Source organism: Oreochromis niloticus, linkage group LG5 (assembly GCF_001858045.2).
Source record: "Oreochromis niloticus isolate F11D_XX linkage group LG5, O_niloticus_UMD_NMBU, whole genome shotgun sequence".
Classification (NCBI taxonomy): Eukaryota; Metazoa; Chordata; class Actinopteri; order Cichliformes; family Cichlidae; genus Oreochromis; species Oreochromis niloticus.
In genome coordinates this window covers 925,552-1,069,730 of record NC_031970.2, presented here as the reverse complement: position 1 = coordinate 1,069,730, position 144,179 = coordinate 925,552, and the positions used below count along the sequence as shown (strand labels likewise).

At 42.5% G+C, this 144,179-nt stretch overlaps 4 protein-coding genes and 2 long non-coding RNA genes across 11 annotated transcripts; 2 read left to right on the top strand and 4 right to left on the bottom strand.

Annotated features, from left to right (window-relative positions):
- Positions 1 to 409: 409 nt before the first annotated feature.
- LOC109196756 (uncharacterized) lies at positions 410 to 15,812 on the bottom strand. The gene is made up of 5 exons (XM_019351151.2): positions 15,465 to 15,812; positions 7,263 to 7,508; positions 7,001 to 7,099; positions 4,258 to 4,473; positions 410 to 486 (listed from the first exon to the last, which is right to left on the bottom strand). Exons 1-5 carry the CDS (start codon positions 15,499 to 15,501, stop codon positions 410 to 412), a joined length of 675 nt encoding a protein of 224 aa, XP_019206696.1. The 5' UTR covers positions 15,502 to 15,812.
- Positions 15,813 to 57,619: 41,807 nt separating this feature from the next.
- LOC109200365 (uncharacterized) lies at positions 57,620 to 58,910 on the top strand. Its single transcript, XR_002060540.2, has 4 exons — positions 57,620 to 58,052; positions 58,144 to 58,206; positions 58,288 to 58,350; positions 58,446 to 58,910. It is a non-coding gene; the product is annotated as an uncharacterized LOC109200365 (long non-coding RNA).
- Positions 58,911 to 63,946: 5,036 nt separating this feature from the next.
- Positions 63,947 to 71,902, bottom strand: LOC106097634 (uncharacterized). 2 transcript variants are annotated; one of them, XM_025907035.1, is made up of 3 exons: positions 71,669 to 71,902; positions 64,485 to 71,201; positions 63,947 to 64,017 (listed from the first exon to the last, which is right to left on the bottom strand). In XM_025907035.1, the coding sequence occupies exon 2, from the start codon at positions 70,885 to 70,887 to the stop codon at positions 64,783 to 64,785; it is 6,105 nt and encodes a 2,034-aa protein (XP_025762820.1). In that variant the 5' UTR covers positions 70,888 to 71,201; positions 71,669 to 71,902; the 3' UTR covers positions 63,947 to 64,017; positions 64,485 to 64,782. The 2 variants fall into 2 exon arrangements, with proteins under 2 accessions (XP_025762820.1, XP_025762819.1); XM_025907034.1 differs by having other exon boundaries at positions 64,485 to 71,902.
- A 5,818-nt stretch (positions 71,903 to 77,720) lies between these two features.
- Positions 77,721 to 79,686, bottom strand: LOC109200358 (uncharacterized). 2 transcript variants are annotated; one of them, XR_002060531.2, is made up of 2 exons: positions 78,422 to 79,686; positions 77,721 to 78,337 (listed from the first exon to the last, which is right to left on the bottom strand). XR_002060531.2 is itself a non-coding variant. In XM_019355908.2 (2 exons), exons 1-2 carry the CDS (start codon positions 79,166 to 79,168, stop codon positions 77,781 to 77,783), a joined length of 618 nt encoding a protein of 205 aa, XP_019211453.1. In that variant the 5' UTR covers positions 79,169 to 79,669; the 3' UTR covers positions 77,721 to 77,780. The 2 variants fall into 2 exon arrangements, 1 of the variants encoding a protein (XP_019211453.1); XM_019355908.2 differs by having other exon boundaries at positions 79,108 to 79,669.
- A 2,067-nt stretch (positions 79,687 to 81,753) lies between these two features.
- Positions 81,754 to 82,989, top strand: LOC112846856 (uncharacterized). 2 transcript variants are annotated; one of them, XR_003220036.1, is made up of 2 exons: positions 81,754 to 82,226; positions 82,785 to 82,989. It is a non-coding gene; the product is annotated as an uncharacterized LOC112846856 (long non-coding RNA). The 2 variants fall into 2 exon arrangements; XR_003220035.1 differs by having other exon boundaries at positions 81,754 to 82,230.
- A 24,359-nt stretch (positions 82,990 to 107,348) lies between these two features.
- LOC102079927 (butyrophilin-like protein 2) lies at positions 107,349 to 136,732 on the bottom strand. Of its 3 annotated transcripts, none has more exons than XM_025907032.1 (6): positions 136,393 to 136,732; positions 127,011 to 127,349; positions 126,086 to 126,424; positions 122,962 to 123,069; positions 122,086 to 122,403; positions 107,349 to 110,694 (listed from the first exon to the last, which is right to left on the bottom strand). In XM_025907032.1, the coding sequence occupies exons 1-6, from the start codon at positions 136,427 to 136,429 to the stop codon at positions 110,645 to 110,647; spliced, it is 1,191 nt and encodes a 396-aa protein (XP_025762817.1). In that variant the 5' UTR covers positions 136,430 to 136,732; the 3' UTR covers positions 107,349 to 110,644. The 3 variants fall into 3 exon arrangements, with proteins under 3 accessions (XP_025762817.1, XP_019211461.1, XP_025762818.1); XM_019355916.2 differs by having other exon boundaries at positions 107,349 to 108,445; positions 136,393 to 136,730; XM_025907033.1 differs by lacking the exon at positions 136,393 to 136,732 and adding an exon at positions 130,303 to 131,087.
- Positions 136,733 to 144,179: the final 7,447 nt, after the last annotated feature.

Genomic DNA, 144,179 nt, shown 5'->3' with positions numbered 1-144,179 from the left:
AGGTAAGGACCCTGTGGAATGCTCATCCTACAGGCCAATCTCTCTATTAAATGTTGATGCTAAAATTTTGGCTAAAGTTTTGGCTCGCAGACTGGAAAATATTTTGCCCTCAATTATATCCGAAGATCAAACAGGCTTCATTAAGAATCGTTACTCTTATTCCAATATCCGCCGACTATTGGATATAATATACACCCCTTCTGGCAGAGTCCTGAGTGCATTCTCTCTTTAGATGCGGAGAAGGCATTTGATCGGGTCAAGTGGAAATACTTGTTCACAATTCTAGATAAATTCAATTTTGGATCAAAATTTATTTCATGGATATATGTGCCCTAACGCTTCAGTTGTTACTAATTCCATACAGTCGCAGCCTTTCAACCTCCAACGAGGAACCCGTCAGGGATGCCCCTTAAGTCCTCTTCTTTTCAATCTGGCTATAGAGCCACTTGCCATTGCACTCCGCAGCTGTCTGGAGATCGATGGGATCTGGAGGAAGGGTGTTGAACACAAAGTATCTTTGTATGCAGATAATCTCTTAATCTTTATCTGAAACCCCAAAATATCTATACCTGCAATGCTATCCATACTTTGCCAATTTGGCCAGTTTTCAGGATACAAGCTCAACCTATATAACAGTGAGTTGTTTCCTGTGGATGGAGGGGCACCAGTGTATGACTATACTACCCTCCCCTTTAAAATAGCAGGAAATCAATTTACATATCTAGGTGTAACAATTACAAGGAAGCATAACAGCCTCTTCAAAGCGAACCTCCTTCCTCTGTTAAATAATACAAAAAACCCCTGGCACAGTGGTCCCCTCTCTCCATCTCTTTGGTGGGAAGAATCAACTCAATCAAAATGAATATACTTCCTAAATTTTTGTATCTCTTCCTATTTTTTACCAGTATTTATCCCCAAATCCTTCTTTGATTCCTTGGACTCAATTATCTCATCCTATATATGGAGAGGTAAACGCCCTCAAGGTTCAACTCCAAAAACCCAAGAGTCGTGGAGGCCTGGCACTGCCTAACTTTCGATACTACTACTGGGCAGCAAATATGCGCTACATTATATCTTGGCTTTACTTCAAAAACAAAGGTAATTGCCCGTCCTGGGTGCTCATGGAGTTGAACACAACCACAGGCTCTTCTGTCCTGGCCCTGATTGGATCTTCACTCCCCCTTCCCCCAAACAAGACAATCGATAATCCAGTTGTCTGGCACACGGTGAGGGTGTGGGCTCAGATGAGGAGGCATTTTGGATTAACAGGCTTCTCACTTCTGAGTCCAATTTTCTCTAACCCTTCTTTTCAGCCATCATTATCTGATCCTATATTTCGAGATTGGCATGACAGGGGCAATACATGTTTCAATGATCTGTTTTTTGACAATACCTTTGCATCTTTTGCTCAGCTTTCTGAAAAGTTTAATCTCCCCCGTACACATCTTTTCAGATATCTGCAGATCAGACATTTCCTTCAATCTCAGATTCCAAACTTCCCGGTAGCACCAGCTGCAAGCGCCGGGGATATGCTCCTTACTCTAGTTCCAACATGTAAAGGGTTTATCTCTCTTATTTATGACAGGCTGGTGAGCATGAACGGTTCTTCAATAGATCAAAACGGCCTGGGAACAAGATTTAAATCAGTCATTGTCTATGGATACATGGGACTTAATACTCAAGTTAGTTAACTCCACATCCCTGTGTGCCCGCCTCTGTCTTTTACAATTTAAGGTTGTGCATCTCTCCAAAGTCAAACTATCTCGTATGTATCTGAATGTGGACCCCTCTGTGATATGTGTGGGAGTGTGGAGGCCTCCCTTATCCATATGTTCTGGATGTGCCCTAGCCTTGAAGGATTCTGGAGAGATATATTTCAAACCCTGTCCCTAATTCTTGGACACCAGATGGATCCTAATCCATTAGTTGCACTTTTTGGCACCACTGGGGAGGTTGATGCACGGTTGACCTTGTCACAGTGTTGCATGCTCTCCTTCGCCTCCCTTGTAGCTAGATGTGCAATCCTACTAAGATGGAGGGGTGCCCCTTTGCCCACCCAGGCTCAATGGCTGAGGGACCTTATGTACTATCTGAGCCTTGAAAAGATCCGGTATGTGATTAGTAATAACACCGGTAAGTTTTACAAGGTATGGGGGCGATTCCTGAAACACTTTTCCAGCCTTCAGGTTGCGAACCCGACTTCCAGCATTACTCAGTAAATCCTCCCCCTTTCTTTTATTTTTAGCCACTTGTGTGTTTGTCTTATTTTGTTGTGCTCTGTCCTGTTGTATCTGCGATGGGTTTTTTTGTTTTCTTTTTTGTTTCTTTTTTTTTTTTTTTGCTTTGTCTGTTTGTTTGTTTGTTTTTTCCTCCCTGGCCTGAGGGATAGGGGTACTAAGTGGTATGGGTAGGGGGTAAACTGATAAAAGCAACTATAAGATATATGAGTGTGTCATTAATCTGTATTCTAGTATTTCAGTTCTAACAATCACTGTGAAAATTATTTGTTTGTTGTTTAATAACTCTGTGTGTATCTGTTTTTCTTTGTTGCTTCAATTCAATAAAAGTATCTTTGAGAGAAAAAAACTTTTTTGCAGTTTTGGTGTTTTTTAAAATCTTTTACATTTATGTTTTCATCTTTATTGGTTTCACTTTTAATCCTTGTAGTTATGAGTTTTATTCCATATTTTTATTATTAGGACAGCAGCCTGATTGCTAATTATCTTCACCTGCCAGAGATCATGCTCCACCACTGAACTATCAGTGTGAGCCTTTTGGCCACCAACAGTGATTCATGGTGATGGAGTCAGACATGTACAGCAGGAATCAGTGATGATGGAGCAAATATGGAAAGCTTTTAATGAAGTGTGCAGGTTTGAACTGCTTTACTCAAAGCTGGATTTTTAGATACTATTTTTTTATTTTGTTGTTCACATTTTTCTTTAATGTTTTTGCCCCCAGAGCTGTGATTTTGTAGTCTCTAAAAATCACAGCTCAGAAGGGTTTTTGTACCTTCACATTTAGACCTTCCACACAAATAGTTTTACACTACAACATGTTACCTTTCAAATTAAATCTCGTACGTGCACTTTGATGATTCAGTAACTCTATTATGACTTTTTCCATTTGGGTAAGTGTGACAGAAAATACAAGCAAAAACCTGTATCTACAGCACTGACCTCTCAGTTTCAGCTCCACCTTTCTCTTCAGCAGGATGTTTATCTCCTTGCTGTAGACGGTGCAGGTGTAGGTGTCTCCATCTGTGGGGTATTTCAGAGTCAGACTGAGGTCTCCAGTTTTCAGCAGGTCTTCATTCATCTTTGTTTTGTCTCTGTAAACCTGGTGCTGTTCCTCAGGTTTGTGAGAGCCGTTCTCATACACGTGGACCTTCCTGTATCTGTCCATCCACTCCACTTTAGCGTCTTCAGGCAGGTGAAGTGTGGTGTTGAAGGGCAGCTGGACAGACTCCACCCCTGAATCCACCTCCACCTGGGGGACTGAGAGGACAACAAAGCACAACATGAGCTTGGATGGAGACATTTGTGTTGACTCTAACAGGCTGAATGCTGCTGCTTCACTGGAAGCTACACATGCTTAGATCTGTTAGATTCTCCACACGAACAAACTTAGTAACTTATAGAGCTACAACATTGCTCATGTGCTAACCCTGATTAGCATCTCCATTTTAATTCACTGAAACACTGATGCTCTGTGGTCTTAGCTAGTAAACTACACACAGCTTTGGATGATAACATGGAGAAAGGATGTGGAGATTTTCACAGCTCTGCTAGAAATCATCTTCTAGTTATTGGGACTCAGATATGACTGATTATAGACGAGGACCAAAGAAGGTTTTTACTGAGATTTGAACTGACTTAGCTTAGCCTGTGTTTTAGCCACATGCTAAACAAACACATGTTCAGAAACTAGAAGATGTTACCTTTCAGATGAAGTCTCACACATGAACTTTGCTCCTACGGTTCATCTGCTGAAGCTTTTACATTTGGCTGGAAATCAAATAAAAACCAAAACAGCCACAAACATCAGACATGCTAACACTGTAACATTATTGGATGGAGCCCACTGAGACTGAACCACCATCATGAGTCTGACCTCTGACCTTTGACCTGTATCTACAGCACTGACCTCTGACTTTCAGCTCCACTTTTTTCTCCATCAGGATGTTTCCCTCCCTGCTGTAGGCGGTGCAGGTGTAGGTGGAGTTGTCTCCATCTGTGGGGTATTTCAGGGTCAGACTGAGGTCTCCAGGTTCCAGGACCTTCCTCTTCATCTTCGTTCGGTCTTTGTAATCCTCATGTTGTTCTTCAGGCTGGTCAGAGCCGTTCTCATACACGTGGACCTTCCTGTTGTTTGCATCCTTCCACTCCACTTTAGCGTCTTTAGGCAGACAAACTGTGGTTTTGCAGATCAGCTGGACAGACTCCACCCCTGAATCCACCCCCACCCAGGGGACTGAGAGGACAACAAAGCACAACATGAGATGTAGTGAAGGTTACTAATGTTCTCCTTATGACCTGTTACAGTGGACTTATTCCTGTGCTTGTCCTGTTAGACCTCAGTGTAGACACAACATTTTACTACAAACACTAGAACACACCAGAGTTATTAAAGGAAATTCACTGCAGTGGTTTAAATCATATCTGATAGATTCCAGTTTGTTTGTGTAAGTGTTTCCTTCACACACAAAAATTATTCATAGATTTGTATCATTTCCATGCAGATGATGCACATTTGATTTTTTATCATTAACACCAATTAAATCAGTTACAGGATTTAAAGACATAAAAACATGACCTGCTTCTAAATTCATCCCAGGGATCCTGGACTGGATATAAAAACAAATCCTATTGATACAGTTTTATTAACACGTGGTGTTTTTTCAAATGATATCAGTGTCCACTGTGTAATCGCTGCAGTCAGACAGCTGGAACAGAATCCACCTCTTTACTGATGAGGATGGAAATACTTTAATGATGTTTTGATAATAAACATGTGTCCATCATTAAATTTAGAGTAAACCACAGAAACAATGCTGGGTTTCTCCTCAGCTGTCCAGCCTCCTTAAACAAAGAGATGCTGTCTGAGCTCAGACCAGAGAAACTAAATCTGAGGCAGACTGTTTGATTTTTAGACCCTTTTTTTCTACCACTCAAAAACCACTAAACATCTGAATGATCCAAAAACAAATTAGGATAATAATAAAATCTTACTATGAGGATATATCCACCAAGGTGGCTGCTTTTGTTTGAAAAGACTGATGTACTTTACTGAAAAATGTGACATTTTAAACTGTTTTAATGAACATTTTGTTTCTTCGGGGTCTTTATTTGAATCTTTACATCTGATCTTAATGAACAGGAGGCTCTCTGTAACCACTCAAACTCAGTCTGTGCTTCAGGCCTTCAGCTTTTCTCCTCTGAGTGTCCTGGAGGTCCACAGGACCTTAAATCTGTTGGATCCAAATAAATCTGCAGGACTAAATCAACTTGATCCTTATTTTCTTAACAAGATGTTACAGCAGAACTGCTAACTTATATTTTTATTTCAGTCTTTGAACAGTGAGATCTCTGAAATATGCAAATCTGTCCATGTTCTCTCTTTGAAAAGAGACGATCCTTCAGATGTTCATAACTACAGGCCTGAATCTAAATTGTGTGCGTTTAGTAAAAGTTTACAAAAATCTTATTAGTGAACAACTAAAAAATGTTCAGTACAAAAATGAAACTCTTTCTCAGCATCAGTCAGGATTCAGAAAATAACACAATAACTGTGCTGAACGACATCATTGATGAGCTGCTCTTTGTTTTGGCTTATTGAAGGTTTTTCACACAGTTTTCATTTTAGTAAACAGACTAAACAATGTTGGTCTCTCTGTAAATGCTGTGAGTTTGTTTTTAACTCATCAGTTAGACCTCAGTGTGTCCACGTTGTTTTATATTAGGACCGCTGTTCTTTTCTCTATAAATAAATAAACTCCATCTTTATGCAGATTGTTCGTCTCCTTCAGTAAAACAAACCTGTGAATTTCTGAAGTCTTTGATGTTTTTCAGTCTCATTTAACTTAAGTTGGTGTTAAATGCAGAGAAATCCAAGTTCATGTTATTCTCAAACAGCAAAGAGTTGTTATCTACGTCTCCTAAGAACAAACCCATTCAAAGGGCTGAAACTGAGGTGGTCACATCTTATAAATATCTAAGTATCATTATAGATCAGAATTTGTCATTTAAAGCTCACATTGAAAGGATCGTGTCCAAGCTGAAATTAAAAATGTTAATTTTGGGCATAAATCTTGTTTCTTCTCCAAGTGAGGAAAAACTTCATGTCTGTAACTGTTTATGTTTATTGGATTACAGTGATCTGCACCCATCCTGTAGCTAAACAGGTTGGATACTGTCCATCGTTGTGCTTTATGTTTGATTGCTGGCTGTGGAAATTGTGTACATCACTGTTCTGTGTGCGCTGCTGCTAAATGTCCATCTTTGTATATCTGTAGATTTTCCTGTTTGTTTGGTTTTTATCTATAAATCCCTGTTTGGGCTGCTTTAAGTCCTTTTTTAAGAAATGATAGAACAGCTCTTTTAGTCAGTGTGAGGCTCTTGTAATGATCTGTTACTTCACTTGTTTGTGTTGTTTCTTTACTTGTCATGTGTTGTATTTGTTGTAACTTCTGCTGGTCTGGATAAATTGCAGATAATGAAAGACCAGCTTGTCCACATGCAGCCTCTGTGTCAGATCAATGCAGTGAAGCACACACACTGTTTAGTAAAGTCATGTTGTGGAGCTGTTTCACTGATCAATGACTGAGTCTGAAGGAGGTTTTCTGACTTCTGGAACAAACCTGGAAGTTTCTCTTCAGCTCTCTGTATCAGCTGTTTGTAACTCTCAACTCTTTCAGCTTCTGGAACAAGTTTGTGTGAGCCGCAGTCAAGGACACCTGCTAACCATCGGCATTATGGGTAGTGTAGTAGGAGACACTCACCTGACATGAAATAGTGCCGGAAATAAAATAAAAGACCTCCAGAAACCACAAGAAGAACCAGGAGAACCAGGAGAGCTTTGGCCCAGGATGGAAACCGTTCTGTGGAGAAACACAAAGAACATGACCTTTGACCTCTGACTGAATGAATTAATTTAATGAATAGGCCTTTACTTCAATCAAAGAGCCAAGATGGTTATTCTGACAGTGTTAAAATAATAAAGATTTATCTCAGTGATGTCTATAACAGGTGTTTGTTGCTGACCTTTGACCTGCAGCTGTACATCACTCCGACTCAGTTCATCTCCAAAGTTTCTGATGGAGCAGGTGTAGGTGGCGCTGTCAGACAGTTGGAGGTCAGTCAGGGTCAGGCTGAGGTCTCCAGTATCCAGAGCGTCAGTCTTCATGGATGTTCGGCCGCTGTAACGCTGGTTTTGATCTTTCAGTTCGTCTCCTTGAAGCTGACGCTGGTGGACGATTGGAGGACTGAGGTCGGAGCGACTCCACACCACTGAGGGGTCATCAAATCTAAAAGTGGGAAACTGACAGGGCAGGACGAACGACTCCCCCTCATACGACTCCACAGCTGAGGCATGCTGGGAAACTGAGGACACACAGACAGAGACTCCATGAGTCACTCTGAGGTAAAGATCAAGTTTAGACACATTTACAGAAACCAGGAGACAGAACGACAGAAACATTCAACATTTTAACAACTGACAGATAAAAAAGGAAGAGGCAGGAAGTCCAGAGGACGTGGAGGAACGAGCTGATGTGAGGCTTTAAAAGTGATGAATACAAGGTTAAAGTCAGGCCTGTATATAACAGGCTGCCTGTGCTGTGAGGATGGACTGATGAGGACTCGTCTCTTTCAGTTTGTCCTTATTTTCCTCTGACTTATTGATCCAGTCACTAGTTATCTAACATAAACTAATGTAAGTCTATTAGCCCCAACCAACCACATGACGTCACGTCCCGTACAGACACAAGATGGCGCTAAACATGTTTATAAAACTTCACTTTAAGCTCTTATTTCTTAAATCCAGCTTCACAGACAGAGTTACATCTATGAGCAGGGCTCAGTGCTGTAAATTAGCCTTTATCTGTGTAAGGTTTCATGTCCCCTTTAACTGGAGAAAGTATGACTGTAGGACCTTTGAGATCTGTGTATCCAAACAGAGCTCAGGGTCAAAGGTCATCCCCAGTCTCGGAGTGGAAGTCCTGATATTGGAGGACAGATTTTCAAGATTTTTGTCCAAATTAAAGATTTGAGGGAACTTAAAGAGCTCACATGTGAAATCAGTGAGGTGAAGGAAGTTTGTGAATCTGATCTATTTAACATCAGATCAGCATCAGATTCAGATAACATCTGTGTTACTGCCATCAGTGCAACATACAGCTGTGTATCATCCACATGACAGTGGAAATAACAGTATTTATATCTGAGCTGATGGAAGGAGGGAGAATAAAATGGGGCCAAGAACTGAGCCCTGATGAACTCCACATGAGAGCGAGGCTGAGGATGAGGAGGATCCACCTATTAATACAGAAAACAATCTGACTGATAACGAGGAGAGAAACCAGGAAGGATATCATGGTGGACCACATCAGGTCCAGAACTGAGATCCAGAAGAATCAGCAGAGATCAGAGTTGTTTCTGTGCTGTGGGGAACAAACCTGAGAGATTTCTAGAAATATTTCTGCTGCTCATGTGAAGAAGCAGCAGACTTTTCAAAGTTTGAGATAAAAATGAGCTCAGACAGGGTCCAGGAAGATCCAGGAGGTCTTATCACCTGGAATAAAACTCTGGGGTTGTTCATCTTTCCTCTCAGCTCTTCTGCTTTGTGTTTCTTTATCTCTGCTGTATCACTGAGCCATGGAGGACATTATATTTCTGATGTTTCACCTTCAAAGGGGCGATGTCATCAAGGACAGATTTCCATGTACATATTGAAATGATCTAAGAGTCCCTGAGATCAGGGCTCTGAGGGCAGAGACAGCTAAGAAGCTGCTGCTGACTTTGAGTTTAGACGCTGAGATGGATGCAGGTTTGTGAGCAGGAAACAGAAGCAGGGACGGAAGATAAGATCCTCGTGACCACAGACAAGAACATCAAGCATTCAACATCATTCAGAGAGATGCCAGAGAACAGCACACGCTCAGGTCACTGCAGAGTTTCACCTGCAGATAAAAATGTTTGGTGTCCACCAAAGGAAAATCAGCAGGACTGTGATTTTACAGCATTTTTATAAGTGCACTTTCATTTAAGCTTAAATACATTTGAGTTTGTCAAAGGGCCAAAATAACAGGAACACAAACAGACTGGTGTAAATTCAGCCCACACAGACTCTTTGTGTTCACTACATGCAGACCAGCTGTGCTCATATGTGCAGTTACAGCTCATTTAGGGGCAGGAATATCCTGCTATGTCCCTGTTAGGACCTGCTTCTTTGACTGCTCACCACTCAAACAGCTTCATGACATTAGCAGTAAGAGCAGATGTGGATCCACAGCAAACATGTATGTTGGTCAGAATCAATGAAAGAAGCTCAGAAAGCTCTTCAGTAAAACCAGTGTTAGAAATGAAACACACAGCACAGCATGCTGGGTAATTACAAGGACTCCCATCAGGCACAGGGAGGCACGTCCCCCTAACTACTCATGCTGATTAACACAACACACACGTTACATGCACTTCTCTCCACGACCACTAGATGTCGCCACACTCTGTGCTGACTCCAATGAATGATCAGAGCTGCTGAGCCTGTTTGCAGACAGAGGAGGAGCTCCTGGTGATCCGTGTGGGACTAAAAAGCTCTGATAACGTCCATCCAGCAGCTGATAACAGGGACATTTGGTGCCATGTCAGAGCTGCACAGTCAATCATCAGTTTGGCTCTTTAGTTTGAAGAGTTCAAAGCAGCAGCAGAGAATCTAAAGTGTGTCACACAGCACCAAGTTTCCTTTGGTCACATATGAAATGTGAGTCAGAGCTTCAGCTACACAACAACACACACACAGCAGCTGATTGTAACATGAGCTCATCTGAAAGCCACCAAGAAGAATCCAGTGATTTGAAAGTTGCTGCTTTGGATTGTTAGTTTGATCTGAATCAGAATCCAGTGTTTGATGGAAATCTCCTCCTGCTGCACTTCAACACATTAAAGAGAGAGAGATGATGATGAGAGCAGAGAGAGGAAGGTGTACTTACCGTGCAGGAGGATCACAAACACCACAAACATCTTCATGTTCCTGTCAAACTCAGAGACTCTTTAAAAGCCCTTCAGGACATCAGCTCACAGCAGCTCTCACTTTCCTCTGCTGATCATCTACTGACACTCTCACACTGCTCACACTGTCACAGAGTTCAGCTTCACACTTTGTTAAAGCACATCTGTGGAATGAAGTCCGGCCGGCCACAGATCACTTCTGAGGAAAGAGGAGGACGTCGACTTTCCTCCTAGTTTCACGCCCGAGCGCTCCGGTTGGAGGCGGCTGCTGCGGCCTCACCCTGACACGCACAAAGCTCCACCTTCAGTCCTGACACTGAAACATCCACTGTAGCTACAATGATGCAGATGTGACCCTCAGCAGCTGGATTTCCTCTCCATAGATGTGTTTCCATGCAGATCATGGACATAAAGCAGCTCCAGGATGAAGAGTGTGAAAGAACTTCTTCCACTACAGGATTCATTACAGCACTGTGGCACTCCACAAACCCTCACACTGTCTCAATCCCTGTTTCCAGTTTGACTGAGAGAAGGCCTGAAGCTCAGCCAATCACAGGACAGGAAGTGATCAGCTGACACAGTGATTTGAAGCTGTCAGGGTGAGGCTGCTTCATGCAGGTGTGAAACTATGAGGAAGCTGAACGCCTCCTCTTTCCTCAGAAGTGATCTGTGGCAGTCTGCCATCATGTTTGGCTGCACACACTAAATGTGACTCACTGAAAGCAAAACTACACGTACACAGGTGTGTATCAGGTATATTTAATTTTCTGTCACGGACTCAAACTAACAAATATTTTCAGACACAGGAAGATTTTTGTGTCTTTAAATGATCTTTAATCAAGTTTGGATTCACACATTTGTAAAATACTTCATGTTATTTTTTATTTGTGTCTGGATTGAGGCACAAATGATTTCACACGTTTGTAAATCTTAGTTTGTGCCTGATAAACACATCATACACAGCTGTAACCCAGAAAACACATTATATGCTGCGATAAATGCACTGCCCAAGTGTCCTCTCTCCCCACTGCCTTTCAGCAGCAAACAGGTCGTCAGAGGAGCCGATGTGATGATTAAGTTTAACATTGTCTACAATATTACCAAAGAGTGTCAAAGCACTTTAAGCACAAGCAGTTTCTCAGTAACTTATCTTTCTTTTACAACTGTGCTCAGAATAAAGAACTTTGTGTTGACAAGATTGTTAGTTAATCATTTACAAATCAATATTGTCTGTATGGACAGCAATAAAAAAAAAGTGCACATGTAAAACTGCAGTGTTAATCGATGCGGTTGAAAAATTTGGGTGCGCCTAAGAAAAAAAGTTGGTAGGCGCACCAGTGCAACTGTGGCAAAAAGTTAGTCTAGAGCCGTGTAATTAATTTACATAATGTGAGTAATAAAAACTTCTCCTCTTCTCCAGAGTTGGGCAGTAAGTACTTAAGTACAATTTTAAGGTATCTGTACTTTACCTGAGTAGTTTTTTTTTCTAACTACTTTTTACTCCCTACAATTTTAAACACATATCTGAACTTTCTACTTCTTACATGTGTTGTGATTTTCCCAAGTGCATCATTACTGCTTTTGCTATAATAGTCATATTTTATTAGAAATTTATTAGGAGTTTTTATTTTGAGTTATTACAATCAGAACAGAAAAGACCGTCTGAAGAAAAGAAAAAGAAAGAAATTGGTGAGGAAGTTTACAGAAGGAGAGTGAGAGAAAAAAAAAAACACTGAGGATCTGCTACAAACCTGCCTAAATAAACAAAAACCCAAGCAGGCATCTGACAGAGCCAGGGGGGCCAGGCCCCACCAAGCAGTCATTAGCCAGTACACACCCAGAGGATGGGGGTACCAGCCACCAACAGAGATTGTGTTGGGGGGAAAATAGTGTCTATTTTGATAGTTTATTAGAGATTTCCATCATGAATTCATTGTGGAAACTGAGCACAAGTTAAAGACCAAACACAACTAAATGACATGTGTTTATCATACAAATATAAGGCTGTTATAATAATATGTGGTTTACACGCCTGTTAAAACCTGCCTGGTGACAGATGACACTGACAGTAATCTGTGCTTTGATTCAACCTGAGAGCTGCTGATGATTGAACTGCAGATTTAATGCAGGAATATTTCCTGTTTGAACTCTTCAGGGACCCGTGTATTTCCTGAGCAAACACTCTTCTCCTCATGCTGCTGCTGTGCTGTCAGCTTTAAAATGCAACAATAAATATTTCTATTGATTTGCACAGAAAGCTTTTAAAAAGCAACAGAACAATAAAAGCAGCAGCAGCTCTGACTGTGTTCATACCAACTTAAATATGTCAAAGTCAGGTTTCTGTTTAAAACAGATCACTGAATATTTGAGTTACAAATACACAGATTTAACTACATTAACTTAACTGTGGTATAAAAACTGGATTTATTGACTGCTATGTAGCAAACATAGAGCTCAGTTTAACAAACAGAGTAGAAAGGTCTGTATAAGAATGAAGCTGCTGATGCAGGACTGTACACATGTTCCTGTTTAGAGGCAAAGTCGCCCTCTACAATGTAGCAACAGGAAATAGAAATATAGTTTTATTTTCCTTCTTTTTCTTCTGGTTCAAGCTGAATACAATTAGAATAAAAAGTTAGACTAAAGTTTGTACTCACATATACTGATATGATTTTATCATTATGTTAATACAGCACAAGGTTCAGTTAGCTTTGCACAAAAATACAAACATTGTTCAAATTTCCTGCTCTGACTTGGCCTCCGGATGTCTAGAAGCAAGAATCAAGCGCACCCAAAGGAAACAAGCGCACCAGTGGTCACGTGCTCAGCACACAGAGTGGGAATGACTGAAGGAGCTGCTGTAACGCAGCTATAATGCAGTTTTGTGTGACTGAGTGAGTTGATGAATCTGTAAGTGTTCTTACTTTGGCAGATTCATTAACATGATACTGATTATAATCTGGCTGTAATCTCCTGCAATGACTACAATCAGCGGGATGAGGAATAAAGGACTTTTCTATGGTTTCCTTTAACTGTTGCTAGCTTGCCATATTTATGCCTCACTATTAGCAACTTGTAACACATGCGCTATTTAGCCAATGTTGGGTCTGCAGTGACCCCTTGTGGACATTGTGAGATATTGCTTGTGTTGAGTAGATGATGTGTTGGGATTGTTTTCCTAGTTATCTGTGACTCTACTAATTATAAAATTGCCCATTTCTGTTTCCAAACCAATAAAAATGCCCAACAGAATTATTTTCCCAAGTGCTGCTGCTTACTGCTTTTGCCATAATGGTGGTCATATTTTATTAGAAATTTATTAGTATTTTTTATTTTGAGATATTGCAATCAGAACTGAAAAGATAAAGAAGAAAGAAATTAGTGAGGAAGTTTACAGAAGGAGAGGGAGAGAAAGAAACACTGAGGATCTGCTCAAAACCTGCGCAAAACACACACACACAAAACCAACAACAGAGAAACTGTTGCAACAACCAAGATATGTACAAGTACCAGTAAATGATAATATTAAATGTTACTGAGCAGCACACAGGACTACATGATATGTTTAGAGGCAGCAGCCAACCAAGACAGTGCGTGTCTGTGAGTACGTGTGTGTGCACCTGTGTGTGTGAGCTTGTGTTTACAAGTTTTTATCATGTAACTGTCTAATAGTGGTTATGGGGAGCCATAGCTCCCCCCCCCCGAGGAGATGAAGCAGGCATGGAGGAGATGCAGGCCCCAGACATCTAGATACCCCCGGAGTACGAGAGCCCAAAGAGGCTCACCGCAGGTTCAATCGCACTACCTACTCAGAAAAAACCAAAGCAGACCCCTGGATGGGGGTCAGCCAGCAGACACAGTGCAGAAGCCCCAGGGGCCCCGGCGACGAGCCCGCAGGCTCCGCCGGGCAGACGGCTATGCCAGAGCAGACCACGCACCAGGCCCAGAGTCCTGAGATTCAAGGGCCCCCACACCCCAGCAGGGGCCCCTACAGAGCCAAGGGGGCAAGGCCACACCAAGCAGATGCTGGGAGTGACTCAGTACACACCCGAGCACTCAGCCCTGGACAGGTGGACTGAAGGTCCACCAGTGAGACATGAAGACCCAGGATCCTGATCTCCATGGATGGAAAACAGAAATTTAATCAAGTGGAAGATCTTTCAGACTCATTGATCCAGCTCATTCTTTGGATATAATCAAAACTATTAATCAGCATCATTTTGTATTTCTTTTGGAAAATCAGAAAAAAAACATTATTATATTGTGAAAAATACTGACAGCCACCAGTGCTCCCCTCAGCCTCCCAGTGGATGCACCTGTGGTATAAATGTCAAAATCCTGCATCACTTTGTTCTTGTGTATTGTTCACAGATACTCCTCTCATGAGTGTAAAAAATAACTTGATTATTTAGAATTCCCTAATGCACCAAAGGTTAAATAGATCATATACATAGTTATCCATGTGAATACATTTTTTAAACTCAAATGAAGCTGGGACTCAAACAGCAGAACATTGTTTCTACCACATTTGTCTTTTTTAATTCCTTGAATATAACGGTATCTTTAAAAATTATGTTCATTATTATTATTATTATTATTATAACTGAAGAAGCTTCTCGGATGAGAGGTGAAACGTCTGCAAGTAAACTTAAAGACATCCAGAGTTTTTCTTTCCAAGCTCCTTAGACTACGATGACTGAGAACCTTCACAGACATTCCTGATTATTATTATTTGCTTTCTTTCATATTTATGCCTTTTAGTGTTTTTATTTAATTGTTCACCTGGTTTACTAAGTTGTATTTGACATTTCTGTTCAGCCTGGAGCTTACAGACAGATTTACATTTCCAAATATCACTGTGTTTATTTCCGGTTTGCTGTCACCGTTGATCAGGTGCACCTGTGCTGTGTTTAGTGCGGAGAAACGGAGCTCAGAGGGCTGAATGAGCTCGGCTCAGACCGGAAACAGCGCAGACACGAGGCTACTTTAGCATGGTTAGCTAGCTCTGCCATACCGGAAGTGTCCAATCTGTGACTACAAAGTCCACAGTCTGTTAGTCTGGTCTGTTTCTAACCTTCCCTCATACTTTTACTATTAAAGCCTCGTCATTAAATCTGTATTTCCAACACTGTGTGAATTTCCATGACGTCAGAGGCGCGAGCTGCACCTGAGTGTAACACTTCCGGTCACAGAGGACTGTCTGCGGAGCTGCTGCAGGTTAAACAGAGACTTTCTTACCGTTCATGAGGAGCAGGAACACCACCAGCGTCTTCATCCTCCTTTAAAAACAACTCAAACCGACACAAAGTCCCGTTAAATCCTCTGCTGACCCAACGAACCCACACCTGGACACACCTGCAGCTCCCAAACACGCCCACGCACAAAGTTTACTTTCTGTTTAACAGGAAGTCTCCGTGTGTCGCAGATATCAGATAATAAAATGTGTGTGAAGTAGATTTTAAATAAAACGTATAAATGTGGCACATGAACACAAACAGCTGGATCATTGTGGTCTGACAGGCCTGTTAAAGAAAGTCTGAGGCTCAGTGATGTTTGTGGGAATAGTTCATGGAGCTGTGGATCACCTTCATGCAGGAAGTGAACTTTGTTATGATGAAATTATAAAAGTGTTTCCATTTAAAATATGCTTTATAAAAATTTATTATTATACTTATTATTATATTATATTATATTATTATAATTTAAAGCTTCAGCCTTTATAGTGGTGAGAGAGTTAAACTGAACACATCCTGATAAAATCTGATTCATGAGGCAGTAATAAGATCTGCCACAGATTAATAACATAATGTGAGTTATGGAATAACCTCAATAAATTAAGAGTAATATCATCAATTTTAATTAACTTTCACTTAAGTCATAGCTTTCATTAATTTGAGATATGACATAACCTTTTATAAATGTGATTTATGATATAAATAATGTTAAATAATGATCACATTAAAATGTTTGTTTACCGCTTTGTGCACTAAATCAGCAGATTGATGATTTTCTGCTTTAATCTCGTCTTATTTGTTACAGCTGCTGCATTTTAATTTCATCTTCTTCACAGATTTTAAATAATTTTATCATCATCATCTACTGACGTCTGATTGGAGCAGGCAGCAGTTACAGGGATCATTTCTGCAGAAGAAGAAGAGTCATGTGACCATCAGGTCAGAGTCTGCCTTCATTCTCACTCCTGCTGTGCTGCTGACACTGACAGCAGGCGCTCCTCCCTGTGAGTCTGAGAAGATGAAACTTTGAGGTTGTTATTCAGAGCTCATGATGTTCAGTCTGTTTAATCAGCACTTTGTTCCTCTAACAGGAACTCAGGTCCCTCCTCTTCCTCCTGTAGATGCAGCAGGTTCACTTCCTGTCTTCACTGAGCTCTGGGATCACAGATTTATGGTTAAAGTAACAGGAAGTTAATGTGCCGTGGTAACAGAAGATGTAAACGCTTTACTCTGAGACTCCAGATCATGTGATCTGATGCTGGGGAAAGGTGCCCACAGCAGTGCCCACTGACCCACACCAACAATTTTTATTGAAAAACGACAACAAAAGTAAAAATTTATAAATATTTCTTGTATAATTTTTCTATTAACATCATAAAAACATACTCATCATCTAAAGACAGTAAGGAGACTTATTTAATGATCCATTTTTTTCATTTTCTAGCAGTAAACATGAGAGGGGGATTTATGTTTATGGAAAAATACCTTCAGTCTTCTCTTCAAAGTCCTTCAGCAGAGAGGACGTTCTTGTTTCCTCTGATTTGAGTTTCAGAATGATACTGGCTTCCCATCTTTGTAACAACAATTCGTCTTTCCTGCTGTAAGCTTGACAAACTCCCCCCCAAAAAGTATTAACATTTAAAATAAAGCATAAAATCCATGAAATGAGAAATAAAGCTGATTTGATTTTACATTCTGTCCACTCGGTAGCTGCATGGCTACAATCACGCCTGACAGTATCACCTGGAAAGAAGGCTAAAACATTTCTGTTACCCACTTCCACATCACAGTTGCAAACACAGTGAAACATTTCCATTTACCTGTGTTTGCATACAGGTCCATGATTCCCTCATTTTAGCTCTGATTTGGGTCCCATCAGACCCTGGGAAACATATTAGGATCTTCAGTTGATAAATGAATAAATTTATACATTAAACCCTTCGTGATGTGAAGACATTCAGTCATTCAGCTGCAAACCATCAAGACTTGTTGCAGTGTAACAATTTAGATAAACCCTGTTTACTGTCCATTTGTGTTTTATTTGTATGTGACACAGAGATGTTTGGTCTGCTGTTTAATGATTATGTAATGCTGACAAGTTATTAATCCAGAGAGAGAGAGAGAGAGAGAGAGAGAGAGAGAGACTGACAGATCAAAATCCATCCAGATGTTGAACATCAACCCAGTCCTACAACACCAGTGTTGGGTAAGTTACTTTAAATTAGTAACTTAGTTACATTACTTCTCTAAAAAAGTAACTCAGTTACTTCAAGTTACTCGTTACTTTCAGAGTAACTAGTTACTAGGGAAAGTAACTTTGGTTTTACTCAGAATTCTCTTGTTAATGTGTTGCTTCCGTAACTGGATACCCAGCCACACTGCCAGTCTTCTATCTTGCTTACTTGCCACAAGTGCACTGTGCCACCTACCAACAGAAAGGAAAAAATAATGTGCACATTTCCACGAGAGAAATCCCACGCCTGGACCGTCGTTGACCGCCGCCATGATTCTAGCCTGCTTTTTACATCCAACACAAAAACTGCAGTCGTTGTGCTTTTGATTGTACTCAGAACTTGGAAATTCTGCCTTCTGAATAGGAAGATGTAGGTAACACCAGACTGCAGATGAGCTGCATCCAGGGCTGGACTGGGACAAAAAAATCGTCCCGGGCATTTTGACTAGAGACCGGCCCACCATTATAGGAAAAATCAAAGCCTTTGAATGAAAACAAACACTGTTGTGACAGTGATGTACACTGTTCTGATGGTATATATGTATCGATCTATCAATCATTTGTTGTAAGACTCAGATAATTATTTTTTTAAAAGCGAGACATTTTAAATGAGAATAATAAAGAAAAGTATTTCCTTGTCCCCCCCTTTCCCTGTTAATGCCCTACCTGCCCCCCTGGCAACACTTTGCTAGACCCGCCCCTGCACAGTTACCAGCTGTCAGCTACATAGAAAAGGATCCTGGTGTTATTTGTCTCTCAGAAACAGTTCATAACTTCCCTTCAACTCATTCATGTCACCTAAAAGGTAAACCTGTTTCTCCATCACCTGTTCAGCTCTGATGATTCAGTAAGGACATCTCCTGGTTTCATCTTCATGTTTCCCTCTCACCAGATAACCAAACCGATATCATGACCAGCAGCTTTACAGCTGTGGCTCCAGCAAACATCAGCTGATACTAGAAATTAATATGAAATAAATTCTAACAACAGCTGATCAAGCTTAAACGTGCTGCTGTTGTTTAGTGTGACATCCGCTGGTTTCCTCTTTCTGGCGCAAAGTGGGCGATAAACAAACAAGAGAGCAAAGCCGATCAGCTGATCATTGATCAGTTTCGTGATTGAAGTAGAAACGGGAGAGAATGAGAGAAGAAGAGGCAGCTGTGCAGCTTCAGCTTTGTGTCTTTTTCATTGTAGCTGAAGTCCGGGACAAACTGTGTTCCTTTTCACCTCAGTACGAAACGCGTAATATTTTCTCTGAATACCAGACAATTCTGTTTTTTACGGGACGGTTGGCAACTCTAATAATTAACCATATGAACAAAATAAAGTTCAACATCAGTAACATAGCACCCACACAGCTGTATAGAAACTCCGTCATGCTAGCTAGCACGCAGTACGAAAATGTCAGCATACCGAAAATAAACTCCACCTAAACTTGGTTTATATCTGACTCAGATAGACTGCAGGTCATAACTTCTTACCTGAAGTTCAGTTCACCTGACACGCGGACCGGCGGCCGCTTCGGGTCTCTCCTCTTGCCTCCCTTTTCCTTCATCCACCTGCTGGCCTCCACCACTTGCTAATGTTATTGAATCTGTGGAAGCTCCGTGATATCCACGAAGTAACGAGTAACGAGCCTATCTAAATCCCAGTAACGAGTAACGCGTTCCTGGTTTTGGCATAGCATAATAACTAGTTACCGTGCTCGTTACCACAATAATAACGTAGTTACTGTAACGCGTTACTTAATAACGCGTTAGTCCCAACACTGTACAACACTGACCCTTATTAGGACCTCAAACATGTGCACACTTCTCTGTGACTGTACTCTGGATGATGACATGTGATGAGCTTCAACTTGACTGGCTAACAGAAACTAATTTAACTAGCTGACTGCACATGCAGTGTGGCGAGATATCTGCACTTAAATGTTTTAAGCCATTCACTGTTCCATGAAATTGCCCCTTCACTCCTAGAAATGCTAACAACAACTTTGTGAGCTGACTCTATCTGGATTTTTGGTGTTTTATATTACAAAAATTAAAAAAAAATCTACAGATTGATGTTTTTACTTACCTGTGGTACGGTCGCTTACGATGACGTCAGTGACGCTGATTTAATTTTATTAAACTTTTACACGCAACTCACCTTCTTTTTTTATAATCTTTAACAAGCACCATGTGTGCTCTGTCGTGCGCTGGATGATTGTGCGAGACACGTTAGTGTTCTGACTCTAGCCTTCATGAACGTTTACTTTGTGTGAGTTTGTGGCTTTGTGTAACCACTCTCTCCTGTGAACAGTTTCCCCGGACCTGTGACCTAACCAAGGTTTCAAAACATGTTTCAGTCCTGGAAATGTGCAATACTACCTGCTGCATTATGAGCTTCAGTAATGAGCACAGCAGTGGACTCAGTGAGTGTTTCCATCACATCCAGGCCCAGAAGACTTGGAGGAAATGAAGATTTTGTTCTTCCACTTATTTCCTGTCATATTCTGCACTTCTTACTTCTTTCAGCTGCCCATGAAATAATGAAAGCTTTCTGCAAGAAAGACAATAAAGATCAGTTTGATTGTCAACATGAAGTTTGTTTTTATTTGACAGCATCAGCTGTTGCATCAAGTAAGGAGTCAAAGGCAGCAAAGAGCTGTTTGTGTGTTTTTGGAGTGGATCACTGCGGCTTTATTCACGTGTCCTCTCTACAGAAGCTCACTGGCTGTTGGGAGGACCCGGACATTTCCCTCTGGGTTGTTTGGCTCTGTTGGAACTTTGAGGAAGAATAAATCTTATAAAAGCTGATCTCTAATAATTCTCTCTGTAATGTTCAGTATATGTGTGCGTGCTGTGATTGGTGTTTTCCCTGTGAGTGTTTGATGTGACACCTGGAGCTTTAGCTCACCTTGAAAACAGAGGTTATGTTTTTGGTAGCGTGTGTGTGCGTGTCGTTCTGTGTGTGAACACGAGAGCTCGAATAGTTGTGAATGAACTCTGATCAAACTTTGTAGGGGTGTAGAGCGGCCTCATGTTAACAATCTATTCAAATCTGGCTCACATCCACCCAAGTCTTCAAGGTCGACTTCATGATTTATTGATGGAAACTGAGAAAAAGCCTCAAACTTAGAAACTAGGATTGGAACAAGTGTGCTGTGGATCATCAACATGTAGAAAGGAGCACATGAAGATTTCAAATACCAGCTCATATCTGACCTCTGACCTCACTTTCAAGGTCAACAGATGGATCTGAAGGTCAAAGTGATAATAATGCTCTTTAGAGCCATTTTGGAGCTCTGAGCTCTTTTTCAAGGTCAAATAAGGTCAAACTTCCATCAAATGTCTCATGTTTCAAACTCTGTTTATAATTCTACTGTCTTTGTTTCTAATGGAACATTTACTTTATTAAACAATGAAATAGTGACATGTTCTACATCCACATCAATCACAATCATAGTGTAATGGAGTTAAAAAGACATCTAAAAAACATGCACTTACCTGGTCTTAATTATTATTTTAAGTGTGAATTTTATCATTTTTTTTGTTGTATTTTATTTTGAAAACCCAGAAACCGGATCTCACTCTAGCGTTTAGAAGCTGCTAAGGCTTCCGCTCCTCACAGCGCGCGTTTGCACTGTGAGGGAGCTACAATTGCTGTACCACCAGAAGACACCTGTTAAGTGTTTTCTGTCTTCTGCAGGGGAATAAACTGTGAAAAGCCAACGTTTCTGAGCGTCTGTGATTTATGAAGAACGGAAGCGTTACACTGGTGCCGTGACCATTCGGATCTTCAGATCAGCTTGATGCTCATCGCCGTGGCTGCTGCTCTGCTCCCCTGCTGTTCACAAGTTGAATGTGGGTTGTTTTAACCAAGTGAGTTTTGAAAAAAAAAAAGAAAAAAAAAAAAACCAAGGTGAAGAGGCGTGGTTGAAATAAGACAAAGGTTAAGGTGTCTGTGTTTTGATATACAACGTGTGGTTATACGCTTGAATTGTTTGGACATTATTATTATTATTTTTTTCTTTTCTTTCCCTCGTTTTGCTGCTATTATACTGTTATTTTTCTTATTTATATCTCTGTGTTTTTTTTTTCCCTCTCTCTAGCGGAGTGCACATGCAGTTATTATCTTAAGTGTGTGACTTGACGATGGATAAATTTGTCACTCCAGTGCTACCTAAGGGTAGAGGTGCCGGACTAGTTCGTGCAGTTGACACCAGTAATGTCACACAGTTTGGTCCTGTGAGCAGTGACACTGGGCTAGGGCAAAGCCCGAGTTTTATTCTCATCGGTAGGGGTATGGGTGATTTGCCTCAAGTTTCCACTCCAATTAGAGACAGTGATGCTGTACACAGCTTTACTGACATGGTTGAGCAAATAGGAGCCCAGATAGGTGAATCCATTGTTACTAAACTGTTGTCAGCTGGTGTTGTGAATCTGACTGGTGACTCTAAGACTCAAACTGAGCAATGTAACAGTACCACTCGAGATGTACCACATGTAACTGTTCATGTTAAGCCCAATAAGGAGCTTCAAATTTTTAGGGGTGATGGCACAGACAGATGTTCGGTCCAGGACTGGATTGACATGGCAACGACTTATCTATGGAAGCAAGAGGTCCCCATTCATGGTCAGGCTGACGAAATTATTAGCCACTTAATGGGGAAGGCCAGAGATGTGGTCAGAGTGGCTCTTCGTAGTGACCCAGGTCTTGATGTTAAACAGAAACCTGATCTGATCTTTGGTGTCCTTCGCCATTATTTCAGTGACTCTTCATCGTGCCTCCCTCTTGCTGACTTCTATGCAACACTCCCTACCAGAGGTGAAAACCCGGTAGATTATTGGATAAGACTGAACAAGGCTGCTGAACTAGCCATAGAGGGGCTACGCAGACAGGGGCAGACAGCGACCCCTTTAACCCATGAAGTAGCATGTATGTTCGTGAAACACTGCCCTGACCCTGAGTTGTCTTATGTCTTCAAGTGCAAGCCTGTCCATGAGTGGACTGCTCGGGACGTGCAACAACGGATTGATGATTATCAAAGGGAGGTGAGAGCTAATGGCAGAGCCAGCGGCGCTGCACAGTTGAAGGGCTGTAATTCTACGATCACTGCCGTGTACCCGAACGCCTCAACTGCAGCTGCTGCGCCGGAGGGATGCTCCCGAAGCTTCTCGCCCCCATCCTCAGGTTTTCAGGGGTTGGTGAACTCATTCCCCCCCACCGCAACACGAGAGCCCCTCATCGGTAGCCCGAGTTTCTCCCCTTCGACTGCAGTGAGCCAAAATCTTCAACAGTCAGAGGAAAGGCTCATGGGTCAGATGGTAGATATGTTTCAGGCCATGATGGAGAGAATGCAGCACCACAACACTCAAACACCAAGGAGAGGGGCGTTTAATCAGTTCTCACGAAATAGACGGAGGAGGGAGGATGCCTGCAAAGTCTGCAGTGATCCGAGACATACCACAGCATCACACTGCCTGTCTGATAAACTGTGCTTTTCATGCTTTTCTCCTGGCCATGTTCGGTTGTCCTGCCCAGCTAGTACGTCTACCCAGGTCCAGCCGGAGGGAAACTAGCCGACCTGTATTCGGTGGGAGGCAGTGCAGGTCTTACGGGTAACTCCCAAACTATTGATATCTGTGATGCGGAGTCAGTGTATGAAGAGGCCAGACAAAAATGCAAAGATTCTGAAGTTATTTTTCAAAACATTCACAAAGTCGGCAATAGTGACAGTCTTTTCTACACTCCGGTCACTTTCGGTGGGCTTTTGAAAATGGGTGGTATGCTGGACAGTGGTTCCATGGCCTGCAGCATGAATGAAGCAGCTGAGGTGACGCTGCGTGAGTCTGGACTGATAACTGATCAAGATGTTATCAAAGTGGATGTGACTCTTGTTGGGTGTGGAGGGCTGCGTGTGAAGCCTAAGTATGCCCTCAATGTGGAGATGGAGGTGTATGGCTGCAGAATGATGGTTCCCATTCTGGTAGTTCAGGGGCAGCTTGATGACCTGATACTGGGGACGAATGTCATAAAGCACATATTACACCAGTCTAAACGTTGTGAGCCCTACTGGAGCACGGTCTCCAGTAATTGCTCTAAGACCAACCTTGAGACTGAAAACTTTCTGTCTATGCTTTCTGGTTTGACCCCATGGAAAGGTTCGGACATCCCGGACAGAGTAGGCACAGTTAGGTGTAACTCAGCTGTGTCCCTTGAACCAGGTCGCGAATATCTGATATGGGGAAAACTACCAAAGAATGTCAATGTCTCCCCTGGCAGCACAGTGATGACCGAGCCCTCGTCATCCCGCTCAGCACCCAGAGGGATTTTGGTTGCTAGATTGGTCACTCCCTTGTGGGGTGACAGATGGGTCCCATTGAAACTGATCAATGTGTCTGAGCAGCCTGTACACCTGCGGCGTAACGCCAAACTAGCAGACGTGTACTCCTGTGTGGCGCTTGAGGACTTTGATGCTTCAGTGCTCCAGGAGACAACTCTGGCTAGCAGCCATCAGTCGGCCATGTCGCCACAAGTCACGCCCACCAACATGGAGGAGAAACTCAAACTTGTTGGCCTTGGGGATGTTGACATGGAGTCCTGTGAGACATCGAAACAGTGTAAAGAGAGGATGGCTGACCTGGTTTTGCAGTACGAGGATGTCTTTTCCCGCCATCATCTCGACTGCGGGGAAGCCAAAGACTTTGTGCACCGCATCCGCCTCTCAGATAACAGACCATTCAGACTTCCCTACAGGCGTGTGCCCCCGAGTCAGTACCAGAAGCTGAGACAAGTGTTGACTGAGATGGAGGAGAGGGACATCATCAGGAAATCGACCAGTGAGTATGCATCACCATTGGTGCTCGTGTGGAAAAAGAATGGCGATCTACGCATTTGCAACGATTTCCGCTGGCTCAATAAGAGAACCCTGAAGGATGCCCATCCTCTTCCACATCAAGCAGATTGTCTGGCTGCTTTGGGGGGAAACAGCCTGTTCAGTACCATGGACTTGACGTCTGGCTTTTACAACATGACGCTGCATGAAGATGACAGGAAATATTCTGCCTTCACCACGCCCATGGGTCTGTATGAGTATAATCGGCTGCCGCAGGGTCTGTGCAACAGCCCTGCGAGCTTCATGCGCATGATGACCAGCATCTTTGGTGACCAGAATTATTTGAGCCTGTTGTGTTACCTGGATGATCTCTTGGTGTTTGCTCCAGACGAGGACACTGCCTTGCAGAGCCTGGAAATGGTGTTTGAGAGGCTGCGCGGGCATAACTTGAAGCTGGCTCCCAGAAAGTGCTTCTTTCTGAGGAAATCTGTGAAGTTCCTCGGTCACATCATCGATCGAAATGGGGTATCAACAGACCCATCCAAAGTTGAAGTTATCACGAACATGAGGAGCGTGGACCTCATGGACGCTGGAGTGACTCCTTCCCAACGAAAGGTCAGATCATTTTTGGGGATGATTAATTACTACCAACACTTTGTCCCCATGTACTCTGCTGTTGCCAGACCTCTGTTCGAGCTCCTGAGAGGTGCTGTGAAGAAGGGCAAGGGAACAACTAAGGTGAGGCGGCCGTGCAGGAAGTTGAGTGCTTCGGATTGGACATCCAGAGAAGAGGAGGCTTTTGAGAAGCTCAAGAGCTTGATGTTAAATAAGGTCGTTTTGGCTCACCCAGACTTCTCTCGCCCCTTCTTGTTGTCAACAGATGCATCACTGGATGGCATTGGAGCAGTATTGGCTCAAATCCAGGACGGTGGAACTAAGCCCAGACCGATTGCTTTTGCCAGCAAATCACTGTCTCAGTCTCAAAGAAACTATCCAGCACACAGACTGGAGTTTCTGGCGTTAAAGTGGTCGGTCTGCGACAAGTTCAGTCATTGGCTCAAAGGTCACAAGTTCACCGTCTGGACTGATAACAACCCCTTGACCCACATTTTAACCAAGCCAAAGCTGGACTGTTGTGAGCAACGTTGGGTGGCTAAACTTGCAAGCTATGACTTTGACATTAAATATGTCCCAGGCCGTCAGAACATTGTGGCAGATGCCCTGAGCCGATTGCCTTTTGTGAAGGATAATGTAAGTGACAGACTGCTGGCTGAGAGATATGCAGACTTCCTTGATGAGGCACACGATGTTTCACATGCATCAATCCAGAGGGCATTTCGGTCGTCCACCGACTGCGAGGCGAATGGTAGATCCGGTGGTGGAGCTTCCATCGTGTCCCAATGCACGCAGAGTCTGAATCCCTTGGTTCTGGCTGAAGGCGCTGTCACAGCTGTTTTGCAGTCACATGTTCAGTGGGATGTCGGCCCAAGAGGGAGAGCAATAGAGGCCTTACATCACCTGCCACAGATGGTGCCCCCCGGTCTGGAGGCCTTACCTGCCTATTCAGAGAGAGAACTTAGGGACGCACAGCTACAGGACGCAGTGCTTTCCCGCATCGTCTTCTACGTTGAGAGACACAGGAGACCCTCAAGGAGAGAGCGGGTAGGGGACCCGGTCCTTGTTAAAAGATACCTGAGCCACTGGGAGAAGCTGGTCCTCAACAATGGTGTGTTGTACAGAGTCTCCAAAGACCAGATATCAGGTAACAGACGACTGCAGTTCGTGGTTCCTGACTCGTTGAAGGCTGAGGTCCTCCGAGGGATCCATGATGATGCCGGTCACCAGGGCCAGTTCAGGAGTTTAGACCTGGCTAGAAAGAGATTTTTCTGGTTGAACCTTGGGCGTGATGTGAGCGACCATGTACGGGGATGCCAGCGCTGTGTAGTCAGTAAGACTATCGAACCAGAGGGGCGTGCTCCTTTGGTCAGCGTGTCCTCGTCCAGACCGTTGGAGTTGGTCTGCATCGACTTTTGGTCGGCTGAGGCCTCCCACAACAAGTCCGTCGATGTCTTGGTCATCACAGACCACTTCACTGGCTGGGCGCAGGCCTTCCCATGCAAGGACCAGTCGGCTAAACAGGTTGCAAGGCTTCTCTGGGACAGGTACTTCTGTGTATTCGGGTTTCCGGAAAGGATACACAGCGATCAGGGTGCTAATTTTGAGAGCCAATTGATAAGTGAGTTCCTCAGAGTCTCTGGTGTGAAGAAGACACACACGACGCCTTACCACCCGATGGGGAACGGCAGTGTGGAGCGCTTCAACCGGACTCTGGGTGGGATGATTCGTGCCCTACCACCAGACTCGAAAGTGGACTGGTCACGACGGCTACAGACCTTGACGTTCATGTACAACTGCACCGCACATGAGACAACCGGATTTGCACCGTTTTACCTGATGTTTGGTCGCACGCCCCGGTTGCCTGTTGACATTCTGTTCCGCTCTGTCCTGAGCGATCCTGCTGTTACCTGTTATGACAGGTATGTGGTTTCCCTCAGGGAAGATGTGAAGGAAGCAATGGTCATTGCACGCGCCCGAGCTGCGCACGAGAAGCGTCGTCACTCGCAACTCTATAACAGGAGAGTGAAGGGTTCCAGGATTGAGGTTGGTGACAGAGTCCTGGTTGCCAACAGGAAAGAGAGGGGAAAGAAGAAGGTTGCTGATCGCTGGGAGTCAACGGTCTACACCGTGATCGATGTGAACCCTGATACTCACACTTTCAAGATCCGTGATTCTGTTTCCGGACGAGAGAGAGTGGTCCACCGGAATCTGCTGTTGGAGGCGAATTTCCTGCCCCTGGAGGACGATGTTGGAACCTCGGATCACGTCTCCTCTACATGGGATGTGGACACGGCGCCTGAAGATGATGATGAGGCTGCCTCTGGGGAGGGGCATTTGAATGCCCCTGCTGTGAGCTGTGTTGGTGCTCATGGTAACCGCTCACCCGATGCCATGGATGGGACAGCTGACCTGGAGGTTGTCTCTGAACCTTTGGACCCTGGAGATAGGACAATTGCATGGGTGTCGCGGTTGACGGAGTCCAGCCGGTCTGTGGGAGATGTTACTGATGTTTCTAGCGTGGATTCAGTCTTGCCGGCTGCATCCGGCTTGTCTGTTGGAGTGGACTTCGACCGAGCTGGTTCTAGCACGACGTCCCAGGAGGTCAATATTGCTACGAGCTGTGGGGAGGGTGTACAAGTATGCTCTACTACACCTGACGTAGCGGTGGATATAGTTGCTCCCGCCATTGCTGCTCAGCCCCCAATGGTTGACTATAGCCAAACCGGGAATGCTTCTCAGATCAGGACCAGACTTGGGCGACTTGTCAAACCGGTGAATAGACTGATCCAGACTATGTCAAATCAAGTCGTGGTTCGCGACACGTTTGATGTGAAGTCAGTTTGTAAGTCTTTGATTCCGTCCTTCTCTGACTGAATGTTCTGTTTATATGCCTACCTGAGTGATGGGATTTGAACTTGCTGTTATGTACTCCACATTTTTGTATTTTGTTTTTCCTTTTGAGCCGTGGTACACACCTTGTAAGGGGGTTATTAGTAGGGTGTATTTCGGGCACTCTGCTGCCAGTTGCTGGGTTGGGAGTTTAGCGCTGCTCCCATCCCACTTCATCCTTAGGGATACGTTTAGTTGGTGTCTGTGATTTTTGACCTCTGTTTGGTTGGTGCGTACCAGTGTGGGTACCTGAGGCTCAAATTTGATAAAATTCAGTGGGGGTGAGTGTAACGGAGTTAAAAAGACATCTAAAAAACATGCACTTACCTGGTCTTAATTATTATTTTAAGTGTGAATTTTATCATTTTTTTTGTTGTATTTTATTTTGAAAACCCAGAAACCGGATCTCACTCTAGCGTTTAGAAGCTGCTAAGGCTTCCGCTCCTCACAGCGCGCGTTTGCACTGTGAGGGAGCTACAATTGCTGTACCACCAGAAGACACCTGTTAAGTGATTTCTGTCTTCTGCAGGGGAATAAACTGTGAAAAGCCAACGTTTCTGAGCGTCTGTGATTTATGAAGAACGGAAGCGTTACAATAGAAAATCACATGTCAAATAAATGTGCTTGTGTTGTGTCCATGATGATGTTAACAAACAAACTGTGACAGAGCCTCAGACGTGATGAAGAAGCTGAATCAGCAGAAAGAGCAGAGCAGGAAGCAGCATCATCCACACAGGTGTGTCTCAGGTGAGTCCTGCTCCCACACTAAACACATCCACATCATATTAGCATGTGCTAACATGTGCTTCTGCTTTATTTCAGTCTGATATGTTTCCAGTCAATATGTCTGCTGTGTGTCTCTCAGCACTTGCACTAAATCTTGCCGTGTGTCTGTGATACTGCGTGATGCTAACAGACTGTAACGTCAGTGAGTCTGTGAGTATCTCTGTCACCTACAGCTTCCCCTGTGGAGCTCATTTCAAATGCTCAGCTTTACACTCAGGAACAGGAAATGCTGCGTCTGCAGTTTGTCTCCTTCAAACTAAAGTGTCTCAGACACGTGCAGCACGTGAGCACAAAGATGTTTTTGGTCACGTGGTGGGCACGAGGAGCTCTCAGTGAGTTTGGAGCTGAAACATCTTTGACTCCCAGAGTTCAGCTGTGAAAGTGAAACAAGCAAACATGGATATTTAGGAGCCTCAGACGGTGTGATGATGATCATGAACCCAGGAAAGAAACAAAGAGAGAAAAGAACAGATTGGAGATCAGAGCTGAACACACACTTATTTAAAAGCATGCAGGAGCCGTGAGGACGAGCACGGATTCATTCATTCATATCTGCACTGTAATCTGAACTCTCTCTCCCTCTCTTTCTAATCTCATGTCTGAAGGTGAGAAGGACACCGTCTCCCTAACAGAAAAGCTTCTCCACCCACACAGCTGAAGAAGAAGAAGATATTTACAGTGTGTACAATGGCATCACTCTTCCACACACAGACAATCACTTGTTGATGCAGTGTTTACACACTAAAATAATGGATAGCTGCAGGCCTGGTCTCGTGTGTGAGAAGCTGTAAATCAAATATCTTCTACCTGCAAAATTCCTTCAGTTTTATTTCTACAGCAGCAAATGACGACAACAGTCACCTCCAGGAGTTTCTACTGTAAAGTAAAGACTCGACAATAACAGAGAGAAACTCCACCAATCAGACGACCCCCCTATGAGAACGGTGACGGTGGGATCATCCTCATGTTCTTACAGCGTGGTTACAGCGTGGCTATGAAATCTCCACCATGTTAAAGAGTTTTTGGACACTCGATGGGAAACTGCCCGCTCAGGCCCAGCAGTTTGCTTCAATGACCTGGAGAAGAACGCAGGAAATCCTCCAAGGTTTCAAACATGTTTCAGTCCTGGAAATGTGCAATACTACCTGCTGCATTATGAGCTTCAGTAATGAGCACAGCAGTGGACTCAGTGAGTGTTTCCATCACATCCAGGCCCAGAAGACTTGGAGGAAATGAAGATTTTGTTCTTCCACTTATTTCCTGTCATATTCTGCACTTCTTACTTCTTTCAGCTGCCCATGAAATAATGAAACTTTCTGCAAGAAAGACAATAAAGATCAGTTTGATTGTCAACATGAAGTTTGTTTTTATTTGACAGCATCAGCTGTTGCATCAAGTAAGGAGTCAAAGGCAGCAAAGAGCTGTTTGTGTGTTTTTGGAGTGGATCACTGCGGCTTTATTCACGTGTCCTCTCTACAGAAGCTCACTGGCTGTTGGGAGGACCCGGACATTTCCCTCTGGGTTGTTTGGCTCTGTTGGAACTTTGAGGAAGAATAAATCTTATAAAAGCTGATCTCTAATAATTCTCTCTGTAATGTTCAGTATATGTGTGCATGCTGTGATTGGTGTTTTCCCTGTGAGTGTTTGATGTGACACCTGTAGCTTTAGCTCACCTTGAAAACAGAGGTTATGTTTTTGGTGGCGTGTGTGTGTGTGTCGTTCTGTGTGTGAACACGAGAGCTTGAATAGTTGTGAATGAACTCTGATCAAACTTTGTAGGGGTGTAGAGCGGGCTCATGTTAACAATCTATTCAAATCTGGCTCACATCCACCCAAGTCTTCAGGGTCGTAGTAACGTAGTAAAGGGACCTCTGGCTAATACGTCGGGTTTGTGTCGGCTCATAGCCAAAAAATAGCTTTACTTTGTTGTCTGGGTCAAGTTTGCTAGCGAGAGACAGAGAGAGGCGTTGAAAGGCTGCTCCAACTGAACTTATTATTTCAGAGGAAAACACGAACACAGTGTACAGTTGAGTCTTAATAGCTTACTTACAGCTGGGCTCGTCAGGCACTCTTCTTGGTTGCAGTGGTTATTATTATATTTACATGCTTCCAGCTCCCATTTTTGCTCGATGACAACTCGTACTTTTCCACCCTCCTTTTTCTCCCTCCCTCGCTCACAGACACATAACGGGTACGGCAGTCCATTCTCGCTGCAGCACGGACTACACTGCCCATGAGGCTACATACTTAAGGGCTATGCCTGTAACACTCTGCCTATTGCCTTCATATTAAATCATTTTTTGAATAATAATTTTAAAAAATGTTTCTTCACGTCATTATACAGCCACAAGTAGAGGTGCCATGGACCAGAAGATTGACACACAGACATTAGAGCCTCTTAATGCGTGTTTTGTTTGGGTTTCCACAGCGTGGAATTACCACAAATAGAGAGAGCATAGCCGAACATATGAAACAGGAAAAGTCCGCCGTGTAATCCATTTATTTCAACAAAGTAACTGTATTCTGAATATCACCCATTTAAACGGTAACTGTAACAGAATACAGTTACTCATATTTTGGATTTTAAATAAGTAACTCAGTACATGTAATCTTTTACTCCCCAACATTGTGAGCTCCACAGCTGCACTGACCGCACTCCTTTCTCCTCCTCTGCTCGCCTCTCAGGTGGTCCAAGGAGGCGAGGAATGAGGAGGGGGCGTGTCCTTTCAGCACAAACACCACCTGTGCAGCTGGGACCTGCTGTGAGCTCCTCCATCACCTCCATGTTTTCTACTGCACTGATTGTGCGGCAGCAGCAGGAAACAAGCCTCCGTCACCTGCAGCCACACAGGAAGTGGATGCTTTATACATGTGTAGGAATGTTTAGCTTATTTTAGAGTTTAGGAATGTGTTAGATAGGATAGAACTATTGTAGAGACACTGACACTGCCCTGGATGTAATAAAGGCCTGACTGTGTCATAAACTTAGGAGTAGATTTTAGGAGACCCTCCCCCGGTTGAACTGTGAATGTAAGACAAAGAAGAGTTAATGCTGAGTGGAAATTCCCCAGAGAAGATCTCTGCGGGGGTCTCAATGTTTGTGACTTGATAACTGTGGTCTGGAACGGAGATGGGGTTTTATGACCTCCGGGGAGTCACTATATAGAGACACACACACCTACAGTGCCTTAATTCTTACGCACCCACACCCACATGCACACTCACTCACGTGCACACACATACACACAGGTATGCGCACATAGTCACTCACGAGCACTCACATAGACACACGGGAGCGCGCACATGTAGGCATTCACGTGCTCGCACACACGAACATGTAAACATAGTGCTTAGTTTTATGGCACCTCGTAGGGGGATTAGAAGGGGGGTCACTTACACAAAACTGCATGTAACGGACAAAGGAGTTGAGATCTGCAGAGAAAGTCCGGGGTTCTGTACATCTCCCTTCTAGAAGGTATAATCAATAAGTGTGTATGAATAAAGGTATGGTTAATTGACTACTGAGTCCCGGTCTTCTTTCTGGAAGTCTGACGAATCTACGAACCGGGGTGAAACTGCTTTTGTAACAGTTTTGGTGCCGAAACCCTGGGATTTGCTCGAGGCCCAGAGAGGACGAATTGGCAGAGCTGAGATCGTGAAAACGAGGCGAACAGAGAGCCGGCTCAATCATTTAAAAGGTAAGCACCACCTGTTTATTTTCGAAGTGTGCATATTGAATAAAGTCTAAATTATCTGTTCGCTAAGTTGAGCGTATCCCAGTGTAAATTCACTCAGTAGAAAAAGGCGGCTAGGGTCCGTCTCAGTGCGTTAAAGCAAGAGACTTTTGTTAAGAACTCTAAGTTGATGTTTAGCGCCCCGTAAGAAAATCTCCGTGTGTTAAAGCAGGAGATGCTTGTTACGGATTAATAGAATCGGTGTTTCATCCGAGGCGGTGTGTGATCCGTCTTAGTTATTAGGAAAAAAGTGGCGGTGTGTGATCCGCCCTCCGTGCGTTAAAGCAGGAAATCTGTGTTACTATTAGTTAGAAAGCGGGGCTGAGAGGCCTCGTCACCGGTGAGGGCCGTGTGTGTCACGGGTTTGGTTACCCCACCTAGTCTCGGACGCGGGGCTAGGACCTGTGAGGGCAGGAGATCCAGGGTGGTGACCTGGGGATTCGTGGCTCCTTAAATAACTAAGTCGGGGAGAGGTCCCTGTCACAGTCTGAAGTATGCATAAAAGCAGGATCGGTTGCTTTCGCCGGTTAGATTCCGAGCTGAGTTGAACCAGTGCCTGATGCAGAAGGAGGGCTGTGTAGTGTGTTTGAAAGCGCAGTTCTGTGTCTCGTCTGAAGTACGGGTGTCAATTAAAGTAACAAAAAGAATTTGGGTCTAAAAGTGTGTGTTTGTGGTGTGCAGAAATCGCGGCAGGAGGCCGTGTCGCGAATTATTGCAAACTGTGAAGTCATTTGGGGGGTTGAATTTGGTTTTATTTTTTCTGGGGAAGAGAAACTGCGGTATCCAGTCCGTGGCGCAGTTTGAATAATTCGTGAGGCAAATGTGGCGCGATCTGACGATTGTGAGCCTAATTGTCCTAGTTTTGTGAGGTGTGAGCGGACGGCACCCGCTCTTGGTGCTGACTGGGGCGTTCTCCTGGATCAGCAGAGGAGGAAGTTTCTCTGCCAGTCAATTCCACAACGTTGAAGCTTTTCCAGCTCTTTAACATGGCTGTAGGGAGCTCTGCCCGAAGTCTGAAGCCCAGGGTTTAGACATGACCCACACAGAGTAGAGACCAGTCAGGAATCATATTATAATATCCACTCTAGAGCGAACAAAGGCAGGTGTCTACTAACCAAAGAAATCTACAGACGGAAGTTAAGTGTGCATCATTTCTATACAGTCAAAGTCAATAGAAAATGGTGTTAAAATGATGATGACGTGAGTGAACCAGGCCACACAGAAATCTGATCCCAAACACTGATTCAGGTAGATTATAATAAACTGATAATACAGATATATTTCTCCTTCTAATCCACAAATAGAAAGTACTTCATGTGTTGGTCTGTGGGGCATCTCTGATCTCTAGTGTCAAACAAAACCCTCCATTTGAATTTCATTTTGAAGAAGAACACAAAGCTGTAGAGACACAAATCTGCTGAGTCGGCGGGTAATAAGGGAAGATTTTCTCCGTGTGAGCCGACGGGTTTGAACCCACCGTCGGGCCTTTCTGTGAGAAGTCTGCATGTTCTCCCCACGTCTGCGTGGATTATTTGCTGAGTCTAAATGTGCCAATGCTCGTCTGTCTCCATGTGTTAGGCCACCTGTGGATCACTTCCTAGTTAAAGGAAGACTCTTCTTAAATCTCTTGTTGTGAGAAGCAGCCCAGACCCACTGATGCACATGGGCACTCAGTCATGTATCAGAGTGGGTAATAAGGTGGAATAAGAAACCAGCAGTAAAACCCTGCATGAACAGACATCTGCTCCAAGGACAGAGACACGTTTTCAACAATGTATTAGCTGTTATTGGTTTCTGCATGCAGCTGCAACAGATGTTGTACAATGGTCATGATGGAACTGGAGCTGGACTTGACCCACTCAAGGTAACTGCAGAGAATCACTGGAGGAACTTCTTTCACAAACTTCTGCATTCAAGCAGATCCATCAAATATACAGGCTCCTTTTTACCAGCATGTTATAGAATAACTGTGGTCGGCCTGAAAAAGAACTATGAACTCATTATTGATTTAAATGCAGACTCCCATTCTGCTTTTACAACATCTAATTATTGTCCACATGAGCTGGACTGAATGTGATTGGTGTGAGTAGTTGGAACTGTGACATCAATGGTGTCTCTGCCTCCTCTCTTAAACACAATTAGTCTCTTTAATTCTGACTGAAACTGAAGTCAAGTAAACACAACTACACATCTTTGTATAGAAAGCTCACACAGTCACTTTCACTTTAGAATGAAAGAGTAAACTGAATGAATGTGTCGGCTTTATAATGTGCATGTTTCTCACAGAGGGGACAAAAGCCACACAGGTCAGGTTTCACAGAGATACAGGATGGAGCTGAATCCCAAACTAGTTCAAAGCTCTGACATCAAGTTATGAAGAGCAACATGTTTCCTTGCTCCTCTGTCCCGGAGTGCAGTCTGTACCTCTATCCTGGATGATCCTTGTGGCCTTTGGGACACACTCAGAATCCAGAATGACTCCACCTGAAATGAAGCTCAAAGGGAAAAAAGGCTTTGACTGAGCAGTTCAACTTCCAGTTATGCTGCTCTTTACAATACATTAGAAAAGTTCCCCCTTTTTTCACTCTTCACACAAACATTTGAAATATGATTTGATAAAAACAGCCGTTGGTTTTTCAGACGATGAATTTGTAATTAAAACTATTTAACAGTTTGAAAAGATTTTCATATTTCTAAATGACACAGCTGCTCTTAAAAACTGCATTTCTTCTATTAAAGATTCAGTTTTATTTACACAGGCGCCAAATCACAACAACGGTCGCCTCAAGCTGCTTTATATTGTAAGGTAGACCTACAATAATACATACATGAGCAGCACTTTGGCAACAGTGGGAAGGAAAAACTCTCTTTTAACAGGAGTTTGCAAAACTGCAAATCCTTTCATGAGTCTGCAGTTGTTCAGTTTGGATTTAATTCATGATTTGTTTTTATAAAATCAAATGTAAAGATGATGCCTGCTAATGGGCGAGGACGTGCTGTCTAGTGCAGCATTACTGTAGCTGCCTACATGCCTGGAAGCTCAGTTTACTGTCTGCCTTTAATCCACAGGAATCAAACGATTCCAGGGAGATGCTGATTTACAGATGAACACAAAGCTGCGTCCAATCTGCTGATGCTGATGTAAAACCACGTCAGGTGGAGTTTCATGTGTGAGTTCAGTGTGTGGGCTGATTATGGTCTGTGGGCTGGCACGGCTTGGATGAGGAGGGAGGACATAGAAGACAATTAGAGAAGAACATGGGGGGAGCGTCACGTTTAGTTCAAATAAACGGTTGAACATTGAGCAGCTGAACAATGAATCATTGATGTCACACATTTGTTACTGTGGTTGGAGCTGTTTGTTGCAGGCTAACAAATATTGCTGTAAATGCACTCGTGTCTTCAGCACTCGCAGAAAGAAGGTGTGCAGATTTAGCCGCAGGCAGCCATGACGTGATGTGCATCAGACAAACTGCAATGACAGCAAATCTTGAACTTCCACTAGAAAAGGTCTCTATAAGCTGCTGGGAGGAGTTTTACCAAATGAACTCAGCAGAATGTCTCATGACTGGAATCTGCTCCAAGGTTAATAAAGATCAACTCTTTGTTTTTGCTGTTTGTGTTTCTGTAAGTGGACGAGCTGTTTGGTTTGACACAGCAGGGCTGAGCAGAAGGATCATCTGTGTGGAAAGAACATCAACACAAATATCTGCAGTTCTAAGGGCTGAAAGAAGAAAAACAATCTTTACAATCACTGACATGAAATGAGTCCATTCAACAACTTTTTGAACTCGCTGTATCAAAGGACCAAGTTGTGATGAAAGGCCAGCAGTGCTGTGCACTACCAAGTAAATCCATGAGCAGTGTTGCTCATATCAATACTAACACTGCTCTGTGTCACTTCTAATGGCAGTATATGTATGTATATGTAGGGGAGAGCAGTGTGTCAGCATTTATGAGATGAACCATCATCAATGTTCTGAACACATTTTAATGACACTAAATCACTGTGATGTTCACATTCTGCAATAATTAGTTAACACAATAAAAACACAGCTTTGAGCTTTTTTGGACACCTTGAATATAAATGTGCGTCTCAGTAAAACACAATGTGCTGCAGGCTACAAATAAAATAGGTGTGATAGTCACACCAAAAGCTTCAGACAGTTTTCATTGTGCATGTTTGACCTACTTTGTTTTCCCCCCCAAATATTGATGTAACACAGTCCAGTGTCTGTATAATGAACTTAGAGCATAGAAACAAAGTCTCAGTCCCATCACACTAGTATTGATCCGACACCAATACCAGCGTTGGTATCGATTGGCCACCTTTAAGGTCCAATTCATGCCTTTATTGAACAACTAATTCCTGCCTGTTCAAATGAAGTTCCTGCAGAAAGCTTTAAAAGGAGCAACATTTCAGTCTGTCACACTAACACATGCTGGAGCAGCTGTTCATATTTAACATGCACATATTGTTCACAAGCAAACAAAGCGCTGCAGTTCTCCCTCTCTGTGAAGCAGCACAGTTACATGGAAAAGATAAAGCCTACAGTGGACAAGCTGCTGATCTCAGATCTGTAGGTGATGACAGAGAGCACATGTGGCTGTGCATTTATTAACACTGGGAACTGTGGGAACCAGTAGAAGAAGAAGGCTGCTTGATGATATTAAGGTAAGTGTGGAAACTTCTTCACACTGAGCATTTAAAGCCTGCTGGCTGCTCATGTTGTGAGTGTGTGTGTCCTCACTCATCAGGAGTGTGTGAAGCTTTCATGTGCATCCATCTGTTCCTGCATCAGTGTGTGTGTCCTCTATGAAAAGCTTGAGAGCTCCTCAGACCGTGCACACACACACATGAAGACCAGGCTGTGTCACAAAGTTTACACGTTTGATCCGACTGTGTGAAGAACACAACATGTGAAGCTTCAGCTTCTCTCTGTGTTTAAACACACTCACAGGCAGCCATGTGACTACCAAGCTTCAGCCAATCAGAACAAACTGGAGCAAAGTTCAACATGTTAGAAGTTAGTTTGTGTCCAGTGTGCATGTTTCATGAGTGCTGTGATAACTCTGTGTGTGCGTTTATTGAAATGGCTTTAAGATGCTTTGTTTCACTTTATTGGCATTGTGAACTTTGTGTGTTTGATTTTCACCGTGAACTTTGTTTCAAAGATGGAGGCCACGCTGCTCTCAGAGGACTGTGTGTGGTTGTGGTAAACGTGTGAGCTGCTGCTGGTTCTTCCTCACATGTTTGACATGTTTCCACCTTTTTCACAGATGTAAACGGCTCCAAAAGGCTCGAGTGGTTCTGGATTTGACAGCACGAGGACTTTATGTCTGCTTCCAAACAGAAATGAATGGTGGCAGCAGGATTTCTGTCTCTACTTGGAGTTTGATTTTGGCTGTTTGGTTTGTGTTATGGTTTCTTTCAGTCCATGTCACAGATCCACACACTGCACATCCCGCTGACTTCACTGAGCTACATGAGTTTGCTTATTTTACTTTTGTTATAGAACATTTTTGCTAAGCTCTCATATCTGGCCTCCTCCCTTTGGTCCTTCCCATGAGCTGTCAGATATCAGGATTTTTCTATAAAACCAATTCCTGTAGAAATGACATCATTACTGTGGGAATATTGTCAAATATTCCAGCACGACTGGATTCACAGAGGAACACGAGGAGGAACTTTGTTTGCTGTGAACTCAGCAGAACAGGAAACTGATGACATCCATGAGCTGCTGTAATCCTGAGAGCTGATTTCAAAAAGCGTGAAATGTCCCCGACGCTCAGACCTGACGGGTCTGTGGACTGTTTGAAGGAAGCGTGGACTGTGATGTTCTCCTCACTGAAGCAGATTCAAACTCATATGGACACAGAACACAACCATGATGTCAGCATGACCCAGGTCTCATTGCTGAGTGACATTTCCTACTGTTTAATGGTCAGTGAACACGCCACGGTGATGTTGATGTGGGCGTGGCAGCCACACACTGCAGCTGTGGATTTTCCTCTGTGTGCTGGAACTTTGTTTCAAAGTAGTTATGATGAGTTTATAAAAATGTGTGTGAGTGAAACTGATGAGTGTAATGTGCTGTCAGAGTGAGGAGTCACTTTGAAGCTGTGTCCAGGAGTTATTGTGATCACACAAACTCCTCTGGTGAGTTGGTCTGATGCACATTCATGGTTAGTGCTGCCCTGTTATACCTCAGTAACACAACTGCTGTGATGTTCACTGTCAGCCATCCTGTAACGTATGAGTGAGATTATTAGTAGATTATTAGCTCTCTGCCAGCAGATTAGAGGCTAAGCAGGCCTGAGCACTACAGCTGGCTGTGAGTACAGATGTGTAACAGCTGCATCAACACTTAAACATCATCAGATATTTGAAACCAACCGTTTCTGCCACAACAGAAAAATACATTTTCTTTGCTGGATTTGATTTGTTTCTAAATCTCTGTCAGCTCCAGATATCAGTGATCGGTCTCATTGATTACTGATAATCGTCCACATCAGTCCGTCTTTACTTTTAAGGCTGCTGATATTATGATAAAGAAGCTCAAAGACTTACTGACACACAGAGGCAGCTGTCACAGCTGTTTGAAAACCTGAGTTTGTGGAAGAACTTTGCAGAAACAAAAACACAGCTCAGTCTTGGATTCAGATTTTGACTTCAAAGCGACACTTTCATCGGGAAGCTGAAATGAGACGTGTTTAATAAACTGGCACATTTCTTTCTCCTGTTTTTACAAAGCTCTCATTTTGGTGACGTCATCAAAGAAAACACACCTTTCACTTCCCCCGACGGTTTTTGGGCTCTGACTATTTCCTGGATCCTTTTCATGGACTTAAAGTGGCCACGTTGTGTAACACGGATCCTTTCAGCTCCTTCTGGAGACGATTCCAGGAAAAAGATGGAGCTCATTGAAAAGACTCTGAGCACAAACATTAAAATCCTGTGAGAGCGAAGCCTGAACTGATTCTGCTTTTTCCTCATGAATGTTCACAGATAAGAGGAGAGATTCAGAGAGGAACCAACCAATGTGAAAGTGAGAGACAGACGGAGACAGCAAGGAAGGAAAGTGAAAGGTTTCCAGGATCAGACGAGTTCAGGTGGATTGTTGATGGATTGTTGATGATCTTACTGACTGTGAGATTATTCTGTTATCATATGTTACCTTATATATGTAATCAAAGTAGTTGAATTATGATACTGCTGTAGATCATATTATGCCCCTTAATATAGAGTGTGTGATCAGTATGTAGTTTTAGTTTGCATTATACTTCTGACTTAAAAGAGTGTGAAAATCATTAGATACATGGTTTCTTGACATTTCATACTGCTGAATCATGAAGAGAATGTTGTGTGCAGGAGACCTTGTGTCTAGAATAGAAGAAGAGAAGACCACATTCCATACCCCCACCTTTACAGAGAGCAGAAAAACAGGGAGCCGAGGTCATAACTTAGGCGCCGTGTGAGAGAAAGAATGTGAATGTTTAGGCTTTTACGACTAGGTGGGGGCTACTAGAGGCTATAAAAGGCTGAGTAACCCGTCACCATTTTGAGACTTGCTGTGACCCTCTGCAGGCAGGTCTCCCCATCATGATGGTTCTTATGCTCTTAAGTGTTGAATTGTATGGAAATAAAATATTGTTGATTGAGCATTTATACACCGAGTATTGTCCTTCCTTCAGCCCAAAGATTAAAAGAATTGGGAGATTTTAACAACTTGGTGCCTGGTGACCCGGATCTTTGGCGTGCTGAGGAGGGGCAGATTTGGCCTGTGGTGAGATCGTGGGGCGAGGCGAACAGAGGGCCGGCCTAAACAGAAAGGTAAGCACAGCCTGTTGTATTATAAATACCAAATGTGCATATTGGGCTTTCCAAATTAATCTGTTCGCTGAGTTACACGTATTTTCACATTAAATTTGTCGGTGTCTGGTTTTTGGCACGAGATACTAACAACATAAGTTGAGGCCGAATTCCAGTGTGTTAGATAAACTGCTTCTACCAAGAAACTAATAATATACTATGTTGAGCTAGTTGCAGTTTAATTGCTTCTACCAAGAAACTAATAATATACTACGTTGAGCTAGTTGCAGCCCACTTTACCTTCCACATTTAACTTTGTCTAAGACTGGCTTCTGTAGCAATAATACATTAGAATCTTTGGAGACGCGGCCATAAGTCCAGTACATTGAATAGAGGTTTTGAAGTGGGTTATGGTGTCGGTTGAGTCCTCGTTGATGCGGCCATGAAATTAGTATGAAATTAAGGTTAAGCAGATACTGGCTTACGGTGCGGTTGAGCGCCAGCAACGCGTAATGCGAAACACGTCCGTAGGTTTTGGTTTATGATACGGCCGTGTTCTGGTGATGCGGCCGTAAGTGCAGTAGTGAGGGGTTGCTGGTTTCAGCACATTGAAAAGAGGTTAGACGGTGGTTTATGGTGTCGGTTTTGAGCCTCGAGGGTTGCGGCCATAAAATTATAAGTAAAATATTTACTTCACCCCGATTAAAGGTAAAGTAGACGCTGGTTTATGGTGTCGGTTTTGAGCCTCGGGGACGTGCATCACTTCTGTTTTATGATGCGATTTTGCCCCGTGGTGGCGGTCATAAGCGCAGTGAAAGGGGTACATGGTGTATGGTGCGGTTGTGCTTCAGAAGAGTTCTAACAGTTGAGCTTAGAGGTTTCTGTGTAAATTTTCGCTGGTGAAAAGTGCTCTCTGTGGGTCTCACTGCTGGTGAGGCGCGCTCTGGGTGCTGCTTTGTGTGTGTGAAGCGCGCTCTGGGCGTTGTGTGTGTGAGGCGCGCTCTGGGTGCAGTTCTGTGTGTGGGGCGCGCTCTGTGTGTGAAGAGTGAACACAGTGACAGTGGCGGTTGATGTGTGATTAGAAGGACACTAGAGTAAAGACACATTTTAGGATCAAAGGTTGATACCTAGTGTACCTGTGGAAATTAATTTTGCCCTGGGGTTGGCTCCCCCACCATACGTTGGATGCGGCGTACGGACCAGCGGCGTCTGGAGGTCCAGGTTTATCACCTGAGAGCTGAGGGCCCTCAAACGATAACAGAATAACACTGGAACGGCCGTGTAATCACGGGTTCACATTTATTCTGGACTAGACCAAGACACATTTTGCGATCAAAGGTTGAGTTCTAGAGTAGTCAAAAATAAAAAGGTTGAATTCCTCGTTTCAGTGGTTGAAATTGTTGTGTGCCTGTCCCCTGACGAGTGTGAAATTAAATAAAGAGGGAATTTGGAGCCACATAGAGATAGACGGGCATAATTGGGTGTATTACTCTGTGGTGTAATAAAAATTAAAAAAAAAAAAAAGGAGAGAGAGAGAGTAAGAGGTGTGTAGTGGAGAAGTATTGAGAAGCAGAGAGAGGAATGTGTTGGGAGACTGGCGTGCAGTTTGCGCTGTCAAGGTGGGCGTGTTGCCTGCTTATCTGTTTAACAGTGATGAAAATGATATTAAATAAATCTCTTAGTGTGTTAATACAGGAAGCTACGGACCTGGACCAACTGCCCCCACAAGCACAGCGGCCGAAGCAAAATTACAGTAATGGGAACCACATCCAGCAAGAATCAGCAGCTGTGAAACAGACAGCAGCGAGGAGAGAATTAGAGGAGAAATTAAGAGAAGTTTTAACACAAAATTGGGGCCAACAGACTTGTGGAGGTTGGGAAGGCGTCCGGAGCATCACAACAAGAGGTGAAACAAAAACACACACAAGCAGAGAAATGTGAGAGAAAGGCTCCTTTTAAGGTAACGCCTAGTTTGAGAAAAAGTTAAAATTAACCTGCCTACAAATGCACACACACGCAATGAAAAAACAGCTTACACTCATGAACATGTGAAGATTTTCCAGCAAGGTTAAAGCAGCAAAAAAATTAACATACACCTGTTTTTTGTTTGTTTTTTTTGTTGTTAAATGATGAAGTTTATCCATTACTAACAAAGAAACCCTCTGGGTTGCAGGACAACAATTTAGCTTCAAAGAAAAAGAAAATAAAGAGACTGGTATGACCAACCAGTGAGGAAACAACAAATTTAGTGGTTAACAGTCAAACTGTGAGATGTTTTCTGCTGATTCAACAACACAAGTGATTACTGATGGAAAGAAAATTCTCTTTTGTGAATTTAAACATGATCTTAAGAATTTGAACATGTGCATGTTGTCCTGTCAACTTGGTGGGTTATGAGTTGATTATATCGTGAGGAAGAAAAAAAAAAAAAAAAGAAAAAAAAAGGGGGAGAGAAGGCTGACACAGGGCCTGGCCCGGTGTTTCTCCCCTCTCGTTGTAACACAGCCAACACAACATCATTTTCCTGTTCGTACACTTTTGTTTGTTTTTGGTTTGTTTTGTTTTTTGTTTTTTCTCTTTATGTTTAATTACAGGCTGCTTTGCCGGCCCTGAAAGCCGAGGCTGACCTGGACTCCTGCTCTCCCCTCTACGTGACCCTGACCAAATGCTGCAACAGCTGGACCCACAACAACAACCTGAAAATGTCAACAGTGCTGCAGGAAAGCGATCTCATGCAGCAGAGACGGAGAGCGTTAAAACCAAGGCCCGTTTCACTACACGGGGGAAAATTCTCCGACAGCTTCAGCTGACAGAGCTGTGACGAGACGCCCGCCAAGCCCGAATGAAAAGTAAGGTCAAGCAAAAGGATGCTGATCTTGACAATTCTGCATTAACACTGTGCAGGACAGTGATGGACCAACATGCATGATCGGGCAGCAGAGAAAAGGGCGTGACCGAGACCGAAGGACCAACTGAGGTCAAAAGGCACCTCAGAATGGACAAAAACACAGAAGAAGATGCAGGTTTCACCTATGGTGAGCATGGACATTGGAGAAAGGACTGCCCCAACTGGGGTCAGAACCAAGATGGACAGAAATTTGAGCAGCAGCAGCAGCAATGGTCGCAAACAGACTGAAAAGGAGGAGGGCAGGACCCCAGGACATGCTTCAGGCCGTGGTTTACCCAAGACACCAGAACAGGAAAGTGATGAACACAAACACACACACACATCTACATACACTGATGGAGAATGAAAAGAAACACACACATGAACAGATGTGCACTCGTTGATTGAGTGAAAAATGACACACACAGACACACACACACATGAAAATGCTGATTCAATTCACTGAGAAGTGATCCACACACATACACATGCACACGTTTGTGCAATGAAGAGTGATGCACACACACATACACACACACGCTGATGCAATGAAGAATGCTTTGGTAACAAATGCTTATGCTGATATGCAAAATGCTGCACACAAATATCCCAATACATAATTTTTATGAGGAGCCATTGATTACCATTGATTACTTAAAATGTGTTCTATGTCACCCAAAGGGCATTTATGTAGATTTAAGGAATAAGGTCTAAAACAGTTTGGTTATGAAAACAATGTCTGTGCGTGATGTCTGTTTATGGCTCAAGGCCTTGACTGAATTCTTTGCTGTGCTTCACACAGCCTGGTGAGGAGCAGTGGCACAGAGTGAAAATGATGAATTAATAGTGTAAGTTTTAGGTCGGAGTACGGCATTTTCTGTGATTGAGATTTAATTCAAGGAGGAACAAAGGTGCTACGGTACCTGAGGTTCTCATTCCTTCACAATATTGTCCCGGCAGGAACCAAAACTTTCCTGTGAATTTCTGGTTGATTTTTTGTTCTTTCTCTAAGCGAGAGAGGGATAGTTTTATGCTTGGACATGTCTGCAATGGGCCCTAGTATGTGTTATTTTATTAGTATTTTGTTGGTTATGTCTGTCTTCGTTTTGGTTACAGTGCACTGAGATAAGAACATCTGAGAGGTGTGATCCACCGGTGGTGATATGTTGTGAGTTCATGATTTAACAATCAGCTCTTTAAACCAGGCCTGAAAGATTGAGATTTAAAGCGCTATAAAATATTATTACTGAAAACAGTTGCAAAGTGTGCTTCTCCATGATTGTAACTGGCTTGAGAGAAATTCACTTATATGGGACACTGAGACACGTGAGAAGTCCTGAGTCTAAAAGGATTGCAGCGAGTCAATCCAGTCCAAAAAACAAGGAGTTGTTTTTCTTTTAAAATGATGACGTCATCTTGCTGGTGATGGATGCTCGAATAGGTCGCGCGTGAGACTCCATTATCAGCAACATCTGGTATGAATGGGTGTGAATGTATGCATGTGACTGGACTGTGATGGACGGACTAAAAGTTTTGACTGACTTGATACTGAGACAATGACTGCACCAACTTTAGGATTAGTAAATGCCAACAAACAATTCACCCAGCCGGCAAGAGGAGGGTGGATGCTTCACTTTGTTTTGTTTTTGCAGGAGCAGGAGGATAAGAGAGACTGAAGAGGAGACGGTAGCTTCACATGAGAGTGTGGAACTGCAGATTTAACCCGTTGGTTGCTAATGCTGGTTTTCCAGTGTGTGCATCTGATGGCCCAAAGCTGACTCAGAGCTGTAACACCATCCATGGCTGCAGTATGGAACAGATGTGGGTGTGTCCTCATCACCCAGAGGAGTCCAAATCGTCATCAAACAGCCCTACAGACACAAAAACGTGAAAATATAAACAACCAGACTATCAGCAGTGATTTAAGTACTTTAAGACCTCTGTGAAAATCATTTACAGTATATATCACAGAATTTAAGGCCTTTATAATCACAGAACATACAGAGAAAAGTACTAAACTGAATCAATTTCAGCTTTCGTTTCTCATGATGTATATTGTATTAATAATTAAACTTCATTATCTGTATCTTTACCACATATTTGCCACACAGGTGTAGATATTGTAGGTTCAGTGAATGCTTAAATTGCACTGATTAGAATATACTGGACATCCAAAGCTAAGATTCAGCGCACTGTGTTAGAGGCTGGGATTTGATGAATTCATCATATATACAACCTTTGATCATCATTTATGTCTAGCTGAGAATGAATCTGTGCACTCACATATTAAATGAACTGAAATCAGTAGTGTGATCTCCAGTCTTGACATAAGGAATGAGAGAACTGACAGCTGTTACTTTAATCAGCCTGTCTCAGTTGTTTTAACTCTAAGTATCACAAAGTAATGTGGTAACATCTGGACTGACGAGTTTACTGTCAGCATTTTAATCGCTAGTTTAAAGGCTGTAGGTTGCAGCCATTGCTCTAACACTGTATAAATGTAACAGGCCTCAGTGCTGGTTCTAACAGTCTGAGCTGCTTCCAGCTTTATTTATGAAGAGCACAGCAGCTTACAAAACACGTAGCTAGCTCGTACAGCTGTGACGTAAAACTTTCATAAGCTAAGATGACCTTAAAATAACGGGGCTACGTGTGGTGATGCTAGCGTTAGCCACATTAGCACGTTACCTTCACAGGTGGTCAGACTGAGTAAACGGGCAGTCAGTCAGAGGTTAGCTCTCCGTTTCGCTGCAGGCTCCCTTCATTCTTCACATATCCGTGTCGAGCCGAGTGTAAATCCCGAGGCTGAACGGCCTTTGTACAAGCACACACGCTTCGTAGCAGGGCGAAGCTATGAGCTACAAAAATCCAGGCTGGCAGACAGCCTGTGTCTGACCAACCAATCAGAGAGCTCCTTACATCCCACGGTGTGGCTAATTTGAATAGCAGCAGGATTTTTAAAATGAAGTTGTTAATCCAACTGCTAATCCAACTGCTAATCCACATGTTAATCCCTGAGCGAACAGGAAAGGGAAATGGATTTTGAAATGCAGTTTATTAAAGTGCAATTCGAAAAAGGTTTTTGAAATGCAGTTTATTAAAGTGGAATTCGAAAATGTTTTTTGAAATGCAGTTTATTAAAGTGCAATTCGAAAATGTTTTTATTAAAGTGGAATTCGAAAAAGGTTTTTGAAATGCAGTTTATTAAAGTGGAATTCGAAAATGTTTTTTGAAATGCAGTTTATTAAAGTGCAATTCGAAAATGTTTTTATTAAAGTGGAATTCGAAAAAGGATTTTGAAATGCAGTTTATTAAAATTAAGCACAGAATTTTTTATTTCGATGCGCGTGGCTCTTGTGGTCCTCCATAATTTGAAAGGTATAAGGTGGCACCACAATAAAGCTGTGGGAGAACTGGAGAGTAATGGGAGTGTCATCTGTACTTTGTTGTTGTAATCATAGTTTTTCTTGCATTTGAACTGCGCAAACACAGAGGTCATTCTACATATGGTCCACCCATAAAGGAGGACAGAGGGCCTCAGGACCAAGAAGAACTGGACCTTGTAACGCTGGAGTCTATGATATAAGTGACCTCTTTTTTAAGAGATCAAAAGGGGGAATTGTGAGATTATTCTGTTATCATATGTTACCTTATATATGTAATCAAAGTAGTTGAATTATGATACTGCTGTAGATCATATTATGCCCCTTAATATAGAGTGTGTGATCAGTATGTAGTTTTAGTTTGCATTATACTTCTGACTTAAAAGAGTGTGAAAATCATTAGATACATGGTTTCTTGACATTTCATACTGCTGAATCATGAAGAGAATGTTGTGTGCAGAAGACCTTGTGCCAATAAATAGAAGAGACAGACCACATTCCATACCCCCACCTTTACAGAGAGCAGAAAGACAGGGAGCCGAGGTCATAACTTAGGCGCCGCGTGAGAGAAAGAATGTGAAGGTTTAGGCTTTTATGACTAGGTGGGGGCTACTAGAGGCTATAAAAGGCTGAGTAACCCGTCACCATTTTGAGACTTGCTGTGACCCTCTGCAGGCAGGTCTCCCCATCATGATGGTTCTTATGCTCTTAAGTGTTGAATTATATGGAAATAAAATATTGTTGATTGAGCATTTATACACCGAGTATTGTCCTTCCTTCAGCCCAAAGATTAAAAGAATTGGGAGATTTTAACATGACTCATTTGCCACAGAGTTCCTCAGTACAGTAAATTCATTGGTTTCAAACAGCGTGTTGTTGGCCTACATATAACTGTGGGCTTCAGTATGAACTCCAGGCTTTGAGCTGATGTGTTTCTATCTGATCACTGATGGATTCTGTTTGAGATCATTTTTCCAAGTGATCAGGCAAAAGAAGCTGTGTCAGTACGCTGACGCTCTTTTCATGAGGAAACAGGAGAAACATGTTCATCAGTGTTTCCTACCACCACTGGTATTCCTCCTCCCTCACACACACAAACACTCTGAATGATCTGAACCTCCTTTGTACATCCACTTTAGATTCAACTGCACCTTTTAAGATCAGGACTAAACGTGGTGCTCGCTCGCTGCCCTGGATTCACAAAGACATTCACAGTCTGAAAAGACAATGCCGGAGGGCAGAAAGGAGACGGAAGAAGGTGAATCTTCAGCTCCGTCATCAAGAAATGAAAGCATGAACGACTGCTTTCAATGAACAGGTGAACGAGGCGAGGGCCGGCTATTTCTCTCCTTTAATTCATTCTAATAAGCACAGCCCAGAGCTCTTTGGAGCTCAGTGGAGCGTCTTTGACATCCTGCAAGTTTTCATCAGATTACGGCATCGAGTGAGGAACGTCTTCACTTTCTAAACTTTCTGAAGGATCAAATGAATGAGAGGAAATCCAAACCAGCAGCTCCTGATTCTTTTCTTGATGTCCCCGACCCCAGCCACAATATCTGATCTTCTTTTCTGCCAGTCTCTGTGGAGGAGCTTTGAAGGACTGTGGCACAACTGAAACGCTCATCAAGCTGTGTAGATATGATTCCTCCAAAGCTCCTGAGTGAAGTTTGGGATGTCCCTGCCCCTCGGCTGCTTCCAATAATGAACACTTGTCTGTCCTCTGGCTGTGTCCCAGAATACTTAAAGACAGCCTGTGTGCAAGCACTCATCAAAGATCCAGCCTCCATCCTTCTGACTACAACAATTACAGAGCCAGCTCAAAGTTTCCTTTTAGAGCAGAACTTTTGGAGAACACTGTCTGTCTGAAGCTTCTTGAAGCGTTACGTCCATGCTAGAACTCCACTTTGACTCTGACTGTGGATCCTGCTGAAGCTTCTCCAAATAGTGGAGAAATGAAGACCTCCACAAGATCAGCAGACCCAGCTCAACAATGTCTGCAGGTGCTAACAGGTCAATCTTTGAGACGCTGAATGTTCCCAGTTTCCTGCTGTGAAACTAGAAGTGATGACTATTATTGTAACAGCACTACAGCTGGAACTGCTGACAGGGCTGGAGATGAACTGGATTCTGATTTCAGTCACAGTTTTGGCTTTCAGTCGTCATCAAAACACTTTGTTTCATTCATGTTGCTCTGAAGCTTTCCTTTCTTCTCATTGACGTGTTATGAACCAATCACAGCCCTTTCCTTTACAGCGCTCTGCTTTCACCCCTCCCTAAAAGCCCAAATTCACTCTCAGTTTAGTTCAGCTGGAGCCAAGATGACACAGAGAGCCTTTGGTCCATGAGATCTATCTAGGAGACATCAGTAACATCAGGTTTGTGTGAGCTGTCCTGTAGAACGCGTACATACAGCTGCTTCTGTCTCTGATCTCTGAGTATCTCTCAGCTTCAGCTGGGACTCCACCCAGGTGTTGGTTGGTTGTTGGCACAGGTGTAGAGCTGCTGCAGTGACTCACAGCTGCTTTCATCCAGTTTAAATTCAATGGTGACTTTAAGCGTGTTTCATGTATGAAAGCCAATAAAGACAGAATGAGTGGTCAGAGGTGTCATAATGAGATTCATGGTCAGATTTACTAACAGTTCAAAAGCTGCTGTCTGAATTGACTAAAGAGCTGCAGGTCAGTCTGGGACTGAAACACGAGGAGCAAACTGGTGCCATGCTGCAGTCACAAACATGAGCTGATGGCTGATCTACCAGCAACGTGCTGCTTTATATACAAACATGCAGCCAATCATGAGCAGACTCTGTCAGAGCAGCCAATCTTCACTCAGTCCTCACTTTAATGTGGTATTCGATCATAATAACTTTATGAAAGAGCAGGGAATGGTAGATGTATGGAGGGAACATCACCCGCTGGATAAGGAGTATACACACTACTCAAAGACTCACAACACTTACTCAAGAATTGACTATGTCTTAATGAACAGATGGGATCTACATAGAGTAACTGAATGCACCATTGGAGTGGCGGATATTTCTGATCATTGTGCCATTCATTTAAAACTAAATCTAAATAGTAGGCGTAGAAACACCTGTTGGAGGTTAAATCTGAGCTGTCTGAATAAAAAAGAAATGAAAGACCAAATCAAGAAAGACACAAAGCAATACATAGAGGAAAATTCCACAGAAGAAATTAGCCCAACAGTGTTTTGGGATGCATTCAAAGTGGTACTCAGAGGGAAGCTTATTGCCATAACTTCAAAACAACACCAAATGAGGAATGCCCTGTACCTAAGCCGGGTGGAGGAATTGAAAAACACGGAAATATTATACCGAACTACTCAGAATGTTCAGCTCCAAGACAGAATCAAAACACTAAAAAAGGAAACTGACAATATATTGACTGAAGAAGTGGAAAAAAAACTTAGATTTTTGAAACAAGATTATTATGACAACAGCCCAAAGGCAGCTAGACTGTTAGCACGGCGTCTTAGCAGCAAGCTGCTAATACAATTCACAAGATTAGGGACCCATCTACAAATAACTTACAGCATAGCCATAGAAGCAATAGAAGAAACATTTAGGAAATATTATGAAAACTTGTACAAACAACCATGTTCCTCAAATAAAGACCAAAAAAAACTGCTTTTCTTAACTCCTTAGACTTATCACGTATTGGTACGCAGCAAAACAGCAAACTAACTGCCCCTATCACTCATGAAGAAATATCTAGAGCAATTTCAAGACTTAAAGCCAATAAATCACCGGGGGCCGATGGGTTTCCCTCAGAGTGGTACAAGAACTTTAAGGAGGAGTTGATACCATTACTTCAATCATCATTCAACCATACCCTTGCGGAGGGTGTAACCCCTCTCTCATGGAGAGAGGCGATTAGCTCAGTAATCCCTAAAGACGGAAAAGACACCGAATATTGTAACAATTACAGACCCATATACTCAATGTGGACTACAAAATATACACCTCTATAATTGATAAACGATATGGGGCAATTATGACAGATTTAATTAATGAAGACCAAACTGGCTTTATCTCAGGACGTAGAACTCAAGATAGTATAAGAAGGACCCTCAAGATAGTTAATTCGATACAAACAAAAAAGGACAGTGCAGCCCTAGTAAGCCTGGATGCAGAGAAGGCTTTCGACAGTGTAGATTGGAGCTTCCTGTATGCCGTGCTTGAAAGGTTTGGCTTTAATGACGGTGCTGTGATGTGCATCAAATCTATTTACCAATCTTCTACGGCTCGAATTAGAATCAATGGCAGCCTAACGGAGCAAATCTCTCTCAAGAGGGGTACCCGCCACACTGTTAGAAAAAGCGTCTTGAAAAAACGGTGATATTCCTGCAGCTGGGGCGTCAAAATACGACCGTTTAATTAAAGAAAATAACTCCCACATAAAAATACGGTTATTTCCAGTAATGAAAATACAATTAGTTGCGCTAATTTAACATGGGATCTCGCCTTTTTCAAGTGCCGCTAAACATTAAATTAGGAACATGTTAATGTCATTAAACAATGAAATCATCTATAAATAGGAAAAAAAAACATCTAAAAAAAACAGTAATATTCCGGCAGCTGGGGCGCCAAAATACGACCGTAAAACAACAGAAAATAACTGTCCCATAAAAATACGGTTATTTTCAGTAATGAAAATAGAGTTTGTTGCGCTAATGTTACATGGGATTCTGCCTTTTCCAAGTGCTTTTAGACATTAAATTAGGAACATTTTAACGTGATCAAACAATGAAATTACCTATAAACAAGGTCAATGAATGTGGCAATATGAATCATAATACGTAAATGTAGAGAAATATACAGTTAACAGTTGGTTTAACTAATAATGGATTGCATGCTCTGGGACAGACTGACAGAGGAGAGGCTGCCGTATCGCACCATCGGCCCCTCTGGCCATCACCAGTAGGCGGTAGGTGAAGTGTCTTGACCACGGACACAACGACCGAGAGTGTCCGAGCCGGGGCTCGAACCGGCAACCTGCGGCTCACAAGGCGAACTGCCAACTCTTGAGCCACGATCGCCCGAACTAGCAATGATAATAATACTTATGTGATGTAACACAAGCTTATAGGGATCATGTTATATACATAGCATTACATTTGAATTCAACAGTTCAATCTTTCAAATAACGGACAGATATGTGTGAAACCATGATACATTTGTGAATGTATTTTAACAATCTAAATATGCATATGTACAGACAGATACATTTAATAATCATGACAATTATGTTTCATTACATTACAGTGATTTAACGTTAATTTACATTTGAAATATGAAGTCAAAGTCTATTTATGTAACTTTAATGATATTCTAGAAGAACAGAACAAAACTGTAAAATGCACGATTTTTTCCTACGGTCGCAGCCATACCCGCGACCTTGTTGTTGTTAGTTCACATTCATTGGCCGATGCTTAGCGTCATGTGTCCGAACATCCAATGGCATATCACATTGTTTTCATGGCCACACCTTCACCCCAGGTGCAGAGGCCTATTTCTGTTCAGGAATGTTGTGAACACTTTGAGATTTATATTAATTGCAATTCCTACCTCTACATTTATTTAAAAAAATATATAATTAGCAAAGTGTGGACGTGCACGTATTTACATTGTGGCATGCAAAGGAATCTTAACTAAGAAGCTCAAAGAGACAGATTGAGCTTGTTATTCAACGCCAAGCTGGGAGGGGGAACTCTTTATTTAAAAGCTTTCCGGTAATTCAGTGTGCCTCAAGGTTCAACAACAGCAGAACAGAAGTCACTCATGGTACAGCGCTCCCTCTAAAAAACAACAACTGTCAGTGACTCTGCACCACGGCGTAAACACAACATCCAAGATAACAGTTAAAAGTAACGTAACCATAAACAATAAAACAAGAACATCTAAACAGCAGCACATGTCCCAAGGCATGATGGGAGAGAACTAGCTGTTTCTGGATGTATTTTTACAATCTGAATATGCATATGTACAAACAAATATATTAAAAAAAACAGTAAATTGTGTTTTACTATATTTACAGTGATGTTATGTTATTTTAGCTTTGACATGTAAGATCACAGTCTACTTATGTAAATTGAATGATATCCTAGAAAGACAGTACAAAACTGTGAAAAATTACGGTAAGATACTTTGACATTACTATTTTTTGGAACAGTGCAGGGTTGTTGCCTCTCACCTCTTCTCTTCGCTCTATATATTGAAACCCTGGCACAGGCCATCTGACAAAGTGAGGAAGTGAGAGGAATAAATATAAAAGGGGGAAGATCACGTCATTAGCTTATTTGCAGATGATATCATACTCTACTCAGAAAATCCAAACCAAACTATAATTCCACTGTTTAATATGATTAATATCTTTGGCAAACATTTGGGGTACAAAATTAATGTGACCAAAACTCAGATACTGGCTTTCAATTATTTGCCGTCCAAAGAGGTTAAAAATAAGTTTAAACTGAACTGGACTGCAAAACAAATAAAATACCTGGGTGTAACTGTGACTAAACAATTGAGTGACCTTTTTAAAAATAAATTATGATGGACTGACCACTCAGATTAAACACGATCTAAACTGATGGTCAACTCTTACACTAGACTTTAGTGCAAGAATCACAACAATTAAAATGAGTATCCTCCTACGGCTATTGTACCTTTTCCAATCCCTGCCAGTTAAGATCCCAGTGGAAAAATTCAAGGACTGGGATAGGCTCATCTCTAGATTTGTATGAAATGGTAAAAGGCCTAGAATAAAATATACAACATTACAACTATCTAGGAAGCAAGGTGGTGTGGGACTCCCTAATCTAAAAGATTATTACCATGTGGCCCAAACCAGACCAGCGATAAAGTGGTGTGATCAGAACTTTAATGCTAAATGGAAAGACATTGAAATAAAAGTACAGGATGTCCCAGTCTAGACTTTTCTTTGAAATGAGCAACTTAAGAAAACTTTACAGCATTTCCTTGATCCTATAACATCCCACACTCTAGAGATATGGTTTGGCCTAGTTAAAGTAAGTTGGAAAGGGAGGTTAAGATGTTAAACTGGGCTGCCTATGATGTTGGTGTTATACCAAGTGCACACGACTCAGGATTCAGGAAGTAGGAACAAAAAGGAATAACAGCGATTTGTACAATAATGAAAGATGGCCATTTGATTTTCCAAGAGTTTCCAAGATTTAAAAGATCGGTACAGATTACAGGTACCTGTAAAAACAGATTTTTACAGGTACCTGCAACTCAGAGACTACTTTTCAAAGGAAGTACTAAGTTCACGTACGTCTTATGGCGTGCTTGATTGCGTAATTAAATCATACAGGGGCCTCCAATTCAAGGAAATTTCTCTACTATATAAAAACCTAAGAGAGAACACAGCAACATCAACTGAATACATAAAAAAGAAATGGGAGCAGGAAATAAAGACTGATATCTCAACTGAGGACTGGGTAGATATGTGTGTGAAACCCAGAACACAACGACTAACTCAAGATGCTGGAGAGAATTTGGATGGAAACATCTTACTCGATTCTTTATTACACCAAAAATTAAAAGTAAGCAGACTCAAGACAGTTTGCCATGCAGAGTCGAGCGGGAGGCTGGCTGGACCGGAACGAGCTGTCACGGCGCATTGTTATTATAAATAAAAAACGTGATCGTGAGCAAAAACGGTGTGTGTGTGTGTGTGTGTGTGTGTGTGTGTGTCGCATACATCACAGTGATATCTTGGACTATCAATTACCATACAATTTTAAAACTGTATATCTTGGGAATATAAGAAAGTATGTTATGTATGAGGACTTATATTTGACAAAAATCCTATTGATAGCTGCAAAGAAAGCTATAACAAGAAACTGGTACAAACTGGATCCACCTTCTTCAAAAGACTGGTTAAATGTTGTTAGGGAAATCTATGCAATGGAAAAAATGACTTACATTCTCAGATTAAAGGAAGAAATCTTTGTTGCTAAGTGGGAGAAGTGGACATTATATGGCACCAAGGAAAATTAATGAATGAACAAAACATTTAAGGTTTTTGTCTATAACTTTGTATATCCATATATGCATGCATATATAAAAAGTATGTATACAAGCTGGAGTATGTATGCTGCGGAGTAAAGGCAGGTATGCGTATGGTGGTTGATTATAAATGGCACCCACATCTTGTTCGGTTTAGTTCTGTTTGTTTTGACTCTGTGCTTGTTTGTTTATTTCTCTTGAAATGTAGTACATGTCTGTGTTGAAACTGTGAGAAAACTACTAATAAAAACTAGTGTAAAAAAAACAAACATCAAAGAGTTTATATTATTTGAATGAACTGAAAATAGATTCAAACTAAAAGCTTTTAGAGAATAAACTCCTACATGACCTCTGACCTTTGACCTGTATCTACAGCACTGACCTCTGACTTTCAGCTCCACCTTTCTCTTCAGCAGGATGTTTCCCTCCCTGCTGTAGACGGTGCAGGTGTAGGTGGAGTTGTCTCCATCTGTGGGGTATTTCAGGGTCAGACTGAGGTCTCCAGTTTTCAGCAGGTCTTCATTCATCTTCGTTCGGTCTCTGTAAACCTGGTGCTGTTCTTCAGGCTGGTCAGAGCCGTTCTCATACACGTGGACCTTCCTGTTGACAGAAAATATGCCTATGTTGTAATCATCCTTCCACTCCACTTTAGCGTCTTCAGGCAGGTGAAGTGCGGTGTTGAAGGGCAGCTGGACAGACTCCACCCCTGAATCCACCTCCACCTGGGGGACTGAGAGGACAACAAAGCACAACATGAGCTTGGATGGAGACATTTGTGTTGACTCTAACAGGCTGAATGCTGCTGCTTCACTGGGAGCTCACTGTTAGATAGAAAGTGGTCAGTGTGAAGAGGAGACGCAGCAGAAAGATGAAGACTGACAGGAAGAAAGTAGTGAACAGACTGTTGGAGCTGCTGTTAGTGGGACAGGACTTTATTCAGTCTCTGAGGAGCAGATTTGACTTGATGAAGCAGAGAAACACAGTCTGAGTGTTTCTGTCACATTCACTTCATCACACAGCTCAGTTTGACAACATTTGGAAGAATTTGATAGAAGCCTTCCTTTAGTAAAAGCACCAATAAAACACCATGAAAACACCTCACTACACACAAAACTGCAGTACTGGCAAATTGGACATAAAGTCTGAAAAGTCAAAGTACTTATTGTGCAGAAAAATGTTCCCATCAGTGTCTATGGATCAATATTACTGCTGCACATGTTTAAAGCTGAGCTCATTTGGTAAATGGTAAATGGCCTGCATTTGTATAGCGCTTTACACTACATTCAGTCATTCACCCATTTACACACACATTCACACACTGGCAATGGCAAGCTACATTGTAGCCACAACTGCCCTGGGGCACACTGACAGAGGCGAGGCTGCCGGACAGTGGCGCCACCGGGCCCTCTGACCACCACCAGTAGGCAAACATGGGGTTAATATCTTGCCCAAGGATATTTGGCATGCAGCCAGGAGGCAGCCTGGGATCGAACCACCAACCTTCTGATTAGTGGCTGACCTGCTCTGCCACCTGAGCTACAGCCACCCCACAAATACTTTATATTGTGTTGAATCTGCAGTAATGCATCATATTCTATAAAATCATATGTTTGTAATGGCTGTCCTGTGAGGACCACGTATCTCTAAATAAACAGCTGCTGTAACATTTGTAATGAGCATTAATATTAATAAGTGTGAGTGAACAGAGCTGCTGAAACAGTGAAACTCTCACTGACTGATGTTACGTGAGGCCTTGTTGGCTCATTGTTAGTTCGCTGAACTGAAACAAGAAAATCCAGCTGTTAGTCATAATGTTTGGGTTTGTAAAGCACTTTATAACTGAGGACAGTGTGGAGGAGAGTCTGTGTGAGTCAGCTGCACCAGTGCTTCATGGTTTGGTGTTTTTAACATAAAGTCGTCCCTGTAGATGCTTTTAGTTCCAGTGTCCTTATTTTGCCCTCAGTTATTGGTTCTCACTGTCTCCAGATCAGGTTCAAACACAGAGGTGACAGTACAGGCAGGATGGAGTGGGTGCACACATGTATCAGGTGTGATCTGTGACAGGAGGACAGCAGCTAAAGTCAATATGAAGCTTTACAGCCTAGTGAGGCTGTGATGATGGAGACATGACACAAAGACAGGAGGCGACCTGGAGGTGGCCGAGTAGAAGATTTGAACAAGTGAGCAGAATAGAAAGGATGGAAGTAGTAATATACCTGCAGCATTTTTGCCCCCCCCCTACCCCCACACCCCCCTCCCCTATCCCCCTCCGCGTTCATGTGTGCGCGCGAACAGACTTTGCGCGTGAACGGACTTGTGAGTTCAGAGGTCATATGAGTTTACATGTGTTTAATAGCGTTTTATTTAATGAAACCATTATGTGTTTTAATTAAACTCTTTTTTAAAGGATTGTATAGGTCTCAGAGTTCTGTTATTTAGACATAGATGATTTAACTAGTTTATGGTATTTTTCTTTAGGGCTCTGAAACACACAGAGGCTAATAGTTTTTAAACAGAAAGTTTTTTCCACCTTCTAAAAAACACACATTCACACGCAGCATTTAATGTAACTGTTTTTAGGAGCATTTTGCTTTTTTCTTTAGCGCTCTGAAACACACAGGGGGTAATAGTTTCAAACAGAATACCACAAACAGCAGGCATTCCTGCTCTGATACTTCAGATTCTTAACTCTGCAACAGTTAGACAGAGGGGGGTTACAGTTAGACCCCCTACAGGCAGCAGAAGAGGTCATCCTTATCAAGAGCATCTCAAATGTACTGTCATAGTTTTCAATACAAACAGTCTCCTTTATGTTATGTCAGAGGTCCGGCGTAGCCAGGTCCATCGGAGCCACCAAAAGTTTTTTCATCTTGCCACTGACCATTCAAACAGGTTTTCACCTGTTGCTTACACATTTATCTCTGTATCTCAGAGGCCAGCTGAAACAAACCACACCTATATAAAAATCCCCTGATCAGCCACACTAACCCTTTACATCGGCCATTGAGAGCATAACACTTTGTTCACAGCACGGACAACAAACCTAAGAGCCTTCTTTTCAACATGGACAGCATATATGGTAGGTAAAACAAGACTATAACGGATTCTTAAATTTATACAACTGTATATCAAAAAATATTCAAAATGTTTTCTCTTCTAAACAAAAGCCTGATTTTTAGGAACATGGCACACTGGGACATCCCACGCGGCACATACACAAGGTTTGTATTTCTTCTTCTCACACAAAACAGCTTGTGCCTCATTGTTTAGAAGTAATCTTACCTGTTTCACACATAGTAACATTTAAATGTGTATTTCTCATTCTTTCTACAGGATCACAAAGCTATATAGGGCAAACAACACCTCTAAAAAACACAAGGTAAATATAGTGTTACACATGTTTTAAATATGTGTGTGCGCATGTGTTCTGTTTAAACCTTGTATTAACAGTGCTTATCCCCCGGGTACAGGTTCAATAAGTTGTCCAGAAAAACCTACAGAAGCGGGGGCAATAAGACCAAGCCTTACGCTAGGTATGTATACAAGTCTCTATACATAACACACAATTTAAAGGAAAAAGGTTTTAAATATTTACAAATGTTCTAATACACCAGGCCTGAGACAGAGTACACAGTGTGTCAAGAAGAGGGGCCATCCGGAATAACACAGAACAAAGTGTGAGTATAGGCATAAATAAATCAAAAGAGCCAAACACATCCTGCTTTTGAAATGATACACCATATATATTTCTAACACCCGTCTATCTCCACAGCGATCACACAACCCCTTACCACTACGGATCCCTTGAAGACCCCTTAACGTTTTTGGAATATTTACGTGATATTGAACTCCCAGAACAACAAGAAAAACCACAATCTTTGGGCAACGTCGGAGAATCGGAAGAATTCTTCATCACCGGACCACACATACCAGCGAGTGAGTGTCTGCCTAGTGATTTCAGTGATGTTTTCGAGTACAGCCTATCAGATTTCAACATAAATGACATACCCGCCACTCCAGAATGTCTCAGAAACAACCGTGATTCAGACATAGGTTTTGAAGAAGGTTGCATAACAGACTCACAAATATCGCAGGCATATGATGCATACTTAAATGCAGCAATACCCTCTACTTTTGAACAGAGCCATTATGCTTCAAAAAATGATATATTATCTTTGATCGATGCTAAACTTAGTCAACATCAACGAGAAATAGAGGCTAAACTTAACCAGCAACAACAAGCAATACATCTGAACTTGCAAGAAATAGTAGCTAAAGTTAACCAAGATCGAGAAGCAGCACAGGGCAACTTGCAAGAAATAGCACGGGTTCTAACAAGTAGCCACCAGGCAATAAACGAGACCTCAGGTTTATTACGTCTCATTAATACCACCATTCTAAATAGGTGACTTTTAAAATCCACATCATGGACCCACCCTGTAAATTATTCAAGCACAATGATGGTACCTCCGCTAGGGCTAAATGGTTCGACTTTGAGGCTTTTAACCACGCGACTGCGCAATTAGTAAGCAATTGTCAAGTTTTGCATGCAACACTTAGTAGTCTCGCTGCAGCACGCAGCGGTGTGTCTAATGAGCGTCCTTGTCCAACTCATTCTGAACCTATTGCTGATGATGCATCCGAAACACAGACGGATTTTCCTGCAGCCACGAATGTTACTGTTGTAGGGACTATTGTTACTCAGGATACCGATGAATGTCTTATTACTGAGCCTTCTTTCACCCCTGAACGGGTTGGTGCACCCAGAGCACATGCTTATCAGGGGGCTGATGCTACTGTATCTGTTGCTGCTGCTGTTGCTGACTCATCACCACACAGCCCCTCAAACAATGGAAATTCCTCAAGTGTTAACCATACACAAACACATGCTGCAGTAGTTGAACCCATTGTTCAGTCTGGGTCTGGCAGTCACAGTCAGCTTAGCATCAGAGAGATACCTAATTTCAACGCCCGAGAATTGCGCGAGCGCCTTGATTTTAGGGACATAAGTCTTGATGATCCAGAACAAGTGCCAGAAAGAGTTAGAAGCTGCCTAGCTAATGTGATAGATAGAGCAGTGGCTGGATCTCAGCAGGGTTGTGTTCTAAATGTGGTCCTGCGTGGGCCCTCGCTGGCTTCTGATGTTCAAGCTGTTTTAAATCCTGATGATCAGTATGACCCTGACCTGTTTCTCGACCAAATAGCACAAGTTATGCAAAGTAACGACGAATCTATCGGTGATGATGAATTAGAGTTTATTGTCACAGTTGCACAAAACAGTAGCGGTGGCGGAGGTGCTTGCTTAAAACTGGCAAACATCCCTTATGATGAGATTCTCTCAAAGAAGGGTAAACATTTGTATACACCAAACAATACGCACAACAATCTGTGCTTCTCCCTTTGCATAGCACAATCATTAAACCCAACAGTCCCAGAGCATGAAAAATATGCTACTGCTAAACAGTTACATGCTCAAGTTGGTCTATGCGACACACAGACAGTATCATTCTCTGATGTCTGCAAATTTGAGAAACACCTAAACGTTAAGATAGTAATCTATTATCACGCAGCAGGGCGTAAACGTCTGCATACTTTTTTCACACATGATGAGCCAAATCCAAACACTGTAATGCTGTACCTACACAATGAACACTATCACCTGATTGAAAAGCCCACAGCTTTTCTAGGGTCAGCCTATGTGTGTAATTTTTGTTACAATACATATGAATCACCGCTCTATCACAGCTGTAAACATAGATGCAACGTATGTTTCACACTCTGTCACCACCACAGAGGTCCCACCGTGAAATGCAGTGACTGTAACCGCATCTGCAAATCACAACACTGTTACCAACAACACAAATTACCAGAAATGAAACACAACATGGTCCCGTGTGACAATATGAAGCATTGCATGAGTTGCGGTGTCACATATAAAAAATCAAAGAAATCACCACACAGATGTGTCCAGCCTAAATGTGAGCACTGCCGCGAGCCTAAATTAGCCGGGGACTCTGAGCATCAGTGTTTCATACAGCCTGTTGAACAACAGAAGCCTTGTGATAAATATATTTTATATGATTTTGAGACACGGTATCACAACGGTAAACATGAGGCCAACTTTGTGTGTGCGTCTGATCTGAAGGGTAACAAGTTCACATATAATACATTAAAATGTGTGGCTGCGTTTGTGCAGCATTACAGACGCCCGAGGTTTCGTGGGTACACATTCATAGCCCATAATGCCTCAGGCTTTGACAACTATATACTTCTGGAGTACATGGTCAAGCAATGTATAACACCTACCGTCACAATGAGAGGGAGCCGTGTGATTTTGATGCATGACAAGGAGTATGACCAGCGATGGATTGATTCGTTCAGCTTTTTGCCCATGGGTCTTGCCAAAATACCCTCTGCTTTAGGTTTTCAAGACCTGCAGAAGGGCCATTTCCCACACAGATTCAACACTAGGGATAATGAGTATTATGTCGGTCCATACCCGGATCCCTCCTTCTATGGTTATGAGCGCATGTCTGAAAGTGGTAAGGCGAGCTTCATGGAATGGTACCAGACTGCCTTACAGAACACCTTTGATTTTCAGGCTGAACTCAGGCGCTACTGTGTTAACGATGTTGATGTCCTGCGTAAAGCATGCACCATATATCGTGACACTCTGTTGGGTTGTACACAAGTTGATCCATTCATGCACACAACCCTGGCTGCATTCAGTATGGGTGTGTATAAAACACTGTTTCTGCCTAGAGACACGCTCGCTCTCACGTATGATGGTGCATACATTGAGCAGAATAAGACGTTTTCAAACGTCTCTATTGAATGGCTTCAATATGTGTCCCACACCACCAGCACAGTGATAAAACACGCTCTCAGAGGAGGTGAACAGAGGGTTGGGCCGTATTTTCTGGACGGCTTTGACCCCGCAACTCACACGGCTTACGAATTTGCAGGATGTTTTCACCACGGATGTGTTAAATGCTACCCCGAGAGTGAAGTAAATCCTGTCAGCAAAACGTCCTACGGACGGCTGCATCGTATGTTTTGTGACAAAGTGGATGCACTGAAATCACAATACAGCTTGAGCGTTGTTGTGATGTGGGAGTGCGAATGGGCTGCCTTGAAGCAGACAGACCCTGCAGTTGTGGCTTTCATGCATACATACAGTAAGCCAGAACGCCTGAACCCCCGAGATGCCCTTTTTGGCGGTCGCACAAATGCTATAAAACTGTACCACAAGGTTGCGTGTGATGAAAAAATATTTTACTACGACTTCACCAGTCTCTACCCCACGGTGCAATCTAAAAAAGATTATCCTGTAGGACACCCTCAAATCATTCACAGCAACTTTGACAAGCTAGAAAATTATTTCGGCTTTGTTAAATGCACAGTACTGCCACCAAGAGGGCTTTTTCACCCCGTCCTTCCCTACAGGTGCCACGGCAAACTGATGTTTCCACTCTGCAGCATGTGCGCTGAAGACCAGAACCAGCACACTGCATGCGGGCACAGTGACAGTGAACGGGTGTTGAAAGGCACATGGGTCTCATTTGAGCTTGAAAAAGCTGTAGAGCTAGGATACAAGCTTGTTTCTATTGATGAGGTGTGGCATTTCCCCAACAAGACCGACACATTGTTTAAAGACTATGTGAAAGCCTTCCTAAAACTTAAACAGGAGGCCTCGGGGTATCCAGAACATGTGAAAACCCCTGAAGAACAGCAAAAGTACATAGCCGAGTATTATGAAAAGGAGGGAATAATGCTGGATCCGTCCAAAATATGTGTAAATAAAGCTGTTCGAAACTGCAACAAGCTGCTGCTAAATCCATATGGGGTCGTTTCAGTATGAGGTCAAACATGGCATCGTCTGAGCTCATCACAGATCCGTCCAGGTTTAGTCAGCTAATGTTCAGCGATCAGTACGACGTGCGACAGTTTTGTTTCATTTCTGACGACGTCGCCATGGTGCAATGGCGCCACGCCGATGGTAGAGCATCCCGCGTCAAGGACGTTAATGTCTTTGTGGGTGCCATGACCACTGCACACGCCAGACTCATGTTGTATGACTTGTTAGACAACTTGCAACAGCGCGTGCTGTATTGTGATACAGACAGCGTCATTTTCACAGCACGCCCTGGCGACTGGATGCCTCCTCTAGGCCCTTTTCTGGGTGATCTCACCAGCGAATTAGCTTCTGGAGAGGGCGGTGTGGAGGATCACATAGTAGAATTTGTTTCCGGAGGGCCAAAATGCTACGCGTATCACACATCGCTGGGCAAAACACAGGTCAAATGTAAAGGTGTAACACTGAACGCACAAAACTCCAAAGTTGTCACCCACGAATCCTTGAAAGGTTTAGTCCACAAGTTTGTAACCAATCAGGTTTCAGATGCACACCTAGTGGCTGTGTCTGATAATATCAAACGCGATAAAAAGAAGCTTCATTTGAAGAATGTATCCGTTGTGAAGATAAGATAAGATAAGATAAGATGGCCTTTATTAGTCCCACAGGTGGGAAATTTGTTTTGTTACAGCAAAAGTGCAAGAAGAGGCTTAAAGTTGTCTACAACAAGCGCCGTGTGCTCCCAGACTACACAACCCTGCCTTATGGATTTTAAATTAGATCAGGGGTTTGACGCTAGGTTGCAGCACCCGTTCAGCATGGTGGTCAGCGGTCCCAGTAACTGCGGCAAGACTTTTTTTGTCAAAAATGTCATTGAAAATGCATCCGGGATTATTTCGCACAACATTGATAACATTGTGTATATATACTCATGCTGGCAGCCTTTATATGACCAACTTCTTAAGATAAGAGACATAAACTTTGTTAACGGTATACCCGAATCTCTGGCTGATGACACCCTTCTGCCTATAGACAAGAACAATTTGTTAATTATAGACGATGTAATGAACGATGCCGCTAACAATTTAGAAGTACAAAATGTGTTCACAAAGTATGTGCATCATAGGAATTTGAGTTGTATATATCTGGTTCAGAATTTGTTTATTCAAGGAAAATCCAGTAGAACTATTTCCTTGAACACTAACTACCTAATATTGTTTAAAAATCCTAGAGATAAATATCAAATCATGCTTTTAGGTAGACAAATGTTTCCCGGCAATACTAAATATTTTTTAGAAGCGTTTAATGATGCCACATCCGCAACATACGTGTCAAGCTCTTTAAGTTTGTGCAGCTTCCCTGCTTGAAAGGGATTGATGCATCTACCACAGGTGTTTAACTGGGTTTCACTCAGTGACCAGGCAGATCTTTTGTTTTCCTTTTTCCCTTTAATCTTCTTTTCGGCCATAGTCAGCCATAGGTGAAAAACCTTTAAATACAAACCAAAACCCAAAACACAAATTATGTTTGTTATCACACATCTACAAATATTGTGAACAATACCAAACACATTTTTTTTTAAAACACATCAATGCAACACATAAGCTTTGTAGCACAATATTTACTTGAGTATTTTTAAATGCTCAAATTATGTAATTCACTAACAATTGTACATACAACTTGAAAAATACTGCTTTCTATTAAAGTGCTAAATTAAATGATCAACCTGCATTTGAACTTAAGCAGTAACAATAGTATTTATAACCAACTTCTCTTAACCATATGCAAGCATTAATAGTCTTCCATACACAGACCAACAATAAACAATGGTGCCGCTCGTAAACAGCCGACCAACTCACGGCACAATGCTAATGCTATGTAAGCTAGCGGCAGCCGCGATTCTTTAGCAACTCGCTTCAACCAGTCTTTTAACATAATCAGCAACCATTTCCTTACCGGCTGCCTCCCTGGCTTTGTAGGTACATCAGTTCAACACACTATCCATGTTGGTGACAACTTGTTGAAAGAATTATGCTGGGTTTTCCCGTGAGTGGCAACTTCCTGTTGTTCCCCAGTTCACCTTCTTTTTCCTCCCAGACAGAAACCCAGACACAAGATTAGTTCCGCCCTCCAGTCTATCACTTTTACTTTTTTACCTCAGGCTCTCCACCTCCTACTCGGTTTGACTTGACACCTCCCACTCGATCTTCCCTTGGACCACGGGAGATCGCCAACTTCACAAGCAAACCGCTGTTTAACTCATCCCATTGAAGCATGATGGGGACGGCTTGGTTCCATTTTGCTCCTCCACAGGTAATAGAACAACTAGGCGTCTGACGTCTCTATGAAGGATGGTAGCTTGAGCCACCGGAGTCGCTCCCTTTGAACCAGAGCTTAAGTCCTCCGCTCTCAAGGACTTAGCCACAGAACCGCTGTAACCTGAGCATACCCGGACATTGACGTCCCTCACAATGCCTTTCTTGTCTGGATTAGTGCTGACAACTATGCCCATCTTATAGTGTCCTCTCAGCGCATTTTGATCACTTAACCAGACGACATCTCCAACAGCGACATTTCTGTGTGCAGTGTGCCACTTGCTCCTTACAAACAAATTAGGGCCAGCAAGTTGGCTCCAGGACCTCCAAAACTTGCTCACTTCTGCCTGGATCGCCTGGAGTCTCTTATAGGGGTAAATGGAAAAGTCAAACATCTTGAAGTCCCCGTCTTGAGATGCTCGACCAAGCAAAAGACTGTTGGGTGTGAGGTAATGAATGCAACCTTCCCGACTCTGTACTCTGGCATCAATCGGGCGCTCATTTGCAAGGTTAGCTGCCACAAGAAGAGCTGTCTGGAACTCACTGTAACTTAGCCCAGAGTCCCTTCCAAGACTCTGGAGCGCTCTCTTCACAATGCGCACAGCAGCCTCAGCAGCTCCATTCCTATGCGGGGAATCAGCTGGATTAACTTTCCACATCCACTCTGTTCCATTCTTTGCCGCAGTCTCCTCCAAGACAAACTTGTTCTGGCTTTCCAAGAATCTGTAAAGTTCCTTCAAGACAGACTTCGCTCCTATGAAATTTGTGCCCGGGTCTGACCAGATCTTTCTTGGATGTCCTCTAATTGCTGTAAATCTCTGGTAAGCCATCAAGAAGCCTTCAGTCGACAAGGAGTTTACTAACTCCGTGTGAATCGCCCTGCTGGCCATACAACAGAATACAACCCCCCAAACCTTTATCATGAGTCTTTTCTTGACGTCATCCTTTACTTGGTAGGGTCCAAAGAGATCCACTGTTGTGAACTCAAAAGGTAAAGCAGGTTGAGTTCTTTCCGGAGGTAAGTCGCCCATTATTTGCCGGCAACTCTGTGCTTTTGCTTTCCGGCAAACCACACAACCATCAACAACCTTTTGAGCAATCCTTCTCCCTCTTACGACCCACGCTTTCTTCCTCATTCTGAGCAGGGTCCCAGCAACTCCCTCATGACTCTCATTGTGGGCCTCCCGGGCTAACAGTGTAGACACCCAAGCATCATAAGCCAAGATGGGAACACTCGTCTGGTCTTTCTTAAAAGCTTGCACTCGGCCACCACAAACAAAGAGCCCAGAGCTTGGGTCTTTGTATACTACCAGTCTATCTGTAGTAGTGCTTGGGAAGACTGTGCTGTCTTGTGCTGCAAGGAAGATGTCTCTTAGGGCATCTCCACGTTCCTTCACAGAAATTACTCCTGCCACCGGAACTGCCTCCCACTTTGGGTCATTAGCAGCTGGATGTCCCCCAAGAAACTTTCTGGCTGCTCTCCAAGTCCAAGCAACTGATCTAACCAATCGAGTTAGGTCACTGAACCGCTTGACATCCACAAGGTTCCTGATGACTAACCCTGCAGGTGGTCTTCGCTGCTCTCTTTGGGCCTCAGCCCGACTTTGCTTTTCTTCTTGCCCTCTTATCTCGGCCCTTGTCAAGGCAGCGACAAATGCCTTTCTTTGCAGCTTATTGACGTTTTCTTTGGCGGTGGCGGCTAACTCTTTCGCTGACCTAACTGGCCACTCGCTCACAGGCAAACTCAAGAACTTTGGACCATTTTGCCATTCTGAGTCTTCATCTAGATCTCTGGGACTAGCTCCTCTTGTGACTACATCCGCAATGTTCTGAGGGCCAGGGATCCACCACCAATCTTGAATCCTCGTGCTGCTCTGTATTTCTCCAATCCTATTTGCAAAAAAGGTCTGATAACCATAGCTGTCCCGCTGTATTGCCCCAATGACGGTTTGGCTGTCGACAAAGTGATACCACCTCTCAACCTGAATCCGGCTTTGTGCCTCAAAGTATTTCTTTAGGCGCGAGGCAAACACTGCCCCACACAGCTCTGCTTTGACAACATCCCCTTTGTGGTCCAGTGGAGTTAACTTAGCTTTGGACTCCACCAATCTAATGATTGTGCCCTGATCTGAATTCCACCTTAAGTACAACACTGCCCCATAGGCTTGCTCACTTCCATCAGAGAAGGTAATAGCCCAGGGTTCTTCGGTGAAGCATGGGGGAGTTAGCGCCCTGGCAAATGTGACTTTGCTGAGCTGGGCATACTCCTCAAAAAGCCTAATGGCGTCCTCCCTCAGGGCATCTGAGAGCGCCATGTCCCAAGTGTCCTTGACCAAACAGCTTTCAACTTTTGTCTCTTGGAATGCTCTGCGAACTAAGATTGCTCCTTTTTGCTTTGCAGGAGTGACCAAACCGACTGGATCATACAACCCTGACACTTGACTGAGAAGCTCTCTTCGTGTCAGCGGGTTTGGCGTGTGGGTCTTAATCTGCTCCTGGACAAGGTCTTGGCCAACTTGCATCTTTTTCTTCTTCTTGGAGAAGTTGATTGCTACCAAGACATGAAGCTTGTCTTCTTCCACTATATAACCCAGACCAAGAGCTTTGTTTTCTTCGTCACGCATTTGGTTTGGTAGGACTATGGTTTTCATCCTTGTCTCGCGGTTCCTCCTCCCACTTTGCCCAGATAAGACCCAAGGCTTCAGCTCAAATCCTCCAGCCTTTAGAATTCGCCCAATGTTCTCTGTAATGACTTCTAGTTGGTTCATGTCATTGTGAGAGGTAAGGATGTCATCGACATAACTGTCTTGCTGGAGTACCTGACGTTCCTCCTTGAGGTGGGAAAAGGTAGAAAGGCTGGCAGTTTCACGCATTGCCAGCTGTGCAATGCATCCTGCCGGTTTATCTCCAATATTCACCCTTGTGATTGCATATTCCTCTAGCTCGTCATCCTCAGAGTCCCGCCAGAGGAATCTATGCAGGTGCATCTCTCTGTCTTCCAACCAAACTGAATTGTACATCTTTTTTATGTCACCAAGGGCGCCATACACTCCGCCTCTGAATCTAAGGAGAACTGCCCGAATCTGGTTGAGGACATCTGGACCCTTTATTAGCAGGTCGTTCAAGCTCACACCCCTAAACCTCTGGCTGCTATTCCACACAAGCCTGACTGGAGTTGTAACAGAGTGGGGATTCGGAGCAATGAGGTGACTCACGTACCACACTGGCCCATCCCAGTTACTGATCATGCCCTTGGACAACTTGACTGCCGCTCCACGCTCCACCATGTCATGCACTTGAGCAGCATAAGCGGCTTTCCATTCAGGTTCCTTGGCCAATTGCTTCTCTGTCCGGAGGAATGTGCTTTCGACTCCTCTTTTGTTGTCTGGTAAGGATGCTGGATCTTCAACCCAGGGGTATTTGGCATGCCAGTGTGGTTCCTCGCTGTGGCCATCACCTGTGACATAGGTGAGCCCTTCTCTTATTATTTCAAGCTCTCTCTCCTCGGCCAGTGTCATCTCTTTCCCACCTGGCTGGCAATTTCCACAACGGCAGCCCCCACACTTTGGCTCACATGCAGCACCAATACTATCCCACTTCCACCACTCGAAGAATTCTCGACTGGTGGTTGAGGTGCTTGACCTCTGAAGCTTAGCAGGAACATGCTTACTTGTTGAAGACTGGTCTGAGGCCTCGCCAATTAGCTCCTCATACTTGACAGCTGCTGCTCTCATTGACCTGGCAAAGTGTGTCTTGGACATGTGGGCAGAGACAGTAAGCTCCTCGAACAGCTCAGGGTGAGTTCCCCCAACTGTCTTTCCAAGTGGCCCATCCCATAACACAAGGTCACCAATGACTCTGCTCCTCTGAGGCGCTAGCCGACCTTCTTTATGACTTATGAGTAGATGAATGTCTTTCGGTCTTACAAGATCGTCGAGTGGTATATCCGGAAAGAACCTTTGTAGCTGACTCGGTGTGACATGTTTGTGGACTTCTGCTATGCTGTCGAGTCCATAGCAGACCAGTTGGTGTGACCTAAGTGTGCCTCTAGGCGTTCTGACTCGGATCTTTAAAAGATACCGCCTTGTTTTCACATGCGTTTTCATTCCCCCTACTCCATGAACAACCAGAGTGATTTCTTCACTTCTTAGGTTAAGACTGCTTGCAGTCCTGTGGGTTATATAGTTAGTGTCAGAAGCCAGGTCAATTAATGTCCCAATCTTTTGCCCAGCATTAGCTGTGACCTCAAGGAGCATCATGATTACTGGCAGCTCTCGAAGCCCACCTTCAAATAGGAGACTTGGCTGCTCCTTGGTGGTGCTGCATGCCCTGGACGCAGTGTTTGAAAATGCATCCCTGCATTCTCTTGCCAGTTCAGGTGATAGTTTACTGAGGAACTCCTCCTGATCCTCCGTACATTTCCTGCTGACCTTTCCTCCCTCTGGATCAGATCTGTTTTGCCTCCCTGCTGCACTTCCCTTCCTCACCTCAGCATTTGGGCATAGGTAGTAATGGTGCTCTGCAGCGTGCGCTTCTTTGCAGTCTGGGTTTTTGCACAGATAAGTGGGTTTGCAGTATGACCCGTTGTCATGAACCTCGAGACAACTCCAGCATGCGCCTAGTTTCTTAATTGCAGCCTTTTTTGCTGCAAGCTTTAATGTTTTAAACCGCCTGCAGAAGTAGAGTTTCTTTTTATGCTTTCCATCACCGCAGACCACACACCTTTCGTCACTGCCTGATTTGGTGAATCTGGTTCTGGAATGTTTCAGCTCCACTCTTTCTCTCTTGCTTGGCTCTTCCTCTTTCAGATGATCAAGCTGCTCATATATGGTTTCTTGCTCTTTGAGGAATTCCAGGAGACTATCAAATCGTCTTTCTGGTGTCACCGCGTTCCTACTGTCAGCAACATAAATAAGCCACTCCTTTTTGAGTGTCTCTGGAAGTTTACTTTCGATTGACTTTGTCACCAATGGGTTTTTTATAGCCCCCGTGTCACCAAGGTCAACCAGGTCTTGAAGCGCCTTCTCCACAGCTTGAATTAATTCCACTATTTTTCTTGGCTGGTGGCTCTTAACAGCTGGCATTCTCTGCAATTCCTCCACTATTTCAATAGCAATTGATGTTTGATTGCCAAACCGATTCTCCAAAACACGAAAGATGTTATCTGCAGTGTTATAAGTGGTGAGTCGGAGCTCTCTTGTTATTTTCTCATCCACGCTATCAAGTAGCTGAAACTTTTTGATCTCTTTCGAACCAGATGGCTCCGCCTGCCCCTGAAGAGCCACCCATTCCTTCTTCCATCTGTGGAAGTCTCGTTTATTTCCAAGAAACTTGGGAAGGGCTGTTGGTTTCAGCTTGATGATTGGCATGGGGCAGCTGGAGGTAGCTGGCAATGACGTCAGGTGATCAGCGTCCTCCTTTATTCTCATCTCCAGAAAGTCAGCTTTTCTGGAAACCAGCCTGGGGATGCAGAGTTCCAGCCTCTGTAGATTGCTTTGAAGGTCCCTCCGGACACTCGATGGGATCCAATGTTTCCACTTGCTATAGCTCTCCTTTGCCACTCCCACCAGTTCTTTCAGGTGGCCAAGTACGAGATCATACACTTCATAATTACCGTTAGGCTTAATGGCAGCAACATGTTCACACTCAGCCTCTGCTGCCTGTAGTGCTGTGGACAATTCTGCACTTCCAAAGTTGGCCCAGAGAGTCTCTCTGACTAGAGTTTTTATTTCCTTCAGTTTTAACTCACATTCACTTGCAGTCTTTGCTAAGTCGACTTTCTGCTGTTCTGTCAGCACAACTGCTTCACTTATGTCAAGCTTTGTCTCTAGCTCTGCAATGAAACCGGCCTCTAGATCATCATTGGCCTCCATGACTTTCTCTGCTTCCGTTGTCAGTCTATTGAAACTGTCTTTGAGTTCTCCTTCAGTCATATCCTCATGCGTCCTCGTAATGCTATTAACCAGACGCGAGAATGATCTCTTAGCTGTTGTCCTCACTCCTTTGAGCTGTTCAACTGACTTCCCAGCAGCTTGGTCTGCCATTCTTGTATGCTCAGGCTTGAACTGGGGTTTATTTACTAATGGGAATGGCACATGCAATTTGAGGGATTCTCCGAATTTTCTCTTTGCACTAATTATTCCCTTTTCCCAGGACTCCAGGTCATCGCTCCCAGATTTTAATTTCCCGGTTTTTCACTGTCAAGCTCTTTAAGTTTGTGCAGCTTCCCTGCTTGAAAGGGATTGATGCATCTACCACAGGTGTTTAACTGGGTTTCACTCAATGACCAGGCAGATCTTTTGTTTTCCTTTTTCCCTTTAATCTTCTTTTCGGCCATAGTCAGCCATAGGTGAAAAACCTTTAAATACAAACCAAAACCCAAAATACAAATTATGTTTGTTATCACACATCTACAAATATTGTGAACAATACCAAACACATTTTTTTTTAAAACACATCAATGCAACACATAAGCTTTGTAGCACAATATTTACTTGAGTATTTTTAAATGCTCAAATTATGTAATTCACTAACAATTGTACATACAACTTGAAAAATACTGCTTTCTATTAAAGTGCTAAATTAAATGATCAACCTGCATTTGAACTTAAGCAGTAACAATAGTATTTATAACCAGCTTCTCTTAACCATATGCAAGCATTAATAGTCTTCCATACACAGACCAACAATAAACAATGGTGCCGCTCGTAAACAGCCGACCAACTCACGGCACAATGCTAATGCTATGTAAGCTAGCGGCAGCCGCGATTCTTTAGCAACTCGCTTCAACCAGTCTTTTAACATAATCAGCAACCATTTCCTTACCGGCTGCCTCCCTGGCTTTGTAGGTACATCAGTTCAACACACTATCCATGTTGGTGACAACTTGTTGAAAGAATTATGCTGGGTTTTCCCGTGAGTGGCAACTTCCTGTTGTTCCCCAGTTCACCTTCTTTTTCCTCCCAGACAGAAACCCAGACACAAGATTAGTTCCGCCCTCCAGTCTATCACTTTTACTTTTTTACCTCAGGCTCTCCACCTCCTACTCGGTTTGACTTGACAATACGGGTATCTTTTAATAGACTATAAAGCCAAGACCCCGGACTATTTAAGACTCAGAACAAATTTACTGTCAGACCGTCCGGTTGTTTATATCCCAAAACAAAAAACTGTGAAGAGGTGAAAGGATGTCATCACGCATGCGGAGGAATCTGTCTCTGTTGGAGTTGATATACAAGTCTCCGCCGGCTCTACGCAGAGTTATTATTAGCAATGCAAACTTGGATTTCATCAATGCTTTGTGTGAGATAGCCTTTAACGTATTGCAAGGTAACATTCCACTGACCAATCAACAGTACAAACAGCTAAAAAAGAAAAAATCTCTAATCAGACTGATTGCCGACAAAAAAATAAAAACTTTGAAAAAGAGAAAAACAATCAACCAATCTGGAGGGTTTTTACTGCCGTTATTAGGGGCTGCAATCCCTTTCATCACCAGTCTGATAGCAAACAGGTGAAAATGGAACATGTGCAAAAGATGTTTTTGGTGCCCCAACATCAGTTGGACTTATTGAAGCAACCGCCACAGCACACAGGCAACATCAGACAGCAGGCTCAGAATGACTTGGACAAGGAAATGCTTCAGGTGTTGCAAGAATCAGACGTAGATGTGTATGAGAAAGCTAAAAAATACAGCGATGTTCTCCAAAGATACCTAGCACTTGTGAGACAAGGGGCCCGTGAAAAGAGCGTATTGTCTTTATCCCTACCGGAGCAGTTTAACACAGAGGTGCAAACCCCTCCTGTGGACACCCCTCTTGCTTATGGCGCTGAAGGGGTGAAGGATTTTATCGCAGAGAATGTTTTGACACACATATCTAAAAGGAGTAGGAGGAATGCAGAACTCATTCTATCAGCTCTGAACCGTTCGCCAAACACTATTTCTTACAATGACAAAGGCGAAATTGTTGTCGATAAACACACTATACCGGGCTCACACATTTATGATCTGATTAAAGCCGTCACATCCACACACACACCTTCTGAAGGTTTCAGACCTATAGGCTGGACAGAGTTTTTAAAGGCTGTTTCAGATTTAAACATACCGTTATCAGCCATATCCAATGCCGGCGTACGTAAGACACTTGCGTTGTATAAAACAGATCACACACTGCCTGAAGACACTGTTTTTTTAAAACATACGCCTAGAAAGAACACACCGGGCGTCTCACTGCGTGATAGTACATTAAAGAAAAAAATAAAGAATAAAAAAATAAATTAAAGGGTGGTCCTGTCGAGTGGTTGGATTTTTGAATTCAGACTATTTCTTATCACAGCTGTAATGTTGTTGTTTTTTTCTGCCTAAAATATTGACTGTTTGTTGTTTTTCTACCGTAATTTTTTCACTAACTGATAGATTGTTTTCTTTTATTACAGTTTTTATTATTGTATAATGTTTGATTTCTTTATTACTTTATTACTACATTGTTTTCTTTTATTACAGTTTTTTCTATTATTGTTTTTATTACTCTTGAAGTCTGTATGATGTGGCTGTATAATATATATGCAACATTTTTGATAATAAATACAATTGACTCGATTAAATCATGCTCTCATATCGTCTTTTATTATAACCACTAGTACACATCAGTATCCTTGTTGCACACATACATAATCGCTACAGTCTGCCACAGGCTCTATGTTGTTGACAAAGCGACACACCATAGCATCGTTACAAGTTAAATTAGTAGAATACATGTTAAGCAAGCGTGAATAAGATACACCATTTTGTATATGAAATAAAAAAAATACACAATGTTGACCGCATGTGATGGAGAAGTCATTCTGCACTTGTTTTCCTGAATATAAAATAGTGGAACAGTTTTTTAGAACAAACACCTTTATCTCTGGTGGAAAACGGTCTAGCGAGTTTCCAAAACTATCAAAAAAATAACAGCGTTTGTCTCTCGAAATATAAACAGCAAGCCAGTGTTCCCCGGGCATTGTAGATGGGTGAGTGTTTACAATAGCCATAGTAGGCAGTCTTTGAAGCTGTGCATTGGGTAGCTGATCGCTGGCTAACACCCCTAGAAAATGGGTGTTTTTATTGATAATCCTGCCGATCACAGATGTTAGCTCTATAGTGTTCATGACCGTGTTTGCTGTCTCAATAGTAATCCAAGAGCACCTGTCTCATATTAGATATTTCAATGACTGAATCAAATACCGAATAACACAAGATGTTCATTGTGCGGGGTAGCGGGTTTCTGAAACGGGCTTCAAGCCTCACGTTCCCAGTTTTAATTAACGATACATTGCCTGAATGTCCTTCGTCAGCTTCCAGATTGAAACAGAATAATGTATACCCGTTACCAAAGTCGTTACGCGATATGGCAAGTGCCCTGCCCTTTAAATGTCTTCCAGTGGTTTGTATCAGCTGATAGAATTCTCTGGTATACTGTTTTCTCTGAAAATTTGGCTGGAACGGTTTAGCATGATAAGCCTGACCATCAGCGTATAAAGAAATGAATTCTACATCACAGTTTTCGAAATTAAATGGGTTACGGGTGGGACTTCCTGTAAAAGCTTCATTATCAATGAATGCAATGATGACAAATTTAGGTATCCTGCCCATAAATAAATTGTCATTAGTTGATATTCGAGACCCTGCTGGTATGGAGAAAGTCTTTAAAGATACTCTGTCTATAGCATATTTTGCGTTTGCATGGTGCAATGCCTTGCTGTGTGCAAGTCTGACGCTCGGTGATATACTAACTTTCTTGACAAAGAGACTGGCTGAGACAATTTTAACTCTGTACGCATTGGCATCCGCTGTCATGAGAGCAAATTCGTCTTTAGAGCGCACAAATTTCAGTGACAGGTCGATTCCATTAAGTAACAGTTTTTCTTGAAAAAACAGATCTGCGTGTACGGGAGCTATCAATTCAACAATGCTGCTATTCGCTGTATATTCGCCTCTGGTCACAAGGCCTTGGTTGTCCCCTTCTATGGATGTGTCATTCATGTGTGATGCTGTATCCTTACAGAATAACCCTGTGCTGAACTGTGTGTCTAAAGTGTCCTTATTATAATTGATAAGACATTCTATCACACCTCTGTATGGATATGTGTTGGATGATTGACTAATGAGCGTGTGTCCCAAATTAACATCGACTTGACTAAATAAGCTGCATCCGGGATAATTAATAAATCCCACGTTAGCATCTCTAGCCAGGTTTGAGCCATTAGCGTTTGTGATTCTCGCACGTGTGTAGATATATGTGTCATTTAGATCCAGGTAGTCTTCGCCGGACGATGAGATGTAAAACTCGATCGGGCCTCCATCGGTGATTGCCGAAACAGGAGGTATTTCAATAAACGTACTTTTCTCAATGCTGGTCTGTGTGTAGGGAACAGTAAACAGGTCCAGCTCTGTTTTTACACATTCTCCAGATTGACTGTGTAACAGTGCCATTTAGAATATGTCAAACGCTGTAGTTTTTGAACGCTTGGTTCTGGGTCTTTTCACTCCGCGTGACGGTGTCCATTTGTTGGATCTTCTGGCTGGTTTTGTGGTTTTACGCTTTCTAGATGGTATGCGTGCTGTGGGTGGGGTTTTTGAAGAATTGGGCGTATACACATACACTCCGTTACCGTCCTGCTTAGTGGTTGTGGGCTTAGTTATGTTGGATATGACATCAGACACTATTCCTGACGCTGCAGTTTTAAGGTGGGGTTTGAGTATACCGACTCCTTTTTTAAACAACGGTACTGCAAATCTGAATAAGCTGCGGAACAATCCACCCAGACCTGCGCCATATTGCGTGCTGGTCCCTATATACCCCCCCAAATCACCCCCGGCTTGGCCGATGTAATATTTTAGATATTTTGTCTCGTCTGTGTTGTAGACAGCCATCCTTTCTTTTTTAAAATTGTTGTCTTATCGGATGGAAGTGTAGCTTGACAAACACCTTACCGTATAAAAAGGGTATATGCTGATTCTGATCGTCTTTCAAATCAATTTCTATGTCGTCGATTAATGTCTTTGACACAGGTGTGTAGTGTGGAGTGTCAAATTGTAAAATGGCTACTCGCCGGACATCGTCTGTGATATTTATAGCCCTTAATAGCCGCGCGTGGGCGTCACCCACAAGTTGATAATCGGCGATATCTGCATAAATAAACATGTTGTATTTTCCCCCGTATATGTCAGCAGGATGCGGAGCATATGTGTTTTTATAATGAAGTACAAATGGTTCTCCTTTTTTGAATCCTAGGATTTCTGCCAGTCTCCCTCTAAATGTGAGAACGCTGCCTCTAGGCCCCATAACACCGACATAGTTACTAACGGTGTTGTATTGTGTTTTAATGTCCGCCGTGCCTGGCTGCTGTTGGCATTTCAAATTAAATTCTTTTATTATCTGCTCCACAGAGGTATAATGACCCACAGACAGCTCAATCGTCGTTGCGGATAGGACGTCATCTTTGACAGGGTTATAAATTTCTACTCGCGAATCTGCTTGTGGAAAAGACAGCCAAGTGCGCGGGTACTGTATCTCTATAACAGCTACTTCATACTGATGATTCAAAACAATAGGTTTTGCTAACTTTGTTCTAAAATTAGATATCTTATTGCCTGGGTAAACATGAGCTGACGCATTTGAGAAGAGGGTCACATAAAAACCAGCCTTGTTGTTCTTTTTATCCATCCTTCTTTACTCTGTCTCTGCACGGTGGTGAATGAATGACTGCAGAGCTGTGTCATCAGGGTTAATCACACCTCGATGATGTCTTTTTCTGGAATCCATGAATTAAAACTTGTTGGCCATCCTAACCATTTTACTAGAGCCATCTTTTTCCGGCCCACCTTTTTTCTAGCCAATATGCTTTCAATTTTAAATGTTTTGTTTTTATCAACAATCACCCGTTGTATTTCAGGCTCATAAAATGTACCTTTCAACACCTCTCCTGCTAGATCGGCTAGTCTGTACACTGGGGGCTGTCTCCCTATACGTTCTTTGACTGTGAAAATCTCATCGGTGTAGGTTTGTTCGTATCCTTTTCGAAACACTCCTCTCAGTTTTGATATTCGTACTGTGTCGCCAACATTAAATTTAAAACACACTTTCCTCTGAGGCTTGGTTTTGTACAGGGTGTTAAAGACCTGCTTCTCATTATCCTTATTTACCTCAGCCGGAGCCATATGGATAGATCTGTGATAAGCATTGTTATATGCCTGTGTGAGCACGGGGATGACGTGTACATATCTCCTTGAGTTGACGGATGTTAAGTACTTCCACATTCTACCCTTGAAGCTGCGGTTGAATCTTTCAACAATACTAGATTTAACCTCACTAGCTGTTGAGAAGTGTTTGATGTTATATCGCTTCATTAGCTGTTTAAAGGTTGTATTATAAAACTCTTTGCCTTCATCTGTTTGTAGTTTCATAGGGATCCTTCCCTCAGCAAGTATATCCTCGAAAGCGGCTGCTACGGCTGGGCCCGTCTTGGTTGTGAGACATCTAACCCACGCGTATTTTGAGAATACATCTATACATGTTAGTAGGTATCTAACATTATCATTATCTGTCATGTATTCAGACATGTCAACCAGATCGGCTTGAAACTGTTTGTCGATTCCATTAACCAATACTCTATTTCTGGGAAAGTGGATCCTAGCTGGTTTATGGAGTGTGTAAGTGTCGTCTCGTTCTAAATAATGTTTAACCTGTGATAATGAGGGTTTTACACCTATTGCCTCAGCGGTAGCTATACGGAGCTTATTTAAACTGGCCAATCCAGCCGGATGGGCCGGATCATGATAAATTTTATACAAGGTGTTTTCCATGATGCATGCAAGACACAAATGATAAAGATGTTGGTGTTAACACGTCTTTTTATTTCATTCACACAGACAATGAATACTGAACAGCATACATTAAACCAGGTGTCTCCCAGCCCAGTAGTTACCAATCATGCGAAGCATGGCTGGTTTAGCACGTCGGTCATAACGACTTGCTTCTAGCAACTGCACAATGTTGTCGTTAATTGCGCATACTATATGTTCTGATGATCTCAGTTCGGTCATGGTGTGTTCTGCAATCCGGCTGAATTGTGTTCCAGTCCCATCGACTGTGTACGAGCGCACAAACAGGCGTATGGCGGGGATGAATCGGTCTGTCTTGAGCCTTATCATCACATCGTCATAGTAGATGTCAAAGAAATACTCGGGCAATTCGAGCAAGCAGCTGTGTTGCACCTGACTGGGGTGAGATATTTGACATCCGTAGCATGTATCCTGTAGAAACTCGTTTAGCGCCAACATCAGCAGATGGTGGGTTGCAAGCTTGATGTCGATAATGGTTTCCTCAAACAGCCCCGATCCTGTAGGATCCTGCAGCAGCAGCTGTGGAGAGGGGGGTGGAGATGGTGGGGTCTGGATTAACAGCGATGGGGGTGGGGAGTCTGTGAGGTCCCACGGTTGCGTGTCTCGCTCTGAAAATGGGAACAATAAAATGTTATATTTTGTTGCTTAGATATACACATACACACACACACACACACACATATTTAACCTACCATTTGGTTTATTTAGTTGTCGGACGGCCTTATGATTTTAGGTTTGCACAGGGTAGAAGGCAAGCCAGTCTTCGGGCAAGTCGCGAAATCATCAAAAACAAGGCGTTTTCTAATACCCTCGTACGCAGTGTTGAGTCTATCTCTCTTGATGGCGTCGTCAACCTTGCTAAACATATGCAGCATAGCTCTCCAGTCGCACCACTGTATAAAAAACATATCCTTAAACCATGTAGTGCGCTCTTCTATGCTCAGAGGGTAAGGATTTAACCTCCAGTTTTCAACCCCTCTGGCCGCTATAAAACTTTCCCTGTCATCACATACACTGAGAAAAATAAAGTCATCGGGGGTACGGTTGAAACGATCAGCCTCGACCCTGTAAGGCTCTCGGCCTGTTGGACTGTTCCACTGGGAAACATACAGCATCTCTGGGAAGCCCACATTGTCCAAGTCCGCACAAACAACAGTGCGAAAGAGTTTCCAGTTTCTAGTAGACATGCGTTGTGACTCCCCCCAAAACACTCCCTCACCACAATCTACACGAAGTATAACTGCTCCGTTGGTATATTTAACGGTATACACATACCCGTTACTGCCTCGATATTCTAACTTAAATTCAGTCCCATCTACGACGTTTTCACAGCGTTGCTTTTTGCGGTGAGGGCCCCGGCATACGCCTGTAGACGTACCTAGAGCTTCTGTTGCTTGGGCGATGTCCAGGCTGCTCGTCATGGTTGATACAGATGTCATCCTGCACTCCTTAGTTAGTTAGTTAGTTAGAGGTGTTCTTTAGGTTGCGCTGTCGATGTTCCAAATGGTGAAAGAGACCGTTTTTATATGTATTGGAGCAGTCCTCTAGGAGGTGTCGTTACCGCCCCTTGGGGTTGGGATTGGTTTCAGGTGACCTCTGAGATGCAGAGATAAAAGGTGTAAACAAAACAAAAGGTAATGCCTGTTTGGAGGATGGTCGGTAGAAAGTGTAATGGCATGATAAAAGGTGAAAGTGTAATGGTGGCACCGATGGACCTGGCACCGCCGGCCCTCTGACATAAGATAATGGAGACTGTTTGTATTGAAAACTATGGCAGTACAATTGAGATGCTCTTGATAAGGATGACCTCTTCTGCTGACTGTAGGGGGTCTAACTGTAACCCCCCTCTGTCTAGCTGTTGCAGAATTAAGAATCCCTGTTTATTTCTAAAGGAATGCCTGCTGTTTGTGGTATTCTGTTTGAAATGTTCCTAAAACAGTTAAATTAAATGCTGTGTGTGAATATGTGTTTTTAGAAGGTGGAAAAACTTTGTTTGAAACTATTAACCTCTGTGTGTTTCAGAGCACTAAAGAAAAAAGCAAAATGCTCCTAAAACAGTTACATTAAATGCTGCGTGTGAATGTGTGTTTTTTTAGAAGGTGGAAAAAACTTTCTGTTTAAAAACTATTAGCCTCTGTGTGTTTCAGAGCCCTAAAGAAAAATACCATAAACTAGTTAAATCATCTATGTCTAAATAACAGAACTCTGAGACCTATACAATCCTTTAAAAAAGAGTTTAATTAAAACACATAATGGTTTCATTAAATAAAACGCTATTAAACACATGTAAACTCATATGACCCCTGAACTCACAAGTCCGTTCACGCGCAAAGTCCGTTCGTGCGCACACATGAACGCGGAGGGGGATAGGGGAGGGGGGGATGCGGGTGTGGGGGAGGGGCAAAAAAGCTACAGGTATAATACTACTCAGGTGGATTCATAAAGAGAGATCAGCAATAAAAGGAATGAAGTGTTTCCTCAGCTGGAGGCAGAACCAGCAGCTGGACTGTTTCCCCACAGGTGGACTCACAGGTGAGACACCTGCAGCTTTACTGACACCCAGTGGACACAGCAGGAAACTGCAGCAGCTCAGACAGTAATTCAAGTGTTTATTCAGGGCTGCTGTGGCTCATTAAAAACTCTGGAATTCAAATAAATGAAGGTCTTCAAATGTCTCATATTTCTCCAAAATCATTAAATTGAAGTTTTTTTCAGACTGGAAGGAAAAATGAAGCCAAGAAGAATTTTTTCAGTCAGTTTTTAAAGTTTCACTCGCTCAGCGTCTCTCCTCTTATCACCGCTGATCAGACACATTTATTTATTTGAAGATGCAGTTAGCGGCTGACACGCTGATGATGCTCAGTAGATCTGATCTTTGTATCTGGATTTATTTGACAGGGACAGTGTTCATGTTCATGGACATCAGGATAAAAACAGAAGATAGAAACCTGCCAGATTTGAGCTAAACTGCTCATTTCCATGTGTAGTCCCTGGGCAGTGTCACATGACTCTATCCAACATACAAAGACACACAGACACACAAGAAAAGCCAGAGAAACAAAGACAAATCCAAACAATCCATCATACTGAGTTAAAGTGATCACAGGTCTGCTTTGTTGGAGATGAGCCTTCAAAGTGGAACATGTGGACTGTTCCTTTATTACTACCACTGAAGGCCACGCCCCTCTGGTCATGTGATCATGTGGTTTGTAGGAACGCTCCTCTTCCTCAGAGGATCCACCTGTGCTTCCTCTCCTCTCTCCTCCACCTGTTACAGTGAGGGAACGTCCTCCATGATGGAGGAGCTGCTGGAAAGTGCTGAGAGTTTCCTCCAGAGTGAGACCTCTGTCACAGTTCAGAGGATCTACGGCAGCAGAGACCTTCATGGACACTAAAAGTCTCAAACACACAACAACAACATCACACTGACTCCACTCTGACATCACTGATCAATAATCAAAGAACACACAGATCAAACTGATTGATCAGCCATCAGAGGAGTCGGATCAATGGAGCTGCTTCTGTTCCTGATGTCCCCTGTTTGATCCTGGACCTGAACTCTCCCTGCAGAGGAGACACAAGACAGTCAGACACACACACACACACACACACACACACACACAGAGACTTGAACAAAAACACAGATACACAAACCTTTGACTGTAAGTTGCACCGTTTTCCTTCTAATCACACCATTCCTCACAACATCACATCTGTATCTCCCACTGTCTCTCTCTGTGGGGTGTTTCAGGGTCAGACTGAGGTCTCCAGTTTTCAGCAGGTCTTCATTCATCTTCGTTCGGTCTCTGTAAACCTGGTGCTGTCTGTGAGGCTGGTCAGAGCCGTTCTTATACTGGTGGACCATTATTAATGGTTTAGGTTCAATGCGCTCCCACTCCACTCTACCATCTTCAGGCAGGTTTTCTGTTGTTTTGCAAGGCAGCTGGACAGACTCCGCCCCCTCCTCCACCTCCACCAGGCAGACTAAGATTACAACAAATGCAACATAATAATAAACTTAGTGGCACAGATCATGTAAATGTCAGTTCTACTCCATTTTTTATTTCATGCCAGAACCTGCTGATATATTTATATAAATTTATATTTAACACAGCTGAACTCTGAACATCACACTGCTGGAATAAAAACTACTTATTGTTGAGTTTTGCTGGAGGTAGAACACACCATGGGCACTGTGTTCCAAATTATTATAAAAATATTATAAAAACACGATTTTTGTGTCATAAATATGATTGATATATTGATATGATTTGATTTTTGTTTTCAGTTAAACTCATGGATGGTGTTGTGTCTAAAAGCTCTTTGGATCAATCTCAGACACCTGTCATAATTAGTTTGTCAGGTGAGCCCAGTTAAAGGAAAACTATTTAAGAAGGATGTTCCACATTGTTAAGCACACCATAGGTTCAAGCAATATGGGAAAGAAAAAGGATCTTTGCTGCAGAAAAGTGAAAAGAGCGCAATGCCTTGGATATTGTATGTATGTTCATTATCTTTTTAATGTCTATTCATTTTTAATTGAGTAGCTTTTGGTTTCAGTAAATATGACCTCATACTGCTGCAAATTCAACAAATGACCTGTTGAGTTCTTTACAACCAATGAAACTCTGTTAGAATAATGTGGAACTGTGCATTTGAGGGTTTTTTTTTTTACTTTTGCAAAAAGAATAGTTATGATTGAGAGGTTTGTTCAATGTAATTAGAATTGTGATCTAACAGCTGATGACTTGAAAATGATACTGGCTGTCATTTGTATAATAATTTGGACAGCTGTGTATAAGGTTTAGATTATGATCTATATCAATTGATAAAAGTGTGCTTAAGGTTCTGTATAATGCAGTTTGTCAGGTATGCTGCTGCATTGCAGCCTTTAGTCTTAATAATTTTAACTTCAGGTCAGTGATGATTGGAGGGAATTTTACTGCAGTCACAGAAATCCTAAACAGGGAGGATGTCATGGTCCCCGTGTCTGCCCGGCCAGCTCCACTAGGCCACATGTGTTTTGTGTACATTCTCATCTCTCCTCCCTGCCAGGGCGGAGCTCACTGCAGGCTCCCGCCCTTGGCACACACCTGCATCTCGTCAGGCTCTGATTACGGGTTGGACTCTTAAGGCCGGGATGCAGACAGCCTCACCACTGGATGATTATGCTAGACACGTTAGTGAACCTCTGCCTCGAATCCTTAGGCTTTGTGGACTTGCTGCGATCTCTGTGTGATTGTGTTTTCTCCTGTGCACAGTTTTCCCCGGACCCGTGACCAACCTGTTATTTCAACTGCTGTGGAGAAGAAGAGCTAGCGTGTTTGTGACTCCAATCCTGGACCTCCCTTTCGGACCTAGGACCCCCGTTCCTCTCACTGTATATATCTGCACTTGGTGGTTGTGTAAATAAACGTTGCTTTCCCTGAACCCTGCTCTGCGCCTGAGTCCTACTACACCGCATGACAGAGGAGGAAAGAGTTCATCTGAATCACAGCAGAAAAATATAAGAAAATAAGATTTTATTTTATATATTATGGGATAGATTAACTAAGTGATGCAAATTATTATGATGTCACAACCACAGGTTGAATCTACTAAAAATGTACTTTAATTTATATACACCAACCAACCAACACTTTGCAGAGGTCAGTGCAAATTAGTGGCTCAAAAAATAGCGCGTGAGCTCAGGTTTAAGGCATGAGTGTGAATGCACACATCTCTAATGATTTTTAATAGCAAACTAATGATAAATTCAGGTATTAACCCTTTCATGCATGAATTATGAAAAACTCAATCAGGGTACTTTTTCTTAAGTATTTTTATTCTGTTTTATTCATCTTTATGAAAGATGAATAAAAATACTAAAGAAAAAAATCCCGATTGAGGTTGTCATAATTCATGCATGACAAGGTTAAATAACAATAACTACAATGAAAAACGTCATACATCAGATGGGCTCCAATCAGGAGCCAGATACTCTCTGCTAACATATCATATGGAGTCCAGCGTGCAGGAAACACTCCATCAAGTACCTGTCCACACCTGCCCACACCTGCTGACCGCTCCGTCACTGACTGACGTCCCCCAGGTCCTAGTCCCTATCATCTCAGTTCCACTCTAAACACTGATACATGTTCAGCTGGACTCGGAGCCTCTGGAGACATTTTGGATATTCCAGTCATAATAACTAACAGGACAGTTTGTGCAAGGTGGAGAAAATCTGCTGCATCATCCCATTGATGAAGCATTCAGCTCCACCCTACAGTTTCTCTGCTGCCTCCATCCACCTTGGTTCACTTTGCTCTTCTTAATGTTGGAGCTCTGAATAGTCAGGCTTTTATTCTGAAGGATTTTACAACTTCCCCTCAGCTTGATTTGATGTTTTGAACAGAAACATGATGAAATCTGGAGAGGACTGTCTAGTCTGTGAACTCTGACCCCACATATGATTGTTTCAGTCAGCCCAGAGAAAGTGGCTGGGTGGGTGGAGCTTTGGCTTCAAATGCTCCCCTATTAAGGTGGATGAAGGGTGTAGTTTGGAGGTGCTGCTTGTTAAAGTGTGAAACAGCTCCTATCTGTGCAGGTATCTCCGCCCTCCTAAGACTCCATCAGAGTTGGAGCTCTCAGATGTTTCCTGCTCCATGGTTCTTATGTGTGATCACATGATCTGAGCTGCTGATTTTAAGATCCATGTTGATGATCTTACTGACTCATTTGCCACAGAGTTCCTCAGTACAGTAAATTCATTGGTTTCAAACAGCGTGTTGTTGGCCTACATATAACTGTGGGCTTCAGTATGAACTCCAGGCTTTGAGCTGATGTGTTTCTATCTGATCATTGATGGATTCTGTTTGAGATCATTTTTCCAAGTGATCAGGCAAAAGAAGCTGTGTCAGTACGCTGACGCTCTTTTCATGAGGAAACAGGAGAAACATGTTCATCAGTGTTTCCTACCACCACTGGTATTCCTCCTCCCTCACACACACAAACACTCTGAATGATCTGAACCTCCTTTGTACATCCACTTTAGATTCAACTGCACCTTTTAAGATCAGGACTAAACGTGGTGCTCGCTCGCTGCCCTGGATTCACAAAGACATTCACAGTCTGAAAAGACAATGCCGGAGGGCAGAAAGGAGACGGAAGAAGGTGAATCTTCAGCTGCGTCATCAAGAAATGAAAGCATGAACAACTGCTTTCAATGAACAGGTGAACGAGGCGAGGGCCGGCTATTTCTCTCCTTTAATTCATTCTAATAAGCACAGCCCAGAGCTCTTTGGAGCTCAGTGGAGCGTCTTTGACATCCTGCAAGTTTTCATCAGATTACGGCATCGAGTGAGGGACGTCTTCACTTTCTAAACTTTCTGAAGGATCAAATGAATGAGAGGAAATCCAAACAGCAGCTCCTGATTCTTTTCTTGATGTCCCCGACCCCAGCCACAATATCTGATCTTCTTTTCTGCCAGTCTCTGTGGAGGAGCTTTGAAGGACTGTGGCACAACTGAAACGCTCATCAAGCTGTGTAGATATGATTCCTCCAAAGTTCCTGAGTGAAGTTTGGGATGTCCCTGCCCCTCGGCTGCTTCCAATAATGAACACTTGTCTGTCCTCTGGCTGTGTCCCAGAATACTTAAAGACAGCCTGTGTGCAAGCACTCATCAAAGATCCAGCCTCCATCCTTCTGACTACAACAATTACAGAGCCAGCTCAAAGTTTCCTTTTAGAGCAGAACTTTTGGAGAACACTGTCTGTCTGAAGCTTCTTGAAGCGTTACGTCCATGCTAGAACTCCACTTTGACTCTGACTGTGGATCCTGCTGAAGCTTCTCCAAATAGTGGAGAAATGAAGACCTCCACAAGATCAGCAGACCCAGCTCAACAATGTCTGCAGGTGCTAACAGGTCAATCTTTGAGACGCTGAATGTTCCCAGTTTCCTGCTGTGAAACTAGAAGTGATGACTATTATTGTAACAGCACTACAGCTGGAACTGCTGACAGGGCTGGAGATGAACTGGATTCTGATTTCAGTCACAGTTTTGGCTTTCAGTCGTCATCAAAACACTTTGTTTCATTCATGTTGCTCTGAAGCTTTCCTTTCTTCTCATTGACGTGTTATGAACCAATCACAGCCCTTTCCTTTACAGCGCTCTGCTTTCACCCCTCCCTAAAAGCCCAAATTCACTCTCAGTTTAGTTCAGCTGGAGCCAAGATGACACAGAGAGCCTTTGGTCCATGAGATCTATCTAGGAGACATCAGTAACATCAGGTTTGTGTGAGCCGTCCTGTAGAACGCTTACATACAGCTGCTTCTGTCTCTGATCTCTGAGTATCTCTCAGCTTCAGCTGGGACTCCACCCAGGTGTTGGTTGGTTGTTGGCACAGGTGTAGAGCTGCTGCAGTGACTCACAGCTGCTTTCATCCAGTTTAAATTCAATGGTGACTTTAAGCGTGTTTCATGTATGAAAGCCAATAAAGACAGAATGAGTGGTCAGAGGTGTCATAATGAGATTCATGGTCAGATTTACTAACAGTTCAAAAGCTGCTGTCTGAATTTACTAAAGAGCTGCAGGTCAGTCTGGGACTGAAACATGAGGAGCAAACTGGTGCCATGCTGCAGTCACAAACATGAGCTGATGGCTGATCTACCAGCAACGTGCTGCTTTATATACAAACATGCAGCCAATCATGACTCTGTCAGAGCAGCCAATCAGAGGAAAGCAGCAGATGAGGGCGTGTGAGGCAGAGAGTGATGGAGCAACCAGAATAATCCACAGTAAGCTCAGGTTTCACTGATGAGTTTCTCTGTGGAAACAGTTCAGATCAATGAGAGGAGGCTGAAGGAGGATCAATATGTTTGTGATATCAGGGAGAACTCTGCTGATAGAAGCTGCTGGGACTGTGTGAGGTCCTGAGGACTGAGACTCAGGTGGAGCTCAGGATTGATCAGAGGAGAGCTGCATGATTACAAAGTGAACTGTGAGGATCAGCTGACTGTACATGAACATGATTTAGCATCAGATCTGATCAGTTACACACTCTGATAACATCTCCCCCTCTCTGTGCAAATACATGAACACTGCTAGAAGCAACAATCACAACCACATCAGGATCAATCACATTTTGATTGCTTTTTGTGTTCCATTGAGAACAATCTGCAGTAAAGTGTGCGTCACAGACCTGATTTATTTCAACACTTTACTCCAAACTTTGAAAGTGAAACTCCTACAAACACATATGAAATAATCCAGCCACAGAAACTGTCCACAGCTTTCAGTCTCCACATTTACTGTGAAGCTCTGCAGGAAACCCTGACAGCAGCTTTCTAGCTCCAAAGCAGGTTTAGCTCTGGTGCAGAGTGTTAGTGACTCTGCCCGTGGACACAGTTATTTCTGCAGGTGACCTTGTTACAGGTGGATTTGGAGGAGATTCCCTTTCAGAGCACTCAAAGCTTTGTGGCAGGGAGTTTACTGCAGACTGCAGCATGTTTAATACCAAGCATGATGTGAGCCTGATGTGGCTGATAGCTGCTTCTAGCAGTCTTCATGTATGTGGAATGAGAGGGGAGATGTTATCAGGACCAGTTGCTGATTGGACGTCTCAAAGCTGTGAGCGCAGTGCTGAAACTTTGGCTCTGTCCTGTAGCTCTTCACTCAGTCCTCACCCTGAGTGTTTAGAGCCCAGCCCCACATATTCCTGCTCCTCAGGAATTCTGGGATTTGGAGGAAACACAGCTAAACTGACCTGAAGCTGACACGGAGGTCAAGGGGGAGGAGCCACAATACAAGCTGCATCCAGCCAATGGGTGCACTGTTGAGCCTGAGCCCATGGATGTGCAGAGGGTCACATGTTTAGTCCCATTTGTAGAAATGTGTCCATAATGAAGACAAATGCAGTCACACAGCTCTGCAACAGCACAAATCACTTTGATGGAGTTTGTTTGTGCTGCTCTCAGATCTGTACAACACTGACATGTGTGTCAACATGCTGCAGACTCACAAAGATGTGCCGTGTTAGCTTCATGTGTCCATCTGACACTATATTATAGTGACTTGAAGAAATCCCTGCAGCATCACATGCAGAACAAACAGAGGCCACGTGTGGCACAGTTCCTGTAACGGGATGAATCCGTGGATGTGTCGGGATCTGATGCTGAATCATGTTGCTGTTCTTTTCCACATGGTACAGGTCAGCTGTTCCACACAGATTTCAGCTTTCTAGAAGAGTTAGTCTGGAATAAAGCAGCTCTCCTCTGGACCAATCCTGCCTCCAGCTGAGCCGTCACACACACACATTCACACACAGTCCCAGCAGTTTGTAGCACAGCAGTGATCCTTCTATCAGAAACATGCTGCTTCTCCTTCATCCTCCTCTCATTGATCTGAATCAGCTGTTTTCACAGAGAAACGCTGCACAAATCCTTCACTCCACTATTTCTGTCAGCAGATGACTCGCTCTATCATGGCTGCTGCTCCTTTTTCACTCATTTGTGCTTTGAATCAAATCTGTTTCTCATCATCACCATGAACAGGCTGCTCATCAATCAGCACATTAGCTGTAGATCAGCTGCACACTGATGAAGATGCTCAGACAGACGGGCACACAGAGGACTTTATGATCTGTTCTTAAATTCAGTCCAACATGGATCATTTCAGAGTCCAATCATCTCTGGAAACTTGTGCTTACATGGCACACGGTGCGCTGGGCTACTTCAACAAATAGCACTACACCTCTGGTTGTCAGCTTCATCTCTCCATCGCTCTCCCCGTGGCTACAGTACAAGTGAGCTGACACATCCATCAGTGGAGACTGTGGGCCAGTAAGGAGCAGCAGCTGCCTGCAACATGGGCTTTACATTGAAAACAGCCACAAGTCTGGGCCTAACCACGCCTTTGGACTTCTTCTTCATTTCCATGAGATTTACATTTCAGGGAGTTCCCCTGGAAAAAGAGCCATTTTGAAAGCTGTTTGCTGACTTCATCAATAATCTGCTTCAATCATCCAGATGAGAATCCTGAGAATGGAGCAGCCCTGATAGCAGCTCATAGGATCACAGTGTTTTTCATTCAGCTGATTGATTTCACAGGTTAGGAGGTGAACAATCTAACTGTGCTCCTCCTTCCACCTTTGGACCACTCATTTAGTGACAGCCAGGATTTGACAATCAGCTGTGACACAGGAAAACATGAGGTGGGAAACTCTGGAGAAGATTTGCTTTTCTCTACAGGGGAGGCTCGCACATCTAATCTGCTCACAATCACTCAACTCACTTCAACAACATGCTGACTCAGTCATTTCTGCACGTTTCCTCATGTTACAGCCCTGACTTCAGTTCAGCTGAGGAGGAGATGAGGGAGGAGAGGAGGAGAAGATCCAAAGAGGAGGCAGGGGGAGAGGCTCAGGAACAGTTAGGATCAGAGACTTTGAGCCATCATGGACTCCCACTCCTTCCATCCAGCCCTGTGTGGATCAGCAGCTCCAAAATGTCTGCTCACTCATGTTCTTACTGTCTGTGCTCTTCTTTCATTTCACTCATTATATATGAACGGCTCCTAAATCACACTGGATATGGATTTTCTGTCCATCCACACTAATTCTCTTCATTCTCACCTGATTGTTTGGATGCTCTTTGATAGCACATTGAAAATCCTCACAGTGACTTCTATTGCCACACTGACTGGACAAATACAAAGTTGAAGGCTTCATGTGTTTGGCACCAATAATACTTTGGTAGGTCTGAATTGTGTTTTGAACCATCTCTCAGGACCAAAGTCTTTTTGCTTCATTCACAAAGAGCTGAAGGCTTTTTACCTCACAGTTTGTCCTTTGATATTATTGGATGATGGACTATGGAAAACACAAATGTGCACTTCTTAATGGCTCATATGTGCTGTGAAAGAGCTCTTTGTCATCTTGAAGCCTTTTCAATAGTTTTTCTTTGGCTGTTTGTAAAGTTTTCTGTGTGAACTCTCAGGAATCTGGAGCAGTCTAATAGAAGTCTACTGGGGTATAGAGGGAGGAGCTTCTGTCAGACTCTTTCTGATGAGGAACTGAAGCCGCTCTCATGGTCTCATCAAATCCATCAGACTCTGCTGAGAAAAACAGTCATGTGACCTCTCAGAACAAACAGCCTGTTAGTTTCCTGCTGCCTCCATCACTCACTTTCATTCACTCTCAATCACACCAACATGTTAAAGCAGCGCTATAGCTCACCTGGCTGAGCAGGTGGACTGAAGGCGGGGCTTACTACAGGTGCCTGTGTGTCCCTCACTCTCTCCCCACTTTCCTGTCTACTCTCTGCACCTATATAATAAAGGCAAAAATGCCTCCAATAGAAATCTTTGCAAACACAAAGTCCCACAGCAGCCCCGTGTTCTCCGGCTAAAATGAGAGTTTTTGTCAGTGGAGTCTGGTGGCTTTAACCACACAAACATTACAGCTGCGCTCAAATATCACAAAGAGCTGTGACAGCAGAGAAACACATGAACATCCTCCAAATATCATCTAGAAATAGAAATCTGTCCACTGTGGGACATGTGAGGCTGACATTAATATGTCTTAAAGTGGGAGATGAAGAAATGATTCCAGGGCCCAAATCATGGAGACAAACATCAATCCACACTTCACTTTGTTTCATGTCTCTAAAGTGGGAATATTTCAGTGTGATGAACAAACGGCCTCCAACAAATAAAGCTGATTTTCTTTTCCTGTCTTTTCTCCAGCGGCCTCAGCTTCTTCCTCTTTCCCCTGTCTTCTTCTGCAGACGCTCCTCTGTAGCTTCAAGCTGTTTCTCTTTACAAGGAGAGCTGCAAACCTTTGCATCCAGCCACAAACACCCCATGGGCTCCTCTGGATCATCACACTTATCATTTTCATAATAAAAGCCTCATATTTATGGCTGCTCCACTCTGACATATGACAACATCCAAATGACTGGATCAAAGTGTTTGAATGATCTCAGCAGCTTTAAAACTATTGATATTTATACATTTACATTGATTTGGACTAAACTAACAAAACTATTGATTTGATCCAAACTCAAATCATGCCAGAGGCTTTTATTTTGAAGTTAGGATCATTTTTAATGGTCTTCTTAGTCTGTTCATTTAAACACACAGTTGCTCCGCCTGACATTTTTGGCTTTTAGATCAAAACATAAAAGAATTTATTTTATTTGAATGAACTGAAAATAGATTCAAACTAAAAGCTTTTGGAGAATAAACTCCTACATGACCTCTGACCTTTGACCTGTATCTACAGCACTGACCTCTGACTTTCAGCTCCACCTTTCTCTTCAGCAGGATGTTTCCCTCCCTGCTGTAGACGGTGCAGGTGTAGGTCCAGTTGTCATCATCTGTGGGGTATTTCAGGGTCAGACTGAGGTCTCCAGTTTTCAGCAGGTCTTCATTCATCTTCGTTCGGTCTCTGTAAAACTGGTGCTGTTCTTCAGGCTGGTCAGAGCCGTTCTCATACACGTGGAGCTTCCTGTTGTTATAACTTCTATAATTCTCCTTCCACTCCACTTTAGCGTCTTCAGGCAGGTGAAGTGTGGTGTTGAAGGGCAGCTGGACAGACTCCACCCCTGAATCCACCTCCACCTGGGGGACTGAGAGGACAACAAAGCACAACATGAGCTTGGATGGAGACATTTGTGTTGACTCTAACAGGCTGAATGCTGCTGCTTCACTGGGAGCTCACTGTTAGATAGAAAGTGGTCAGTGTGAAGAGGAGACGCAGCAGAAAGATGAAGACTGACAGGAAGAAAGCAGTGAACAGACTGTTGGAGCTGCTGTTAGTGGGACAGGACTTTATTCAGTCTCTGAGGACCAGATTTGACTTGATGAAGCAGAGAAACACAGTCTGAGTGTTTCTGTCACACTCACTTCATCACACAGCTCAGTTTGACAACATTTGGAAGAATTTGATAGAAGCCTTCCTTTAGTAAAAGCACCAATAAAACACCATGAAAACACCTCACTACACACAAAACTGCAGTACTGGCAAATTGGACATAAAGTCTGAAAAGTCAAAGTACTTATTGTGCAGAAAAATGTTCCCATCAGTGTCTATGGATCAATATTACTGCTGCACATGTTTAAGGCTGAGCTCATTTCAAATCCTTTCTATTGTGTTGAATCTGCAGTAATGCATCATATTCTATAAAATCATATGTTTGTAGTGGCTGTCCTGTGAGGACCACGTATCTCTAAATAAACAGCTGTTAATGAGCTCACAAACACAGGCCTACAGCTGGATTTGAAAAAGTCCATTCAATAGAAAATCAACAATCACAGCTGGATTCAAAGGCTTGAGCTCTGTGTGACATGGTTACCTGTCAGTATCTACAGGGGGATTCAAATATGAAGGAAACATGAAGGTGGTGCATTAGAAAAACTGCTGCTTTCAAGTGCAGAGCAACAAACTATTTGAACTGATCCAACTTTATTAACACAGACAAAGATTTGTGGATCAGCTGCTGTAACATTTGTAATGAGCATTAATATTAATAAGTGTGAGTGAACAGAGCTGCTGAAACAGTGAAGCTCTCACTGACTGATGTTACGTGAGGCCTTGTTGGCTCATTGTTAGTTGGCTGCACTGAAACAGGAAAATCCAGCTGTTAGTCATAATGTTTGGGTTTGTAAAGCACTTTATAACTGAGGACAGTGTGGAGGAGAGTCTGTGTGAGTCAGCTGCACCAGTGCTTCATGGTTTGGTGTTTTTAACATAAAGTCGTCCCTGTAGATGCTTTTAGTTTGAGTGTCCTTATTTTGCCCTCAGTTATTGGTTCTCACTGTCTCCAGATCAGGTTCAAACACAGAGGAGATCAGGGCTTTGCAGCTGCTCCTAAACTGTGGAACAAAACGCAACATTAGAGACCTTCAACACCCTCCATCCTCTTCCTCTTCTCCTTATCCCAGCTAACACAGAGAGACACTCACAGCACACAGAGAGGAGTGTCGGGGGAAAGGCCCCACTCAGGTGGTGGAAATGACCTCAGGAACTTGTTGCTGTGAGGCAACAATGATCAGCACCACCATCCTGTTTGTTTCACTCATGGTTTCTCATTTTATGTTTTGGTTTTTAATCTGTTGAATTATTTCAGGACTTTGACTCATTTAAATGTGCATCACTTTGGTCAGCAGCTGTTTCAGTAACACTTTATAACACGACCTGCAAATAAGGCACAAGTAGCCTGTAGTTACCTGTAAGTTTGTGTAACAAGCAGGTTTATACAGGAAAGAGTAAAATAATTACACTGTAAGTACATTTAAGTACAGCGTCAGTCATTTTAAGTGCTGGGTTATTTCATGGGAAATTTCCAGAACAACAAACAATATTCCATCTTTGGACTTTCCGGGCCGCGGCTCATATTATGGAGCGACTCAGCCTCAGCCTAACATCCTGGTATTTTATAGCAAAGGACGCTAAGAAAGGAAATCCAGCCACACTGTAGCCGACTGTCTGCATTGTAATCAGGCTGCAGTGTAGGGAAGTGTCTACAAAGAAGCTCCAGCTGAAAGGATTTACAGCAGGTTAGTGTGATGACAGATAGAGGTGTAAATGTACTGACATGTAAAGAGTGTGTTGAGAAGGTGGAAGAGTGACGTGTGAGCAGCAGGATGGCTTCATGACAAGAACAAGCACTTCAGATGTACAGAGAAGGTCAGGAGGAGCTGCACTGTTTCTGTGTGCATGCAAACAATGGTTGGTGCAGTACATGTATGAGGACAGAGAGACAGTGGGAAGGTTTGCAGTAGCAGGGAAAGATGGGTTCCTGCTGGGGCTGGGATTACATCAGAAATCCACTCTAAGCCCCTTCTTGTTAGCAGTGCTGATGGACAGGCTGGCAGATGAGCTCAGGCAGGAGTCTCAGCAGCTCTGTTTGCTGAGGACATTGTGATCTGTAGTGAGAGCAGGAAGCAGGTGGGTGGAGGAGAGCCTGGAGAGGTGGAGGTATGCTCTGAAGAGAAGAGGAAGGAAAGACAGAATACATGTGTGTGAAGAAGCTGCAGATACGACAGTGAAGATGAAGGAGTCGAGGTGGTGATGGTAGATCAGTTTAAATACATGAAGTCCTCCATACAAAGCAGCAAAGTCCAAAAGAGGTGAAGTGACAGTACAGGCAGGATGGAGTGGGTGCACACATGTATCAGGTGTGATCTGTGACAGGAGGACAGCAGCTAAAGTCAATATGAAGCTTTACAGCCTAGTGAGGCTGTGATGATGGAGACATGACACAAAGACAGGAGGCGACCTGGAGGTGGCCGAGTAGAAGATTTGAACAAGTGAGCAGAATAGAAAGGATGGAAATGAGTGGGTGACAGGGACAGCTCAGGCTGAGGAGTCTACAGGACAAAGATAGAGAGGAAGGCTGAGACTGATGGAAACGTGCAGAAGAGGGACGCTGGATATATCGATGCACCATGTTGAACCTGCAACTACCAAACATCAAGTGTTTGTATGGAAAACCTGACACAGCCCAGGAAATGTGTTCATCCATAATATTTGTGTTATTAGTCTTTCTATAGTCACCTGAATACAACACAAATAACACACAAACCAACAATCAGCAGTGTTTGTGTTGTTTTACGTTCAGTAACCATGAAGCACAACTGCAAACATTTAGTATCACAAGTAGCAGCTAAAGCATCAAATAAATGTTCCACCTCGTATATTTACACACAAATGTTGTGTTTATTTTTACCTGTGTGTGATTTTGATTTTAGCCTCATCATTGTTTTCCACAAATATACTGCACAGCATCATTTCCTGCTTCTGTTTTTCACACTAAATCTCTCAGCTTGAAAATAATTGGTTGTTATTGGTAGAAGTTATCAAATGAAATGAAAATGATGAACAGACTTAATAACAGGACTTCAAAAAGCTCAAATCTGGAACCTTTGGTTTGTTACTGGATTAAATGAAGACATTAACTGACCTGACATCTGATACTCTGTTTTAGTAAACCCATCTTTTCTCTACTCAGCAGTTTAGTTCTTTTATTGTTGGAATCAAAGCCTCAGGTGGGATGATGTCATTTCCTGTCAGCAGAGGAAGCAGTTGTTGTTGACGGTCGCTTTGCAGCCCACAAACTCTGCACAAGCAAGAATAAAGAGCGTAGAAGACTTCAAATCCTTCCTGTCTCACAGTGTTTTTATCAGCTGATGCTCTAAAATGTTTCCTGATAGTTCAGAGCTGAAGCTCCGCCCACGTCGTTGCTTAGTTACAAATACACAAGTACATGATTGGCCCTTAAATATAATCAGACGTCACAGCACAGCTTTAACACAGCACTGTTTTTAAGCTGTTTCAAATATGACAAATAATATTGACAGATTGAGTCCACAGATGTGTTTGATGTATTTAATCAGTCACAGCACCAGTGTCCCTCACAGCTGTGGATGTGTTCAGCTTCTCCTGCTGGGTTCACTTTATATACAAACATGTGTTTATTCTAAATATTACTTTCAGTTTGGTATTATTAAGTTTACATGGACAGTTTAAAAAGTGAACTTTAGCCTTAATGAGCTGAAGCTGTAACATTGAATGAAACAAACATGTTTGATGTTATTTTTCTGTTGTTGAATATTAAATCACTTTATTACTGAATGACTGTTTCTGTCTGTCTGATGACATCACAGTCCACACTTCCTGTTACAAATCTGAGTCACTTTAGTATTTCCCACTCAGATGATGTCATTTTAATGAAAGCACTCTGCCGTCCTATCTAATCACAGTCCCAGTCTGAACCATATACTCTCCACACAGCTGCTTACTGGCTTCATATTATGTGGAGCACTAAAAGCAGCCTTTCTGTCGAGCTACTGGGAATCTACAAAACCATTAAAGAGGACAAAATGATTCTGTCTGTAGTCGCAGCATCAGATTAGTGAAAGAAACTAAAGTACTAAAAGAATCAAACTGAGTAAACAGATTGAATTGAATGTTTCTTTCTTCTTTTAGTGACGAGCCCTGATCATGTGACCCACAGGTACAAGTTATTATGAAAAGATACCAGAAAGTCTGTCGCCAAGACAACCAAGTATGACAGTGTGAACAACACAACCCTGTCACACAGCAGCATCACTGTGAGCTGCAGCATGTGCATTTAAAACACTATATTTATGAAGTTATGCTTCTATCTTACTGTCTGTAAAATATTCTGTGGAAATGACACGTCCACACTTTTTAATGGGCCCACAGTAACCAGAGATCATTAAAGCTGCACTAAGGAAACAAAGAGGAAAGACTTATAGTGTTATATCTAAGTTTGCTCTGTGACATTCATTTTGTAACACAGCTTGTAAAACTGTTGCAGTTTCCTGTCACTTGCACATGGATCCTTGTAAGAAAGCTCATTTAAATGACTGTGAACAGGGCTCGGTTGTTCTGATGTGCTGGGATTTGACCACAGCCTCCTCCAGGGTTTACTGACAATGGTCCAAAGAAGAGAAGCTGTGCAGTGAGCAGCAGCTCTCTGTGTGGAAACACCTGGTTGGTGTGGATGTTTCTAGCAGGAGAAGCAAATCTGACATCATCTCAAAGCAGTTCTTCAAACATGAAAATCACTTCACTGGATTCAAAGCCACCAAGTCTGGATCCAATAGAGCAGCTGTGGCTGTGGTGGAAGTGGATATTTGCATCATGGATGTGGAGATGACACGTGTGCAGTAACTGTGTAACACTATCATGTTAACATGGTGAAAATGTCTCCTTGTTAAAACTATACTACAAAGAATGAAGCAGCTCTGAAGGAAAAAGGGCTCCAGCCCATTACTAACAAGGTGGACCTAATGAAGTGGCCAGTAAGTGTGGTAGTAATGGCTTGTTTGTAAAAGCCAAAAATCAAACACATGATTTTAGCTCTGTACATTCGACTTTTTGGGTCTCCAGATGATAATGAAACAGATGTATTTACATCTATAACTGCTTATTCAGTTCCTGGTGGTGGGAGGTGGATTTAGGCCGACGTTCATCAAACCTAAATGAATTATTTGTCCTAATAGTAAGAGGGCCAAATGTATTAATGAGTGCTGGAAACCTCCATGTGTGTCTGTACAGGTGGAGATCACTGGAGAAGCTTAAAGCTTTGGTGCTTTTCTACTAGTTGGGACGACTCTGTGAAAATCTGCTGACAGTCTGAGGAAGTTTTTGGACTCTTGCTCACAAAGTAAAAGACATTTTACAAAGTGAACAGAAAAGAAACTTGTTCAGAGTGTAAGTGTTGTTTTGGATGCTGATGGATTGTTGAAGCTCATGTTTGAAGAGTTATGGATCGTTTCATGTTCTTCTTTTTTAAGTTGAATGAACACAGCTCAGCTCGTCTCCATGTTTATAAGCTCACATGATGCCTGTGCTCTCCACAGTTTGATCGTACGGATCAAAGTATCATTTCCAATAAGAAATGGAGAAAAGTGTTTATCACTGTGTTCATTTTATAGGTAACATGTAAAGACAGCTGAATTGTGAAACATCCATTATGCAGAAAATGACTGAAGCAGAACTTACTCAGTAATGACTTCGGCTGCTACGATACTGAAAATGATTCACAGACAATTTGCATCTTTCCTATAAAATACATGAAAGTTAAACCAGATTAAGACTCCATGATACGACCCACAGCCCAGGAAGTACAGGGTACTTGTTTCATTGTTTCCTGCAGAAACCTGACTTGTTGCTGCAAATTACAGTACAGGATACTTATTTGCATATAAATGAACTGGCTTATCGATTAACACACATGAAATAATCCAGCCACAGAAACTGTCCACAGCTTTTTGTCTGTTTGCTGCTATAGATATAATCCAGCTGATGTGGAGAACTACATGTGACACTTTGATGCAGCCATGAATCTGACTGATTTCTTTCCATTTTCAAAGGTTGATGCATCAGTTAAAGTCCTTAAAAAGCTCAGAAATAAAGAGAAAGGTTGGTTAAAGCAAAGAGAGGCACTGGCAGCATTTAAGACACTAAACTAAACTGTGTTGGTCTGCAGGACATCCTGTTCTTCTGCTTTAATGCTTTTTAAACATTTATTTTTTATGAGTATTAATGATGATTGAAGCTGTCAGCTGTCTGTCAAAGTGGACAAAGGGACGCACGCTTTTTTTACAACAGTAAAAAAAGCTCCTTCATGATGAGCAGAGAGATTCAAGAAGAGAAATCTTCACTTTAGAGTTTCTCATTGTCAAGACTCGCGGGATGAGCCGTGTGGAATTTAATGAGGACCCAAGATGCAGGCAGCTGAAGCGCTAACTGGAGACCCGGGGAAACAGAAACACGCAGGGAGAAACACGCAGGGAGAAACACAGGTTGACGCAGGGAATTAACGCAGACGAACCGGCAACAGGCAGGAGAACACACAGGGCTTAAATACACACAGCAGTAATCAAGGGATGGGAGACAGGAGGGCAAAACACCTGGGAGAAATCACAGCTGACGAGACAGGGGAAACGTAAACTGAACACACTCACATGAGACAAGGACCTTCAGAATAAAACTGGAAACAGACACGGAGGACCAGACAAGACACTGAACTTAACAGACGGACTCACGAGCAAACACAGTGACACCATGGACAGACAGAGGGAACACAGGCAGGCATAAAACAAAACCCCAATACATAGCAAACCTAAACAAAAGACATAACAGAATAAACAAGAACATAGAAACACAAAACACTGAGTCGTTTTGAAGCTGCATCAGAGGAGTTTAACCAGAACAGAAAACCATGTTTGAGGAGGAATCTGAAGGACACAGCAGTGTGTAGAGCAGCAGCTACAACCAGCAGAGAGAGCTGCACCAGATATAGAGCCTACACACTCAGCTGTTCACCAGCTAACACCTGTGACTCCACCCAGATGAAGCTTTAGCACCACACCTGCAGAAACTACCTGTTCATACTGAGGAATGAATGAGAGCATTTCAAGGTCAGGACCACCTCAAGAACCAAAGACTGATTTATCCCCACTCAGCACCTCACCCACCACACAGCATAAAGGAACAGTCTTCCAGTCATCCTGAAGTTTAACTGAGTAAAGTCTGGGACTGTTTGGAGTGTTTTGGCTCTCCAGAGATCATTTACAGATGTCTCTCTGACAGACTCACAAACTTGTAAAGGTCAAAGATCCTGTGAAGCTGAGAGAGCTCAGCGACCTGCTGACACAGGTGAAAGCAGCTAAATCAGAAGGTTGTCTCACCCACAACATCCAGGTAAAGTGTCTCTCGGGTTTGAAGTGTAAGCTCGACCAGTGTGTTAGAAAATGGAACATGTCCTGATGTCTTTGACTTGTTGAGTTTTGTTCAGTTTATCAATAACATCCAGATTAACGTCCATGTTTCAGAGGTTTAGTATCAGTCTCCTTGATATTTCTGACAGTTTCATAAACATGTTGTGTGGTTTCATCTTCTCCACAGTTCTCTCATTTCCCTGCATCTCTTCCTGTTATTAATACTGTTCTGTTTAAACCAGTGAGTCCTGATATGACCTCCTCTCCTCTCCTCTCTCCTTCCTGTGCTCCTCATTTCTCCTTTGAATTTTCTAAACCATCATCCTCTCTTTTCTTCCACCCGCTGCTTTCCCACCTGTCTGAACACCTGTGCTGTAAACTGACCAAAGATGAACCCGAGTCTGAACGCATCACTCATCTTAATGTTCTCATGTCTTCAGCCATCTCTCCTGTGTACACTGATACCATCATTGATCCTTTTCCTACTTTAACAATGAATGCTGTGTTTTGATTGGCTGTGTTCTTTGATGCATCTGTACAGATTTGAACATAACTGTGTGATCAGTGTTTGTACTGTTTGTGAGTTTAAAGTCAAAGCTCTCCTTGTTCTTTTTTCCAATAACATCAAACCTGCAGCATCAGGAGTATCCATGGCTGTACTGTTGGTACCAACACTGTCTGACTGACAGATTTATACTCAGCTGTTTTCTCTTTCTTCTGACATCCTTTCAAAACACACACTTACAAACTGCAGTTGTTCTGTCCTCCCAACTGTTATTCATAAGATCTGAGTTTGATTTCATCTTTTTATTGTTTCATGTTTTAAACATGAAGCTGGATCCATCGTACTTCTCCCTCTCCTAAACCCACTCTGATGTCTTTTATTTTCCATATAGTTTGTTAATCTGTTGTTTATCATCGTCTCCATTATGTTGCAGATGTTGGATGTTAAAGCCATCGGTCTGCCATTTCCTGGTTTCATGTTGGTACAATCACTGCTTCCTTCCAGCTCTGTGGAAGTTTCCCACCCTCCCAAACTCTGTGATATGATTCTAATAAAATGTCTTCAGAGATGATTTATTCTGATTTAACAAACCTGATCTTTTCCTGGTGCTGATAGTTTGGATGTGGTGATTTTCTTTGTAAACAGTATATTTAATAAATCATGTGCGTTTCTACTCACTGTAACTCCTGAGTTTTCTTAACTGTGTTTTCTTCACTAATATTATCTGAACTATATCTGTTCTTTCACTGCTGTGACTTCAGCAGCCTCCACTGTCACTGCTCCACCCTCCCCTACAGCCGAGCTACAGACCACCACAGATGTTTATCACACTCTTTGTGTGTGACCTTCCCTCCTTTCTTCTTCTCTGCCTGCTTTGCTGCTTCTAAAACAGCGTTACAAACAGAACAACTTCAGTCATCAACACTCACATCAGTTTGTACATTTCCTGCTCAGTAACAGATCTGAACGTCCTCCAGTCAGCAGCACTGAAACACCACGTGATCACCCCCCTGCATCACTCCTCTACACTCAGCTCTGTCTCATCATTACAGGAGTGAGGTCACTTCCTGCACGAGTGTCTGTGACTTCCTGCCATCAACAATAGTGATGGTAAATTCAATTCTTTTTACTGAGTCGAGTTTGAATGAGTCACTCACCAAAATGAATCAGGTTTTTTGAGTCATTTGAGTCACTGAGTCAGTCGCCCAGAGAGTGCAAAAAATGTACATGTAAATCCTACTGCTAAGATGAGTGATTGAAAATTATAGAGCAGAAAATTAAGATTTCTAAAGGGAACATTTATTTTATTAGTATTTTCCTCAAATGTGTCAAATATATATTTTCTTATCTAAATAATTTAGTGAAATAGCAAATTTCTGATTATTTTACTTACATTATTGCAGCAGCAGAATGCGAGTCAGACACTGTATTTTTTTAATAGTGGTGGAACTGAGGTCATATATTTTTTCCTTTAGTCTGCTTATTATCTTTGCAAAACAAAGTGTAGACTGAATGTTATACAGCGTCAGTCAGACTATCAGACTTCATCTCAGGTGAAGGAGCGACTCTTTCACGGTAACACGCTCTGAGTTTCAGCAGCTGAGCTCCAGGAGGGAGGGGTGAGTGAGTCGTATGTAGCGTATGAAACTTAACGTTGGTTACCAACCAAGAAGAAGAAGAAGAAGCTGTGAGCCAGGAGGGAGGGGGTGAGTCCTTAGTCCTGAATGAGGGCGGCTACGGAGGAACTGAGTGATTCGTTCATGCTACGATTCTGCACCGGACATTAGCTCTCAGGAAGGGAGGGGGTGAGTAACCCAAATGTGCTGTTAGCATGTTATCAGAGCGATGCTACTGTGAACCGAGGAGCTATTGTCTTGATATGAGCTTCTACTCAGGGTTTTTTCTTCCAGTCCAGAGCAGAAATGTTTATGTTAAGAAACTGGCTGTAGTTTTTTTCCACAATTTTAATTATAAGCTAGATAAATTTCTACTAATGAAATGAGTTTGCTAACAGTAACAAGGATGAGTCAGTAAATGAGTCAATCGGGATTGTCAATCATGATTCATGAGTCAGTAAAGTATTTCTCGAGTACTGAACAATTCGTTCATGATTCGCACATCACTAATCAACAAACACCTGACAGTCAGCCTGAGACCAGCTTAGCTTAAACTGTTCCAGTGTACAATAATCAGCCTGTCCTCTCTCCTGGTCCTCCCTGAGTCTCTTATTAACATGATACGTCTCTGAGAACAAACACATCTCTGCTGCCTTCACAGTTACCTTCATTTTCTCTCATGTTTCCATTCGTCTGTACAATTTATGACATTTGCAATGAGTAGAGACATCTTGTCCCCTGTAAGTGCTGTATGAGGTCCCTGTATCTGTCCTACATCTGATGCTGACACTGGAAAAATGTTTCATTGCTTCACAACGTCACCGTAAGTAACATGCAAGAAAACAGTCCACCTTAAAAGCTGCTGCTAGCTGCTGCTTTCACACGTTAATGAGTGAAAATAACAGGCAGCACAGGGCTCTAGAGTGCGACCAGTTTGGTCGCAAATGCGACCAAATTTTTCAGTGGTGCGACTAAACAAAAATATTTGCGACCAAATATTTTCGGGTAACAAAAAAAAAAAAAAAAAATCTCTGCAACTCTCCATGTGGTCAACAACAGACACACATTATGCCCCTATCGTGGACTAAACCAATCAGAGATAGTCAGGGGCGGGACCTCTCTGATTGGCCGTGGTCCAGTTGAAAGTGCAGGTGGAAGAGAGAGGTTTTTTTTGAATAAAGCGATATCAATTCATTAACGGATTCCACACAAAGACGTAAACACAGAGTGGACCTGACGCATCAGAATCAGCTTTGTCTTTCTCGGCTTTCTCACCCCACGGCCCGAACACGGACACGCTGTCGGAGCTTAGTGATTCTGATGCGTCGGGTCCGCTCTGTGTTTCCGTCTTTTTTGCGCTGATTCTGAGCTGCAGGTTTTGTCTCTCCAACCAAAATTCTTAGCTGCAAAAGAAGAAGCAAACTACGCTTCACATTTGATCAATGTCGTCATGAATTCCCTCTGAGTTTTGCTGTTTTGCTTCCACCACGATAAAAATCACACTTCATGCACAGCTCCCTCTCTCCCTCTCTGTACTTCAAGAACAGTTTCCCGTCTCAAATCTCTGTTTTCTGCATCATTCATTCGCTTATTACCCACCAGTCTACCGTTGTTTACAGCGCTGTCGGCCGCTGTCTTTTTCTTTTCTTTTTTTACTTAAATGACCTCGGACAAGAAAGCCTAATTTCTGCTGTTCAATACTGAAGAAATTTAAACTTCTTAAAATTATGCAGAATTGCAGAATATTGCAGAATATTTTTAAGGTTATCTGCTATAAAACGCCAGACCAGGAAAATCTCCTTCATGTTTTTGTGTTTTATTCTCAGTTACTTTCACACAAAGGCATCTGCTGTGATGTTCACAATTCTGATGAAGTCTCACATGTATCAATACTGATAAATGATCAGAATTATAATATTTCTGACTGTCTGAGGCTAAATTGAATCGAATCAGGACTTTGAGAACCGGAATCGAATGGATTATAGAAATCAGTGATGATACCCAGCCCTAGTGAGCAGCCTAGGCCCGACAGAAGTGGATGTAGCTGTGGGTAATAAGAAAAGATGAAAAGAACTATTGATAACTTTTGTGTTAAGTTAAGGCCTGATCCGTCTGAAATTCATAGCCAGCTCTGACACGGTGCCATCAATCTTTGAATGCTGAAAAAACAGCAGTGTATCCAGAAAACACATTATATGCTGCAATAAATGCACTGCCCAAGTGTCCCCTCTCCCCACTGCCTTTCAGCAGCAGGCAGCAGCAAACAGGTCGTCAGAGGAGCCAAGATGATGATTAAGTTTAACATTTTCTACAATATTGACAAAGCACTTTAAGCACAAGTTTGTTAGTTAATAATTTAGAAATGAATATTGTTTATATGGACTTCCCCCCCAAAGAAGGTGCACATGTAAAACTGCGGTGTTAAGCGATGCGGTTGAAAAATTTGAGTGCGCCTAACTTTTGTGCGGGTACGCCTAACTTTTTAAAGTTAGGCGTACCGGTGCGCCCATGTCAAAAAGTTAGTCTAGAGCCCTGCAGCAGGTCAAAGGTCATCACAATGAGGAAGGCCTTTACTTCATTCACATGAACTGTGTGTTTTCTCTTCCACTCACTGACCTTTAACCTTTGACCTCACCTGCTGAAGAGAACTTTTCTTCTTCTTCAATTTGATAGAAGAATCAAACAGTGATGTCACAATAATCCATCAGTCTGTTTTGGCCCTGCTCTCTTAAACTTACTGCACTACACTCTTTATGGAAACATCATTTCCTGTGTGCATTTCAAATTAAAAGCACTCTAACATGTCAGTGGACACAAACGCTTCCTTTCTGAGGGTCCGCGTGGGTCACAGTGACGTAAATGTCATCAGACGGTAAGCGCGAGGGGCTGTGCGGACATCCGCTTTTCCGTTTTTGTTACCGGGCGGATTTCAAACGGACTTCAAAGATGTCTAACAGGAAGGACTCGTCAGCCGTGGAGTCTCCAGCTGTCCGTGTCCACAGCAGAGTAACAAGGCTTTAACCAGGCTTTTATTGTGAAACACTGGACTTGTGGATAAGTTAGCCTGAATATCTCCAACTGTGACATTTCCTCTGAAGCAGCAGAATTCAAAATGTGCTACGTGTTATTTTGTGAGAGAAGAAGTCAGAGAGAGAGATGGCATCACAGTCAGAGAGAGAGAGTGGGCAACTATCCCACAGGAAAGAATGAAAGAGACGGAGAGAAGACACATCCAGGGAGGAGAGAGATGGAAGCAACATGTAGCAGCTGATGAAGATGGTCAGACTCCCCACAGTGGAGACTGTGGGCCAGTAAGGAGCAGCAGCTGCCTGCAACATGGGCTTTACATTGAAAACAGCCACAAGTCTGGGCCTAACCACGCCTTTGGACTTCTTCTTCATTTCCATGAGATTTACATTTCAGGGAGTTCCCCTGGAAAAAGAGCCATTTTGAAAGCTGTTTGCTGACTTCATCAATAATCTGCTTCAATCATCCAGATGAGAATCCTGAGAATGGAGCAGCCCTGATAGCAGCTCATAGGATCACAGTGTTTTTCATTCAGCTGATTGATTTCACAGGTTAGGAGGTGAACAATCTAACTGTGCTCCTCCTTCCACCTTTGGACCACTCATTTAGTGACAGCCAGGATTTGACAATCAGCTGTGACACAGGAAAACATGAGGTGGGAAACTCTGGAGAAGATTTGCTTTTCTCTACAGGGGAGGCTCGCACATCTAATCTGCTCACAATCACTCAACTCACTTCAACAACATGCTGACTCAGTCATTTCTGCACGTTTGCTCATGTTACAGCCCTGACTTCAGTTCAGCTGAGGAGGAGATGAGGGAGGAGAGAGCAGTGGTGGAGGAGGCAGATAAGGAAGAAGAGGAGGAGAAGATCCAAAGAGGAGGCAGGGGGAGAGGCTCAGGAACAGTTAGGATCAGAGACTTTGAGCCATCATGGACTCCCACTCCTTCCATCCAGCCCTGTGTGGATCAGCAGCTCCAAAATGTCTGCTCACTCATGTTCTTACTGTCTGTGCTCTTCTTTCATTTCACTCATTATATATGAACGGCTCCTAAATCACACTGGATATGGATTTTCTGTCCATCCACACTAATTCTCTTCATTCTCACCTGATTGTTTGGATGCTCTTTGATAGCACATTGAAAATCCTCACAGTGACTTCTATTGCCACACTGACTGGACAAATACAAAGTTGAAGGCTTCATGTGTTTGGCACCAATAATACTTTGGTAGGTCTGAATTGTGTTTTGAACCATCTCTCAGGACCAAAGTCTTTTTGCTTCATTCACAAAGAGCTGAAGGCTTTTTACCTCACAGTTTGTCCTGTGATATTATTGGATGATGGACTATGGAAAACACAAATGTGCACTTCTTAATGGCTCATATGTGCTGTGAAAGAGCTCTTTGTCATCTTGAAGCCTTTTCAATAGTTTTTCTTTGGCTGTTTGTAAAGTTTTCTGTGTGAACTCTCAGGAATCTGGAGCAGTCTAATAGAAGTCTACTGGGGTATAGAGGGAGGAGCTTCTGTCAGACTCTTTCTGATGAGGAACTGAAGCCGCTCTCATGGTCTCATCAAATCCATCAGACTCTGCTGAGAAAAACAGTCATGTGACCTCTCAGAACAAACAGCCTGTTAGTTTCCTGCTGCCTCCATCACTCACTTTCATTCACTCTCAATCACACTAACATGTTAAAGCAGCGCTATAGCTCACCTGGCTGAGCAGGTGGACTGAAGGCGGGGCTTACTACAGGTGCCTGTGTGTCCCTCACTCTCTCCCCACTTTCCTGTCTACTCTCTGCACCTATATAATAAAGGCAAAAATGCCTCCAATAGAAATCTTTGCAAACACAAAGTCCCACAGCAGCCCCGTGTTCTCCGGCTAAAATGAGAGTTTTTGTCAGTGGAGTCTGGTGGCTTTAACCACACAAACATTACAGCTGCACTCAAATATCACAAAGAGCTGTGACAGCAGAGAAACACATGAAAATCCTCCAAATATCATCTAGAAATAGAAATCTGTCCACTGTGGGACATGTGAGGCTGACATTAATATGTCTTAAAGTGGGAGATGAAGAAATGATTCCAGGGCCCAAATCATTGAGACAAACATCAATCCACACTTCACTTTGTTTCATGTCTCTAAAGTGGGAATATTTCAGTGTGATGAACAAACGGCCTCCAACAAATAAAGCTGATTTTCTTTTCCTGTCTTTTCTCCAGCGGCCTCAGCTTCTTCCTCTTTCCCCTGTCTTCTTCTGCAGACGCTCCTCTGTAGCTTCAAGCTGTTTCTCTTTACAAGGAGAGCTACAAACCTTTGCATCCAGCCACAAACACCCCATGGGCTCCTCTGGATCATCACACTCAGCATTTTCACAATAAAAGCCTCATATTTATGGCTGCTCCACCCTGACATGTGACAACATCCAAATGACTGGATCAAAGTGTTTGAATGATCTCAGCAGCTTTAAAACTATTGATATTTATACATTTACATTGATTTGGACTAAACTAACAAAACTATTGATTTGATCCAAACTCAAATCATGCCAGAGGCTTTTATTTTGAAGTTAGGATCATTTTTAATGGTCTTCTTAGTCTGTTCATTTAAACACACAGTTGCTCCGCCTGACATTTTTGGCTTTTAGATCAAAACATCAAAGAATTTATTTTATTTGAATGAACTGAAAATAGATTCAAACTAAAAGCTTTTAGAGAATAAACTCCTACATGACCTCTGACCTTTGACCTGTGTCTACAGCACTGACCTCTGACTTTCAGCTTCACTTGTTTCTTCAGCAGGATGTTTCCCTCCCTGCTGTAGACGGTGCAGGTGTAGGTCCTGTTGTCTCCATCTGTGGGGTATTTCAGGGTCAGACTGAGGTCTCCAGTTTTCAGCAGGTCTTCATTCATCTTCGTTCGGTCTCTGTAAACCTGGTGCTGTTCTTCAGGCTGGTCAGAGCCGTTCTCATACACGTGGAGCTTTGTGTCATAGACTTTCCACTCCACTTTAGCGTCTTCAGGCAGGTGAAGTGTGGTGTTTAAGGGCAGCTGGACAGACTCCACCCCTGAATCCACCTCCACCTGGGGGACTGAGAGGACAACAAAGCACAACATGAGCTTGGATGGAGACATTTGTGTTGACTCTAACAGGCTGAATGCTGCTGCTTCACTGGGAGCTCACTGTTAGATAGAAAGTGGTCAGTGTGAAGAGGAGACGCAGCAGAAAGATGAAGACTGACAGGAAGAAAGCAGTGAACAGACTGTTGGAGCTGCTGTTAGTGGGACAGGACTTTATTCAGTCTCTGAGGACCAGATTTGACTTGATGAAGCAGAGAAACACAGTCTGAGTGTTTCTGTCACACTCACTTCATCACACAGCTCAGTTTGACAACATTTGGAAGAATTTGATAGAAGCCTTCCTTTAGTAAAAGCACCAATAAAACACCATGAAAACACCTCACTACACACAAAACTGCAGTACTGGCAAATTGGACATAAAGTCTGAAAAGTCAAAGTACTTATTGTGCAGAAAAATGTTCCCATCAGTGTCTATGGATCAATATTACTGCTGCACATGTTTAAGGCTGAGCTCATTTCAAATCCTTTCTATTGTGTTGAATCTGCAGTAATGCATCATATTCTATAAAATCATATGTTTGTAGTGGCTGTCCTGTGAGGACCACGTATCTCTAAATAAACAGCTGTTAATGAGCTCACAAACACAGGCCTACAGCTGGATTTGAAAAAGTCCATTCAATAGAAAATCAACAATCACAGCTGGATTCAAAGGCTTGAGCTCTGTGTGACATGGTTACCTGTCAGTATCTACAGGGGGATTCAAATATGAAGGAAACATGAAGGTGGTGCATTAGAAAAACTGCTGCTTTCAAGTGCAGAGCAACAAACTATTTGAACTGATCCAACTTTATTAACACAGACAAAGATTTGTGGATCAGCTGCTGTAACATTTGTAATGAGCATTAATATTAATAAGTGTGAGTGAACAGAGCTGCTGAAACAGTGAAACTCTCACTGACTGATGTTACGTGAGGCCTTGTTGGCTCATTGTTAGTTCGCTGCACTGAAACAGGAAAATCCAGCTGTTAGTCATAATGTTTGGGTTTGTAAAGCACTTTATAACTGAGGACAGTGTGGAGGAGAGTCTGTGTGAGTCAGCTGCACCAGTGCTTCATGGTTTGGTGTTTTTAACATAAAGTCGTCCCTGTAGATGCTTTTAGTTTCAGTGTCCTTATTTTGCCCTCAGTTATTGGTTCTCACTGTCTCCAGATCAGGTTCAAACACAGAGGAGATCAGGGCTTTGCAGCTGCTCCTAAACTGTGGAACAAAACGCAACATTAGAGACCTTCAACAGCCTCCATCCTCTTCCTCTTCTCCTTATCCCAGCTAACACAGAGAGACACTCACAGCACACAGAGAGGAGTGTCGGGGGAAAGGCCCCACTCAGGTGGTGGAAATGACCTCAGGAACTTGTTGCTGTGAGGCAACAATGATCAGCACCACCATCCTGTTTGTTTCACTCATGGTTTCTCATTTTATGTTTTGGTTTTAATCTGTTGAATTATTTCAGGACTTTGACTCATTTAAATGTGCATCACTTTGGTCAGCAGCTGTTTCAGTAACACTTTATAACACGACCTGCAAATAAGGCACAAGTAGCCTGTAGTTACCTGTAAGTTTGTGTAACAAGTAGGTTTGTACAGAAAGAATAAAATAATTAGACTGTAAGTACATTTAAGTACAGCGTCAGTCATTTTAAGTGCTGGGTTATTTCATGGGAAATTTCCAGAACAACAAACAATATTCCATCTTTGGACTTTCCGGGCCGCGGCTCATATTATGGAGCGACTCAGCCTCAGCCTAACATCCTGGTATTTTATAGCAAAGGACGCTAAGAAAGGAAATCCAGCCACACTGTAGCCGACTGTCTGCATTGTAATCAGGCTGCAGTGTAGGGAAGTGTCTACAAAGAAGCTCCAGCTGAAAGGATTTACAGCAGGTTAGTGTGATGACAGATAGAGGTGTAAATGTACTGACATGTAAAGAGTGTGTTGAGAAGGTGGAAGAGTGACGTGTGAGCAGCAGGATGGCTTCATGACAAGAACAAGCACTTCAGATGTACAGAGAAGGTCAGGAGGAGCTGCACTGTTTCTGTGTGCATGCAAACAATGGTTGGTGCAGTACATGTATGAGGACAGAGAGACAGTGGGAAGGTTTGCAGTAGCAGGGAAAGATGGGTTCCTGCTGGGGCTGGGATTACATCAGAAATCCACTCTAAGCCCCTTCTTGTTAGCAGTGCTGATGGACAGGCTGGCAGATGAGCTCAGGCAGGAGTCTCAGCAGCTCTGTTTGCTGAGGACATTGTGATCTGTAGTGAGAGCAGGAAGCAGGTGGGTGGAGGAGAGCCTGGAGAGGTGGAGGTATGCTCTGAAGAGAAGAGGAAGGAAAGACAGAATACATGTGTGTGAAGAAGCTGCAGATACGACAGTGAAGATGAAGGAGTCGAGGTGGTGATGGTAGATCAGTTTAAATACATGAAGTCCTCCATACAAAGCAGCAAAGTCCAACAGAGGTGAAGTGACAGTACAGGCAGGATGGAGTGGGTGCACACATGTATCAGGTGTGATCTGTGACAGGAGGACAGCAGCTAAAGTCACTATGAAGCTTTACAGCCTAGTGAGGCTGTGATGATGGAGACATGACACAAAGACAGGAGGCGACCTGGAGGTGGCCGAGTAGAAGATTTGAACAAGTGAGCAGAATAGAAAGGATGGAAATGAGTGGGTGACAGGGACAGCTCAGGCTGAGGAGTCTACAGGACAAAGATAGAGAGGAAGGCTGAGACTGAGGAACAGGAAACGTGCAGAAGAGGGACGCTGGATATATCCATGCACCATGTTGAACCTGCAACTACCAAACATGAAGTGTTTGTATGGAAAACCTGACACAGCCCAGGAAATGTGTTCATCCATAATATTTGTGTTATTAGTCTTTCTATAGTCACCTGAATACAACACAAATAACACACAAACCAACAATCAGCAGTGTTTGTGTTGTTTTACGTTCAGTAACCATGAAGCACAACTGCAAACATTTAGTATCACAAGTAGCAGCTAAAGCATCAAATAAATGTTCCACCTCGTATATTTACACACAAATGTTGTGTTTATTTTTACCTGTGTGTGATTTTGATTTTAGCCTCATCATTGTTTTCCACAAATATACTGCACAGCATCATTTCCTGCTTCTGTTTTTCACACTAAATCTCTCAGCTTGAAAATAATTGGTTGTTATTGGTAGAAGTTATCAAATGAAATGAAAATGATGAACAGACTTAATAACAGGACTTCAAAAAGCTCAAATCTGGAACCTTTGGTTTGTTACTGGATTAAATGAAGACATTAACTGACCTGACATCTGATACTCTGTTTTAGTAAACCCATCTTTTCTCTACTCAGCAGTTTAGTTCTTTTATTGTTGTAATCAAAGCCTCAGGTGGGATGATGTCATTTCCTGTCAGCAGAGGAAGCAGTTGTTGTTGACGGTCGCTTTGCAGCCCACAAACTCTGCACAAGCAAGAATAAAGAGCGTAGAAGACTTCAAATCCTTCCTGTCTCACAGTGTTTTTATCAGCTGATGCTCTAAAATGTTTCCTGATAGTTCAGAGCTGAAGCTCCGCCCACGTCGTTGCTTAGTTACAAATACACAAGTACATGATTGGCCCTTAAATATAATCAGACATCACAGCACAGCTTTAACACAGCACTGTTTTTAAGCTGTTTCAAATATGACAAATAATATTGACAGCTTGAGTCCACAGATGTGTTTGATGTATTTAATCAGTCACAGCACCAGTGTCCCTCACAGCTGTGGATGTGTTCAGCTTCTCCTGCTGGGTTCACTTTATATACAAACATGTGTTGATTCTAAATATTACTTTCAGTTTGGTATTATTAAGTTTACAGTTTAAAAAGTGAACTTTAGCCTTAATGAGCTGAAGCTGTAACATTGAATGAAACAAACATGTTTGATGTTATTTTTCTGTTGTTGAATATTAAATCACTTTATTACTGAATGACTGTTTCTGTCTGTCTGATGACATCACAGTCCACACTTCCTGTTACAAATCTGAGTCACTTTAGTATTTCCCACTCAGATGATGTCATTTTAATGAAAGCACTCTGCCGTCCTATCTAATCACAGTCCCAGTCTGAACCATATACTATCCACACAGCTGCTTACTGGCTTCATATTATGTGGAGCACTAAAAGCAGCCTTTCTGTCGAGCTACTGGGAATCTACAAAACCATTAAAGAGGACAAAATGATTCTGTCTGTAGTCGCAGCATCAGATTAGTGAAAGAAACTAAAGTACTAAAAGAATCAAACTGAGTAAACAGATTGAATTGAATGTTTCTTTCTTCTTTTAGTGACGAGCCCTGATCATGTGACCCACAGGTACAAGTTATTATGAAAAGATACCAGAAAGTCTGTCGCCAAGACAACCAAGTATGACAGTGTGAACAACACAACCCTGTCACACAGCAGCATCACTGTGAGCTGCAGCATGTGCATTTAAAACACTATATTTATGAAGTTATGCTTCTATCTTACTGTCTGTAAAATATTCTGTGGAAATGACACGTCCACACTTTTTAATGGGCCCACAGTAACCAGAGATCATTAAAGCTGCACTAAGGAAACAAAGAGGAAAGACTTATAGTGTTATATCTAAGTTTGCTCTGTGACATTCATTTTGTAACACAGCTTGTAAACCTGTTGCAGTTTCCTGTCACTTGCACATGGATCCTTGTAAGAAAGCTCATTTAAATGACTGTGAACAGGGCTCGGTTGTTCTGATGTGCTGGGATTTGACCACAGCCTCCTCCAGGGTTTACTGACAATGGTCCAAAGAAGAGAAGCTGTCCAGTGAGCAGCAGCTCTCTGTGTGGAAACACCTGGTTGGTGTGGATGTTTCTAGCAGGAGAAGCAAATCTGACATCATCTCAAAGCAGTTCTTCAAACATGAAAATCACTTCACTGGATTCAAATCCACCAAGTCTGGATCCAATAGAGCAGCTTTGGCTGTGGTGGAAGTGGATATTTGCATCATGGATGTGGAGATGACACGTGTGCAGTAACTGTGTAACACTATCATGTTAACATGGTGAAAATGTCTCCTTGTTAAAACTATACTACAAAGAATGAAGCAGCTCTGAAGGAAAAAGGGCTCCAGCCCATTACTAACAAGGTGGACCTAATGAAGTGGCCAGTAAGTGTGGTAGTAATGGCTTGTTTGTAAAAGCCAAAAATCAAACACATGATTTTAGCTCTGTACATTCGACTTTTTGGGTCTCCAGATGATAATGAAACAGATGTATTTACATCTATAACTGCTTATTCAGTTCCTGGTCATTGTGTTGACTCTCACAGGCTGAATGCTGCTGCTTCACTGGGAGCTACACCTGCTTAGATCTGTTAGATTCTCCACATGAACAAACTTAGTAACTTATACAGCTACAACATTGCTCATGTGCTAACACTGCTAGCAGGCTAATATGCTAACCCTGATTAGCATCTCCATTTTAATTCACTGAAACACTGATGTTGTGTGAGCTCAGCTAGTAAACTACATGCTGCTTTCAAGTGCAGAGCAACAAACTATTTGAACTGATCCAACTTTATTAACACAGACAAAGATTTGTGGATCAGCTGCTGTTTGCTGCCATAGATATAATCCAGCTGATGTGGGAGAACTATATGTGACACTTTGATGCAGCCATGAATCTGACTGATTTCTTTCCATTTTCAAAGGTTGATGCATCAGTTAAAGTCCTTAAAAAGCTCAGAAATAAAGAGAAAGGTTGGTTAAAGCAAAGAGAGGCACTGGCAGCATTTAAGACACTAAACAAGAGAAACAGATCAGAGAACATCAGACTGAATAATGCTGGGCATACACAGTGCGATTTTTGGCTCATTTTGAGCCGATTTTTCAGTCGTGCGACTGTTTTGGTGATCAGCCTGAGTTTCGCCTTAATCGTGTGTCGTGCATCGTGTAGTATACGTGGGGTAACGAGAAGCGATTAACACCTCACAACCAGCTCCCGATCATCAATGGTTTGGTCGTAAGAAAATCAAACCTGTTTGAAATCCTGTCGGCCGTCGTGAGGGTCACTGCAGCCGCTCACACTGCGCACGCACAAACACATAAATGTTGGTGAAAAAGACGGAGTAGCACGGTTGTGCAGCGTGTGATCTGGACACAACCAATGGAGGCACAACTTGTTGAACTTTGACAAGCTCACCCGAGCCTTTTCGATGTGGCCTCACAAAATTATCGCGACCACAACAACCGTGAAAATAGTTGGATTTACATTGCTGCTCAATCACAGCTGCCTGATCAATGTTTTTCATTAGCAATTTAGCAAAGTTGATGGTGGTGTGTGCGTGTCTGTGTGAGTGAAAGACAGAGAGGGAGAGCGAGGGACAGATTTTGTAACCTTCATGTTATGGACGCACAGTTTGAGCACTCAGGTCGCATCAGAGCATCGGGCCGTATAGTGTGAGACCCTGCATCATGACCTATGAACTTCTAACCCCTGCGAGTCAATCGTACAGTTTGAGCAGAAGCTGAATAACGCGACTGAAAATATCGCACAGTGTTTGCCCAGCTTAAGTGGAATAAAGGTAACAGGAAGTTAGCAGTGTGTCGGTCTGCAGGACTTCCTGTTCTTCTGCTTTAATGCTTTTTAAACATTTATTTTTTATGAGTCTTAATGACATAATGAGTGTTATAAGTTCATTCAGTCTTTATCACAGACCTTTGTTACACTATGAGCTGCTGTTATTACTTTTACTGTGCATGTAGTAACTTATCATCATCATGTTGCTTATTTTGATTCTGTGCTCAGGATAAAAACATATGTTTATAAGTCAATGTAAAAACATTTTGTGTCCATTTTTAGTTTTACAAACAAAGTCGATCATTGGACCGAGGATGAAGTAAAAGCCGTGAACTTTACTTCTCTGTCTGATGTTTGTTGAAGCTGTCAGCTGTCTGTCAAAGTGGACAAAGAGACACACAACAAGGACAGAACAGTAAAAACTCTCCTTCATGACGAGCAGAGACATTCAAGGAGAGAAATCTTCACTTCAGAGCTTCTCATCATCTCTGCTGCTGCTGACGCTCGGCTCACAGCAGCATCGAGAGACGGACGACACAAAGAAATAACACAGCTGTCCGCTCTCGAGAACAGGTCAGTGAACTCAACACCATGTAGTGGATCATCGTATTAACGTGGAGGCAGCTTGTGGATCAGATAATTATGCTAAAATGGAGTCAGAGATGATGACGGTGATTGGAAAGGCTCACATAGAGGTCAAACTGAACACCTCCCAGTATGAACAGGAGGAGCAGCAGCTGTGGGTGAAGCCAGAGTCCTTGAAGCTGCATCAGAGGAGTTTAACCAGAACAGAAAACCATGTTTGAGGAGGAATCTGAGAGGACACAGCAGTGTGTAGAGCAGCAGCTACAACCAGCAGAGAGAGCAGCACCAGATATAGAGCCTACAGAGTCAGCTGTTCACCAGCTAACACCTGTGACTCCACCCAGATGAAGCTTTAGCACCACACCTGTAGAAACTACCTGTTCATACTGAGGAATGAATGAGAGCATTTCAAGGTCAGGACCACCTCAAGAACCAAAGACTGATTTATCTGCACTCAGCACCTCACCCACCACACAGCATAAAGGAACAGTCTTCCAGTCATGACGTTACTCAACAGCCACTGGATGGAAGTGCTCACATGGCTGATATTACATTTGGCATGAGGGGATCTCATTAATGTCTCACAAAGTTTGACTGAGAACAGAAATCGTCCGTTCAGAAAGAATCAGTGAACTGAAACTCCATCCTAAGTGGCTGAAACAGGACTCAGCACCACATGTGAGAAGAATGAAGACGGCACAGGTCAGTCATCCTGAAGTTGGATCAGAGAAAGTCTGGGACTGTTTGGAGTGTTTTGGCTCTCCAGAGATCATTTACAGATCTCTCTCTGACAGACTCACAAACTTGTAAAGGTCAAAGATCCTGTGAAGCTGAGAGAGCTCAGCGACCTGCTGACACAGGTGAAAGCAGCTAAATCAGAAGGTTGTCTCACCCACAACATCCAGGAAAAGCGTCTCTCAGGGTTTGAAGTTTAAGCTCAACCAGTGTGTTAGAAAATGGAACATGTCCTGATGTCTTTGACTTGTTGACTTTTGTTCAGATTATAAATAACATCCAGTTTAACGTCCATGTTTCAGAGGTTTAGAATCAGTCTCCTTAATATTTCAGACAGTTCATCTTCTCCACAGTTCTCTCATTTCCCTGCATCTCTTCCTGTTATTAATACTGTTCTGTTTAAACCAGTGAGTCCAATTCGATTGTGAGGACATGGCAGTGTGTAGAGCAGCAGCTACAACCAGCATCGTGGCTCAAGAGTTGGCAGTTCGCCTTATAATTGGAAGGTTGCCGGTTTGAGCCCCGGCTCCGACAGTCTCGGTCGTTGTGTCCTTGGGCAAGACACTTCACCTGTTGCCTACTGGTGAAGTGTACTGGTGACGGTCTACTACTGGTGGTGGTCAGAGGGCCCAGTGGCGCCAGTGTCCGGCAGCCTTGCCTCTGTCAGTGCGCCCCAGGGTGGCTGTGGCTACAAAGTAGCTTGCCATCACCAGTGTGTGAATGTGTGGATGACTGGATATGTAAAGCGCTTTGGGGTCCTTAGGGACTAGTAAAGCGCTATACAATACAGGCCATTTACCATTACCAATTCTGAGTCCTAATATGAGCTCCTCTTTTCATTTGAATTTTCTAGACCATCATCCTCTCTTTTCTTCCACCCAATGCTTTTCCACCTGTCTGAACACCTGTGCTGTAAACTGACTAAAGATGAACCCGAGTGTGAAGACATCAGTCATCGTAGTGTTCTCATGTCTTCAATCATGTGTACACTGATACCATTGTTGATCCTTTTCCTACTTTAACAATGAATGCTGTGTTTTGATTGGCTGTGTTCTTTGATGCATCTGTACAGATTTGAACATAACTGTGTGATCAGTGTTTGTACTGTTTGTGAGTTTAAAGTCCTTGTTCTTTTTTCCAATAACATCAAACCTGCAGCATCAGGAGTATCCATGGCTGTACTGTTGGTACCAACACTGTCTGACTGACAGATTTATACTCAGCTGTTTTCTCTTTCTTCTGACATCCTTTCAAACCACACACTAACAAACTTCAATTGTTCTGTCCTTCCAACTCTTGTTAATAAGATCTGATTTTGATTTCATCTCCAATTTTTTATTATTTTATGTTTTAAACATGAAGCTGGATCCATCGTACTGTCCTAAACCCACTCTGATATTTACACATGTATGTTATATTTTCATTATAGTTAATCTGTTGTTTATCATCGTCTCCATTATGTTGCAGATGTTGGATGTTAAAGCCATCGGTCTGCCATTTCCTGGTTTCATGTTGGTACAATCACTGCTTCCTTCCAGCTCTGTGGAAGTTTCCCACCCTCCCAAACTCTGTGATATGATTCTAATAAAATGTCTTCAGAAATGATTTATCCTGATATAACAAACCTGACCTTTTCCTGGTGCTGATAGTTTGGATGTGGTGATTTTCTTTGTAAACAGTATATTTAATAAATCATGTGCGTTTCTACTCACTGTAACTCCTGAGTTTTCTTAACTGTGTTTTCTTCATTAATATTATCTGAACTATATCTGTTCTTTCACTGCTGTGACTTCAGCAGCCTCCACTGTCACTGCTCCACCCTCCCCTACAGCCGAGCTACAGACCACCACAGATGTTTATCACACTCTTTGTTTGTGACCTTCCCTCCTTTCTTCTTCTCTGCCTGCTTTGCTGCTTCTAAAACAGCGTTACAAACAGAACAACTTCAGTCATCAACACTCACATCAGTTTGTACATTTCCTGCTCACTAACAAATCTGAATGTCCTCCAGTCAGCAGCACTGAAACACCACTTCATCTCCCCTCTGCATCACTCCTCTACACTCAGCTCTGTCTCATCAGGAGTGAGGTCACTTCCTGCAGAAGTGTCTATGACTTCCTGCCATCAACAAACACCTGACAGTCTATCTGACAAGAGCTGCTGACTCTGTCCCAGCTCTAATATCTACTCCTGTACAGCTTCTTTAACTTCATTCATTCTTCACTGATTGCTCTGCTCGCTGTGACCATTAAAATCCCCACACCACATTATTTTCACTGCACTGGTTTCATCCACTGGTTCTGATGACAGTCTGCTACATGGGCTGTAAAAGCTGAGCTTAAACTGTCCCAGTGTACAATAATCAGCCTGTCCTCTCTCCTGGTCCTCCCCCAGTCTCTTATTAACATGATACGTCTCTGAGAGCAAACACGTCACTGCTGCCTTCAAAGTTACTTTCATTTCCTCTCATGTTTCCATTTGTCTGTACACTTTATTACATATGCAATGAGTAGAGTCATCTTCTGTGAGTGCTGTATGAGGTTCCTGTATCTGTCCCACATCTGATGCTGACACTGGACAAATGTTTCTCGTCCTTCTGTCCTTTGACAGTTTCTCTGTAACTTCATGTTGTCGACTGCTGTGACTTCTTCTGCTTCCAGCAGTTTGTAGCACAGCAGTGATCCTTCTATCAGAAACATGCTGCTTCTCCTTCATCCTCCTCTCATTGATCTGAATCAGCTGTTTTCACAGAGAAACGCTGCACAAATCCTTCACTCCACTATTTCTGTCAGCAGATGACTCGCTCTATCATGGCTGCTGCTCCTTTTTCACTCATTTGTGCTTTGAATCAAATCTGTTTCTCATCATCACCATGAACAGGCTGCTCATCAATCAGCACATTAGCTGTAGATCACCTGCACACCTTTCCGCTCCCATCCAAGCATCGTCGCTATCGTGTCTCCACCATCATTTTCCTACTTTGGAAATCTGCCCTTAAAGTGTTCATTGCTTCACAACGTCACCTCCTGCACATGCAGAAAACAGTCCACCTTAAAAGCTGCTGCTAGCTGCTGCTTTCACATGTTAATGAGTGAAAGGTCAAAGGTCATCACAATGATGAAGGTCTCATTCACATGAACTGTGGCTGTGTCCAAATTCAAGGGCAGCATCCTTCGAAGGACCCGACCTACCCGGTCCACATAGGGCAGGTCCTACGAAGGCCGGGTAGACCGGAAGTGAGCAGCTGTGAAATTGGACGGACCTTCAGATTTGCGTCACCAGCTGTCTTGGTGGAGTTTAGTAAATAGCCGTCTGCTCCTTAATATAACAGGACATTGGAGTAAATTCTCGACCATCTCACACTTCTGTTTAATCAGTTTATTCAGCTGTCTGAAAACTATAACTTTAATCTCAGCCAAACTGATTTACTCAGGAACAAATAAAACACTGAAAAAGCCAAACAATAACATTTTTAGGTTGTCTAAGTGACTTATATATTGGTAAATGGCCTGTATTTATAAAGCGCTTTACGAGCCCGTAAGGACCCCAAAGCGCTTTACATATCCAGTCACGCACACATTCACACACTGGTGATGGCAAGCTACATTGTAGCCACAGCCACCCTGGGGCGCACTGACAGAGGCGAGGCTGCCAGACACTGGCGCCACCGGGCCCTCTGACCACCACCAGTAGGCAACGGGTGAAGTGTCACAAGTGTCTTGCCCAAGGACACAACGACCGAGACTGTCCAAGCCGGGGCTCGAACCGGCAACCTTCTGATTACTGGGCGAACTCCCAACTCTTGAGCCACGATCGCCCCATGTTTATGGGTAGCACCTGAGTAGCGAAAGACCGCAGTGATCTGAAAACGATGTGCCGGGAGTTGTGCTGTTCTCGCCGGCTCTAGTGACCCTCGAGCTCTCGGCTAGCTATCGCGCTGGTGGGTAACAGACATCTCCGAAAACGTTGGAGCACTTTTGCAAATAGGTGATCTCTTGACAAATCGAGCAGATATTTAAAGTTTACACAGCTACATTCTCACCTGAAAATATCTTAAAAGTTTACTTTGTGACCCAGAAAGAGTAATAAAAGTAATATTAAAACTAAGTAGCTGCCACCATTGTTGGAAACAGGAATTGGCTGGGCTGCGCTATGAATTCTGGGATAGGTTGGGCCATGAAGGATACACCCAACCCATCCTTCAAATTCGGGAAAATGAAGGACGCTTTTGGAGGAGTCTTCGACTTTGGACAGCCTTCATCGCCTGGCTGTGGTGTAATCAGCCTTCAAATGTGGCCTCTGAAGGATGCAGCCTAGGAATAGGGACATAGCAATAGTCAGAGTCAATCTATGAATCTGGTTTTTGTACGCAGATGGAAACATGTGACCTGTGACCTTTGGGGGATATGTGTTCATACTGGTGCTGAGATCTCTGCTGTATATGGAGAAGAGAGCTTTCCATTCCAGATGGCCACCTCAAATTGAAACAGATGTTGACGCACAAATAGACTATATAAATTGAGACAAGAGAGTTTGCCCTTTGTTTGATGTTTCACGCAAACTTGGAGCTAGTGATCTCAAACTGACTGGGAGTCTCTTTGTTTCCTCAAGGATAAAATAAAAAGCACATCAATACATTTGCTGACAAAAATATTAACATTCTCTAATTTATAACAGTTTTTTTTCTTTTTCTTGATTTTTTGTTGATATTTTGTCTCTCTTGATTTAAATGACACTACCATAAACATGAATTTACTTTTTGGGAAAAACACTGGCTACACTCCAACATACGCAGCAAAGTTCCTCTAGTGTTTGATTTAGGGAAAAGGGAACAAACCTACTTTAAATTTGATCTTCAGCTATGTGGTTAATAGAAGCCTGTTACAAAAAAAGATTTTAAAACATATTTTTTCCGCATTTTCTTTAACTGAATCTGTGAAAAAAAGCTAAAAAAAAAAAATAGCATTATTTATATAAAGTAGTGTTTTTGTACTAACAAGTTCATTCTGAAGTTTCAGGCGTAAAAACTATCTACAGCAGATGGGCAGTATCTGAAAATCATGAGAAATGCGAAAAATAAGAAATACGAAAAAAATACAGCAAAGACATGACACAGGACCAGAAGGGTGGCTGTCAAGAAGCTGTTCTTAAGAAAGGGAAACATTGACAAAAAGTCTAAGGTATGAAAATTACACAAGAACTGGACTGATAATCAGTGACAACAGGTCTGCTTCTGATTGGCAACAGCTTTATCTTTCTCCTTAACATGTGTCATTCTCTTTTTAAAAGGGACCAAAAGTAATTGGATAATTGGCTCAAAGCCCATTTCATGGGCAGATGTGAGCAATTCCTCCATCATATCATTATCAATTAAGCAGATAAAAAGCCTGGACTTGATTTGAGGTGTGGTGCTTGCATTTGGAAAATTTTGCTGTGAACAGAAAACATGCGATAAAACGAGCTCTCCATGCAGGTGAAAAAAGCTAACATTAAGCTACTAAAACAGAAAATACCCATCTGTAAAATAGCTACAGTAATAGGGGTGGCAGCTGCAGTTGAATCTTGAAACTACCTCATGATCAGTGCCTCTATATTATAATACTAAATAAACACACTATTTTGATACACTTGTTTTAATTCTCTTCACAAGAGCCAACAAAGTGAACAACAGTCTCCTGAAGGTAAGCGTATCGATATCCAAGTCTACCATAAACAGAGACAGCATGAAAGTAAATACAGAGGGTTCACTGCAAGGTGAAAGCCACTCGTCACCCTCAAGAATACAAAGGCTGGATTGGCCTCTGCGCCCCCCCCCGCCAAAAAAATAATCCTCTAAAAAAGTCAGCACAGTTCTGGAAAAACATTGCTTGGACAGATGAAACCAAGATCGACCTTTACCAGAATGATGGAAGAAAAAAGTATGGAGAAGGTGTGGAACAGCTCATGATCACTGCATCACCTGTAACACTACATGATGGTTTGAGCATGCAGTGCCAGTGGCACTGGGACACTGCTGATTAGTGATGATGTGACACACGATCAAAGTAACCGACTTAAATCTGCGGTGTTCAGAGACATACTGGCTGCTCAAATCCAGCTAAATGCAGTCACACTGATTGGGCTGCATTTCATAGTACAGATAGATTATGACCCTAAACATAGAGCCAAAACAACCCAGAAGTTTATTTAATCAAAGATGTAGAAAACTCTTGAATGGCCAAGTCAGTCACCTGATCTTATCCCACCTGAGCATTTCACTTGTTGAAGACTAAACTTCAGGTGATGTCCATGAGTTCAAGCCTTCAGTTAATTAATTACTTTACTAATCAATTACTTTTGAGCCCCTGAGATGAAGGCATCATGTTAAAAATGTTTTAGTTCTTCACATTTTTATGCAATCTTTTTGTTCAAAAAGTCTGCACTTCAGCTGCATGTGATTTGTTACATTAGTTGTCAAAAAATATTAGTTGTTAAAATACGCATATTCCAATATCCAATTTGTTTTAGTGGGTGTAGACAGGGGGAACCTGAAGAACTGAAGGTGAACTCATTTTATGTAAAATCCTCTATTCCTGGTGTTTCTGTCATATCATATCATTCAAAATGATTCAAGGCAGGGACAAATAAAATTTCTGTCTTAAGGTGAAAGCAGATTATAGATCTGAATTATTTCCTCTCAGCTGCACTTGTAGCTTGTAATGGTAAATAGAAAATATTTGATGCTTCTCTACTAAGTTTTCAGCTATCAAAGCAATTTCTTACTACATGCCTTATTCATCCATTCACACACACATTCATGCAAACACTTTTGTCTAAGTGATTCCTATCACTCACATTTGATCTGGCTAAAAGTTCATTCGTATACAGAGAACAAGCCCCAGGTGTCACAGTGACATCACTCAACATAAATGCAAGGAGATTTAAACAATCGCTGTCCTGTATCTACAGCACTGACCTCTGACTTTCAGCTCCACCTTTCTCTTCAGCAGGATGTTTCCCTTCCTGCTGTAGACGGTGCAGGTGTAGATTCCACCCTCTGTGGGGTATTTCAGGCTCAGACTGAGGTCTCCAGATTTCAGCAGGTCTTCATTCAGCTTTGTTCGGCCTCTGTAATACTGGTGCTGTTCTCCAGGCTGGTCAGAGCCGTTCTCATACACGTGGACCTTCCTGTCACTCTTCTTCCACTCCACTTTAGCATCTTGAGGTAGGTGAGCTGTAGTTTTGCAAAGTAGGTAGACCGTCTCCACCCCTGAATCTGCCATCACCTGGGGGACTGAGGGGACAACAAAGCACAACATGAGCATTTTTTGACTAAATGAAGGGAAAACATGTTTGACTGGTTCCAGTAAGACTCATCACTTGACTTAAGCTCAGTCACACATCTCCCTCTCTTCCATTCAGTTAAACCGAATAGAAGGAGGAGGAGTGGCAGCTGTAATTCCCTCCAGCTCATCAATAAACTAACGACGAAGACACAGTGATAATTCATTTGAAGGGCTGACTCTGAGATGTTGGACATTAACTTGAAAACTCAACAACAAATAAAATGATTTTTTCCACCTGGCCTGGTCAACTGGTTTGATTTCTCAACATTTTAATCTGATTAAAATGTTCAGTTCAATTCGGTTGAATTTTATTTATACAGCGCCAAATCACAACTGCAGTTGTCTTCAAGTGCTTTGTATTGTAACGTAGATCCTACAATAATACAAAGAAAACAGAGAAAATCCCAACAATCATATGACCGCCATGAGCAAGCGCTTTGGTGAAACATGGGGAAGTAACTGTGTGAACAGGAGTTAAAACACACACACACACACACACAATATACCTTTGTTGAGTAATCTCCTCACATATACTGAAAGACCCACAATGACAGCAAGTGCAACAAGCAGGAAGGCCAGGAGGACCGAGGCCTCAGCTGGGAACATGTACGGCTCTGTAAGAAAGAATGAAGTCAACAGGATCGATTATTTAAAATCCACAAACAAACTGAAAGAGCAGTGAGCACGACATCAGTGTGGAAAAGAACAGGAAACTAACTTAGTGATGACAAAGATCATGTCTCATCAGGACTAAAAAAGACAGAAAGTGACCACAGAAGTGACCGAGCTCCAGCTATTTGTGGGCTCAGTCCACTCAAAAGGACTCAATCCACTCATTTACATATAATCCAGTGGAAGCAGCAGCACATAAAACACAAGCACTTTTTTTAATGTCTAACTTGGGGGAAAGCCTGTAGCCTGCCTCCAAGACTCTGTGCCTGCATACTGTCGTATGTCTGAATGTGATCTCTAAGATAAGAGATAAAAACAAAACAAAAACAAACACTGAGTGTATGATGGTAAACATGCTGCAAACTGTGAGAATGTGTAAGAAATGCTCACTTGTAAAAATGCATCACACAATGTTTCAATTTCCAGAGTTACTGAGAACATTCAGAAATGTGCAGATTGATATTTACACAAATATACTGAGAGCTGCAAACTTGTAATTCAAATTTTGTTCATATTTATTTAATTTTGTTTACTTACAACCACAACTCTGATTAAAACCTCTCAAATCTGTGAATATAACGGCTTCACTGGACTCTTTAGAGTCACTAATTTACAAATTCATGCACTGACTTATACCACACTAGATGGTAACCTGCGGAGTGGAGTGAAGGGTGGAGAAGCTGGAAGTAGAGCTCAACCAATCAGAAAGCAGTAGACTGAGCACTCTGTCCTCTGTCTGATAACGGTCATAGCTAACTAGCTCTCCAGCACAAATACACTGATCAGTGTGCTGCCCTGACGTTAGCGTGGATATTTGACACACATTCAGTCCTGCAGTGTGTTCTCACTCAGTTTGTCCCACTGTGGGCGTAAAACAGGACTGTTAGATTTACCCATGTTTATTATGCTAATAGGAAACTATACCAAGCAGTTCCTGTTGTCTCATTAGGAGCCCCAACATTGTCAGACATCCATATAAGCAAGAGGGCTCCTAACAAACTACTGAGCACAAACTGGACCAGGCTGCTGCATCATTCCTCACTTTGATTCTCAGGGTAACTTTGTATTCATCCCTCTGTAGTTTGATCATTTTCATTTCATTGACGTCTGTGGCATCTTTTTGTTCCTCACACATTACCCAGTCCATATCAATCCCAATATCCACATGATTTTTTCCCATTGATATCTGCTGAATTTTCAAAGCGTTCCTCTAATTTTTTTGAGAAGTGTATTTCATAAAGTTACTTGTGAATTAAAAACATGATCTGTGGGGTTGTATTTAGATGCATGTGGGGTTATGGGGACCAATATAACTAAGTTATCCTGATTTATCTGATATTTCTGACTTTATATGTAAATCGAAGCCCACCACATGTCATCTCGACCCTATGCCTGCAGGACTTGTGAAATCCTGCCTCTCTTCCTTACTCCCACTATTCTCTGCTATCATTCACTCTTCACTCACCACTGGCATCGTTCCCTCCTTATTCAAGATTGCTTAAGTCACTCCTTCACTGAAAAAACCTCCCTTAGATCCTAACAACTTTAACAACCTCCGTCCAATTTCTAATCTACCCTTCATCTCTAAAATACTCAACAAAGTAGTTGCAGCTCCACTTCATTCACACCTGGTTAATAATAACATCTATGAGAGATTTCAGTCTGGATTTCGTCTCAGTACAGAAACTGCTTTACTTAAAGTCACTAATGATCTTCTACTCAGAGCTGACTCTGGTCTTCTCAACATCCTCGTCCTTTTGGATCTGAGCTCAGCCTTCGATACCATCTCTCACTCTGTACTTCTAAGCAGACTTTCCCCTCTCTGCATCTCTGACACACCCCTAACCTGGTTTCAATCATATCTCCTTGACTGCTCCCAGTTTGTTCAACTTAAATCATTCCGCTCTCATCTATTCCCGTTCAATTCTGGTGTACCCCAGGATTCATTCTTAGGCCAACTTCTGTTCATAACTTACATCCTCCCTCTTGGTACCATTTTGCTGATGACACCCAGTTAGATCTCTCCTGCAGGCCTGATTCCTCCCTCCCACCTTCCTCCTTTACAGAATGCCTATCTGAATTAAAAACCTGGTTCAGCTCTAATTCCTTTAAGCTTAATGAGGATAAAAATGAAATCCTCCTTATTGGCACTAAATTCACTATCCTATATATGTCACATCAATAATCTGACCTGTTCTGCCTATTTTTTCCATCTACGCAACATTAACAGATTACATCCTTCTCTTTCCACCCTGTCTGCATCCATTCCTATTCATAGTCTCGTTACCTCCCGTATTGACTACTGCAATTCTCTCTTGCACTGTCTTCCCCATAAATCCCTCCATAAGCTTCAACTGGTTCAAAACTCTGCTGCCTGCATTATTACCAGAGCCTTCTCCTACCAGCACATCACCCCCGTTCTCCAGGAACTTCACTGGCTCCCTGTGAAACTCCGGATAGTGTACAAACTTCTTCTGCTCACCTTCAAGGCCCATAACCTTGCTCCTCCTCACCTTTCTGACCTGTTAAGCATTATCACGTTGATCTTCTTCTATCCAGCTTGCTGTACCTTCTTTCTGTCTCAGAGCTTTCAGCTGCTCTGCTCCCAGGCTGTGGAACTCTCTACCCCCAGATATAAGAAACACTGGTTCTCTTTCCCAGTTTAAATCCCTACTTAAAACCCATCTGTTCAAATCTGCATATTTACTGTGAACCTATTGTTTGTTTATTTTACCTTGTGCTTTTGTTTTCTTATTTTTCTTCATTGTCATTGTTCTATTATGTGTTTTATTTATTGTTAAGTGTCCTTGGGTGTCTTGAAAGGCGCTTTAAAATAAAATGTAATATTATTATTATTATTATTATTATTATTATTATTATTATTATTATTATCATCATCATCATCATTATCATTATTATTATTATTTTTATTATTAAGTATTGGAGTGTGCTGCTGACCTTTGACCTGCAGCTGAACATCTGTCAGTCTGGGTTCTTCTCCCGTCACTCTGATGGTGCAGGTGTAGCTGCTGCTGTCAAAGATGTGGGGTTTCCTCAGAGTGAGGCTGAAGTCTCCAGTCTGCAGAGCGTCAGTCTTCATGGATGTTCGGTCTCTGTAACGCTGGTTTTGATCTGTCAGCTCGTCCTCTTCCTGCTGACGCTGGTGGACGGTTGGAGGATTGAGGTCGGAGCGGCTCCACACCCCTGTGGTGGGTCCAGATACAAACGGGATGTGACAGGGCAGCAGGACTGACTCCGCCCCCTCATACACCTCCAGGGTGAAGACTGGGTGGGACACTGTGAGGACGCAGAGACACATGAGTCAGCTGTGTGCAGGTCACATGACTAAATAGAGACCATTTGTAATAGATTTTGTCAGCATAAGAATCACGAGGGAACACTACCAAGTAAACTGTCTTAAACATAACTGCAGGAAAATATAATTATTAAAGAGTTACTGAATATCTGATTGTTCACTTTGTTCCACCTTTTATAAATTATGCTGGATTATGCTTTAAACACCATTTGTTTCTGCATCAGCTACACTAGACCAGCACTGAATCAAGGTTAGAACTGAATGACCACGAGGACTTCAAGCACCTCTGGAATAGAATAGAAGAAAATACAATAGAATAGAAAAGAGCATCAGTTCCAGGGAAGCTCAGTTTGTGTGTTAAATTTAAATAAAAACTGAACGTAAAGATTGATAAAGCCAAAAGTTACTCATAGTAGAAAAAATATTTTAAAAAAAGAATATAAAATGTTTATAATTTATGTTATAGGAAATATGAAAAATATTTACTCAGTTTGAAATCGAGGGCACAACACGTCTCCTCTGACCTCTGACCTGTATGTACAGCAGGTTTTATAGAGTGTTACTGACCTTTGACCTGCAGCTCTACTGCTGTCAGTGTCCGTGTGTTTCCAAATGCAGTGATGGTGCAGGTGTAGGTGCCGCTGTCAGAGATGATGGGGTTCCTCAGAGTGAGGCTGAAGTCTCCGGTCCTCAGAGAGTCCGTCTTCATGGACGTTCTTCTCCTGTAACGCTGGTTTTGGGCTCTTGGTTCATCTCCTGCATCATTACGCTCATGGACAATCGGAGGATCGAGGTCGTGGCGTGTCCACATCAGAGTTGGACGTGTAGGTACAGAGGTGTCCTGACAGACCAGCAGGACAGACTCCACCCCCTCATACACCTCCAGAGCCGAGGCATGCTGGGAAACTGAGGACACAGAGACAGAAACATGAACTCTGCATCAGTTCACTCAGAGAGCTTTCAGAGTTTGGAGTCCACACAAATATAAGAGGACATAAAACATCAGCTAAATGCTGTCCTCAGGTCAATAATGAGATCTTCTGTCTTCAGATGTTATTAGAGCTGAACTGTTAGACTGCAAAGCACAGTCTTGTTTTATTGCACAAATACAAAAGTTTTGTTATTGTAAATAGGTTTTTCTTTTTCCACAGATGAAGCTTTCATTACATTTCCCCCTTTTTAAAAAATATCGGTGGTTCAAACAGATCAGATCCAAGCATCCAGAGTCCATCACTGCAGCAGAAACTAGAACAAAGACCCTAAACAAAGTTAATCCACCTTATCAAGGAGCTCAGTCAGACTGACTCTGAGACTCTGTGTAAATGTGTGAATTAACTGATGTCTGAATTGTAAACACTGTTGCCACGGCTAACATTAGGTTCTGTTTTGGTTCAAGAGTTTAATGTGACCTTTGACAGCTGCACATCGTCCTCTCCAGGTACAGCCTAGTGTTTGTGTAGAGGGATTATTTTAAATATAAAAATGTGTTTATATTGTTTAACTATCAGTGTGGCTGCTGGATCTAAACATTCAGAACAATGTCAGACAGCACCTCCCATCATCGCCACATCAGCATTACAGAGAAACAGTAAATCTTGCTCCATCCAGCACCACAGTGACATATGTGTGCTGGGTGGGTGGTGATAGCCACTACACAGCAGAGATGTGTGCTTACATGTTAGGAAGAGGTTGTTTCTACATCGCTTAGTGCTGATCTGCTATTTTCCACCTCTCTCTGTGCGACTCACACAGAGAGGGATCAGGTAGTGCTGATGTAGTTTGGTCATCTGCAAGGTGTCGGAGCAACTCTGCTTACCTCTGCTTCACCAACACTGTTTCTCTCTCTGTGGGACTCTGCTGGGGAGACACTGGTCAGGTCGCTTGGAGATCATTTGAGTTTTCAGTACTCGTGTGTAACACCAGTGATTCCAGGTCTTTAGGGGGGCTCAGCCCTCAATCATGATGCCGTGCACACTCACATTCATCAGTGAATGCCAGTGTGCTTTCTGTTTACTGGTACCCAAACATTTTGGACCACTGTGGGTGGGACTGAAAGATCTTAAAGCAGAAGTGCAAAGACATTTAGTCCAGTAGCAACTCGCCCCAGTTGGTCTTGTGTTAAAGTGTTCATGTTTATTTGAGATTTGTGTAGATATTTGTGTTTTTCCCCCTTACTTACTGTACAGTCTGTTATTTCTTCTTTTTATATTCTTTATTTTTGTGTGTCCTGCATGTTTCATGTCCGTCACTGCTGGAACACCTGAATCTCCCCAGTGAGGGACAATAAAGGATATTTCCAATCTATTCTATTTTAAAGTTGTTTTTGTTTTTATTGCAAAGGTTTAAGAAATATTAAATTGTTGGTTTTAGAATTTAAATTTGTTAAAGTAGCCAAAAATGAACAAAACATATTTAGACTCATTCTATTTATTTGTTTATTATAGCTTGTGTTTATTGTGTCATGTCAATAAACTTTAAGTTTGTAGCTGAGCTCCATGTGTGAGATTACTCTGAGTCACTGAGTTACAGAGTACTGAATTGTAATATCAGTGTAACTACTGGTGAGATAACGAGGTGCTGCTGCAATTTGACTCAGTTATATTCTCATCACTGTGAATATAAGTGAGTAACTGCATTAAGGGTTATTTAATTATAGCAGGAAAATAATAACATTGGTCATTTTTCAACATGTACTTCAGAGTGGTTTGGTCCTGCTTTTACCATTTCATAAATTATACATCCTTGACTCCTTTCCTCACATCTGAGTTCCTACAAACACTGATGTGAGTGCAGGAGTCAAAGACAAAAATAACACATCCTGAACTTTGACACAAATGCACAGATTTGTTATATTTGTTATAATCTGGCAACACATTTTCTAATATGAGTTTATGAAGGTTTTCACACATTAACACCATTAAACTGTTTTTCTTTGGTTTTCATTGCTGAGAGGATTTTCTGATTTAATGATCAGCATCTTTCATCTCAGAGGTGCACAACTGAAACCAGCTATTAGTATTCAGGCCCCGCCCACAGCACCACAACAGTCTCTACACAGCATACGATGATCTCAGCTACAGCCCAGAGACCTAATCTGCCCACTTATAACTCAGCTACAGATCTGACAGGTGTTCTGTGGTGGAGATGTCACAGCACACCTGAAATCTGGACCAGACATTAAAGACCTGTGGCTGAACAGAAGAAACAGACTCAAACTGAGTCAAACAGTTTCCTGAAGTCTGTGATCCATTCATGAAATTACTGTTCAGTCAGATGAACAACAAAAAGGCACAGACCTGCACAACAACACACACATATCTTCTCACACCTTGGTGAGTACATCTAACTGACCTAATGCTTTCCCTGGCCGCTGACTGTAACCATCAGAAGTGAATGACTAAACCTAACCTTAACCTAATTCTAACCCTGAGACTAAAACCACGTTTTGTGTCTCAAACATGCCTTTAAGCTTGTGGGGATGTGCATTTGGTCCCCACAAGAATGGTGGCACGCCAATTTTCTGTCCTTACAAAGATGTCTAAAAATGTACACACACACACACACACACACACACACACACACACACACACACACACACAGAACCAAGTTTCCTTTGGTCACATATGAAATGTGAGTCAGAGCTTCAGCTACACAACAACACACACACAGCAGCTGATTGTAACATGAGCTCATCTGAAAGCCACCAAGAAGAATCCAGTGATTTGAAAGTTGCTGCTTTGGATTGTTAGTTTGATCTGAATCAGAATCCAGTGTTTGATGGAAATCTCCTCCTGCTGCACTTCAACACATTAAAGAGAGAGAGATGATGATGAGAGCAGAGAGAGGAAGGTGTACTTACCGTGCAGGAGGATCACAAACACCACAAACATCTTCATGTTCCTGTCAAACTCAGAGACTCTTTAAAAGCCCTTCAGGACATCAGCTCACAGCAGCTCTCACTTTCCTCTGCTGATCATCTACTGACACTCTCACACTGCTCACACTGTCACAGCTCAGAGTTCAGCTTCACACTTTGTTAAAGCACATCTGTGGAATGAAGTCCGGCCGGCCACAGATCACTTCTGAGGAAAGAGGACGACGTCGGCTTTCCTCCTAGTTTCACGCCCGAGCGCTCCGGTTGGAGGCGGCTGCTGCGGCCTCACCCTGACACGCACAAAGCTCCGCCTTCAGTCCTGACACTGAAACATCCACTGTAGCTACAATGATGCAGATGTGACCCTCAGCAGCTGGATTTCCTCTCCATAGATGTGTTTCCATGCAGATCATGGACATAAAGCAGCTCCAGGATGAAGAGTGTGAAAGAACTTCTTCCACTACAGGATTCATTACAGCACTGTGGCACTCCACAAACCCTCACACTGTCTCAATCCCTGTTTCCAGTTTGACTGAGAGAAGGCCTGAAGCTCAGCCAATCACAGGACAGGAAGTGATCAGCTGACAGTGATTTGAAGCTGTCAGGGTGAGGCTGCTTCATGCAGGTGTGAAACTATGAGGAAGCTGAACGCCTCCTCTTTCCTCAGAAGTGATCTGTGGCAGTCTGCCATCATGTTTGGCTGCACACACTAAGGCTACGTCCACACGTACTTTGGAAAACTGAGATTTTCTGGTTTTGTTTTTAAAGAAAATATCGCCAAAAACGCAGTCAAACACTGTCAAGAACATGACAAATCCTAACTGTGTAGAAATGTTGGCCAATCAGAAGTCTAGAAGCCTGGGAGGGAAAGAGTAAGCAGGTTTTATGCAAACCTGAAGTACTGCTGAAAAGTTTTTGTGTTTTCGAGTGCCTTCATCATTTCAAATGTTAATAACCAAAAACAGTATTATGGCTGGTGTAGACTCACAACTTAGGAATGAACAACATGCATAAATTTTAATTAAATACAAATTAAATTTATAATAAACCAACAACGACGTGGTGTTGGGATTTAGGTTGTGAGAGCGTCTGTGTTGAATGGAGAAGTTCACTCTGACGTCCCTGTCTTAGTAAATGGAGCGACAGTAACTGTGTATATGTACCTGTGTAAAAACTGTAGATAGTCAGATTAACAGCAACAGTATTTTGTGTATATCCGCCATTGTAGAAATTCATCTCATGTAAACAATAACGTGGCGCACAGTGTCACATCAAAAAAGGCGCACACCTTTGACGTCGTGTGACTAAATCTCTGTTTTCCTCGTCAACACGTAAAAGCAAAAACTGAGTTTTAAAAATCTCAGTTTTCAGTGATCGAAAACGCCGTTTACGTGTGGACAAAAGGTGCAAACATAGAAAAATCTGCGTTTTCAAAAATACCCGTGTACGTGTGGACGCAGCCTAAATGTGAGCTCACTGAAAGCTGACAGTGTCTCAAAACTACACGTGCACAGGTGTGTATCAGGTGACTCATGGAGGTGTATTTAATGTTAAGTTTGGATGAACATGTTTGTAAATCTTAGTTTGTGCCTGTTAAACACATCATACACAGCTGTAACCCTCAGGAGGCAAAACTCATTCAGGTCAATACTGTAATGTTACATTATTAGTGTTTATTGATTACATAGATTCATAGTAACTGATGACAATTCTAACAGCTACTTCATTTATCAGGCAGGGATAGCTCAGTAGGTAGAGTGGTGGCCCATGATGGGAAGATCGGGGGTTCAATTCCCCTGAACAGCTACCCTCAGGTACCCCTGAGCAAGGTACTGTCCCTACACACTGCTCCCCGGGCGCCCAATGACTGCCCACTGCTTCACTGAGTGAATGGGTTAAATGCAGAGAGGAATTTACCCACGGGGATCAATAACATTTACATATTATTTACATAATGTGAGGAATAAAAACTTCTCTTCTCCAGAGTTGGGCAGTAAGTACTTAAGTACAATTTTAAGGTATCTGTACTTTACCTGAGTAGTTTCTTTTTTCTAACTACTTTTTACTCCCTACAATTTTAAACACATATCTGAACTTTCTACTCCTTACATGTGTTGTGATTTTCCCAAGTGCATCATTACTGCTTTTGCTATAATGGTCATATTTTATTAGAAATTTATTAGGATTTTTTATTTTGAGTTATTACAATCAGAACAGAAAAGAAAAAGAAGAAAGAAATTGGTGAGGAAGTTTACAGAAGGAGAGGGAGAGAAAAAACCCCCACTGAGGATCTGCTCCAAACCTGGAGGATCCCATCAGCCGGCTGTGCCAGAGCAGAGCGCGCCACAGGCCCAGAGATCTGAGACCCAAGGACCCCCTCACCCCCAAGCAGGGGCCTGACAGAGCCAGGGGGACCGGGCCCTGCCAAGCATTAACCATTAACCAGAACACACCCAAGCACCAAGAACCACCAACTCACCGGAGGATGGGGGCACCAGCCACTGACAGAGAGTGTGGTGGGGGGAAAATTTCCATCATGAATTCATTGTGCAAACTGAGCACAAGTTAAAGACCAAACACAACTAAATGACGTGTTTATCATACAAATATAAAAGGGTGTTATAATAATATGTGGCTTACACGCCTGTTAAAACCTGCCTGGTGACAGATGACACTGACAGTAATCTGTGCTTTGATTCAACCTGAGAGCTGCTGATGATTGAACTGCAGATTTAATGCAGGAATATTTCCTGTTTGAACTCTTCAGGGACCCGTGTATTTCCTGAGCAAACACTCTTCTCCTCATGCTGCTGCTGTGCTGTCAGCTTTAAAATGCAACAATAAATATTTCTATTGATTTGCACAGAAAGCTTTTAAAAAGCAACAGAACAATAAAAGCAGCAGCAGCTCTGACTGTGTTCATACCAACTTAAATATGTCAAAGTCAGGTTTGTGTTTAAAACAGATCACTGAATATTTGAGTTACAAATACACAGATTTAACTACATTAACTTAACTGTGGTATAAAAACTGGATTTATTGACTGCTATGTAGCAAACATAGAGCTCAGTTTAACAAACAGAGTAGAAAGGTCTGTATAAGAATGAAGCTGCTGATGCAGGACTGTACACATGTTCCTGTTTAGAGGCAAAGTCGCCCTCTACAATGTAGCAACAGGAAATAGAAATATAGTTTTATTTTCCTTCTTTTTCTTCTGGTTCAAGCTGAATACAATTAGAATAAAAAGTTAGACTAAAGTTTGTACTCACATATACTGATATGATTTTATCATTATGTTAATACAGCACAAGGTTCAGTTAGCTTTGCACAAAAATACAAACATTGTTCAAATTTCCTGCTCTGACTTGGCCTCAGGATGTCTAGAAGCAAGAATCAAGCGCACCCAAAGGAAACAAGCGCACCAGTGGTCACGTGCTCAGCACACAGAGTGGGAATGACTGAAGGAGCTGCTGTAACGCAGCTATAATGCAGTTTTGTGTGACTGAGTGAGTTGATGAATCTGTAAGTGTTCTTACTTTGGCAGATTCATTAACATGATACTGATTATAATCTGGCTGTAATCTCCTGCAATGACTACAATCAGCGGGATGAGGAATAAAGGACTTTTCTATGGTTTCCTTTAACTGTTGCTAGCTTGCCATATTTATGCCTCACTATTAGCAACTTGTAAGACATGTGCTATTTAGCCAATGTTGGGTCTGCAGTGACCCCTTGTGGACATTGTCAGATATTGCTTGTGTTGAGTAGATAATGTGATTGTTTTCCTAGTTATCTATGACTCTACTAATTATAAAATTGCCCATTTCTGTTTCCAGAAAACCATGTTTATAGTCACACGTGCTGTTTACTATAAAACAAGAAGTTCAAGTTTGGCTGCACCGAATTCAGATTAAGCCTCACAAACATTTTCATGTAAACAATTATTTTGTTGGACTTAATTAAAGACAATTAACAAACTCCTGGACTGCTGCAGTCTTTCTGACAGAAGACTTAGACCAGACTTGTGTCCCCAGTATAAATATATTTTACATCCTCAACTCAAACAGCAGAACATTTTTTATACCACATTAGTCTTTTTTAATTCTTTGAATATAATGTTATCTTAAAAAAAAATGCTCATTATTGTTACTATTATTATTATTATTATAACAACAGAAGAAGCTTCTCGGATGAGAGGTGAAACGTCTTCAGGGAAAATTAAAGAAGTCCAGAGTTTTTCTTTCCAAGCTCCTTAGACTACGATGACTGAGAACCTTCACAGACATTTCTTATCATTATTATTTGCTTTCTTTCATGTATTTATGCCTTTCAGTGTTTTTATTTAATTGTTCACCTGGTTTACTAAGTTGTAGTGATGGGTCCAGCAACACTGACGCACCGACGCATGTATCAAGCTCACAGAGTGAAGCCTATATCGGTGCGTGCGTCGCTTTAAGAAAAAGTCACGTGATCGATACAGCTGCTGTATCGCTCATTGCCAACGCGCCAAACTGTGTTTAAGAGGTACCGCATCCGCATCTGCCAACGGAATGAGTCGCCACCAAAAAACCCCCCACAGTTACTCTCGCAAAGATAAAAAAAATACACATCTCTCCATAACAAAATGGAGCCCGAAAGAAAAAGAAATGCTTCTGCTGTGTGGGATCATTTTGATCTTTTAACTGCACATAAGGGAGTAGTTTGTCTGTCTTTGTTTCAGTGTAATCTATCAGAATAGGAAAAACAGCAATGTGACTTGCAGTGTAAACTATTTATTTCATTTTATGCAGGTTAAATGTCGCATCTGTTCTGCGGCGCTTTCTTACACAAACAAAAGCACCTCCTCAGTGTTTAGGCATTACAGAGCCAAACATGAAAATGAGGAGACAAACACACCGAGAATGAACACAGGTAGGCCTATATTGACACTGAACAGCTTTATCATCATTTTTTTTATTAATATGTGTTTTATTATTTTGAAATCAAGCATCTAGGAAGATTGTTCTGGACCAGGCAGTCCTGAATTTTATTATAAAGGACTGCCAACCCCTTAGTATTGTGGAGAGTGTCGGAGAGAAACATTCCAAGATCAGAGGATCCTTTAACGTACTGGGGGAAAGGAAGACATCTTATCTGAACCTTTTCCACCTGGCTTTACAGTTTTTGTGTACCTCAGCTTCATCTGTGCCTGTGAGTTTTCCAAAGCTGGGGAAATGGTGTCAAAAGAAACGCAATAGACTGAATGCAAAAACATTGGATAAACTTATTTTTCTGAATAGAATTTTATAATAAACTCTGAGTCAAATGGGTAATATTACATTCACAATACTTTCATTTTAATTTTCACTTAATGTCATTCACAATATATTTTATAGATGTCTACAATATTTGCAATGTAAAAGATATAAAATGATTCCATGGAAAGTACAATACCTTACAGTGTATACAAGTATGACTATGTCATTGATTCAGTGTCTGTTGTGAGTCTTAAGTAAGTTGCCTGCAATGATATTTAAGGTCCAGCAGGTGTCAGTATGGAGCAAAACAGCAACACAGTGTCGGCACAGTATCGATACAGTTGGGGAATGTGCTGAAACGCTTCACGAGGCCTCATCTACCCATCACTATTAAGTTGTATTTGACATTTCTGTTCAGCCTGGAGCTTAGAGACAGATTTACATTTCCAAATATCGCTGTGTTTATTTCCGGTTTGTTGTCACCGTTGATCAGGTGCACCTGTGCTGTGTTTAGTGCGGAGAAACGGAGCTCAGAGGGCTGAATGAGCTCGGCTCAGACCGGAAACAGCGCAGACACGAGGCTACTTTAGCATGGTTAGCTAGCGCTGCCATACCGGAAGTGTCCAATCTGTGACTACAAAGTCCACAGCCTGTTAGTCTGGTCTGTTTCTAACCTTCCCTCATACTTTTACTATTAAAGCCTCATCATTAAATCTGTATTTCCAACACTGTGTGAATTTCCATGACGTCAGAGGCGCGAGCTGCACCTGAGTGTAACACTTCCGGTCACAGAGGACTGTCTGCGGAGCTGCTGCAGGTTAAACAGAGACTTTCTTACCGTTCATGAGGAGCAGGAACACCACCAGCGTCTTCATCCTCCTTTAAAAACAACTCAAACCGACACAAAGTCCCGTTAAATCCTCTGCTGACCCAACGAACCCACACTGGGACACATCTGCAGCTCCCAAACACGCCCACGCACAAAGTTTACTTTCTGTTTAACAGGAAGTCTCCGTGTGTGGCAGATATCAGATAATAAAATGTGTGTGAAGTAGATTTTAAATAAAACGTATAAATGCGCCACATGAACACAAACAGCTGGATCATTGTGGTCTGACAGGCCTGTTAAAGAAAGTCTGAGGCTCAGTGATGTTTGTGGGAATAGTTCATGGAGCTGTGGATCACCTTCATGCAGGAAGTGAACTTTGTTATGCTGAAATTATAAAAGCGTTTACAACATTATTATAAATATTATGTTATTGTAATTTAGCTTCAGCCTTTATAGTGGTGAGAGTGTTAAACTAAACACATCCTGTTAAAATCTGATTCATGAGGCAGTAATAAGATCTGCAGCAGATTAATAACATTATGTGAGTTATGGAATAGCCTCAATAAATTAAGAGTAATATGATCAATTTTCAGTAACTCTCACTTATGTCATAGCTTTCATTAATTTGGGATCTGACATAACCTAATATGTGATTTATGATATAAATGCTCAGGTACTGATGAGAAAAGAAGTCAAATGTGACTTTTTCACATTTCTTTTTTAACTGTCTATGTTGAAAATTGTCTGTCTAATCCTTCAAAATTTACTCTGATAAACATTTAAGTAGTAACAATGGGAGATGTTGACATCAGTGGGAATCTGCTTTGTGATTTTTTTTTTTATTTTACTTTTATTGTCTAATCAGTAAAAACAAAACACAATAAAAACTATGAAACTGTAGTCATGTGCTTTTATGAGTGTGATGTGATTAGTGGTAGATCCTGTGTTTGTGTATCAGAGCCTATGAGCAGTCACTGAACCAGCAGCACACATGCTTCATTCCAGTTTAAGTGGGAAGTCAGATTTCCAGCTGGGAAAACCAGAGAAGCTCCACCAGCCCGGACGTCAAGATGGTGACAGCGTAGTAAAACCTTAAAGAAGGATCTTTGTTGGTTCTTGGAAGATGTTTCTGCTCTCATGTGACACCTGGAGAGTCTCAGGTATGTCACTCCTAGAGGGGCTGTCACCTTGGAGGTGGTGCTGAGGGTTATTGACAGACTACTGATCATGTGACTCATCACATAACCAACATGTGAAACATGGCGTGGGTCATTACCATCACAGGTGTGACTTGCTTCACCCTGTCATGTGACCTGCTGAGGTCACCTGATGCAGGTTGTGAGTGGGGGTTGAGGTGTTTGGGAAGGATCTCAGACTGCATTGTAGATGGCAGACAGTTGGTGTCGTAAGTTGGTGATCAAAGATGGCCGTTCACAGTGGGCATAGATGCTTCTTTCACTCCTCTTTCAAACCATCTGTCTTCTGTGTCCAAAATGTGAACATTGGTGTCCTCGAAAGAGTGACCTTTAACCTTTAGATGCAGATGAACTGCTGAGTCTTGTCCTGTCAAGGTGGCTCTTCTATGTTGTGCTGAACATTCCTCGCTGCACTGTACAGCAGACACCACATTGATAAGTTTGTGTTTGGGAGTTTTGTCTTTGGGATGAACCAGTTTGTGTCTGAGTGTGTTGCTGGGTCTGAAGTACACTGGGATGTCATGCTTGGAGAAAACTCTCCTGAGTTTCTCTGATAAACCTGCTACATAAGTGATGATGGTGTTGTTCTGTCTGTTGCTCCCTTCTCTGCTTGCTGTCTCAGACTCCTTCTGTTGTGTCTTCACTAGTTTCATTAAGGCCCAGTTTGAATAACCACATGTTTTAATGTTCCTTTTCTTTCTCTTCCACCTTAGAGGGAACGTTCCCTGTTGCCTTCAAGCCGTTATGACTGAAAACCTGCACAGACTTAGTAAAACTGTAAAACTTGTAATCTGTAGAGTAAATCATTTGGAAGTGCCACCATCAGGCCGGAGCCTTTCTGTGTTTGTATGTTCTTCCCATGTTTACGTGGGTTTAAAGCTTCAGACTCTAACGTGCAGCCATCACCTCAGAGATAAACAGCAGCACTGAGTTGCTCAGAGTTAAATAATGATCACATTAAAATGTTTATCTAACGCTTTGTGCACTAAATCAGCAGATTCATGATTTTCTGCTTTAATCTCATCTTATTTGTTACAGCTGCTGCATTTTAATTTTATCTTCTTCACAGATTTTAAATTATTTTATCATCATCATCTACTGACGTCTGATTGGAGCAGGCAGCAGTTACAGGGATCATTTCTGCAGAAGAAGAAGCATCATGTGACATGTGACCATCAGGTCAGAGTCTGCCTTCATCCTCACACCTGCTGTGCTGCTGACACTGACAGCAGGCGCTCCTCCCTGTGAGTCTGAGAAGATGAAACTTTGAGGTTGTTATTCAGAGCTCATGATGTTCAGTCTGTTTAATCAGCACTTTGTTCCTCTAACAGGAACTCAGGTCCCTCCTCTTCCTCCTGTAGATGCAGCAGGTTCACTTCCTGTCTTCACTGAGCTCTGGGATCACAGATTTATGGTTAAAGTAACAGGAAGTTAACGTGCCGTGGTAACAGAAGATATGAACGCATCACTCTGGGACTAAACGATCATGTGATGTGATGCTGGGGAAAGGTGTCCACAGCAGTGCCCACTGACCCACACCAACATCTGGGCTTCATGTTAAGCAGAAGTAACAGCTGCTGATTTCAGGCACCAACTGGTGGGAGCAGGTGTGTTTACACCACCAGGGCAGAGTAACAAACCTCATCTAACAAAGCAAAGCAGAAATGTGTTATTCAATCAGTCATGAAATGTACAACAAAAATGGCTGAAATCAGAAATGCAGAGGCTAAAGGCTCCTCCTCTGGCTTCTATGTGATAAACTGTCTTCTCAGACAAAGCTGGAGAAACTTATTACAAACATGTGCAGCTAAGACGGCTGCACAAGGCCATATAACTTAAAGTCTGTTAACAACCATCTCCATAGACCTCATTCTGCCCCATCAGCAAACACAGTGATATTCCAACCTGTTTATCAGAGGGTGTCATCTAACATTTTTTTGAAAAACGACAACAAAAGTAAAAATGTATGAATATTTTTTGTATAATTTTTCTATTAACATCATAAAAACTTCCACTTATTCGTCATCTAAAAACAGTAAGGAGACTTCTTAATTTGATCATCCATTTTTTTCACTTTCTAGCAGTAAACGTGAGGGGAGGAGTTTATATTTATGGAAAAATACCTTCAGTCTTCTCTTCAAAGTCCTTCAGCAGAGAGGACGTTCTTGTTTCCTCTGATGTGAGTTTCAGAATGATACTGGCTTCCCATCTTCATAAAAACGATCCGTCTTTCCTCCTGTGAGCTTGACAAACTCCAAGTCCAGCTTACACAGAGGAGAAAAAAGTATTAACATTTACAATAAAGCATAAAATCCATGAAATGAGAAATAAAGCTGATTTGATTTCACATTCTTCCCACTTGGTAGCTGCATGGCTACAATCACACTTTACAGTATCACCTGGAAAGAAGGCTAAAACATTTCTGTCACCACTTCCACATCAAAGTTGCCCACACAGTGAAACATTTCCATTTATTTGGAGAGATATTTGCATACAGGTCCATGATTCCCTCATTTTAGCCTCAATTTGGGTCCCATCAGACCCTGAGAAACATATTAGGATCTTCAGTTGATAAATACATAAATACATTTATTAAATCCTTTGTGATGTGAAGACATTCAGTCATTCAACTGGTAAACTGTTGAGACTTGTTGCAGTGTAACAATTTAGATAAACCCTGTTTACTGTCCATTTGTGTTGTATTTGTATGTGACACAGAGATGTTTGGTCTGCTGTTTAATGATTATGTAATGCTAACAAGTTATTAATCCAGAGAGAGAGGGGGGAGGGGGGGGAGGGGGGGAGAGAGAGATCAAAATCCATCCAGATGTTGAACATCAACCCAATCCTACAACAGTGACCCTTATTAGAACCTCAAACTTTACATAGTGGCAACAACAACATACATGAGCACACTTCTCTGAGACTGTACTCTGGATGATGACATGTGATGAGCTTCAACTTGATTGGCTAACAGAAACTAATTTAGCTACCTGACTGTACATGTGCTGTGGTGAGATATCTGCACTTACATGTTTTAAGTCATTTGCTGTAATTGCTCCCCTTCACTCCTAGAAGTGCTAACAACAACTTTGTGAGCTGACTCTTTCTGGATTTTTTGTGTTTCATATTACAAAAATAAAAAAATCTACAGATTGATGTTTTTTACTTACCTGTGGTACGGTCGCATTTGATGACGTCAGTGACGCTGATTTAATATGAAAAAAACTTTTACACGCAACTCACCTTCTGTTTTTTAATAATCTTAAACAAGCACCACGCATGCTTTATTTATTTTAAATAGTTAAGAGTGTGATTATCGAACTGCAGATGGTAAAATGACTGCATGTAACAGAGAAGCTGGACAAAATATGTTAAAGTTGTAGTAGAATGAATGAAAAGCTTAAGAAATTCAAAAACTGCCAACTATGAAAAGGATCATAGAACATTTTATAAAGCCAGTTGAACAAAGTCAGTCAGTCTCTAGCTGTGACATTACCCAGCATGCATCAGCTCCTCCATCAATGCAATAACAATATGTTGGGTCTGCGCTTAGCAGCCCCGCTGGTTCAGAGACTTATGACCCGTAAAAAAAAAGCAAGACAAACAGCTCAACCAGTTTTAACTTGCCAGCATGGGGAGCCTGGTCAGCAGCACCTCTGCCCTCAACCTCAGACAGTTCCAAGGAACCAGCGTCCCCTGCAGCCTTTTATGACACCAACCTTCAGCTTTTACACCAAGAGCTCAATATACACTCTAAAGTAAAGTCTGTCATCCAACCAAATACCCAAATATTTGTAGGATGATTCTCTTTCAATAAAATCTCCTTCTTTGATATGAATATCAACATTATCTGAGATTTAAAATTCCATTCATTATACTTACTAATTAAGAATTATTAGAATCATAAAAAACATCAACATTGTGTTTATATAAACACAACAGCATGTACAATATTATTTTTTGTGTACTTTGTGTGTTGATATCAATGACAAAGACAACAATGAACAGGAACAGAAGAAACATCTCTGTGATTTCTGTAAACAACTAAAAATAGCAGAATTCCCTTTAAATCTGCTGCAGTGTCTTGTGACAGAGCTGCTGATGCACACGGAAAAGTGTCTTTCAGTTTCAAGAAGAAGTCTGGGAGGAAAACCACAACTTCCACCTCTGTGTTAACCACAGATGAGTGATAATACATTTTATTCCTGCTGATTATCACACTCTCACACATTGAAAGCTTTTGAATAGTCTGAGTAATTTCAGGTTTAGATGGAATTAAAATGGTTTGTAAATTGGCTTTCTTATGTTCTCTTTACAGCTTAAGGTGTCTAATATTAGGGCTAAACAAGAAGTTGCTGTCATAGCCAACTGATTCTTGGTTGAAAGGGGTTTAAGGGAGCTGTATGTTACCATACAGGGGTCTTTTTCAGAGAAGGTGTTATAAGCAAATGTACGACTTTTCGTACATTATCAGTTGGCTACAAAACTGGCCTGCCACTGACTTAGTCTGACTGAGGATATCTGGCTCTTTATGAAACCGACTATTCAACACAGAAAGCCTTGAGTTTACATCAGCAATATAATTATCACTGGTGTAACTCTTGAGTTATTAATAAGAAACAAGATGTCTGTGAAGGTTCTCAGTCATCCAGGTCATCGTAGTCTAAGGAGCTTGGAAAGAAAAGCGTCTGGAATTCTTTAAGTTGCTTGAAGACGTTTCACCTCTAATCCGAGAAGCTTCTTCAGTTCTAGGGTCAAATGCTGGAGAGTCCCAGATTTAAGCTCTGTGGGAGTAACCCACTGAGAGGGACAATGGACCCCCTAATGATCCTCTACCTAATCACACGATGTGATTTCCTGAGGTCAGATGGCCCAGGGTGTGAGTGGGCGTTAAGGCATCTGGGAAGGGATCAGAAAACTGGATTATAGATGGCAGACAGTTGGTGTCGTAAACCACCGACTCTGTTCAAAGATGGTCGTTCACAGGGGACATAAATGGCTTCTTTTACTCCTCTTTCAAACCATCTGTCCTCTCTGTCCAAAATATATACATTGGCATCCTCGAAAGAGTGACCTTTGACCTTTAGATGCATCTAAATTAAGAACCCAATGTTTTCAGTCGTTCATGTTCTGTTTATTTCTCACTCAGTCTCATTTCCTTTTTTGCTATACCATTTCCCTTCCTGTGTCATTTGTCAGATTAAGTTCAGCTGTTCACTCACTGGTCTCTAATCACTCATCATTCAGTCAGTATATTTAAGTCCTCAGTTTCCACCAGTCCATTGTCTTGTCATTGATGTTGTCATTGCCATGTGCTCAGTTCAGAATGACAAGACCTCTGCCACAAAGACACGTCTGTGACCCAGGGGACTCGGATCTTTGCATCCACACCAGTTCCTCGGGACGGTGCTGCTGAAGCCCTGCCAGCACCCATTCCTGTGCCAGCTCCCAGGGCGAGGGCAGCAAAGACCCAGTCTACTCCTGCACCCGTTCCTGTTCCTCGGGTGGAGGCGACTGGTGTCCAGTTAGCTCCCGTACCAGTCCCAGCACCCAGGGTGAGGGTGACCAGGATCTTCCCTAGAGACTCAGCTGTGGATCTCCAGCCATTATCCTCATGCTCTGGAGGCTTGGAAGAGCTAGCATGTCCACCTGCCCTTCCCACCACCTTATCCACATTCTCATCCAGCTTTTCAGGCCCTAGCTCAATCCCTCGGTAAATTAGCAGATCTGTTCCCAGCTCAAGCCCCCAATTTATTAGGTCAGGCTGCAGCACTGTCGCCATTCTTAGCTCCGTTACCTCAGTTACCTGCTCCGTTGTCTGCAGTTCACTTACCTGCTCAGGTTGCAGCTCAGTCATTAGCCTCGCCAACTGCAGCTCAGTCTCCTGTCCAGCCAGTAGTCCAGTCTCCTGTAGTCCAGTCTCCTGCTGTCCAGTCACCTGCTGGCCCACCACTGGCGGCTCCCACGCTGTCGCCTGTAGCTGCTCCGCCTTCGGCGGCCCCTACACCATTGTCTGGTCCAGTGATCACCTCGCTTCAATTCAATTCAATTCAATTCAATTTAATTCAATTTTATTTATATAGCGCCAAATCACAACAACAGTCGCCTCAAGGTGCTTTATTGTCAAGCCTGATTTTTGTTGATGTATTATAAATATTCTTGTTTTATTGTTATTGTTATTTACTTAATTATCATCAAATAAATATCCATGTAAAATTGTTCAAAGTTAGTGTTCATAAAAATTCATGTTAAACATTAGTGTTCATACATGTTAAAAATCATTCATTCAATCATTCATAACATGAAACTTTTGGACTGACACAACACATATAACAATGTCACAAATATATTCAAATAAATACATTTCTCATTGTGAGTCAGCCATTGTGTGGCTGACTCTTCCTCACTGTTTTCGTTTTGGTCACCCACTGCTGTGCTTGGCCCTGGAGTGTCCTCAGGGAGAGAGGAAATTAAGACAGGAGGCCTAATGGAAGGCATCTGTCCTATCACCTCATCCATGAGGCCAAACCAGGGCCAAGTAGCAGCAGTGGGCTTCCCACTGACCCCCTCTCCTGACCCTGGATACTTGCAATCCTA

Excerpts from the sequence above, each read along its gene's own strand:
- LOC109196756 (XM_019351151.2), bottom strand. The coding sequence starts at position 15,501 with ATGAAGACGCTGGTGGTGTTCCTGCTCCTCATGAACG. Across the intron at positions 7,100-7,262 it reads TGTACAGCTGCAGGTCAAAG|AACGGTTTCCATCCTGGGCC; the intron begins GTCAGCAACAAA and ends GTTTCTCCACAG. Across the intron at positions 4,474-7,000 it reads CCGGCACTATTTCATGTCAG|TCCCCTGGGTGGGGGTGGAT; the intron begins GTGAGTGTCTCC and ends TTGTCCTCTCAG.
- LOC106097634 (XM_025907034.1), bottom strand. The coding sequence starts at position 70,887 with ATGGCAGACCAAGCTGCTGGGAAGTCAGTTGAACAGCTCAAAGGAGTG.
- LOC109200358 (XM_019355908.2), bottom strand. The coding sequence starts at position 79,168 with ATGACATCTGTATCAACCATGACGAGCAGCCTGGACATCGCCCAAGCA. Across the intron at positions 78,338-79,107 it reads CCAAGCAACAGAAGCTCTAG|AGCGAGACACGCAACCGTGG; the intron begins GTACGTCTACAG and ends TCCCATTTTCAG.
- LOC102079927 (XM_025907032.1), bottom strand. The coding sequence starts at position 136,429 with ATGAAGACGCTGGTGGTGTTCCTGCTCCTCATGAACG. Across the intron at positions 127,350-136,392 it reads GTTCCTGCTCCTCATGAACG|TTTCCCAGCATGCCTCGGCT; the intron begins GTAAGAAAGTCT and ends CTGTGTCCTCAG. Across the intron at positions 110,695-122,085 it reads GGTGGAGCTGAAAGTCAGAG|AGTTTGTGGGCTGCAAAGCG; the intron begins GTCAGTGCTGTA and ends TTGCTTGTGCAG.